This window comes from Bidens hawaiensis, unplaced genomic scaffold (genome assembly GCF_021521415.1).
Source record: "Bidens hawaiensis isolate Kalapana, Puna unplaced genomic scaffold, B.hawaiensis_p1.1 tig00024229_1, whole genome shotgun sequence".
In the NCBI taxonomy this organism is placed as follows: Eukaryota; Viridiplantae; Streptophyta; class Magnoliopsida; order Asterales; family Asteraceae; genus Bidens; species Bidens hawaiensis.
Genome location: NW_027493807.1, coordinates 210,223 through 354,401, shown reverse-complemented (window position 1 = coordinate 354,401; position 144,179 = coordinate 210,223). Strand labels below are relative to the sequence as shown.

General features: G+C 36.3%; 5 protein-coding genes and 2 pseudogenes across 6 annotated transcripts; 5 read left to right on the top strand and 2 right to left on the bottom strand.

Annotated features, from left to right (window-relative positions):
- Positions 1-7,742: 7,742 nt before the first annotated feature.
- On the top strand, positions 7,743-10,646 carry LOC143568793 ((-)-germacrene D synthase-like; the record flags this gene model as incomplete). The annotated part of the gene is made up of 6 exons (XM_077054856.1): positions 7,743-8,016; positions 8,402-8,783; positions 8,882-9,100; positions 9,736-9,874; positions 9,961-10,209; positions 10,298-10,646. Coding segments are annotated over 6 exons (1,377 nt in total), but the record flags the coding sequence as incomplete, so codon positions are not given.
- Positions 10,647-11,188: 542 nt separating this feature from the next.
- Positions 11,189-13,276, bottom strand: LOC143568799 (protein PARTING DANCERS homolog). Its single transcript, XM_077054860.1, has 7 exons — positions 13,155-13,276; positions 12,624-12,712; positions 12,458-12,553; positions 12,265-12,359; positions 11,909-11,949; positions 11,462-11,545; positions 11,189-11,378 (listed from the first exon to the last, which is right to left on the bottom strand). Exons 1-7 carry the CDS (start codon positions 13,260-13,262, stop codon positions 11,229-11,231), a joined length of 663 nt encoding a protein of 220 aa, XP_076910975.1. The 5' UTR covers positions 13,263-13,276; the 3' UTR covers positions 11,189-11,228.
- An 11,209-nt stretch (positions 13,277-24,485) lies between these two features.
- On the top strand, positions 24,486-29,072 carry LOC143568801 (uncharacterized; annotated as a pseudogene). The gene is made up of 10 exons (XR_013141629.1): positions 24,486-24,682; positions 24,764-24,938; positions 26,108-26,266; positions 26,349-26,442; positions 27,289-27,359; positions 27,457-27,508; positions 27,636-27,684; positions 27,774-27,905; positions 27,986-28,104; positions 28,897-29,072. The product of XR_013141629.1 is annotated as an uncharacterized LOC143568801 (transcript).
- A 3,980-nt stretch (positions 29,073-33,052) lies between these two features.
- LOC143568797 (uncharacterized) lies at positions 33,053-38,410 on the top strand. Its single transcript, XM_077054859.1, has 3 exons — positions 33,053-33,122; positions 36,498-36,622; positions 37,548-38,410. The coding sequence occupies exons 1-3, from the start codon at positions 33,074-33,076 to the stop codon at positions 38,205-38,207; spliced, it is 834 nt and encodes a 277-aa protein (XP_076910974.1). The 5' UTR covers positions 33,053-33,073; the 3' UTR covers positions 38,208-38,410.
- Positions 38,411-41,866: 3,456 nt separating this feature from the next.
- LOC143568796 (11-beta-hydroxysteroid dehydrogenase B-like) lies at positions 41,867-102,811 on the top strand (annotated as a pseudogene).
- Positions 51,057-61,381, top strand: LOC143568802 (uncharacterized). The gene is made up of 3 exons (XM_077054862.1): positions 51,057-51,203; positions 60,389-60,900; positions 61,201-61,381. The coding sequence occupies exons 2-3, from the start codon at positions 60,404-60,406 to the stop codon at positions 61,379-61,381; spliced, it is 678 nt and encodes a 225-aa protein (XP_076910977.1). The 5' UTR covers positions 51,057-51,203; positions 60,389-60,403.
- An 11,314-nt stretch (positions 102,812-114,125) lies between the features above and the next one.
- On the bottom strand, positions 114,126-114,698 carry LOC143568792 (uncharacterized). Its single transcript, XM_077054855.1, has one exon. The coding sequence runs from the start codon at positions 114,696-114,698 to the stop codon at positions 114,126-114,128; it is 573 nt and encodes a 190-aa protein (XP_076910970.1).
- Between the last annotated feature and the right edge of the window lie 29,481 nt (positions 114,699-144,179).

The following is a 144,179-nucleotide window of genomic DNA, read 5'->3' as shown; positions in this document are numbered from 1 at the left end:
CCGAGAATATTTCTTTCTATTGAAAAATTCATTCTCGGTGCCATATATGTATAATTGAAAGACTTTTGGTTATAAACCAATTTCAGAAATAAAGCTTTTCATACGATAGTAGTTATAACCATTCAGTCTAAATGCAAAAGGAGCGTTACCTTTATTGATATATTTATCAACTTACCACTAATTAAAGGAAAGTAGAACATTAAATTGTAACAATGGATGTTCTTCAAGAGCTATATTTTCTGAGCTACACCATGAAAAAGATTTTGATAAGTTTCAGAGGGCTTCTCAACTTTGTCATAATGACAACATAAAAAATAACATGTTAACCCATCCAATTTTGTGAATATTTTGTTTCATTTGAGCATAATTTTTCATGACATGTTTCCCATACAACGTTCTAATCACCATTGAAGGAAAAATTAATGTTAACATAAATATTTCAAAATTGATAAAAGTTAGAAGGATTAATAGGCATGGGGGTGGTGTGTCGAAAGTGTTCACAGTCTTTTCTTACATTTTAATAGTTGAGGAAAAAATAGTCAGTTTGCCAAATCCCGAACCTTTTGATTATTTTAAAAAATGCCCTTAAAAATAAATTTTAAACCCAAATCATGTTTAAAATTCTAACTTTCATACTTTTGACATTTCAAAGTCAACACTTTGAACCCATAACAAATTTGACGATAAATCTATTTTGCATTCTCAAACTTTTAAAAATACTCAAAATTTTTATTTTTGATCCATAACAAATTTTGACCTAAATGTGGTTAATTTGTACCAAATAATCTATTTACCAACTTTTGACCTATAATATTAAATGTAAGTTCCATAAAATACTTGAAACAATTTTTATTTGAGAAACATGATTTGTTAATGATTTTTGAAATTCACCCAAGTATTTTGAAATATGTAGTAAAATAATATGTTAATATTTATTTTTATAATATATATATATATTATATAAAAATAGTGTAAAAGGAAAGTGAATAATTATTGATTTATTACATATATTAGGGTAAATTAGTTTTTGAGGGAAAAAATTGTAAGAATTAACCAAAACATGACAAATGTCTACATTTATTTTACTTTATTAGAATAGGTGTATATATATGTATACACACACACATATGTTTCTTTGCTTTAACGGATTAGTTATCTTAAAAACGTATCGGGTCATACGGAGGTGACGAGGTTAGTTGGCTTGGTTTATTCTGTTGGATTATCTTAGATTAACTAGAAATGGCCCAGTTCACATCGCATGACCCTAGGTCGCAACCCACTTTGGGTGAACCATTTCAATTCGCATAGCATAGATGCCGGAAATGGCTGCGGGAGCCGGGTTTCAAAATCGGGTCTCCTACCTCACACCTCCGTGTCTTAGCCACCCAGACGAGATGCGAGTATGTTAAATGTTCGCTTCCAAATATTTTATACACATGTGAGCTGATCACTACAAGCCTCCTTTTCACCACTGCTTTTATCATCTATTAGTTTATTATTACGGTTAACTTTATATTCTTATTTTCCTCAATATTCATCATTATTGTTTCAAGTTTTAAACCTTATATTCTATGTTTTATAAGGAGCCAGCTTTTGTTAGATCTACAAATCATGAACGCGAACTTAACTACGAGTTAAACGAATCCGACTCTCAAGATTCACATTTTTATGTCAAGTTTGTGTTTTTATTAACCCTTAGGCCCCGATCTAAGGTTCTAGCAATTTTTATGGAGAACCGACATCAAAAGAACCACCTTTATACTACAAACATACATCTAAGCGAAATCCGGTTTAGAGTTTTAGTTTTGACACGAGCTAGATCTTGATTCTCCTTGTCGTTTGGAGGCAAGAATCACTAAAACAACTTGGATCTCGTTCTCCGGGTTTTAAGGTAGGGAGAGTGTGTGTGTTGGTAAAAATGGAAAGGTATGAAATTATGAGATCTAGGGGTTTAGGAAAGGTTTAAGGGGTACTTACACCCTTAGCTCATGGACCTTAGACCCATTAATTCACTAAAAGTCCATGTTTTATTTTTAAATCCATATCCATTTAAGCCTACCATCTCTCATTTTAATTTATTATTTATTCTATGGAAAATAATAACAAAGTTTATTTAAATGTTACTTTATTTATTATTTCTAAAAGTCGCATGTTACAAGAAAATTTATATGGAAAAGTTAAATTTGAGGTTTTATTGTAGATACTGTATAATTTTTTAATATTTTTATAAAGTGGTTGTGAGTAAAAGAGATAGAAAATATGATGATAAAGGTATAAAAAATAGGAAAATTGGATTTTAATAATCCAAACTTTCTATAATTGGCTGATAATAATCCCAACTTAATTTATTCCCACCAGTGGTCCCAAACTAAAAAAAATTGGCTCTCAATAGTCCCCCCATTAAAAAAAATCTAACGGCGTTAGGTTTTTTCCGAATTTCAAACGAATTTTTTAGGGCTTTTGATCGGAAGAATGATACGAGTCGATTGATGTAAAACTTAGCTCGAAACGATACTTCAATCATCTTAATTTTTGTTAATTTTAAATTTAAACACCCGATTTGAAGCACCAATCAAGCCATTTGAAGCATCATTTCGAGCTAAGTTTTACGTTAATCGACTCGTATTCTCCTTCCAATCAAAAGCCCTAATAAATCAGTTTGAAATTCGGAAAAAACTTAACACCGTTAGATTTTTTTTAACGGGGGACCATTGAGGGTCAACTTTTTAAAATTTGGGACCACTGGAGAGAATAAACAAAGTTGGGATTATTATTGGCCAATAACAAAAAGGTTGGGATTATTAAAATCCAATTTTCCTAAAAAAATATTATTTAATTAAACAGCAAAGAGAAAATACAATATTTTTTATTGTAATTATATGATACATATGAATATAAGGTAGGGAACGGGCTGGGAATGCTCTTATATCTTTTGTAATTGATTAATTTCATATACAAAGCATAAACTTTCTATTTGGCTCAATCATTTTTCATGTTTGATGTTTATTAATGTACTTTAGGGTTACTTTTTGAGTTGGGGTTTTATTTATATGGAATTACAAGGCAAATTATTCAACCCGGTTGAACCTTCCGATACATCCCGGATCAACCGGTCGTACCATTTTTAAACAAAACCCGGACCGGTTTTTTAAAGACATATGAGGGAAATTTGTAAATTATATAGTATGGTTATAAGTGGTTGTGAGTAGAGCAGCGAGAAAATATTATACGAGAAAGTTAAATTTGGGGTTTCACTGGTCACACCATCATATAATATTTTAATATTTCTGAAAGTGGTTGTGAGTGAAGGAGAGAGAATAATAATGACAAAAGTACAACAGTGTATTATTTAATTGAAATAAAGAGAGAAACTGTAATAATTTTTAGTGTAATTATATATATATATATATATATATATTATATATATATATATATATGGGAGTGATAATTTGAGAACCTTGTTGAGTTTTAAGAACTTGATTCTTGACCACACATTTAATTAAATAAATTAAATTATGTAGTTGAGATAAAATGTGATTAAAAAATTAAAGTATGAGAGAGAATAAAGATGTACAGTGATTTCACTAATTTAAACGTCTGTTATACCTATGTAATAAGTTGACTCGGTGCGTAAAAAATTCTGTAATTTTTTTACGTACATGTAACCTACATATATTACGTATATATAAAAAAAATTCAAAAAAAATTGTTACATTGAGTTTTTTCGAGTTCTTAAAACTTAAAGTAGTTCTTAAAAGAAATCTCCCATATATATATATACACACACATACATATGGTAGAGAATTGAACGTGAAATGCTCTTGTAATGTCAAGTCCAATAAAGCAAGTACGGCTATGTTATGTGATTATTGAAGGTGGACTAATTAATATAGGGATTTTTATTTATATCCCTTTCCTGACTTCCTTTATTATATATTTTCCAATGATAAATCTTAAATTACATTTTCCCCTTCTAGTCTTCAATTATTATTTTACCCTTTTACAATTATATTTAAATGCCCCTATATTTATTTGAGCTCAACTGAATTTTACGTAATTTGACATTTTGACTTTGATACTTTTTTTATAATGCTTTTTTTATTGTAATTATTAAAATCAATTTAAATAAACTTATTTCGTAACCTACATATAGAAAGCAATTGAAAATTTATACATTATATAACCATATCAGTGTATTTTCTAAATAACTACTTTGTAATTATTTGATATAATTTAGGGAGAGAGTATATGTAAAAATCCCTTTATACAATATTATGTGATATAATTTGTTAATTTCTCATGTTAAAAGGTATATTTTGTTATATTTGCTAGCGATTAAAAAAATCGACTCCAATTGAATTTATTAGTTTCCATATGTTTGTTTTAAAACCAACTCGGTTTGGGTTTAAACTGGGGATATATGTAGAGATGTTCAAAACGGTTTGGGACTAGGAACCGGAACCGGTTCCTAACCGGTTCCTATATTCAAAACCCCATTTTAAACTGGTTCCAGGCTTGAACCGTTAGGGAACCGAACCGGTTCTCCTACCCTCGGACCCCTAACCTATCTAACGGGTTCTTACCGGTTCCTGTACTGTAACCGGTTCCAACCGGTTACAGCGTAAAAATTTTTTTTTTTTTTTCGTTTGCGATTTGGATTCTAAACTACGATTCGTATTTGTATAACATGAAAAATAAAAAAAACAATTAACATAAAATTCATTTTATTTACTTTAAGAAGTTAAAAAAAAAAAAGGTTACATGTTTTAAAATCTTCAAAAACAAACTAACAAAACATTAAACTTATAAATATAAAGTTGTGACATATTATTTATAGAAAAGCCTTCTTGTTCGTCGTAATTATTGAGCGGCGACTTCTTCCTCGGAATTACTTGTAGAAATGCCTTCTTGTTCGTCGTGCACTCGAACATCAAGTGGTGTTTCATCTTCGAGAGTGGTTACGTGTTGAATACGATCGATTGAGTCCAAGTGATCCTTTAAGCAAATGCACATCTCCACCGACTCCGAATTTAGTCTTGTTCTTCTCACGATATTACCCTGCCACTAAGAGAAAAAGCGGATTCCGAAGCTACCGTAGAAGCTTGGACGGTTAGTAAATCACGGGCCATGATGGCAAGAATCGGAAACTCGGTTTCCTTTACCTTCCACCAAGCCAAAACATCAAAAGTGTCATATTCCTCTTCGGATAAACCGGTAGAGTAATCATTTGCACTATACCTTCCTAGTTCGCTTGAAGGGGTGTTACCCCTTTGTTTTTTAGCCGTTACGTTGCGAACGGTGTTCATAAGGCTAATCATGGGATCTCGTACTCTAGTAGCACTTGAACTTGATGAAGACCCCCCCGGCATAGGCATGTGTATGTTTGACCCATATTTATTTAAATAAAAGTCATACATAAATTTAAAATTCAAGTTAAAATAATTTTTTGCCTCTGTTGAAAAGTTTGGGTCAACTTCATGCATATCTAAGGCTGAAAAAATTTCGTCTATCACACATTCAACCCCCGTAACATTTAACATTGGGTTTAAAGCGGCGGCGCAAGTAAAAACCGGTGGCAATTCAAGAAAGTATTTTTTTAATTTAAACTTCATTGGTAATATGATGTTTGAAAACATTGGACTTTTATTTTCAAATTCTTTAAGATTGTTAACCATTAAAAATAACTCCGAAAGAACCAAGGGACTTGTCGGATAATACGTTCCCGATAGTTTCGTAGTTGATGTTTTAAAAACTTCAAGAAAAGTCGATAAGTCATTGATAATTTCCCATTTCTCATTTGAAAAGGGGATTGCCAAATCATTCTCGGCAAGACTAGAATGAAACATTTGTAAAGTTTCTCTTTGTTCCAAAGCACTTGAAACATTATGCAAGTGGAATTCCATCGATGAGGTACATCCCAATTAGCTCCCAAAGCTTTTCTTCCCGTATCTTTACAAAATTTTCTATATTCCATTTGTCTTTTTTTACTTTTCTTAAAAACTTCATGTATCATTAGTCTAAAATCGTTTATAACCGATGTAACCTCATCCGAAGCAAGTCCGTCTTGCACGATTAAATTAATGATATGTGCAACACACCTTGAGTGAAAAAATACACCATTGCAAATCGGCGTATATTTTAATTTTAATTTATCAACCGCCGATGTATTATTCGACGCGTTATCAAATGCCATTGAAAATATTTTATTTTCTAGTTTATAAGTTTTTATAACATAATCTAAAATTTCAAACAAATTATCTCCCGTATGTGGATACCCAAAGAGTTCGAAAGCAATGGTGCGTTTCATCATTTCCCACGATGACGGGTCTACCCAATGAGCGGTGACACAAAGATAAGATTCGGGTAGACCATGTGGAGCCGACCAAACATCACTAGTTAAGTTTATTCCCGTATTTATATTTTCAAAATATGCAATTAGTACCTCTTTGGCCTTCTTCCACAATTTTAAACAATAACGTTTAAGAGTATGACGACTTACGTGAGTGTATTGTGGTTGAAGCGTATCTCGAATCATGGCGGTTAAGCGAGGGTTGTCGAAGTGGCTAAACGGCAAAGCTTCTTGAATCACAAACTTCGCCATACGATCTTGAACTCGATCAATTTGGTATGTAAATATTCCGCCTTCACTATCCATTTGCGTTTGTTGCGAATCGACGTTCTTTTTCAACGCCTTGCAATACGGTTTTTCGATGTGTTTCTTCAAATTTGAATTCGAAAGTGGGTTTAAATAAACCCCACAAAACTTGCACCGAGCCTTCAATGAATGGTCACTCAATTCAACCAAATCCCAATTGCACCAAATCTCTTGATTACGATTATGAGGTACAATACGAACGAAACTTGGTTCGGCGTTGGAACCTTGACCAACCGATGATTGTGAGGCAGCCATAACAACAAATATGAATATAGAAGAAGAGAAAACAAGATATTAGAGAACTCAAAACGTTTGTAATAGCGTTTTTTTGTATTTTTTTGCGTTCGGGTTTGCGTTTTGAGTGTTGTGATGAACCCATGACACCAAATACCTATTTATACTAGTAGTGGGGTGCTTGGGGGGAGCCAAAAAAACGGCTATTTTTTACCCCAACGGCCAAAAAAACGATTTCCAACGGATATAATCGATCCAACGGCTAGAACCGGTTCCTAACCGGTTCCGGATGGTTCGGTTCCAGAACCGGTTCCGGTTCGGTTCCGGTTCCTACCCGCCCCCACTCAGAAATGCAAGAACCGGTCACGGATCATCGGGTTGAATCAGATAGGGTCCGGTTCCTACAAAAAACGGGTAGGAACCGGTTCGGGTCCACCGGTTCGGTTCCAGGAACCGGTTTCGTTGATCAACCCTAGATATATGTGATTATTACTATTAAAAAGGAGCTGTATGTAAATTAGTTCATTAAGGGTAAAATGGTTATTTAGTTAGTTAATTTTAATGAAATGAAGAGATATGTAATATATGTGGTCTAGAAAGGGGAAATTTGTATTTAAGGTTTAGTATTGGAGAAATATGTAATAAGGGAAGTTAAGAAGATGATATATGTAAATGCCCCAATATATATACGAAATTGTTATATAAAGATATGTCCATATTCATGATCGTTCTAGTGCATCTGGACCTTGATGCAAAATATAATCGCCAAAATTAGTGATAAAATTTGCCGGTCACGAAATGTTTGCTACTACAACCAAAATGAAACTAAATGACTCCTCATGTGTTAATGTAGAAAGAAGATCAGGCTGGGGTTGAAGAAACAATCAATGGTTTAAAAGAAGAAGTGAAGAAAGAACTACTTGTAGCTTTGAATGATCCATCACAACATACAACTTTGTTGAAATTGGTTGATACTATTCAACGCCTTGGCATAGCTTACTTATTTGAAAAGGATATTGAGGAAGCGTTACAGCATATATATGATGTCTATGGTGATAACTGGAAGGGTAATAACATCTCTCTTTGGTTCAGGATCCTTCGACAACAAGGCTTCTATGTTTCAAGCGGTTTGTGCACGTTTAAATCTATTTACTAACCCTAATTGTATACATTAATTGATGATATATACCACAGAAAACATGAAACAAACTAACATGAATATCGATCTGCGGGTTTCGTGTAAATAATGGATTCTCTCTATTTTACCAGAGAGTAAACTCTTCTATATATATAATCAGTTACATACAATAATATGGAAATACAATAATCACGTATCTATAATTTAATTACAAAATAATTGATTCCTCAATCAATGGGATTGCATATCTCAGTCATTTCGGTTTAATTTAAATGAGTTAATTTGGGTTAGTTTCTGGTCGAGCCTATGAACACGCTTAGCTAAAACGGTTTATCCCTCCTAAATTAATTTATACATCACACGATTCAATGCAGATGGTTTTAACAAGTACAAGGTGGACAACAATGGAAAGTTTGCAGAATCCATAATAAATAGTGTTCAAGGAACACATGAGCTGTATGAGGCAGCGTATTTTAGGGTGCGAGGCGAAGTGGTACTTGATGACGCTCTCGTTTTCACAAAAACTCATCTTGGTAACATTGTGAACGATCCTCAATGCGATGGTATTCTTTCGAAACAAATAAAGGAAGCACTCGAGAGGCCTATAAGGAAGCGGTTACCACGATTAGATGCATTACGCTACATACCTTTCTATAAACACAACGTTTCTCACAATAAGTCTTTACTAAAACTTTCAAAGTTGGTATATAACCACCTTCAATCCCTACATAAGAAGGAACTTAGCCAGCTTTCCAAGTATGGGCTCATAACATTTGGCCTCGATCTCCCATTTTCTTTGCTCAGTCCATCTTTTATTCATGATAGTTAAACACAATTGGTATGGATGCTTGCAGGTGGTGGAAAGCTTTTGATGTTCCAAATAACTTTCACTTTACGAGAGATCGATTGGTTGAAAACTATTTTTGGATACTAGGTGTCTACTTTGAGCCTCAATATTCTCGTGCTAGAGTTTTCTTAACCAAAGTGATTGCAGTCTCCACAATTTTAGATGACACTTATGATGCTTATGGTACTTTTGAAGAACTTTGTATCTTCACCGAAGCAGTGCAAAGGTATATTGATATACATATGTCTATATGATATGCGGGTGTTAACCATGGATGTGGATTGAACCATTTAATTGTTTAAACCTAAGGCGATCTGTATATTTAACCACTCGCGTCGTGTCAAACCCACTTAAAATTGTGTAGTGCTTCGGTCAACCCGTTCAATGTTCATATGTGAATATAAGTAGCATACGCCAACTTAGTAACAAATTTAACAATCAAATTCAGCTCAAATGAAATATTATTCTTGTTGATGTCCTTGACTTTTATTTTATTTTTATTTCTTTTACTCTCTGTTACCAATTAATGAAACTGATTTTCTATATTTAAATTAAGAGATGATAAAGATTAAAGGCCAAAATCTAAGCTTAGTTTTGACATGTTTATCCTCTTGAAAGGTTTTTTTTAACTCTACTCCTAAATTACGCATTTGCTTTTTACAACGACAAAACTCGAACCCACCACACCCTATTTGAAATACAAAACATTATCCAACTCCTAGATATTGTTTGGCCAATAGGCCCTTTTGTAGTTTTGACACATACCAATCGATTGAAAATAAAAAAAAGAATGAATATCGAACTTCAAATTTTGAAGCCTTTTTAATAAGCCTCTTAGATGAAATCCAACCTTTTTTATAGGTGGTCAATTACTTGCATGGATAAACTTCCAGATTACATGAAACTATTATACAAAAGCCTCTTAGATGTTTATGAAGACATGGAGGAAATCATGGAAAAAGAAGGAAAAGCGCATCATGTTAACTATGCCAAAGTGGCGGTTAGATTGAATTACCGAGTTTAATTTCCCATTATATAATATTGATATGCATAAAACGTTACAAATATTTCATTTGTCACATATAGATGAAAGAGATGATTAGAAACTTCATGACAGAGGCAAAATGGAGACATGAGGGGTATATACCAACAGTAGAGGAGCATAAATCAGTTTCCTTCATGAGTTGTGGCTACAAAATGCTTACAATTGCGGGTTTTGTTGGCATGGGCGATATGGTCACTGACGAGTCATTCGAATGGGTTCTTACTAATCCTTCACTTATTAAAGCTTCAAGCGAAATTTGTAGGCTTATGGATGATATTGTTGGTCATAAGGTAACATAACATATTTTCTTGGTACTAAACACAAGATTGATTTGACTTGTTTGGATATATTTGTAACCTCTATAATATGAAATTGTAGGAGGAGCAAAAGAGAGAGCATGTTGCATCTATTGTTGAAGCCTACATGAAACAACATGATGTCAATGAGGAGCATGCTTGTGATGTGTTTAATCGAAAAATAGAAGAAGCATAGAAAGACGTGAACAAAGAGTCACTTAAATGTAAAGGGGTCGTTCCTCTTCCTCTTATAATGTGTGTGATTAACCTAATACGTGTAATGGACACGCTATACAAATACGACGATACTTTCACACGTGTCGGAGAAGAACTGAAGGGATACATCAAGTCCTTGTTTGTTGATGCTATGAGTGTTTAAGTATTGTATTCTCTCGCATGCCGGGTTTTTATATTTCATTAAGTTGTTGGTTCACCTTTGTAAAGACGAATCATATAATAAAATGGCATGTTCGTTTGTAATATTTTTAGATGTCTTAATATATACACTTTAATGATTTTATGCTATTGTTTTTTTCTTTTTCTTTTTATCTTTAAAATGTGCATGGAAAACAAATATTAACTTCAATATTATTTACAATGTGGCTTTTTTTTTCTCAGCAAGTTCGTTACCAATCGGCTTTCAATGTAATAGTAAAATAGATATATTACTATCATAGTAAGGCATACCCGATCTCACAAGAAACACACAAACCCGACAGACGAATAACATGATACCCGCCGAGTATGAGACCATATATGGAACCAAAACCCGGCTCATGAACAGAAATATCCACCAACATGATTCCACAAACCCAAAACAGAAATATCAAGCAAACAATGACAAAGAATGGTTGCCACACCCTTACACTAGACTCAAATATCACACTCTTAATATCTGCAAACAGCATACAAGTTGAATCAAACTAACTTTAATAACAAAAACTATATATGAATTGTTTATCTTGACTTGAGTATCTATGTTGCAAATCTATCTTCATAGGCATGTATGTCACTCAAGTGATTTTGGGTCCAAGGTAGAATTTGGGATCTCTGAAGAATCTTGTAATCATGTCGGCTTTTTCTGATGAAATATCGGTATGTTCCAGCAGGTTCTCTTTTGATGCTTTAGCTATTGCTTCAATTGATCCCACAGTTTGAACTAGCTGTTAAGTGTTCACAGGTTATAAAACATGTTTCGAAACATAAACGCATGGTTTTAAAACTTAAAAGTTAGTAATGTTAATACCGCATTGGCATCATGGGTTTCAACATGAGGGATAGAAGAGACCACTCTCAAAAACGCATCCATGCTTTGCGCTAACCTCTCCCTCTAAAAAGAAAAAAAATTAAATGGGTTGGGCTGAGTCAAACGGGCCGCGTTGGACCGAAACGGGTATTTTGTATGGCTCAGGCTGGGTTGACTCTTTGTCGCATTTTTTGATAGCTTCAAATAAATTGTTACAAAAATGGAGGAGAAAGGTATGATTGTCATATTGTAAACATGAGAATCTAAGTGTAGAAGTAACGACTATATTTGATATTATAAAGTTTAGTTGGGCAAATATCAAATTAACAAGAAAAGAATGTGAAAATTAAAAGTACAATTTAGTCAACTTCCAACCCATTTTACCCGTTAAGGATAATATGTAACCCGAATCGCCCCATTCATAGTAAATGGGTCAAATTTGTGTACCTCAGCTCGCAATTTGGATACAACATCTTCCCTCTTGAAAGCTGTAATACACAGAAAAAATCTTGTGAATTATTATAAAAGACCATTTTGTCCTTTTATTAATGCAAGTTTCTTAAAGAGGTGGCAAAATGGGCTGGTCAAACAGGTCAGACAACCAGTCAAAATAGGCACTTTTGTACCAGTTGGATCAAACAATTTTTTTTTTCCAAAATTTTAATGCATAATTAGATTGTCAAATATGGTTACAATTATTTCAATAATAATCTACTTTCTTTTTAAGCTAAATTTTCAATTTGAACGTTTAATAAATCAGAACCCGATTCGACCTAATCAAAATTAAACGAGTCAACAATTACCTCCACGTGCATGTGCTATTCTTACGATCTTCTCAAATCCCATTTCTAAATCCAGTGCTGAAACAAAAGTCGACTTACTGATATCCACACCATATCTAAATCAAACAACACTTGCATGTTAATATGCTATTAATAATCATTTAAACATCATATGAAAGATAGAAGAGTATGTGACTCTATTTTATATGATTACCTAAAATAAGAGCGTGCAAAAGAGTCATTTTGCTCCTTTGTTGGAAGAATAACCACCACATATAGATGTCCAAATTGACTTTTAAGTTTTTCAGCTCTGAGTTAACAAATTATAAGATTTAAGATAACTGATGTGAAGCTATTTGAATGTTAAAATGTTTAGCTACCTGGTGAAAACAGGCCTCGGATTGTTGCAGTCATAGTTGATCATGAAAATGAAAGCTACTGATACACCCCCACAGTTAAAAATGAAATCCTGAAATATGTAAAAGTTGCATGCTTAAGAGGTACAGAACTAGAGGTGGCATAACCAGTCAAACGGGCAGGTAATTTTATATGCAAGTCAAAACGGTCAGGTTCAGGTTTGGTTGACCTGCTGACATTTTTTGCAGTTGTAAATAAATAACATTGTAAATAATGTTACAAAACTGTATTATTGAAACAATAAGAGAAGATCTTTAACTAAAAAGATGTAGTAATTGTAATAATTTTCAATACAAATTAGGCAACTTTTGAAACATTTAATTCGTTCAACTTGTTCCACCAATTTGGGTTAATCATTTTTCTATGGTTGACCTGCATATTAGTTATTAATAAGATACAACCCAAATTAACCGGTTTCTATATAAACAGGTTAGAATATGCCACCTCTTAACAGAATTGATAGGAAAAAGGTGACTAGAAAGAATCAGCATTACAGGTGCAATTGGCACAATGTTTAACCGAAAGGAATTTGCATTCAGGAAGCTGGAAATAAAGTTTACGAAGGATGAATGTTGTTCGTCTCTCCATTTGGTACTCATCATGCAAACCCCACGAACACCTAAAATTTATGCAAAAATGTAACGTTGATGCCACTAGTAACTAATAAATCGAAGTTTCATAGGAGCCCTGCAATTTCCTTATCATTCTCATTTGGCACATATTTTATTATGGGGTGGTGAAAGTTAATATTCATTTCAAGGTTTGAAACATCAATGTTGTTATTATTTTAATTAATACGGAAATCAGATTGTGGTAAAGGCCAATTGTGTTATGATGTTTGTTGATAGGGTTTGATAGATAATGATTGTGGTTAATTGTGATTAGATAATAAAATAAGGCAAGAACCGAAAGATAGTATTAATGAAAATGTAAAGAAAGATTACAGGAGATTCCCGGGCCTAGCCCTCTCGCTGCATAAGCAGGAGCCATGGTACTACCATCTTAAACCTAAACATACTCTCCTCTCCCTATTAGCTATTAATCCATATTTATAGAAATATAATTTGCACTTGACCCCTCTCAAAATAGACAAATGATATTTAAACTAGAACTTGAGCCCGATTCCTATCATTACTCCTCCCTTCAAAACAGTCTTGTCCTCAAGACTGGGAGCAAAAAACTGACTTGATAACCAAGTGAAGGCTTCCGCAAGAGCATTTTCAGGTGGTCGACCCTGCCCATGCAGCACCCACAAATGATAGGATCCAACCATGACAAACGTGCCAAAAGACAGAACCCGTTCAGCATGAGTGGTCTAAAGCTGAGAATTTTCCTTGACGAATAGCCCAACAAAATACCTATTGAAATATCCTTGTTGAAGCGAAGGAATGAAGCCAACATATATGAATGCAGACGGATTGTGAAGAGTGACATTCAAACAAAAGAGCAAAGGCACTGTACCGCCTTTCCAACCAAGGCGTCTATCGCCAATTTTAAAAGTAGACACCACCGTGGCCATCGAAAGCTGTTTTTCCAGCAGTGAAGGTTGCTTCAATAGAAATATAGGGATTAAGAAATCCTTGGTACCACCGTGTTGACCCGTAGATTGGGTGGTCACCCCCTCAAATGAAATTGAATTCAATTGCAACCCCGAATCAATAGAGGAAAACACAATTGAAGTAACTGGGATCAGAGCGGCATCCCTAGAACTGGTCTTCCCCTCCGATAGTGATTTACCAGCCATATTGAAGCCCAATCTGGCTAGCGGGCCTAAATCTGGAGAGTCCCTGGCCACAATAATTTCCTGCTCCTCACCAGGGCCCAAAGCCCACTGAAGATAATCCAATACGACCCAATTATCACCCATCAGCCTCAATTTGGCTTGGTCGGTTGATTGTTTGTCAGATCTGGGTATAATATCACCAGCACGAAATGAATTGGCTTCAGAATATGAGATTATTGCCTCCAATTGAGCGAGTAGAGATGGCGAATTAGGAAGAGGACCAGAGGAACGATCCACCGCTAGGTCAATTTTCAGATCTGAAGACGGATTTGGAGAATTGATGGAGACGAACCATCATCGATTACTCTTCTCCTGTTGCTTCATCCAATTGAGAAACACCTTTCGAAACTCCACTGACTCAGCCCGATCCTCCTCCAATAACTTCAAAGCGGATTTGATTTCAGTGGCATCAGTTTGTAATTGCTTGATCTGAAGCTCATGGGAATCCAATCGATACATCTGAGTTAGGGTTTACATGATTTGAACAGAATTAAACGGCAGGTCTAGGACAGGTCGGACCAATGATAGGGTTTGATAGATTATGACTGTGGTTAATTGTGATTAGTTAATAGAATAAGGCAAACGAAGAACCGAAAGATAGTATTAATGAAAATGTAAAGAAAGATTACAAGAGATTCCCGGGCCTAGCCCTCTCGTTGCATAAGTAAGAGCCATAGTACTACCATCTTAAACCTAAACATACTCTCCTCTCCCTATTAGCTATTAATCCATATTAATAGAAATATAATTTGCACTTGACCCCTCTCAAAATAGATAAATGATATTTAAACTAGAACTTGAGCCCGATTCCTATCATTTGTCCTCAAGCTAATTAATGTAACTCTGTGTTCAATACCATTTGCTTGTAAATTTCGAAAGGTGTGTTTTAATAACTGAAATCAGGTCACTTCAATTCAATGGGAACATTACAACAATATGCCCGATTTGAGAGGGGCTACTCTCCAATTACAGTGATAATAATAATAATAATAACTTAAGACAATGACCAAGAAAAATTAGGTGTGCAAACGAGCCGAGCTGCTCGCGAGCTACTCGAGATTGGCTGGTTAAAAAGCTCGATCTACCCAAGCTCGAGCCTAAAAGTAAGCTTGTTTAATAAACGAGCCCGAGCTTCACTTATCGAGCTCGAGCCGGATCACTAGCCTAAACGAGCCTGTCATTTATATAATTTTTTAAAACATATATTTATTAATTATTAATATATATATATATAATATATATAAACGAAAACCCTAAAATCCTATGTGTCGCGATGTGGTCGCTCCCCCCTTTTATGAAAGTCACCAGATTGCTTGATTTTTAAATGGAGGCCTCTCATTGATTTAACCCAAATTCATGGGTATGGGTCTTACCAAAACCAGATAGCTCTTAAACGGGTTATAACATCTCATTAAATTAAAAATTAATCTTACCAGTTATTTGATATGAAAATCCTACAAAATAGGAATATACTAAAATTTAATATCCAATTTAAAAAGAAAAAGATATTATTTATAATTAATAAACAATTTTATAGTAAAAAACATAAGCGGGTCATGGGTCACCAAATCCAGATAGCTTTTAAACGGGTTATAACATATCATTTATTTATAAAACACTTTCATCATCAAACCCTAAGTATATTATTAACTTTCTTACATAAAGAAAATTAAAATCCAAAAAATAAATATTAAAAAAATAAAAATGTAAAACAACCATTCTCTCAAGCCATCAGATTACTTTATTTGTAAATGAAGGCTTCTCACGCATTTGACCTGAATTCACGGGTAAAGGTCTCACCAAGCCCAGATAGCTCTTAAAACGGGTTATAACATCTCATTATATTAAAAAATAATCTCATCAAATATTTGATATGAAAATCCTATAAAACAGGAATATACTAAAAATTAATATCCTATTTTATTTTAAAAAAAGATATTATTTATAATTAAGAAACAATTTTATAATAAAGAAAATAAACGGGTAATGGGTATCACCAAACCCAGATAGCTTTTAAACCGGATTATAACATATCATTTATTTGTGAAACCATTTCATCATCAAACCTCAAGTATATTAATTATTAACTTTCTTACAATAAATAAAATTAAAATCCAAATATACATATATAAATATTAAAAACGAATAATGTAAAACAACCCCCGTAATACGGGGATAAAATCTAGTATATCTATATAATGTTATGAAAAAATAAATAAAAATAACTACATAATATATATTGCTTTATACATAAAATTAAAATTATAACAGAAAAAAAAATAACAATAATAATTAATTGTATAAAAATTAATTGACAAATAGTAAACAAGCCAAGCTCGAGGCTCGGCTCGGCTCGTTTGCACCCCTTATGACCCTAGGCCTATATAATCTAAAAGTGCTGGAAACTTCCCCGTTATTTTAGCCCTTGGCTTTGACTCCCCAGATCCCACCCTTGACTTTCCATTGGATACTTATCAGTGAGAGACTGTGAGTGTTGCTTTTCAAATTTAGCAGATGGCTTCTCTAGACCACCATCATAATCCTTCTAGTGTTATGTCAAAGATAATTTAGTTTCTAAGGTTAGATAATGATTTAGAATTCTTCAGTACCAAGGCATTCATAATCAAAGTTACTGCAAGCCACCATGCTGCATTCACAGGTACACAAACATGGGGATGTATTCCAGCAACTACATATAGCAAGTCTTTACCAACTATGATACACAACACTCCTCACCATATTTATAAAAATGCCATTCCCAGATTTTTCCTCCCTCAATAAATGGCTATCTTCACCTTTAAAGTTGTATAATATTCCTAAGAAAATATTCTCTGTGTATCAAAATGCTGTACACTATGTCAAAAGTATCATCAAAGTAACAGCCTCAAAGCCATATGCCTGCCTGCAGTGGTGGTGGCATGGAGGAAAGAAATACTTGAGTACTTATATAAATAGGCTTCTAGATGACAAACTTGGGACCCATAAAGTACTATCTTGGGATAGAGATTATGATGTCTCGAGTTGTTATTCATGTATATCATAAGGTGGGTGTATGCCATGAATATGGTTTGCACAAATTGGACTCTGTGAATCCAAGTCCCTCATGGCTCCAGTCGATCCTACTATCAATCTTAACATCATAGGGTCAGGCTTCTATATATGCCTAGAATCTATGCAGTTAACGGAAAAAAATCAGATATCGGTCAAGGATCGATAGTTGAGATATATGTTATCACGGTGAGATATGGTAATTTTAATATCATACTAACAATTCAATATACTCTCCTACCATTAATAAATTAACCTTTTGCAGCTTACTTAGCACTAACAATTGTAAGCAAGTAAGAACTGATTAAGACTTAAAACACTAACATTAAGCACTAAAAAGTGACAATTAAGACTGATATTATGCCCAATATTTTGCACCAATATTTTACCGATACATGGGTGATAGGGTTTGGCAAGTCATCAGTACAACTAGATTCATTCATTCTACATACAATTTCATCATCAAACTCTCCCTCTCAGATGAACATGTAATTAGTCTACAATAATATCACTAAACAAACAGCTCTCAAGCATACATTATCTATCAGTTGAATGAAATGACCTAACAGAGAAGAAGAAGATTAATTAATTACCTGAGTTATTGCGTACAGAATAATAATAATCCTTCTGAGCCGCCGGAGGAATCATTCGGAAGCTTCAATAATCGCACAGCAATGGAGAATTATCATAAACAAACCCTAACCTAACCTTCGTTCGTTCATGGACCAGCTGATCAACTTTTGAATTTATATGCGGTGCGGTTAACAAATGTTGCCTGCGGCGGGTAACATGGAATACTGTAAACTAACCATAAAGAGTCTGATCATGTTTGCTCGTTTAACTTAAACCCATCAAATGACAGGCGCACAAACGAATAGATTTTCTTGTTCGTATTCTTAGCATTCTAAACGGACGGTTCAAGAACAAAAATAAACATAACCAAACAAACACAAATTAAAAGTTGTTTTCGTGTTTAATTAAATGAACGAACACAAAGGAACTTCGCTCGCTGAAACTTCGATTAAGTCATGCTACACCTTTTAATTAGTGACCGGCTCACTAAAAAGCCAATGTACATATTAAGGCCTTTTCATGTACTATGAATCCTGTTGGACCTAGAAATTTGAGAACTTTTGCTATTATGGTACAATATTAGAATTCCAATACTTGAGTATTTGTTCTTACAAAGAAAGACACCTTTATATAATAAGGGGTTAGCAACAACTAAAGGAAAAAAGGCAAAAGGCTAATTATGAGCCTGACAGTTAGGGATCATACAAGGAAATAATAAAATAATTAAAAGGAGAGAATCAATCTTGGTCCATAAATCTCTGTCCATTACTCCCCCTCAAGTTGGCGCATGAAGGTCCGTAATGCCCAATTTGTTGAGTAAGTTGTGGAGACTTTGCATCCCTAACGGTTTGGTGAAGACATCAGCTATTTGTTCCTTTGTGTCAATTGCCATGGGTTGTATATCCTTAGACTTGACCCTTGTAACATTCGTCTATTTTGCATCTCAAGCCTCATATTATTTATTCTCATACATCTCTTAAAAATTAGTATGGTTTTATTCAAATCGATATTTTCAAAATCTATTTTTTTTTATTTCGACCTCGGAAGTTTCAATTGATTTAAAAAGTATTATTTACTTCAGTTGTTCTACAAGTTTTGTTTGTTTCATTTGATATCCTTAAACTTTAAAAACATTTTATTTCTGTTTTGAAAGTTCACATGTCTTAATTCATTATTAAAATTTTTATCTTAAACGCTTTTATTATATACCCATGAAAAAAAATTGAACCCTTATAAACAAATGAACTAAGAGGATCATGTGATGATCTAAGTAATTACGGATGCATACGTAGTTAACGAAATCCTCGCATGAGAATCATGGAAAGTATGGTTGTGTAACATAACTCATAACCTAGAGTGAGTTAAGAATACGCTATGAATGAAAAGATGACAAGAACATGGTGGATAAAATGCCGGTATATCCTATATACAAGTGCTCTTATCGGATTTCATTTGTAAAGTTTTTCGAGTCACTTGAAGATATGTGCTATGTGATTTTGATATAAAAACTATTTATTTTTATTAAATAACTTTTGTTTTAGTTTTTCTTTAATTTCGGGATGAAATTCTCAAAATTAGGGAATGCTATAACATTCGTCTATTTTCGAACCCGAAAACCCGACCCGTTTAAAAGTCAGGTTATTTTATATTATTTCCAACTAAAATACTTTAATATATTATATAGCTATTGAAAGATCAATTTGTTTCGTTATTGTAACTATAGGGTGCTTTCTGTAATTTACGAAAGTTAAACTCTATTTACGTAATTATATTATATTATAAGAAAAAGGAAAAAAAATTAAAAAAATAAGAAAAAGAAGAAAGTGGACGGATGTCCCTTTAATTATTATTATTATTATTATTATTATTATTATTATTATAAACTTACTCTCCAAGATTTCTTCAAAACTTTCTCATCAAGTTAGGGTTTTAATCCTAACTCAACTACAAATACACCCTTTTCTTGTTCATTAATCTCTACCTCTCTCTCTTAAAATATTCTTTCAAATAAGCTTTAATTTGTGTTCTTCATAGTTTCTTATTTTCTTTTTGTTATAATAGTCACACCTTAACAAGTTTTTAAATTTTTGAAGTTTTGTTGTGTTTAATTTATTTTCACTCAAGAACCATAAAGATTTTGATGATACATGATCAAGCATATTGTATTCATCAAATCACAAGTGGTTCATAATTTTTCTTCACCAAAATCTATTCCAAAACATCAACAACATTCTTATCTTCAAAGATTTGACAGCAAGGCTAAAGCCTATCATTAACTTTATTGAGTTACGGTTCTAATGACTATTTATTTGTATTTTTATTCTTCTATATGGCTTCGCAGTCGTTATTTCAAAATTAGTGCGCAGATCTGTACCCTCTGTGAAGATCGGCTATTTTAGCCTGTCTCGGATCCGAATCAGAGCAAACTTTTTAAAGAAAATTTGTTCCTTACATGCTAATTTAGTAGACTGGAGAATTTTATAATTTATGAGAATGTATTGACATTTTTAAACATTTATGCAATTGATGACAGAAATCTGTCCAAAACTGATTTCGTTTATTCTTTTTCAACTCTAGTTATGTTATTTTAGTAATTAGTACATATATTTTTCTTTGACTTTTATTTATCAAACACATGCTAAAAAAGCTCTATTTACTTTTATCTTAGTAGACCGGAGAATTTTATAATTTAGGGATTTTGTTAGACGTAATGACCTGGTAGCATGCTTAGGGCCCCATACGTGCTTATGTGATTGCCCTAATTGTTTATATTTGATTGCTCGTAGCTTGTTTAATTAATTAATTATTATTATATAATTGATGTACGCACACAAACACAACTCCGAAGCTATGTCTCACTCTCAAAATTCATTTTCAAAATTTTAGATGTTATTTTATGTATGGGAAATTCCTTAAGAATTCCCACGATTTTATTTTTCCCTCTCCTTGAGGATGATTCGTGTGGAGGATATGTAGTAACTGAAAGGGGGACACACTTGTTCTCCAAGCCCTTGACACCAAGGCTTGCGAGCCTAAGGAAATGTAATGCATATAAATCTCAATTAGCCGCGAGATTCGGTTGCTTTCTTGGAGGGTTCGACGAGGGTCGTGAAACCTATTAGGCCAAAGCATATCACACCAAACGTTATACAAATCTACTAACCTCATTGAATCACATTCCTCATTTTTAACCGAATTCACGGTGATTCATGGCTAAACTCGGTTTTCTCATTATTATTACTATTATTTTTATTGAATGAATGAGTGAAGTAAAAGGGTGATTCCTAATATTCACTTCAACACCCTCATCTCAAAATTTTTGATTTAAGTATGGATATTTTCAAAAACCCAAATTTGATTTTTATGATTTCATTATTTTGTTGTAATAGCCACAGTGACTCATGAATATTTCAACGATCCATTTTATATTTTATATATTTTTGAAAATCAATGGAATAGGACTATACTGGTGATTCGGGTATATCCGCCTCCAAATTTAATCTCTTTCAAATTTATTTAAATATTTACATATTATATTAATGTATCAAGTATCCGCTTAAAGTTATATTTAACATTTAAATTTTCGTACTTCACCAATAATTATCCTTTAAATTTATGTTGCAATTTTCAATTATAATCTTATTTTTGAAATATTTTCATTTCAATCATAGATTTTAATTTCGATATAAAAATATGTTTGTTTAATATTTTGTTTAACATTTTTGGCAAAATTGATCATCAACCTCAATATCAATTTGCTAAATGGTTAAAATTTCATGGTTTATTTATTCATTACAATTAAGTGCGCATGCAACCCCATAAAAGTCAATGTTCACGCATCATCTCTCAAATTTTATATCATATTCACAATTTCAATGAATGTTTCAATTCCAATAATGTTACAAGCTACCCCCTCGTGTTTCATAAATTATTTTATATTACTTAATTTTCATTGTGGTCATGTTTTTAGTCTCATGTGATGTTTAATTATTTTACAATTTCAATTACAAAGAATTTGAATTTTACAAGTTACTACATTACACCCACATGTTTTCACGAATGTTTCTCATATCTTCATTATTTTTCCGTGTTCTCATAAATTTCAAAATGTCTTCCTCCCCCCGCATCCATCGTCGTACTAACCGTCATTCTGCAGGAACTTCCCATCGTCGTGTGTCTGCTTAGCAAGGAGATTGCTACTGTTACTCCTTACTTCATGACCCAAATCCAAATCATCAACGACAGCAACTCGTCATCCTCAACCACTAATCCCGTTATTAGGAACTACAAATAAATAACCAAACCATTTCAACAATCATAACACCAAGAAATAAAAGAACTTTACTGTAACCAACACTACCCCACCTCAAGCTCCTCATGTTCCTCAAGCTTCTTCTAAGAAATCGTATTCGGGTCCCTACCCATTTTGCGACACTTGCAAACGCCATCATCCCGTTGGTATCCATGCCGTCAATGCTCCAATTATGGTCGTTATGGTCTTATCTTCAACACATGCTGAGAACTCTTACAAACCCAACATCATTCACCTATAACTCAGACCGTTGCTTCAACCTTTGCTCAACCCCATGCCATGCCACACACTCAACCTGTTAACCGACCATTCCCGACATATCAAGCTTGCCACAGTTGTGGTGATCCGAGTCATCTTTGCAATACATGTTCTAGACTTGTACACATGAATCAACCTCAAGTCTATCCAAATCAAGTGAACCCAAGTCAAACTTATCAAATCCAAACCTACCAAACTAAAGGACCGCCTGCCCAACTTATTCAAGCCCATTTTAACCCAACACAATTGATGCAGGCCATTCAAGCCCAACCTAATCCTCTTAATCAAGTTCAAGCAGATCAAGTCACTCAAGGTGCTCAAAGACAAATGTTGTATGCTAATGAATTTCAAGTAATCATTACCTAAAAATTTGAAGTCTTTACCGCTATCCTTGTCAATCTCTCCATTTATCTATTTTTTTTTATTATTTTTTCTCATTTATGTATTTTCAATAATTCTTTGTATCCAAAATTTTCAGGATTTATGTTTTATCTATTTTCAACTACTTCGATCAATTTACATGATCAATCCAGTCATGGTATTTTCCTCATTATTTTTTTTGTATGGTTGTTGTTGCATTTATTTTACACAATCTAGTAAGTTATCTATGACTGGTTACCAGACTTAACTGTTTACCCAAAACCAGGTGATAAAAGTCTCATATATTCAATATTTTCATGATTTTCTCAAATTTTGCATCTCAAGCCTCATATTATTTATTCTCATACATCTCATCAAAATTAGTGTGGTTTTATTCAAATCGATATTTTCAAAATCTAATTTTTTTTTATTTTGACCTCGGAAGTTTCAGTTGATTTAAAAGTATTATTTACTTCAACTGTTCTACAAGTTTTATTTGTAATAGTGGAGGAGCCCGATTGAAAAATACTGAATTCATTTAAGGATTTGAAAAAGAAAGGATAAAAAAATTTTCTTTCTTCATTATTGAGTCTTTTTTTTTAAGAAAAGAAAAAAAATGGAAAGAGAAGTTGGGTCTTTTTTCCTTTAAAACTTTCCAGTGCGCATTACAATATTACTAATTTACCCTATCTCAATTCTCTTTTCCATTTGACTATGAGGACATAATTATAAAGTTACAATTTTTTTCCCTATCTTTTCCTTCCGATCTAACTCAAGAATGTAATTAACACTTTCTTTTCTTTTATTTTAATTCGAGAATGCCTTTTAAGTATATATTTTTTTTTCCTTTTCCCCTATCCAATCTTATTATTTCTTTCCTTATATTTTAAACCCGAGAATGCGGTGTAAGGGCGGTGACATTTGCATAACTTCCAGTTGTCGGTTTTTAAGTAGGTATTATTATAATAAGAAAAGTGCATACATAAAGCATAAGTTACAAACCAGTTAAGCGCTATCGAGTTTGTTGATATTTAATATATATCAATCAATCAATCAATCATACCCAGTAAAATCCCACCGACAGCAGAGCTATAGGTAGGGTCTGGGGAGGGTGGGATGTAGGCACACCGTACCTCTATCCAAAGGAATAAAGAGGTGGCTTCCAGAGAGACCCTCGGCTCTAAGAACATGTGTATGAAGCAAAAAAAAGGAAATCAAAGTTTAACAGTTATATAAAAACTACTACTAATTATAATAATATTAATAAAAAGGTCACAGTTTAACCGCAATATAAAAGCTAATACTAATAATAATAAAATAATATGAAACAAATGTGACCTAAAATATATATCAAAAAAATAATGTGAATTATTTTGGCTTACTAAACCCAAAAGCATCAACCAAAATCCAATTCCAAAACTGGCAGAGGCGGCTTCTCATTAGAAAAGAAAACAGACGATGCCACCGGCGGAACACGAAGAAGGTAGAAACATGAAGTTTTCAGTCATTAGCTGGTGCAAAAGCGGCCGAGCAAGAACCGGCTTGCTGCAATTGAATATAATAAGCATACAAACTCCGGCACTTTTAATCACAACTCGCAAAGGCCTGCCGCCTTTCATTTCCCCTGACCACCTGTCGTTCCTTCCATCTCCGGATTCTCGTCTTCTTCAGTTTAGCCCTATGCACTTGTAATCCACAAATCTTTTTTAATTTGATTTTGTGATTGAAATAAGGATAATATGGTATATGATGAAACTTTTAATTGTTAGCATGGAGGGTCCTAATTCAAAGACAATATCAAATATTGGAGGCCTGCATCGGCTTCTCGGTTTACCGAGCTACGGATTTGTGGCTGTGCCTCGAGATTCTATTCTTTCTCTTCCGGAATGGTCTAGTAGTAACAAGAATGGAGCCTCGTTTGAAACCCCGTGTGGCCGTTTCTTGGTAATTCTCATTACACTGTTTGTTGAATTCGCTTTCTTTTACACTGCATTCTTGGGGAAGAAGGGAAAAGAAATTATATACTTAAAAGGCATTCTCGAATTAAAATAAAAGAAAAGAAAAGAAAGTGTTAATTACATTATTGAGTTAGTTAGATCGGAAGGAAAAGATAGGAAAAAAAATCGTAACTTTACAATTATGTCCTCGTAGCCAAATGGAAAAGAGAATTCATATAGAGTAAATTAGTAATATTGTAATGGGTTATAAACTTTTCTTCACAATCAGGCCATATTTGGCTGGAAAGTTTTGAAGGAAAAAGGACCCAACTTTTCTTTCCATTCTCTTTCTTTTCTTTAAAAAAAAAAAACTCAAGAATGAAAAAAGAAAAAATTTTTTTATCTTTTTTTTTCCAAACCCTTAAATAAAAAACTTAAGAATGCAGTGTAATGCTAATTCCAATAACATGTTACCAACTTTGGTCAATTTTTATTTTTAGGTAACCGACTATTTTTAGTCTAGAAAAAAACCATTCAAGTTTAAAAATTTTGCCTCATGTGTTTAAAATTTTGATCATGTTGACCTTTTTCATGGCGTGATGTCTGGAAACTAGCTTGGAAGGTCTTGTTAAAAGTTTGGAACTTTGATGGGCTTTGTTATTTTGGCTTCATACGTTCTTTGTTGTTACGCCTGTAAATGAAAAGGAACATGAACAAGGCATGCTCGTGTTCATTTGCTTAACTTTAACCAAATTAAACGATCGAACACATCAATAAATGAACATGGTATTCTTGTGTATGTTTGTTCGTTAATTGTATAAACAAACGTTTCACGAATGTAAACGGACACACACGGTCAAAAACTAACGAACATAACTGATATAGATGCACACATATAAACAAATAGTTGCACAAACACTAATTAAAAGCAAATGTGAACCTCAATTCGTTGGATCTAAAAAATTAATTAAAGTAGATTGGATTCTATTGGATGATATTTTAATTTTAATTTTATTAACTACACTTACTTGTAATGCCCTGAAAGATTTAAGTGAGTATACAAACGAACAGAAATAAACAAATGTTCTTTTAACTAAATGAACAAAGAGTTTTTTCATTTTCGTTCTTTTAACGAACATATACAAAGTTTCCGCTTAATATGTTGTACTGTTGCAGGTCAAGCCTTTGGATTACATGAAGATGATATCTTCAATGAAACCGGACTTGTTTGTCAGTTTAGCTGATGAAGTACCCGCTTTTGTTACAACAAAGAGGAATAAAGCTTCAGTTGACCGAACTATTAGATGGCTTGATGATTGCATTTCACTAAAACCGGTAAATTGATTATGATTTTCCAATATTTGGATATTATAATTTATAAATCTCTTTATTGTTTGCAATGTCTTTTGTAATGTAGAAAGATGGAGCTCTTTTTGGATCCATTGTTGGAGGATGCAGTGTTGAAGAACGACAACGTTGTGCTCAAGAGGTTGCAAAAAGGGATGTTTCGGGTATGTTGTCTTCTTTATTTCTTTCAAAATTAAATATGTTGTGTCTCAAGGTTACACCAATTTTGACCGAATTGATCTTTTAGCTAAAAGTAAATTGTTATAAATAATTTACATTATTAATTTTTATTTTTAATTCACTTAATATATCTAGCTAAGCTAGTTTGGCATAATTTTTTAATTAAGTTACTTGTTTAATTAACTATTATATAAAGATGAGTTAATTTGGTATTCGAAACATTTTGTGTTGGGATTTTGAAACATACGTTGAAAAAAAAGCCTTGTGAAGTACTGGATATATCATACATGACAATTATCTGTAAATAATATTATGGATATTCGGTAACGCGTGCTACTTGGTTATAGGCGAAATTAAAGTTTGCATAACCAAATACCGAATAAGAATTGGTTATTCGGTTTATTAGTTACTTGGTCATTCAGTTTTGGTTTAAGTCTGGTTTGGCTTTTGGTTTAAAATCGAATAATTAACACCCTTACGGTTGAATAAAAAAACTTGTCTAATACTGGATATATCATATATAACATTTCTTAAATAAATATTATGGATATCCCATATTGAGTCTAAAGGCCTAAATGTGATTGGTAAATAAAAAGTATCCAAATAGTGAAATGAAGGTATCTACAAACTCTGTTACTTATATTTTTACAAATATTAATAATTTGTAATTAGTTAAAAGGAATTTGCTATAAAAGCCCTTAAGCTATGCATGCCAGCCATTTTATGGCTATTATTTTCTAAAAAGTGAGTTTTCATCGACCAACTTATATTTATGTTTAACTGTAAATTTACATAAATAGTTGAGGTTATGGGATGATGTGGCATTCCAGGTTATTACATTGGTGGTTTTGGACTTGGAGATAGCATTGATGAGCGGTCTACGTTTCTGCATGCTGTCACGGTACTATAATATTTTGTTATAACTGAAAGCTGATAATATACACGTTTGGTTTACTTATATTATATGTGCATCTTTAGTATAAAATGATATGTTTCAGGACTCGTTACCGAAAGAAAAACCTCGCCAAGTTTGTGGCATAGGACTTCCAGGTATAACTTCTACCATGCGCGAAGTTAATATTTTTATAAATTTTAATTTGAAAATGTATTGGTTTTCATTCGATTTATAATTTAAGTGAATTATTTATGTTTATTGAATAATCTTTCATGAATGAAGAGGAAGTATTACAGGGGATTGCTGCGGGAATTGATCTCTTTGACTCCGCGTAAGTAGGTTTTGTTGACTAGTTTGACCCTTTTGTCTTCTTGCTGTTTTTTCTTTTTCTTTCTTTGTCAACTGAAATATGTTTGACAGGTATATTTACCATCTTACCCTTGAGGGCTTTGCACTTATCTTCCCACTTAATGGGAACTGTAAACAAAACCCTTGGTTATCTGACATGGCTAGTGATTACACGAAGATAAATCTTAAAGCAACTGTCTATAGGTAATGATGGCTGCACACACATATGTATGTATGTATGTAGATATGTCTCTGTGTATGATGATTGCTATATACTTATGCAGGAAAGATGCATCTCGAATTGTTGACGGGTGCACGTGCTACACATGCAGAACCATACAAAAGCTTACATTAATCATCTCCTCAATGTCCATGAAATGCTTGCTCAGATTCTGCTTGAAATGTAAAAAGTTAAATTAATTAACCCTTAAAATATATTACTCGCACCACCTATTTTAAGAGGCAAAACAAGTTCGGTAACCGGGCGTTAGTCTGTCTATAAACGAGCCAAGCCAAGCAAGGCTAGGCTAAGGCTCGAGCTCGAAGTTAAACGAACTGTCCTGGCTCAACTCGTTTATTTTAATGATCTGAAAAGTCGAGCTTGAGCTTAACTCGTAAAAAGCTTGAGCCAGCTCGTGGCTCGCCAAGCCTGCTCATTAATTTAGTTTTTGTTTTTTATAGTTTTTTTAATTATTTTTACACATATTGATGTAATAAAAATAATTGTTTTTTAACATATGCATAATGCAAAATTTATAAACCAGAAATTATAAAATGCTATATTTTTTTTTATTATTATTCTTTTCCAGTCTTTTTAAAGATTGAGCCGGTTAACAAGCGAGTCAAAAGCTGAACCGACCCTTGCTCCGGCTTAGCTCATTTAAAAATCGAGCCAGCTTAGATTGGCTTGTTTATAAGTGAGCTCTTGAACGTTTTTCAAACAAGCCATGGGCTTTTTGAACAACTCTACTTGTCATAAGCTCGTCAAACGCGTAACCTTTGTTAACAGGTCAAAAAGGGCTGTACCCGGCTGCTTGTAAATTTAGTCTATGTTTGCAAAATTCTGTAAATAACTAGCGCGTTGAATGAAAGTTAAGCAACTTTTGACTCGTTTGAACTGTTTGACCCGTTTCAGTATAATTGGGTTGAACTTGCCACCTGTGCCAGTATGTCTAAACTTGTTTTGTTATTGCAGACATAACACGCACCACTATTTGTCATTCTTTCGGTTAATAAGAGAAGCAATTACGGAAGGGAAATTTGAGGAATTTAGGCAGAAGTTTATTAAGAACAGGCGCAAGCATCTTTTGGCAGCTTCGCCAAGTGATATTGAGTTAGAAAGTTTAGTGAGGTAGGTTTATTTATGATCTACCAATTTTGAGAATCCTTGAACTTGATATTATATGTGGTTCAGCCTAAGAGATGAACCTAAACCCAAATACACTGCAGTTGCACTCGAATTGTTGTTAGCATGCTGCTTATTAGCGGTTGGTCTTTATAGTCAAAACAAGAATGACTTGTAAAGGATTAATGGTTTATTTGAGTTTGAGTGGTTGTGTTCGAATCGTTTTTATGATAGTTTTTGAGCTTAGGCTTGAATGAATATTATCATCAAACATTGTTGATGTTCCTTTAGTTATTTGATAACTTGAGATTGACCAAGATTAATTAGGTTGCTTATTAGCTAGAGCTTGTATAAGCCTATTTGGTAACTTTACCGTTCACACGAATACAACAATGCTTTGTTGTGCTTCTAGATGGAAAGATGTGCATGCTAAAAATTTCCCATGCATTATTTAAATCCTTCATTTTACACAAACTTGAAGGACAATTAATCAATAATCAACATCTCAGCCATTGATATCCGACAACTCTACAAGAATGTGAATTAACTGTACTATCCACTGTTTCATTACTGTTCTATATATTGAAGTTTTGAATGCGACCGATCATTAGAATTATTTGCGGGAACACCCTCACAAGTATCGACAACATTCATACAAATTAAGGTGCAACATAAACGTTACCACCCCCTTAATTGATTGTTTTTTGAAGTTACATCACCAATGATTCAAACATTCTATTAAGTTCAAAATCTATAAAAGTTACACCTTTTAGTTGAAAATCTTATGAAAGTTACACCCTTAATTCAAACAAATTGAGACATGAAACTTATAATTAGTTAAGGCATCGTAGATGAAAATTACACCCTTGATTGATAATTCCTTGGCGACTATGTAACTATTAACTAACATCGGAAGAAAGGCATTTAGGTTTACTTGGTTTCTCTACATTAGTGATAATGATATAGGCTAACATTTGTCAAGCCTGGTTGCTTATGTGTGGATACTGTTAAGAGGAATCATCATTTCTTTCAAAGCCTATGGTTTCATTTGTTTCAATTCATAGTGCTTCATGATGGCAACTTATTATGTCTTAACTGGCGATATATGTAACAATCACCCGACATGTGATATTAACATATATAGTAATAAAATAATAAAATATCTTCGTTATGGGAGTAATTCTTTGAATATATTTTCTCCACATGTTAATTTTTAATAGAGAAATTGAGTTTTAGTAAGTTAATAAAAATAAGTTAAATTTAGAGAAAAATTCCAAAATGTCCCTTTTACATAAAGAGATTTCGTTCATGTCTCCACAAATCAAGAGTTCTAGAAATGTCTCATCCAAACACGCTGTCACTTTCCTACTTGCTCGACGTGTTTGCCCTCCAATGACATAATGCTAGTTGGCTCCAAACACGCCATCCCAAACGTGTTTGGCGAACAAACACGTCATCCAGATGAGTTTGTAAACATGTCATCCAGACGAGTTTGTTGAACAAACAGGTCACCCAAAGAGTTTGTAAAAATGTTGTCCCGAGGAGTTTTTGAACAAAGCAGGTCGTCTTATACGAGTTTGGTGAACAAACATATCGTCCCGATGAGTTTTGTTGAACAAATAACTCTCCCCTAGAGTTAATAATAACATGCTGCTAGATTGTCGCTATCTAGTCAAAAACAATAATAATCAATGTGTCCTAATCACCTTAACTAGTCATGGTAAGTAGGGTATCAAGCCAGGAGGAGTATGTGGTTAGTGCAACGTTTAACTAATTCCTAGCATTATAAAGTAAATAGTTATGAGTGCTGATCACATTAGCAAATAGTTGGATTTAATATCAAATAAGTAATTAAGCAAAGTTCAATCAATTAACAAAGACAAACCATACCCGGGGTTCAAGCATGTAGTAAAACAGTAATCACATACAGATTAATTATCAATGATCAAATCAGGTTAACTAGTTAAACCTTAGACATCCATAATCGCTAACACACGACACTGGTTATCAAACAGTCCCTGACAGTGTGACTTAATTAAGGGCAATTGTATGCTTCATCATATTCAAACTAATCAAACAACCCTATAAGCAATTATCATGGCAACTAGCAAACTAACCGTTCTAATTGAAAGAAACCTAAACCGACTGAATATACAATAAAGCCAGACATCAGTACTCATAGATTAACCATAAACAATTACAAATCATTCGCTCTTAACACATGAGAAGAACTGTAAAATACAATACTCTACATCCTGGGTAAGATTCGAGGAGACTAGCCGCTCATGGTGATGATTCGGTCTTCACTTAGTGTTTGACTAGGTTATTGACCCGTGTACGACACGGATGGAAATATAGAAGTTGTCAAGTACACACATATAATTTCAAACGACAAGATATTTTTTAATATGTTTTTTGAGATGTCACTATGATATAAAACTGCAATTGATATTTATACAGAAAGTACTGCAAAACATGAGCTCACAAAAACTGAAGTTACATAGTAGAATGTTTACAAACAAAATTTAAAACTTTATAAGATAAACTTCATAAACCATCAAATACTTCCTTATAGACAATGTTGATGCATCCATGTCTTGCTTGACCTAAAACAGATAGTTGGCATCAATTTAGCAGTACATTAGGATGCCATAGCCTTAAAATGAAGAGCGACGCTCTTAAAGAAGAAACGATGAACAATTTAAACATAGTAAATTTAATAAGTTTTTTTAATTTTAACAATAATTAGAATAATTAATATCATAATTACATTAATAAGTTACAAAAATATAAAAGTCAATATCATTGATTAAAATTTTATTGTGAATATGTGGAAATTAGATTTATGTTAGGTTGATGACATGGAAGCCTATGTGGACAACCTAGGTGAAGGACATATTGACGAAATTGTGTTGCTTTAATATATTAGTTAGATAAGCCATAATCCTTAATATTGATGGGAAGGTGAATCAATAATTATGCTCTTGTTCGTAACCTCCTTTTTGACCTCCTTGCCGTCTGCAAAAAAACTCCTCTTTCAAAACCCTAAAGATTGGGATTAAAAAACATTTTTTGGATCTTGAAATTGGGCCTAAAAAGGCTTCGGCGCCCTAGGCAACGGCTTCACCTCTTCAGATTACACATCAGCCGCCCCCAGAAACTTAGGTGGCGATTAGGCGGTACCTTAGGCGGCGGGTCAGCGCCCACTTTTCCAATTTCTTTCGCTGCTCAGAGAACAGTTTGTGTAGTTGGGCGCCCTTCGGCGCCCCGGGCGGTGGACAAGCGGCGCCCCAGGGGCCGACCTCTGGTTTGCCTTTTAAATTTCCATCTTTTGTAGTTCTTCCTTCAGGGTCTTTCCAGCTGATCCAACCATCGTTTCTTAGCACTTTAAGTGTGATAAGACCTGAAACACAACCACCACTTATGAAGTACCAATGTTCACGAAATAAACAACTAAAACTAAACGATTAACGAACTAATACATGTACAAACTGACTGACCATCATAACACTTGACGTCTACTTATTGGTCCTACAAATATGTCGTCCCGTCTTAAAAACAGCAACACGCTTGAAGAGTACATTTATAGAATTCTTGATTTATAGAAGACATAAACGAAATCTCGCTATAAAAAGAACATTTTAAGATTTTTCGAGAGCTTTAACCCGGTAAGTCATAAACGCCACCCACCCGAAGACACCCGGCCCACGTGACTGAGACGTCGCAATAACCCATAATTTCACCCAAATAAATAAACGGTTTATCGTTTGGCATATTCGCTTTCTCTTTCACAATTCCATCTTGATTGATTACCACTAAATTCCTTCCTTTTTAGCTCACACTCTCATCAACCTAACGGTGAATCGTGATGGATCTGTGTGCCGTACAGATCAAACCTGCAACTTACATTTCATCCAAGACTAATCAGTTTTCCGATAAACCTAATTCTTCTTCCTCCTCATGGAGGAGATCCAGAAACAGGGCTTCGTCTGATATTATTAGGTATCCATCGCTTGTGGTCAGAGCTATGGCCAAGAAGAATTCGCACAATAATCCTGATTCCTCCTCTTCTACAGGTAATTTAGGGTTTGCTTGAGTTCTGATTAAATTATGAAATTGATGTGATATTATTATTATTAGTTGTTTTTGCGTGAATGTAGCTGTTTTGTTATTGATTTTGGTTTCTGATTGTTGTTAATACCTAATTTGAAATATTTTGAGTTAGGTTTTCTAGCTTTTGCTGATTTTGACTAATTTGACTAAGAAAATTGCTTTGAAGTCTCCAATTATTATTATTTTAAAGCTAAAGATAATCTACTAATTATTTTTTGATTAATAGGGACAAAGTTTTTTTTTTTTTTTTTTTTTAATTTATATGAATCCTATGTTTTCTTTTAATGACAATGTGAAACAAGACAAAAGATGAAAGATTAAAAAAAAATAAATGATTAGTGTTTATCTATTGCATTAACCTATTCCTATTCATTGTATTTGTGTTGATGTTGAAGAGGAGTAATAAGTATCGGTATTCGATCTGTTCCTTTTCATAAAAGTATTTTAGATTAATGGATCAAACATGAAATAGCTTCTAAAACCTATTTAAGGGGTGGAGTAGTTTTTTTATATTTGTTGGTAACTTAGTGTATCATGTCAAGTTAGAATAGTGGGCCCAAATTTATAAATGGAGATTAGGTGTTATGCATAATAAGCATGATATGCACTTGATTACATGATGTGTACTAATAATGTTATTAGTATATGGTTATGCACTGTATTATTGTGTCTATTACCGATTCTTCTCAGAAATCTTTAATTATTTGTACTTTCTTCAGGTTTTTAACTTCTCGTTATATATCAGTATATCTACATATTTCTATGTATATGCGTCTGTCTCCCAGGGCCGGCCCGTATGTAGTAGAAGCCTAAGCTAGGGCTTTGGGCCTCCAAGTTTTTGAGGCCCTAATTTCTAAAAAATATATATATAATGTTACTATAAAAAATCATTTGAATTGACAATATAGTTGGATTAAGCTAGTGTAGTGGTAAAATGCCATATTTAATTTGGGAGGACTTGATATTGAATGCCATCTCCACTTATACTTTTTTCATTTTCTTTTCTTTTTATCTTACCCATCGAATCCCATCACTGATTTTTTTTTCTTTTCTTTTTATCTTACCCATCAAAATCATCTCCACTGAATCACTGATTTTCTTTTCTTTTTATCTTACCCTAAGAGATGGAGTAGTGCCTATAATCCAAAATTAAAGAGAAACCCAATGTTTTCTGAATTCCGATTGCAGTATTTTGAAGGATTGATTTAATAATATATAGCACTTCATGTTATTTTTGATAAGATTATTATAATAACTTAAGCATACACAATAGTTTTCAATTGCAGCAAAAAAATGTTTCGACTCTAGAAGACTAAAATACAATGTCTATATCTCTCAAAACTAGGATGATATATGAACATTAAAATTGTAAATGTGTATGTTGAAAATGTCCGATGTGTACGATGTTGTACGTGCACATATGTTTTTGAATGTCGTCAAATCAAGTTACCTTAATGTCGTGTTTCAATACATTTATATTTTGGTTGGTTTCTTTTAAGAAACAAATCTAAAGAGAAATGAAAATCAATTCGTTTTTATATGTAACTTATTTATTCTATAAAAAGTGAAGCAGAATGAATTATAAAAAAGTGAAAATTACAAAATCTTTTTTTTTCCTAAAAGGCCTCAAATTTTTTGTTCGCTTTGGGCCACCAAAATGGTTGGGCCGCCACTGCTGTCTACATATATGTAGATCCACATTTACAACATTTAACACATACGTATAGTCATACGTTCATAAACATATGCGTGTAATATATGTATACACAGTGGCGGATCTTGAACCTCTAGTATGAATGGGCCAAAATTCACGAGTGCTAAAAATAATTTTTCCCCCACTCCTATGTTTTGGGTCGGCAATCCAGTGCGGGTCGGGTCAAACAATAAAAACTATATTCAGTCATTCAACTCAAATACCAATTCAATAATTTAAATTTAAATTTAAATTCAGTCATTCAAATTACCGTTCTTACACAAAAGAAATCAATATTTTAAACAAACAAAAACAAGATGCAAGAAGGATGAGTACCTGAAAAAGAATCACAACTCAGCCCAGCGACCTTTAAGTTCTTTGAACTCATCAACTATGGATGTTGAATCAAAACTTTCAGCAAGTTTTTTTTCGATGTAAATCACCAAGTTATTCGCGAGATAATCATCGGGCATCTTATTGCGAAGACGATTCTTGAATATTTTCATTGCTGAAAATCACCTCTGTTATTGCAGTAGAAACCGAAAGTGTCAAGATTAGCCGAACCACTCTATCAAGCAAATAATATTTGTCACATAATTGAGTTTCCGCAAGACTTTTGTATAGATCAACAATAGATGATGCACCACTTTGTTTGGGATTATTTGGCACATGAAAATTAAAAGAATTCAATTGAACTCGTAATTGAATTCTTTCTTGCTCCGTGAAACCTTCGGGATAGTACTTCTCAACAAAAAGACAAATCTGATCAACATCAATCACTTTTAGGTCTTTTTTAGAAACTAAAGTAGAACTAAGATTTAACAATTCCATCGTTTTATCATTGAATCTAGCATTCAACTCATGTAACTATTTGTCCACCGTGGCTTTAAAAAGATCTACTCGGTAGTAATGTTCAAAAGTAACCTGATTATCCTTTTTACGAGGCCGATACCGAGTAGGAGCATTCATATATGGGCTTTATTTTTTGTAACTGGGTTTTATTTTTTAACCTTTCATGATTGGCCCTGACTCAAATAATATGAATGGGCCGGACTCAAATAACATGGATGGACACGACTCAAATAACATGGCTGGCCGGACTTAATAAATATATTTTTTTTTGGGATTTTTTTGATAAAAATACCCTACTAAACGAAAAAGATGGTTGGGCCGCGGTCCGGTTTGGCCCAAATAAAAGACCGCCCCTGTGTATACAGTTTGACTAGGCAGTAGGCATAGTTAAAGGAAGTTTGTAATGGTTAGTGAAACAATAATTAATGGCATGTAAGACTCCGTGGATCAATATGAAGTGTCATCCATAGTTTTGTAGTGGCTACTAATTGACTTAAGAATTGTTGCTCTCTTGAAAATTTACCAAATAGTTTTGTTTTTTTTTTATTATTTTATTTATTTATTTTGGGACAGAAAAAAGAACGAATTTTGTTATTCCCACTATTATCCTTTCAAGTTTTGTATGATTTGTGACAGCATATTTGAATTAAAAGCCTTTATCGTTGTATATATCGCGGTCTTGTTAATCTTCATGCATCTCAATTTTTCAAAGCTTGTACTTCTCATATTACCATCTTCTCAAATAGAAGGGTTCATGGCACATGAATGGAAAATGACCATTATACCCTTACAGGAAATGGTGATCAAGAAGGAGAAGGCCTCAAAGGAAACAATTCTAGTGATACGGGCTCCCGAAAGTCTGAACATAAAGCCGCTGATTGGAGAGAATTTAGGGCAATGCTGTATCTTAATCAACAGGTAATATTTCTTAAATTGCACATTATGCTTTCTTTATGTAAGTGTCAAAACGGGTCAAACGGTGGTTGGCTGGGGTGGGGTGGGGTGGGGTGGGTAAAATGTTAATTTTTTTGTTAGTGACTACAATAATTATATGATTTAGAAGAAGTGGGCCTGTAAACAAACCGAATTGAGCGTTCACTGAACTATTCGTGAACCGTTTGGCGATAGGTTCGTTTATTTAATAAACGAACGAACATGAACGCATGAGCCGTTCATTCATTCATGTTCGTGAACGTTTGGTCATTTAAATTCGTTTATGTTCATTTGTTTACACTCATTTATGTTCGTTCGTTTACGTTTATTTAAGTTATTTCGTCTACATTTGTTAATATATTTATTTAGGCTTGTAAGCGAACCAAACAAACACGAATAGAGCTTGTTCATGTACTTTAACCGAACAAACGATCGAAAATGAACAATTAAATGAATAGTGTTTTCTTCTTGCTGGATTGGGTAATGGGTCAACCCTGTTGACCCGAAACTTAAAGTTATATGATTTAAAAAAAGTATGCATGTAAACGAGTCCAACGTTTAGTGAGCCATTCGTGAACCGGTTGGCTGGAAGTTTGTTTTATCTTCATTTAATTTAATAAATGAACGAACATGAACGCATGACTCGTTCGTTCATTCATTCATGTTCATGAACATGTGTTCGTTTTAAATCAGTCTATGTTCATATTCTTAAGTCTTAATGAATGAACATGAAGAAGAAAACCTCGTTAGACGTGTACGATTATTTATTTGATTAAAGTCAACCCTTTTGTTTGGATCCGTATTATACGAAAAAGAACCCAAATCAACCCGTCCATAAGTAAACGGGCCAAAATCGCCACCTACTTTTTACTGACAGGAATACAACTAACTTCTCGGGTCAACTATGCAGTCAATGCTTAACAAACAAGACGAAGCGGTCAACGCAGAGTCAAAACGTCTCGGGTCAAAATGGGCTCACCCACTTACCGCCCCTGAAACGGGCTGTGTCCTTGTTGCAACTGAAAAGCTCGATGGTGTTCAAACATTTGAAAGATCAGTCGTCTTTTTACTGGGCTCGGGTACCCGACACCCACAAGAAGGCCCGTTTGGAGTAATAATAAACCGACCGCTTCACAAAAGGATCAAACACATGAAACCCGTTAACCTCCATCTAGCGACCACGTTTTCTGAGTGCTCGTTACACTTTGGAGGGCCCCTCGAGGCGAGCATATTCTTGTTAAAAACCAATGGCAAAAACAACATTGTTGTTGATTTTGAAGAAGTCATTCCCAGTTTATGTTTCGGGTCGCGAAACGGGTTAGATGAAGCTTCAGGTTTAGTGAAAACTGGGGTTTTCAAACCGCAGGATTTTAGGTTTTTTGTCGGGTATGCCGGGTGGCAGCTTGATCAGCTTCGAGAAGAGATTGAAGCTGGGCTATGGCATGTGGCAGCCTGTAGCTCAAATTTGGTGTTTGGTGGGGCCCACAGTGAGAGTTTGTGGGAGGAAATTTTGGAACTTATGGGTGGGAGTTACTCGGAGCTGAGCCGCAAGCCAAAGCAAGATTTATAATCATTGTTTCAAAGTGATTTGAGTTGATATAATATTAAAGTACTTGAGGTTTTATGAGTATCTATAAGTGGTCTCATGGTGTACAGAATGAACAAAGTAGAGTATTGCTATTTTAACATATAAATGAACCATAAGCTACTGTTTCAAATGTCAAACATCGTAATTTGACTTTTAGTTGAATCGGGCCATACCAATCTACTTTTGATCTTGTTTGCGTGCGGTTTTTGAACTGCTCCATGAATGTCTTTCGTGTTCTTTTGTAAAATGTTTTTTCGTACGTAAGACTATGATAGCAGTAAGCAACTGACGTTGCAAGTGGAGGTGGCGATATAAACTAATGGGTTGAGTGGGTAAGAAAGGTTGAAACGCATGATGTCTATTTTTGATTCATAATACAACCTCCAAAATATTTTTGTTCAAAGATATATGTTATCATTGTAATAATATTGTTTAGTTTATTACCTGCACATTGGCTCTCTCAAGTTCAAAAAAGGAATACAAAGCACATCATCTATAAAATAGACAAAAGTGTGTGGTTCAACCCAGCATGGATTGGCCTATTGTGGCAGATATGTCATCCCGTTAACCGCCATTCTTGTCAGCTCTGATACTAAATCATAGTGTCTTGGTGTGCATTATCGAACTTACTAGAATTATGTACTGGATGCATGTTGGTCATTGGTCTTTCTAACGCATGATTGATGTGTAAATGTGTCATCCATAAATTTGTACAAGTTGTGTCGCTTTTAAGGTCCTAGTCGACACTCCTGCGGCATGGGCACCTTGCTGGATCTTTGAGTGATAATAGTTGAATCGGTTCTCAGCTATTTCGTTCTCTTCTTGATGATCTCACATTCAACCATCACCGACTCCTAAGAATTTTACAAATGTTTATTAAAAAGACTTAAAGATTTGAATTTCAACCTAAAGACAAGCAAATATGTCCTCTTATATATAGTACGGTTTCATAAGGAGATAAAAGCCGGCCAGCACGTAAAAGGAGGATGCAGTCTATTTATCAACATACAAAAGGTTACCCTAAAAGCGATCTTAAAAATGACTAGGATCAAATGGGCATCTTGAAAACTTAAAAGTTAAAATTAAGTCCTAATACCTAATAAAAGGGCTTCCAAAAGTGAACAATGCTAGATAGTAGATACAACATTCACAAACACAATAACAAAGATGATATGGACCGGACGTCTATGGTTGCAGGACCAACCATCCTAGCAAATAGTAGAAGGTCTAGTGACAAGTCCCGGCTTGCTTTTGTTTCTATAATTTGAAGTCTTTGCAAACCGTTAGCATTCGTATATACATCTCTAAGATAAACCTCTCTAAATTCCTTCATATTTAACATCAATTTGAAGATGAGAGATCAAGAGAAAAAAAAAAAGAGTTGTGCTTCAACATAATCATCTTATTCATTCTTGTGTTGTGGAATATCACTAGCATTGTTGTAGTGATTAGTTTGTAAGAGGCTCATCATTATTGTTTGGTGATTTGTGAAAGAGGTGAGCACTACTTGTAGAGATTTTTAGTGAGGTGCGGAAGGTGATCCCTACATTGGATTAGTGAAACGTTTATACAAGGTGATGATTACCTTTGAATTGGTGAAACACTTGGTGTATATGTGATCTCTTTTGTTCACTAGAAACGTTATCGGAACAACTCCTAATTGGAGAACTGAGGAGAACACATAGAGCGAATTAGTTAAAATCCACTTCTTTTAACATCTCCAATGAAAGTAGGTGTAATCCAAGTACCCTTTACATACATGAGTCACCACAACCATCCGTAAGAGACAACCAAAACAAACATGTCAAAACCCACTAAATAGGTCCGGTCGCCAAGAGGTGAGGTCGTGCCCGCCCTTAGGCACGGTCGTGCCTTCCTTCTGTGCCTCCGCACAAGCATGGGCATGCCGATCCAATCTTCCTAAGTCAATAGCCTACCAATGTAGGCAACGCCAAGCCAAAGCTGAGTGCGACCATGATTCACTTAAGCACAATCATACTCCTTCAAAACTCATAAAAATATTTTCTGAGGTGTTACACAAACTTGGTACTTTATTTTGATCACCCAGTTTTGATAAAGTTTATATAAAATTGTTAAAAAAAGAAAAAGAAAAGAAAAGAAAAAGAAAAGGTAAAGAAACTGTTTATTTAGTTTTGAGATCAGATAAAAAGTTAACTAACACGAATATTCAAAAATTATCAAATTATATGCCAAAATGAAATATTAAAATAAAAAAGGAATAATTAACTCAATTGAATGAATTGAATTCTGCTAGTTGAACCTTTTTTTTTCTTGTAACACTTCTCATTTCTAAACACCCATAACTTAGTGGTCTATAAATGTGGTTTATAAATGGCAGTGGTGTCTATAAGTGACAGTGGTGAAACTGTAAGTTACTAAAGAGGGCGTGCTACGTGTAGGGTTGTCATATCGTGCCCGTATACGATACGACACGAATATAAAATGTGTATACCTGTACATGACACAAAAACTTATTATGTACCTATATCTCAAACACAAACAGGAACCTGTTAATACCTGGTATACACGATTACACGATAAGAGTGGATGAGTGACGAACGAGTGATGATCTTGGTAGTATTTGCAGTACAAGATTGTGGCGGCGTGGGGAGTGGAGACTGGAGGAAGCACCGGCGGCTGCGGGGCTGATGGTCTGAGTTCAAAGGCGGAGCTGATGGCCGGAGAGGGAACTGAAATACCGTGAGAATGTGACGGCTAGGAGAAAGTGAGAATGCTTTAGGAATTTAGGGTTTAGAATAACTTATATATATATATATTATAAAAATCTAATCAGAACCTTAACATGTACTTAACAGGTAGATTTGTGTCTATCTGTTTAGTACACGAAACCAGTTAATACCTTACCTGGTACCTGTTAAAGTCGTGTAGGTACGTATCGTGTATTCGTGTATCGGGTATAAATTGCCGGCCTTAGCTGCGTGCATCACTTTTTAGTAAACTAGAAATCACTTTTTATAAGCTACTAGGCTTTTACCCGGTGTGTTGCGCCGGGTAGGTCGGTAAAATTTGGATGGTGGTAAAATCCAAGCATTGCCGGTCACAAGAGTTGAGTCAGTAAGTCGATGTGAATTCGGTCGGTTTCGATGTCATGCGTTATTATACCGGAATGAGAAAATCAAATATAAGACAAAATATTATAAAAATTGAGGTGGGCCAATGGGTGGTGTCGGTCAATAAAACTCGAGCGTTGGTAAAACTTGACCTATCGATCCCGAAACTAAAGTTTAAAACAAAAAGAAAGACAAGAATAATAACGTTCAATCGGTTTCTCGTTACGATGACTGAACTACGAAAACAAAGTTTGCACACTAGTTCGGTGTTACCAAGTGACCCAATAAGGCAATTGTGACACCAAACTTGTTAATGGTTATATAGTAGTAATAATAATACCTTGGCCTCTTGCACGCATACTTACCTTGAAGACACGTGTCGGATACATCCACGATGACAAACTCGATTGCTATCTACTACACCCCCACAACCAGTAATCTAGTACCACATAACTAATTAACTTGCTCTTTTCAGTTGCCTTTTAAATTTATCTTCAATATCCAACACTCAACTCTCCTCTCCGTGTGTAATCTGTTGTAGTGTGCATTATGGTGGTGAATCATATGATAAATTATGTGCTTGATCGGGTTGTACCGCATGCAAGTCTGGTGATGCTAGCCTTCACTTGGTCGGTGTAAGACTTGGTAAATCAACCTCAATACCTTTCATTGAGGATTGAGAATAATATATATATGCAAACTGGTACAAGAAATACTCCGTGATAATAGGAGTTGACTAACTATTTTATGGAAAGGATCAATTACACTTAAAATACAATCATTCTATTATTGTTGTCTAACACCCCCTTCAATCGGAAAGGGGGCGGTCCAAGACGCAACATATTACGAAAAGCTTCAAATGATGCCCGGGGAAGGCTTTTAGTGAAGATGTCAGCCATCTGAAGATTGGTAGGAACAAACCGTGTGTATAACTTTCCCGAAGTGACAAGTTCCAGTATAAAGTGATAGTCAAGGTCAATGTGTTTTGCACGTTTATGCGAAACCGGATTTTGAGTCATGAACAGAGCACTTTTATTGTCACAGAGAAGAGTGGGCCGATCCGGTGGTAAAGAATTTAACTCCTACAGTAAATGCGCGACCCAAACAATTTCTGCAGCTGTGTTTGCCATAGCCCGATATTCAAATTCACAGCTAGATCGAGAGACAGTAGGTTGTTTCTTGGCACTCCATGACACGGGATTCCCTCCCAAGAAAATAGAATAACCGTAAGTGGAACGTCGTGTCTCTATACATCTCGCCCAATCAGCATCAGAATATCCAATCAATGAGGTTTTATGAGGACGGGTAAATGAAAGGCCAAAGGAGACGGTGCCTTAACATAACGAAGAATTCGTTTGACCGACTCAAAATGATCAACCGTGGGAGAATGCAAGAACTGACAAACCTGATTAATGGCATATGAGATGTCTGGCCGAGTAATCGTCAAATACTGCAAAGCACCAACCAAAGAACGATATAAAGTAGGGTCCGCATATGGTTCACCTGTTGTCACAAAGCTTTCATGTGGCGCCAAAGGAGTGCTCATCGGTTAGAGTCAAAAAGGTTTGCACGCTTTAGAATATAAGAAGCATACTTTGACTGAGTCAAAAAAAGTCCTGCATCCGTGTAGGCTACCTCGAGACCAAGAAAATAATTTAGATTTCCAAGATCCTTGATTGCAAACTCAGTATTGAGTCGTGAAATAAACGAGCGAATAATCATTTCATTATTTCCCGTAAGGATGAGATTGTCCACGTACACCAACAAGTACATTGTGCAAGAAGCCTTATGAAATACAAACAAAGACGTGTCAGCGAGGCTACAAACAAACCCATAAGAAATAAGAAATGAGCTTAGTCGTTGAAACCAAGCACGAGGAGCCTATTTTAACCCATATAAAGCCTTTGAAAGCTTGCACACGTGATTCAGAAACTTCGGATTGGCAAAGCCAGGCGGTTGTTCCATAAACACAGTTTCGTTTAGATTGCCATGCAAAAATGCGTTTTTGACATCGAGTTGATGTAATTTCCACTGATTTAAAACTGCTAGTGAGAGCACGATACGAACAGTGGATGCTTTTACAACTGGACTAAATGTATGAAAATAATCTTGTCCCGGTATTTGAGTAAACCCTTGAGCCACGAGACGAGCTTTGTAGCGTTCAATATATCCATCCGAATGATATTTGATACGGTAAACCCATTTAGACCCGACAACATTTGATACGATCGGCCTCGGAACCAAAGTCCATGTTTGATTATGGTGTAGAGCATCTAATTCATCATGCACGGCGGCTAACCATTTCGGATCTTTAGCCGCAGATTTGAACCCCCGTGGTTCAGTTACGGAAGACAAGGCCACATGTAGGGAGCGATGGGCAAGAGATGCGAAATTGGCTAGGTGTTTGGGTTTAAAAATACCTGCCTTAGATCTAGTGGTCATTGGGTGAATTGAGGTGGTTGGTGTAGGAGAAGGTGAGGATTGGTTGTCGGCTTCCGTCGGATGGGTTTGAGAACTCGTGGGTTGGGATGGGTTGGCAGGAGGTAGAGGTTGATCAGTTTGATGGATTAGAGGAGTAGGAGTTTGTGGGGTGAACGTGGGTATGGGCTGGGTAGTAATAATAGTTGAAGGATTTGGTAGGTGATTTGGTGGAGTGGGATTTGGTTCAGTGGGTTGAATGTCATTATTTGTGGGATCATCATTGCAAAGGTTGCATGGGGTGATTATAGTGGTAGGGATAGGTGAGGGTACAGGTTGAATGGATGAGGGATTTGTAGTGTGTTAGGTAATATAGGTGGAGTCAAGCCTTTGAAATCTTCCAAAAAAGTGGTAAGTTCAAGATCCGAAAAATTATTGCCATTGGTAGTACCAATAAACGGGAAGGTCTTTTCATTGAATCTAGCATGCCTAGTGACATAGATACGAGATGTAGCAGGATCGAGACAACGATAGCCTTTGTGTTGCGAGCTATACCCAATAAATACACAAGGAATACTTCTTGGTTCAAGTTTGTGCTTAGAGTAATCTCTAAGATAAGGAAAGACTTGACAGCCAAAAGTACGAAAGTTAGCATATTGTGGGCCTTGAGAAAATAATACTTGCAATGGAGATTTATTTTCCAAGATTGAAGTAGGCAACCGATTTATAATATACGTAGCGGATGAGAATGCATCTACCCAATAAGAAACGAGAATATGAGCACTAAATAGCATGGCAAGCCCGGTCTCAACAATGTGTCGATGTTTACGTTCCACGCGACCATTTTGTTGGGGTGTATACGGACACGAATAACGATGAAAAGTTCCATTGTCTTCAAAAATTTTTCTAACGGTATGGTTCACAAATTCCGTACCTCCATCACTTTGAAATACTTTTATTTTTCGTTCACACTGCGTTTGAACTAGATTGATAAATGCGGGTAGAACCGTATAAAAACCCGTTTTGGTTTTAAGAGGATAAAACCATGTGAACCGGGAATAGTCATCAATAAAAACAACATAATAGCGATAACCACCGTTAGAAATAATAGGCGAGGGCCCCCATAAGTCACAATGCACAAGATCCAAAGGATTTAAAGACCGTTTAAAATTAACATCAAAAGATAAATGATGTCCTTTTGCAATTTGACAAGAGTTGCAAATGTTTGGTTTGGGCAAAACCGAAGTAACACATAACGCCCCCAATTTATTCAAATTAGAAATAATATCAAAAGCAACATGTCCCAAACGAGCATGCCATAATTCAAACGACGCTTTACTTGAGATAGTAGCAACCAATGCTTGAGGGTCTTCCTTTAGCACATAGAGACCATTCTCACAACTTCCTTTAGCAAGTACCCCTTTTGTTTTCCGATCCTGAATTTGAAAGAATGGTTGAGACAAAAGTACGTCAACCGGATAATCGGATGTTAACTTGCTCACTGATAATAATTTCTTTGTAAGATTAGGAATAACAAGCACATCTTTCAATTTAATATTATCGGAAATAATAGAAGTACCCGTGTGTGTAATAGGAAGTGATTTACCATTACCAAAAATAACACGAGTATTACCTTGATAAGGGGTGGATTGATTTAAACCATCCAAATAAGGAGCTATATGAGCCGTTGCACCCGAGTCAACATTCCAATCCTGGGTATTGGTATTAACATGGCATTGAGCATGAAACGCCCTTGACAAAGATTCATCAAAAGCACTAGTGGTGTTATTCTGTCTTGCAAACTTTGACAAATCAGGACAAGAAGTGGCTGAATGACCATACACTTTGCAAAATTGACACTTTGGGGTATATTTTTCATGTGACCGAGCACCACGGGCACCGCGATAATTCAAAGAGGATTGCTGAGCATGAAAAGCGGCCTGTGGTGTGTGATTACCATGGAGAGATTGCATGAATAACTCATGACTTTCCGCTTGAGTCACGAGGTCGCGGAAAGATGGTGGAGGCTTGATTGTACGAATGGAAATAGAAAAATTTTCAAATGATACACCAAGCCCACAAAGAAACCAATGCAATTTATCCATTTCCAATACCGGTTGTCCGATAGCAGCCAAATGGTCACAATAGCCTTAAACTTGCGGCTATAATATGAAACAGTGGAGTTACCTTTGGAGAGTTGTCATAGACTGTCACGCAGTGAATACATCCGCTCGATTGAGGAATTACTATAAGCGGATTCAAGGGCTAGCCATTTGTTTCTAGCACTAGAGATGCCAAGGATCTCAGCAACAGCCTCTTCCGTGAGGGAAGAGTTAAGAAGAATTACTGCTCGTTGGTCATCCTCCTGCCATGAGATGAACAGGGGATTAGGAACTGGTTTGTCTCCTTCTGTGATAGTCTCGGCCGGCAGTGGAGAACTGCCATCTATGTGGCCAAGCAAATTTTGAAGAGAGAAAATGGGAATCATGTGATTACTCCATAGAAGATAATTGGTAGAGGTTAATTTAATAGTGATTTGATGAAGGATGGAGCTTGACAATTTGTCAGCCATGGCGGCAGAGATGAAGAGAAAGAAAGAAAGAAGGAAGGTAGTGGAATTAGGGTTTACTTGATTAAGGAATCAATTTGGCTGATGCAATATACGACTTGGTAAATCAACCTCAATACTTTTCATTGAGGATTGAGAATAATATATATATGCAAACTGGTACAAGAAATACTCCATGATAATAGGAGTTGACTAACTATTTTATGGAAAGGATCAATTACATTTAAAATACAATCATTCTATTATTGTTGTCTAACGGTCGGCACTTACTTTCATCAAAACATGCGAGAGGATTTACTATCACTTCTTCGCCGAATATTATATGGATGGCAAAGTCGTCGTTATTACCGGCGCCTCTTCTGGAATCGGAGAGGTATGCGTGTTAATGTGTTATTGTTAAGTATTCAATTGATTAACTTTGTATAGAGGGTTTTTGATTAGCCTAGTTGTTTACTTGTTTAGAGGATTTGTGATTTTGAAATAGGCATTGTGAGTGTAGTAAATGATTCTTGTCCTATTAAAAGTTGTTAAAAAGTTCTGGGCTGAGGTGAAAATGATTGTGAGTCTCAAGGGAAAAGACTTTTTTTTTTGGGTTAAACAATTAAATTTTTAAATGTGCTTACTTGTAGGGCTGTAAACGAACCGAACAAACACGAACAAGGCCTTGTTCATGTTCGTTCGTTAAGTAAATAATGTGTTCACGAACGGTTCACAAACACTTACCGGACGAGATTTTATGTTCGTGTTCGTTCATTAAGGAAATTAATGTGTTCACGAACTGTTCACGAACACAAACGAACACAAATAAAATCGGCAGAGCCTAGAGATTGAGACCGATGTATTCATCAATGTGAATAATGAAAGCATGTAAACAAATCGAATGAACACGAACAAGGGCATGTTCGTGTTCGTTCATTTAACTTTAAAAGAACACGGACACTTAATCAAACAAATATTTATGTTCATGTCCATTTATTTAAAAATGGACATTTGTGTTTGTTTGTTTAAAATTTAAACTAAAATAACTGAACAAAGATAAACGAACATGTATGAATAAACGTAAATGAACACAAATATAAACGAATTGACTTAAATGAAAACACTTAAATGAACACAAATTAGCAAATATAAAACTTTTAAGCAGATGACCTATCCAGATAATATTTAATTATTTTATGTTAATATTAATACATAAATGAACATAAATAAACATACATAAACGAACGTTCATGAACATAAATGAATGAACAGAACATGCGTTCATGTTCGTTCGTTTAATTAAACGTACACAAATTTTTTGTTCATGTTCGTTCGTTTATTAAATAAACGAACATAAACGAACTTCCCGCCGAACGGTTCACGATAGTTCACCAAAGGTTCGGTTCGTTTACAGGCCTACTTACTTGGTTATAATTAAGTATATATAAAACTTTTTTTTATAATAATAGGCTTAAACATGTTACAAGTGAGACTAGAAACCATAACTTTTTGGTTGAGAGTCATACCCTTTACCACTAGACCAATCTAGTTGTTATGTAATTGAGTTTAAACATTAAATATACATGTATTTCTTTTCATAAAAATACAAATAAATTTTTTAAATAAAAATTAGGCCTAAACGAGATATTGGGCCAGGTTCGTTGACCACCCTACCCTCCTTTAAGAGCTGGTCTTGTTAGGATATATACCTATATATAATATCCTAAGGCTATGTGTAGTGAGGGTTGAAGGGGGTGCCATCCACTTGCCATATCACCCTTTAGTCCCCCCACCCAAAAAAAAAAAAACACAAGTGTTAAAAGGAGGGCACTAATGAGGAATTCATCAAGGGTTTAACGGGGTGTGAGAAGTGGGGTTCATCCCCCCAATCAACCGATCACAACACTTTTTAATTTTATATTTCTTTCTTCAACTTAATTGCTAGTCAAAACCACTACATCAAAGGAGGCTGCGGTTAAAACCTACCGCATATATGACACGTGACAGTGGCGTGACACCAGTCGACCTTTTCATTAAAACCCCAAACATGTTGCTAAAGAATCATTTTGATAAATCCATTCTAAGACAAAAGAAAAACTATAAAGACAAAAATAATTCTAATTTATTTGTTCATTAAAAGATTTTATCGTCTAGACTTCATAGAGTTTTGAAATTTTAATTACTTTCAATTTATATAATCAATACAAGGTACATAAAGATAAATAATTTTCCTACCAAAACAAGATAGGAATTGGAGTCATTTGTTGGATAAAAGTGAAAAATTCTGACATAAAAATGAATTAATTAAATTGAAGTTCTTTCCCCCCCCCCCCAACCGCCACTGCTTTATTGGTTCATCAATAATGACAGCCTTCTTGAGGAGGGGTGACATGGGTGACCACTCGGGGCAGTTTTGACGAGGGCCCTAAAATTTTGGAAAAAAAAAACTTACACACACACACTAGAGTTCATCCCCGTATTAAAGGGTTGTTTTACATTATTCGTTTATGATATATATGTATTTTAATTTTATTTATTGTAGGGAAGTTAATAATATACTTAGGGATTAATAATAAAAGTGTTTCACAAATAAATGATATGAACAATTGATGATAAACAATTATAGTAAAAATAATATACTTAGGGATTGATGATAAAAGTGATTCACAAAAATATATTAATTTTTTAGTATATCCTTATTTTATAGAATTTTGATGTGGCCTCATTTATACATATCATGATATAAATATTACCTACACTTTTAAGTCGTTTTGAGCCAAGTTTTTATTGAATAGTATTATTTTTTTTGGTTCGTATGTGAGTTTAATGGTTTGAAGAGACAACGAGCTAAAATAGAGTAATTTACTAAGCTTGTAACTGACAAGTAAATTTTTCAAGCCATAGCTATATTTTATTATTGTCAAGCTCAAATATTAATTACTACAAATATAAACGATACATGATCTAAATTGGAAAATAAGTTTAGACTCTAAATTTAATCGTGGATACTAACATTAATGATTTCATGATTCTACAACTTCTATATATTAATATCGAGCTTGGGTACGAAAAAAGAGAAAAATTATTAAAAGGCTTACCAAAACTCCCCAAGCCCAATAATAAAATTTAGCAAGTCCATGTCTACGAGCCTTTTAAAAACAAACACAAAGGCAATGAGCAACGGGGGGAATCACAATTTTTAGTTGGTGGACGGCGGAACAGAGGGCACTAGGGTGCCACCCCTGCTGGGTTCTTGAAAGTGTTCGAAAAAAGCAAGGAAAAAGAAGGAGAAGGAGCCGCAAGTCAGTAATATTTCAGAGAGCGTTGGGGCTCAACACCCTACTCGTTCATCGACACTGTATTTCTGGTTTGAATTTATTTTTTCATTATGAATTCAGTGTTTGAACCTAATTGTTATGTTTTATTCTTCAGTATGGTTGTTGCCTAAACCGCCTAGCTACCTAGGTTTTTTGATGACTACTTTGTGATTTGAGGATTTTTCTTGGTTTTTGGTTTTTATTGTTGGATTAATATTAAAGTAAAGAATCTTCCTAAAATTGATTTGATGTGCTTGCATATATAGTTTTTATTTATTATTAATCTTTGTTCCGCATGTGTCTTGATTGAATGTCTTTCAGTTATAGATGCATGTTTAGGTCGCTTACTGTGTGTTTGTGATTATTTTATGGTTTTACTAGACGTAGTAATCTATAGGAACATTGGTTGGTGATTTATTAAAATTTTATATTCTACCTATCTAGAGACTGAGAGGTAATAGATAGTCGGGTTGTTCTTGGGATTAGGTGTTTAGGTTAGAACGCTCTGACAGGAGGTTTCCCTGGTTTCATTGTAATTCCGTGTCTTATCAATTGTTCTTAGGTTACCCCTTGTACTTTAGGGTGTATTGAGATAGTGAGACCGACGGGTGATCTATCTTTTAGGGTACTTTAGTATTGTTGGAGAGACTGACAGGTAATCCGACCAACCGTAAGTTTACACGCCCCTTAAGGTTTCCTTTTAGGTCACACCAGGAGAATGATCAGGATCCATAGGTTGTCTAAGGGTGTCGTATTTTAAGATCCCGGTTCCATCATAGTTTCCATAGCCGAGAGAGATCCAAGATTCACAAGTAGGATTCTAAACCTAGGTAGTGCTTCTTCTATCTTTGAGTTTGTCTAGATAATTGAGTTAAACTCTATTAGTGTCAGTAGTGTCATTTTAGTTTAAGTATTTTTAGTTTATAGTTAAGAAATAAAAAACACAAAAATCAATTAAATATATTTATTTAAGTTTTAGTCAGAGTCTAATTTAGGCGTCGCTAGTGTCCTTTGTGTTCGATATCCGGACTTCATTAGGCTTTGCTACAATTGATAGGTACACTTGCCTGTCTAGTGGTCTAGCATTTAGAGAGTCTAGATTTATAAATTTAAAACTAAAGTGTCTAGGTTAGGTTAGGTTTTTTTATAGACCGCTTTTAGCACATCAAGTTTTTGGCGCCGTTGCCGGGGACACTTAGGCGATAACGTAACTAGCTTTGATTGAACTTAATTGATTAATTGGTCTCATTTGTATTTTTGTGTCTTAGTTGGTGTTAAGATAGTTTGTGTCATAGATTTAGTGTGTCTAGTCGTCTTTAGGAGAATTTTAGTTTTTTTTATCGAGTCTAGTTAATATGTTTAATAGATCGAGTCAGTTTAGGAGTATTTCATATAGAAGATGTTGGAAAGAGACGAAGAAGAGGAACGTGAAAGAGTTCGGAAACTAGAGGCATTGGAAGCTAGACTTGATAAGTTGATCGAAATATTTAGGCTCCGTAAATTAGAAGAACTAGAAGTTAGGTTAAAGGAGTTAAGTGCTAGATATCAAATTGAGAGTCTTTCTTACAAAGAGCAGCAAGTCGTTTATGAAGATGATGAGGTTGTATGTGGGGATATCACTTTGGAACCAGAAACGAAAATGGGCGAGTCAGTCCTGTAACACCCCGACCAAAGGCGGATTATACATCGGGGCGCCACATATTGTTTCATTACTCGTGACACTATTTGGGTGTCAATATTTAATAAATATATTCATTCGCGCACGCGCAACGTAAACACAAGATAACATAAATCAACATAAATCAAAATATTATAAGACAAAATATTCGAACAATAATAACTTGTCTTGATACATTTTAATCTAGGTCCAAAAGTAAAAACGTCCTACGTGTCCACAAGCTCCAAATGTAGCTACAGCAAACCTGAACATGTGTTAAAATAAACGTCAAACACTTGCGTGTTGGTGAGAAATCAAGTTTAATACCATACATAGATAACAATAAATCTGCGCGCAACATGTGTATGTCTGGTTTTCAACAAGGGTGTAATCAGATCGGGACCAAGTCTAAGATTCATAGCTCATAGTCAATCCGTGCTCCCAATTGAGCATAAAAACAAGAAAACTGTGCAAGTGTAAACAAAAGAGAAAATCATAAACGATAGTTCTCCCGTGTTCATCTAATGGTACCATGAAAACTGCGGAATAGACCGACAAGACGGTTAATGATCCACACATACAAATAAACAGCCAAGTCTACGTCCTCAACACATGGGATACTGCGCGACTAAAGTTCATAAACAAGTTTAAGACTCGAGTTTGTACGAACACATGAACATCCCAAAACATTAAAAATAAAAAGGGATTAGATACGAGATTACTCACTTGATAAACGGTGCGGTGAAAGATAAAGCAAGAACCAACTTTAAACAAGCACAAGTTAACCTATAATTAAAGATTATTGTTTTAACGATTGGTTTTAAGTCTTGATTATAAGTTAGCATAATTAATAAGTAACTTAAACAAATTATTATATATATATTATATATTACCGGGAAATCTGGGCAGAACAGGAGAGATGACGAAGGCAGAGAGAGGAGACGGCAGAGGACAACGGCAGAGAGCAAAGGAAGAGAAAGATAATAAGTATTTGTGTGTGTAGTGTTAAGAAAATAGCATTATTATTTATAGGGAAACCCTAGGGAACACAATCCCTAGAAAAGGGGAAAAGATCTAAACAAATCAAGCAAAAGATATCAAAAAGCATAAGAATCCAAAAGCAAAAGATATGGAAAGATATGGCAGCTGTAGGGGACAAGGAAAAGCTGACAGGTAACAGTAAACAGGCATGGGAGGGTCAGATAAAGGTACTGGTCAAGCATGGGAAAAGCAGATTTCAAAAGATAATGTCAGTCACTTTTTCTGTCAACCAATGGGGTTGGTGCGCATGCTGCGCCGAAAGTAACTTTTCAGACATAAGATAGGTCAGGTCAACAGCACAGAAGATAAGACATCACAAAAGTAAACGGCTGGATTAATCAGAAGAAGACTCAAAGGGTTTAGCGCGAGAAGGCTCGAGCGCGCGAAGGCAGACACAGAAGGTCAAGAGTGCGTGAGCGCGAAGGCAGACAGAACCAACCTTAGCGCACCGCGGGAAGAACTACAATTCTAAGCGCGCTGCGGGGACAGTTCGCCTCGCGTATCGCAGTAACAGATGGTCTTCACGCAGGCTTCCTTGTAAGGAGTCTGGCGCGTGGAGCTGCGCAGACATCCTTAGGCGGGAAGAAACAAAGGACAAACAAAAAGAAGGGGTTCAAGGCTTAAGGGCGGGACGGCGACAAGAGAGAGAAAGAGGCGGGACGGCAACAAGAGAGAAAAGAAGGCGGAGAGAAGAAGAGGGACGGGACGGAAAATATTATTAGTAATATATATATTTTAAATGTCAAGTTTTAAAAGAAAATAATTAAATTTTAAATCATAAAAAGAATCGGATCAGAAAACGGGTACCTGGGTCGGGTCGGATGGGGCAGAAGTCACAGTCTCCCCTACTTTAAGAAATTTCGTCCCGAAATTTATCTCGAAGTAGGTTGCGCAGAGAACAGGTGCGGGTACTTGATCTTCATTTGATCTTCTCTTTCCCATGTAAACTCGGCTCCGCGCTTGGACTCCCAGCGGACTTTCACGATAGGGATACGACTGCGCTTGGTTAGCTTAACCTCGCGATCCATAATCTCAACAGGCTTCTCAATGAAATGCATGGATTCGTCAACTTGAACTTCATCAAGTGGAATGTGAAGGTTCTCGTCGGCTAAACACTTCTTGAGATTGGATACATGGAACGTTGGATGCACATTGCTGAGCGCGGGCGGCAGGTCAAGTCTGTAGGCAACTTTTCCCACACGCGCGAGAATCTTGAATGGACCAACATAACGAGGAGCAAGCTTACCTTTCTTCCCAAAGCGGACAACACCTTTCCAGGGCAACACTTTGAGGAGAACAAGATCACCAACTTGAAATTCGAGAGGCTTTCGCCTGCGATCTGCGTAACTCTTCTGTCGGCTTCTGGCAGCCAGCAGATGATCACGGATCTTGGCGATTTTATCGGTTGTCTCTTGAACTAGTTCGGGTCCTGTGATTTGAACTTCACCCACTTCGTTCCAACAAATCGGTGAACGGCACTTTCGACCGTAAAGTGCTTCAAATGGGGCCATACCGATGCTGGAATGATAGCTGTTATTATAAGAGAACTCGATCAGAGGTAGGTGTGAATCCCAATTACCTCCAAAATCAAGAACACAAGATCGAAGCATATCCTCAAGGGTTTGAATGGTTCGCTCAGACTGTCCGTCAGTCTGAGGATGATATGCAGTACTCATGTCCAAACGAGTTCCTAACGCAGATTGGAGAGATTTCCAAAAGCGAGATATAAAACGGCCATCGCGATCGGATATGATGCTCAAAGGAGTACCATGACGGCAGACAATTTCCTTGACATATAGATGCACAAGTTGTTCGACACGGTAGGTTTCACGAATGGGTAGAAAGTGAGCAGACTTAGTCAATCGATCCACTATTACCCAAATGCTATCATGTTTGCTTGCTGTCAAAGGTAACTTGGTAATAAAGTCCATCGCTATACCTTCCCATTTCCACGTAGGAATTTCTGGTTGTTCGAGCAAACCGGATGGGCGTTGATGTTCAGCTTTTACCTTAGAACAAGTTAGGCATTTAGCTACGAACACAGCAATATCCTTTTTCATACCGGGCCACCAATAAGTAATGCGCAAATCCTTGTACATTTTATCAGCGCCGGGATGAATAGAATACCGAGATTTATGCGCTTCACTCAGGATATCAGCGCGAAGATTCTCATCAAAGGGAATCCAGATGCGATTGAGATAGCAGAGAATTCCACTCAGATTAGGGACAAAATGAGCTTCCGCGCCACACGCTAACTCGGCGCGAAGGTTACCATTACTGATGGATGCGCGCTGCGCGTCACGAATGCGCGATTCAAGGTTGCTTTGGATCGGCGCGAAGTGAAGCTGCGTGCGCGGCAAGATACAGTTAAGCTGGCTGGGTTTTCGGCTGAGCGCATCGGCTACTACATTAGCCTTACCAGGATGGTACCGGATCTCACAATCGTAATCGCTGATGAGTTCGTTCCATCGGCGTTGCCTCATGTTGAGTTCCTTTTGATCAAAGATATGCTGAAGGCTTTTATGGTCAGTGTAGAGGATACACTTAGTACCATAAAGGTAGTGTCTCCAGATCTTCAAGGCAAATACCACTGCGCCTAGTTCGAGGTCGTGAGTTGTATAATTCTTTTCATGAATCTTGAGTTGCCTTGATGCGTAAGCGATAACCTTGCCTCGTTGCATAAGAACACAACCGAGACCTTGGTTGGATGCATCGCAATACACGACAAAATCTTCATTACCCTCAGGTTGCGCAAGGACAGGAGCTTCACACAACAAACGCTTGAGCGTCAGAAAGGCTTCTTCTTGCTTCGAGCCCCAAATATACGGTTTACCTTTGTGCGTCAGAGCTGTTAAAGGCAATGCGATCTTTGAGAAGTTCGAAATAAATCGCCGGTAGTAACCAGCTAAGCCCAAAAAGGAACGGATTTCGGTAGGAGTGGATGGCGTAATCCAGTTCTTGATTGCTTCAATCTTGGATGGGTCGACATGAATACCCATCTTGTTTACAACATGGCCAAGGAACTGTACTTCATCAGACCAAAATTCACACTTGGAGAGCTTGGCAAAGAGCTGCTCGGCTCTAAGCTTTTGCAACACCAACCGAAGATGTTGCTCATGCTCGGCCTTGGTTTTGGAATAAATCAGAACGTCATCGATAAACACAATCACGAATTTATCCAAGAAAGGCCTACACACCCGATTCATTAGATCCATGAAAACGGCGGGTGCGTTGGTTAAACCGAAGGACATGACCAAGAATTCAAAATGGCCATAGCGAGTACGAAAAGCAGTCTTGGGAATATCTTCATCGCGGATGCGCAACTGGTGATAGCCAGAGCGGAGATCGATCTTGGAGAAACAAGAGGCACCTTGGAGTTGATCAAAGAGGTCGTCAATACGTGGTAAGGGATACCGGTTCTTAATGGTGAGTTTGTTCAACTCGCGGTAATCGATACACATGCGAAACGTACCATCTTTCTTTTTAACGAACAACACCGGAGCACCCCAGGGCGAAGAGCTAGGGCGAATGAATCCTTTAGCGGTCAACTCTTGAAGTTGACTTGCCAATTCTTGCATTTCAGCGGGTGCAAGACGATAAGGAGATTTGGATACGGGGGAAGCACCAGGGACAAGATCAACACGAAACTCGACTTCACGAGCGGGAGGGATACCAGGAAGATCATCGGGAAAAACTTCAGGGAAGTCACGCACAACAGGGATTTCGCGAAGTTTCTTCTTTCCTTCATCGGGTTTAACCACATGGGCTAAAAATGCAATACACTTCTTCCGCATGAGTCTTTGGGCTTCGGCGCAAGACATAAGCTTAAGACCACTGGAGGGTTTCTCGCCGTAGATGTGAAGATCACCGTTTTCTCGAGGAATGCGAATCAGCTTCTTGGCGCAAATAACTTCGGCCCGATTATTCGAGAGCCAGTCCATACCAATGATAACATCGAAACTTCCAAGAGGCATGGGGATGAGGTCGATTAGAAAATCGTTTTCGTTAAGGTTAAGCGTGCAATCCTTAATCACGGAGTTAATTAAAACAGTTTCACCATTAGCCAATTCAACTGAAAAATTTTCTTTTAAGTTATCGCGCGGTCGCGCAAGCTTCTGCTCAAACGCGCGGGAAATAAAACTTCTATCGGCGCCAGTATCAAAAAGTACGGAAGCATAATGTCCGTTAAGCAAAAATGTACCATTAACTACGTCATTATTCGCTTGCGCTTGGTGCGCGGTTATATTAAAAGCTCGTCCGCGCGTCACTTGGTTCGAGATTTGGTTAACCGGATTTGCTTGCGTAATTTGTACTTGTAGCCTTGGGCACGCGTTCCGGAAATGACTGGGATCACCGCAGTTAAAGCACGACCTGGGTCGTGGATTAAGGTAAGTTGGTTGAGGGTTTTGCGGGTAGGTTGGTGGTGTTTGTGCGATTGGGTTGGCAGGAAGAACTCTACAGTTTTCCGCCATGTGACCAGCGCGGCCACATCGGTGACAAAGTCGACATGGGGCTTGAGGTGGGTGGTGAAATCTACAGGTTGGGCAGAAGGGGTGGTTTCCTGTGTAAGGTTTCTTAGTTGGCGGGGCAGGGAGTGCGGGATTGGTTAAGGCATAGTTGTGGACTACAGGAGGTGTTGGGTAGGCTGACAGTGGGGTAGGCGCGTAAACTGGCTGTAGGTAGGGTTGCTGGACAATGGGTGGGCTGGTAAGCGCATAGGCTTTGCGCCTGCGCTTGAGGTTGTTACGGTTTGAGGGTTCTGGCTTGGTTTCTATTAGTTCTGGGATAGTCTTGGTGGGTTTGGTCTTTTCGGCTCCCCGCAGGAACAAGGTTCCTGCCCTGACATGGTTGTCGCTGAGCACAGCGGCCAACTCGACGGCGTCAGAGAGGGTTAGTGGGTTCCTGGCCCATACAGAATCTTGGATTTCCATGGGGAGACCCCCAAGGAACTTCTCGATGGCTCGGCGGGAAGGGGTAACAAGGTGAGGGACAAGCAGGCTTAGTTCATGGAAGCGCGTCGCGTACTCGCGTGCTTCGCCACTGTATTGCTTCAAGTTCCAAAATTCTTCCTCCAGGCGCTTTACTTCGTTGGGAGGGCAGAATTCTCGCGTCAAGAGATCCTTAAATTCCTCCCAAAGCATGCTAGAAGCAGCCTCTGCGCCACGCGCATGAGCTACTCCGTTCCACCATGTAAGCGCCCTTGATTCCAGGACACTAGAGGCATATAAGGTTCGTCGGTCTGGAGGGCATTGGGTATGGAGGAAAGTGTTTTCAATCTTCTCGAGCCACTGGAGCATCATGGTGGCTCCTTCAAGTCCTGAGAATTTCGGAGGTTTACCCGCATTAAAGGATTTAATATTGTATCCGGAGGAGTTGGGATTATTTTGGTTTAAGGCTTGGGCTATCGCGGCGGCCATTTCCTGGGAACGTTGCTGTCTACGCCTGCGCGAGGCTTCTCTCCTCTGATAACGAGCTGATAGCGGAGGCATTCTATAAAAGTTTTAGTTTTGTTAATATCTTAGCGCAAAGTATAATCTTATAAAGCTTGGTTTCGCGGGGTTAGATACCATCAACAGTTAAAGTAAAACATGAATTTTGAATGCAAACCTAATACAGATAACAAATTCGAATCGAGAATCGACAATTCATGTATCACCATGACTTTCCGAATTCTCAATTTAAAATGACTAGTAAACGAGTATTGGAGATTGACGATTCATGTATCACCATGACTTTTCAATCCTCTATAAAATATACAAGAAAATGAGTATTGGAGGTTGACAATTCATGTATCACCATGACTTTTCAAGTCTCCAACCTCAGAACATAATCGTAAATGGAATTTGAAAATCAACTATTCATGTATCACCATGACTTTTCGGATTTTCAATCCCAACAAACGAATATGTAAGTAAAATCAATAAAAATCGAAATTCAGCAAAAATCGAAATATCGCGAAATAAAACATAAAACCATACGCTGCGTCTGCGCAAGCATATTTATAAATAACGAGCAATTAGCAATAAGCGCGCAAACATAAGATTTCTCTCATGCGCGAGAAGGGACTCTTAGGTATTCTAGGCCGTTACGTCTAACCACCTATCCTAAAGTCAACGAGCTCTGATACCAATCTGTAACACCCCGACCAAAGGCGGATTATACATCGGGGCGCCACATATTGTTTCATTACTCGTGACACTATTTGGGTGTCAATATTTAATAAATATATTCATTCGCGCACGCGCAACGTAAACACAAGATAACATAAATCAACATAAATCAAAATATTATAAGACAAAATATTCGAACAATAATAACTTGTCTTGATACATTTTAATCTAGGTCCAAAAGTAAAAACGTCCTACGTGTCCACAAGCTCCAAATGTAGCTACAGCAAACCTGAACATGTGTTAAAATAAACGTCAAACACTTGCGTGTTGGTGAGAAATCAAGTTTAATACCATACATAGATAACAATAAATCTGCGCGCAACATGTGTATGTCTGGTTTTCAACAAGGGTGTAATCAGATCGGGACCAAGTCTAAGATTCATAGCTCATAGTCAATCCGTGCTCCCAATTGAGCATAAAAACAAGAAAACTGTGCAAGTGTAAACAAAAGAGAAAATCATAAACGATAGTTCTCCCGTGTTCATCTAATGGTACCATGAAAACTGCGGAATAGACCGACAAGACGGTTAATGATCCACACATACAAATAAACAGCCAAGTCTACGTCCTCAACACATGGGATACTGCGCGACTAAAGTTCATAAACAAGTTTAAGACTCGAGTTTGTACGAACACATGAACATCCCAAAACATTAAAAAAAAAGGGATTAGATACGAGATTACTCACTTGATAAACGGTGCGGTGAAAGATAAAGCAAGAACCAACTTTAAACAAGCACAAGTTAACCTATAATTAAAGATTATTGTTTTAACGATTGGTTTTAAGTCTTGATTATAAGTTAGCATAATTAATAAGTAACTTAAACAAATTATTATATATATATTATATATTACCGGGAAATCTGGGCAGAACAGGAGAGAGGACGAAGGCAGAGAGAGGAGACGGCAGAGGACAACGGCAGAGAGCAAAGGAAGAGAAAGATAATAAGTATTTGTGTGTGTAGTGTTAAGAAAATAGCATTATTATTTATAGGGAAACCCTAGGGAACACAATCCCTAGAAAAGGGGAAAAGATCTAAACAAATCAAGCAAAAGATATCAAAAAGCATAAGAATCCAAAAGCAAAAGATATGGAAAGATATGGCAGCTGCAGGGGACAAGGAAAAGCTGACAGGTAACAGTAAACAGGCATGGGAGGGTCAGATAAAGGTACTGGTCAAGCATGGGAAAAGCAGATTTCAAAAGATAATGTCAGTCACTTTTTCTGTCAACCAATGGGGTTGGTGCGCATGCTGCGCCGAAAGTAACTTTTCAGACATAAGATAGGTCAGGTCAACAGCACAGAAGATAAGACATCACAAAAGTAAACGGCTGGATTAATCAGAAGAAGACTCAAAGGGTTTAGCGCGAGAAGGCTCGAGCGCGCGAAGGCAGACACAGAAGGTCAAGAGTGCGTGAGCGCGAAGGCAGACAGAACCAACCTTAGCGCACCGCGGGAAGAACTACAATTCTAAGCGCGCTGCGGGGACAGTTCGCCTCGCGTATCGCAGTAACAGATGGTCTTCACGCAGGCTTCCTTGTAAGGAGTCTGGCGCATGGAGCTGCGCAGACATCCTTAGGCGGGAAGAAACAAAGGACAAACAAAAAGAAGGGGTTGAAGGCTTAAGGGCGGGACGGCGACAAGAGAGAGAAAGAGGCGGGACGGCAACAAGAGAGAAAAGAAGGCGGAGAGAAGAAGAGGGACGGGACGGAAAATATTATTAGTAATATATATATTTTAAATGTCAAGTTTTAAAAGAAAATAATTAAATTTTAAATCATAAAAAGAATCGGATCAGAAAACGGGTACCTGGGTCGGGTCGGATGGGGCAGATGTCACAAGTCCCACCTCCGGTTCAGGAAGAAGTTAAATCTACTAATCAGTACCCAATTGATGACTTCTGGAGTGATGATGATGAGGGAGTGATAGAGGAGATGGAGTTGAAACCGGTGGATTACACGAATCTAAGTGAAGATGTTGTTGAGGAGCCACTTAACCAGATGGAAGATGATGAAGAGGAGGAGCATGCACCATCTTGGGAGGATGAGTTTGGTGATGAATTGGTGGGTTTACCAATTTATGAAGAAGATGGAGAATTTGACCCTGTTGGCGATCTTATCTACTTAGAAACACTAATCATGGGGAAGCCAGCAATGGAGATCAAGCGTGCACCAAACGGAAAAGAAGAGGAAGTGGCAAACGAAGAGGATCAGAATACGATGGTAGTTGAGTCGCCACATCATATGAAGTTTAGCAGGTCTGTGAAGGAACTAGATAGTGGATCGCCACCGAACTTTAAAAAGCCGAAGAAGAGGGCGCGAAAATGCTTGGATCAGCATGTTTTGAGGGTTCAAAGATGGTACATTAAGAGTTATAGGACAAAACTTAAATGCAAGATAGACCATTTTCCTCATTATATGCCACGTATTAGGTTTGGTCCAGATAAGTTTAAGTATTGGTGGTCCGATCCGTTTGATTGTTTTAAAATGCTTTTTATTTCCACTATGTGTTATTTGATTAAATATATTGGACGGACCTAAACGGGTTAGACCGGGGTTGGATAAAAGAAAAGCCTCCTGATTGAGATTTTAGGAGAGAGTCTGGCTGAAGACTCTTCTGTAACTTAGCGCTTCCTGGGAGGCAACCCAGTGGAATGTTTTTGTTTTTGTTTTTATTTTTATTTTGTGGTTTCTTGCTTTTGTGTGCTGCTTGCTTTTTGGTTTTCTTTCAGGTTGCTGTTCCAAGGATGTTATTGGCTGATTGATGATACATGGTTGGATTCAAGTGTGGGGATGCCATTGCCGCTTGTTTATGGATTGCTAATTTCGTTTGTGAGAGATGACTTTATTGATACTTGCTTTTGTTCAATCTCAAGATGGAGGGCATGGGACACGACTCGCGAGCCAATATAGTCATATTTACCAGGGGAGTCTGTTCCACTTTACTTATATTTGAATGCTTGTTTTATTTTTTGCCTTTTTTCTGTCTCATTGAGGACAATGTGACATTTAAGTGTGAGGATGGGAAACTGACGTTTTTATTAAAAAAAAACCAAAAAAAAGTAAAAAAACAAAGAAGAAGAACCGAGAAAAAAAGAAAGCGAAAAATAGACAAAAAAATTGAAAACAAAAATGTCCCTTGAATTAAATATTTTGCAACGAAATGGAAAATGATAGAAAAATTGGGGATTGGTTTTTAAAACTACTAATATATATGAGATAAAAAAAAATAGAAAGCGCACTTGATTTGGGATGTGTCGGTTGGCCCAACTAGCCTTGAAATGTTTCTCCTGATTATTATAAATGTACCTATAACTAAATCATTAAGTCTTGTGGGTTCTCATCTAAAGAAAACAGAAAAACTGAAACGTCTAATGTATTGAAAAGCACCAGTGTAGGTTAAAACCTTGTAAATCTTAAAATTTAATTACATCTACATAAGTATTGAGCATATAAATATATAAAGCTGAAAAAGATCCAATAATTTAATGTGTCTCCCTCTGGGATAGTGACTTGGAGATAACATCTATGGATGAGGATCGATAACATCTTTTGAGTTGGTAGCTTTATTGATAGGTCTCTGGGTGAGGATTAAAAGAATGGTCATGAGTAATGACCAACAGCTTACATGCTTCTCACTGGGTTAGCAACCACGGTGAGAACATGCATGGGTGAGGTCTAAGTTATGTTGAAATATTACATTGCTCAAAATAATTTAAGTATTTATTTATGAAGTTAAATTTTAATAATTACAAGTTTTTAGGGTGCACTGGTAGAATAAATCTTTATGGTTTTCTCTTTGCTTTAACATGCCTAAAACAAATTAAGTGGCTTTGTGATTTTAGGTGTGAGACCCTTAGACTGAGTGTTAACTTAAACTTAATCGTTAAATATGATGGGGGCTTGATATGTTGGTGGCTGGATTGTGGACAACATTATCGGCAATCGCGGTTTTTACGTTTATCTATTATTAATTAAAGTAACCTAAATGTTTTTAAAAGCAGTTTTCGATTATGATTCCATTGCAAATAGCTTTTTCAGGGACGAAAAAAATTTAAGTGTGGGGATATTTGATTTGGCCTCATTTATACATATCATGATATAAATATTACATACACTTTTAAGTCGTTTTGAGCCCAGTTTTTATTGAATAGTATTATTTTTTTGGTTCGTATGTGAGTTTAATGGTTTGAAGAGACAACGAGCTAAAATAGAGTAATTTACTAAGCTTGTAACTGACAAGTAAATTTTCAAGCTATAGCTATATTTTATTATTGTCAAGCTCAAATATTAATTACTACAAATATAAACGATACATGATCTAAATTGGAAAATAAGTTTAGACTCTAAATTTAATCGTGGATACTAAAATTAATGATTTCATGATTCTACAACTTCTACATATTAATATCGAGCTTGGGTACGAAAAAGAGAAAAAATATTAAATGGCCTACCAAAACTCCCCAAGCCCAATAATAAAATTTAGCAAGTCCATGTCAACAAGCCTTTAAAAAAAAAACACAAAAGCATGAGCAACGGGGGGAATCACAATTTTTAGTTGGTGGACGGCGGAACAGTGGGCACTAGGGGTGCCACCCCTACTGGGTTCTTGAAGTGTTCGAAAAAAGCAAGGAAAAAGAAGGAGAAGGAGCCGCAAGTCAGTAATATTTCAGAGAGCGTTGGGGCTCAACACCTACTCGTTCATGACACTGTATTTCCGGTTTGAATTTATTATTTTCATTATGAATTCAGTGTTTGAACCTAGTTGTTATGTTTTATTCTTAAGTATGGTTGTTTCCTAAACCGCCTAGCTACCTAGGTTTTTTGATGACTACTTTGTGATTTGAGGATTTTTCTTGGTTTTTGGTTTTTATTGTTGGATTAATATTAAAGTAAAGAATTTTCCTAAAATTGATTTGATGTGCTTGCATATATAGTTTTTATTTATTATTAATCTTTGTTCCGCATGTGTCTTGATTGAATGTCTTTCAGTTATAGATGCATGTTTAGGTCGCTTACTGTGTGTTTGTGATTATTTTATGGTTTTACTAGACGTAGTAATCTATAGGAACATTGGTTGGTGATTTATTAAAATTTTATATTCTACCTATCTAGAGACTGAGAGGTAATAGATAGTCGGGTTGTTCTTGGGATTAGGTGTTTAGGTTAGAACGCTCTGACAGGAGGTTTCCTTGGTTTCATTGTAATTCCGTGTCTTATCGATTGTTCGTAGGTTACCCCTTGCATTTTAGGGTGTATTGAGATAGTGAGACCGACGTGTGATCTGTCTTTTAGGGTACTTTAGTATTGTTGGAGAGGCTGACAGGTAGTCTGACCAACCGGTAAGTTTACACGCCCCTTAAGGTTTCCTTTTTGGTCACACTCGGAGAATGATCAGGGATCCATAGGTTGTCTAAGGGTTTCGTATTTTAAGATCCCGGTTCCATCATAGTTTCCATAGCCGAGAGAGATTCAAGATTCATAAGTAGGATTCTAAACCTAGGTAGTGCTTCTCCTATTTTTGAGTTTGTCTAGATAATTGAGTTAAAGTCTATTAGTGTCAGTGTCCTTTTAGTTTAAGTATTTTTAGTTTATAGTTAATAAATAAAAAACACAAAAATCAATTAAATATATTTATTTAAGTTTTTAGTCAGAGTCTAGTTTAGGCGTCGCTAGTATCCTTTGTGTTCGATATCCGGACTTCATTAGGCTTTGCTACAGTCGATAGGTACACTTGCCTGTCTAGTGGTCTAGCATTTAGAGAGTTTAGATTTATAAATTTAAAACTAGAGTGTCTAGGTTAGGTTAGGTTTTTTTATAGACCACTTTTAGCACATCAAATTTTTCATACCATATATTTGGTGAGATTAATTTTTAATTTAATGAGATGTTATAACACGTTTTAGGGCTATCTGGGTTTGGTGAGACCTATACCCGTGAATTCGGGTCAAATGCATGAGAAACTTTCATTTACAAATAAAGTAATCTGATGGCTTGAGAAAAGTTAGGAAGCAACCAGGGAGATTTCGTTAAGATATGTGTGTGTATATATATATACACTAGTTTGTATCTCGTGTTTTCTTTTTAGTTGGTAGCTTTATTGATAGGTCTCTGGGTGAGGATTAAAAGAATGGTCATGAGTAATGACCAACAGCTTACGTGCTTCTCACTGGGTTAGCAACCACGGTGAGAACATGCATGGGTGAGGTCTAAGTTATGTTGAAATATTACATTGCTCAAAATAATTTAAGTATTTATTTATGAAGTTAAATTTTAATAATTACAAGTTTTTAGGGTGCACTGGTAGAATAAATCTTTATGGTTTTCTCTTTGCTTTAACATGCCTAAAACAAATTAAGTGGCTTTGTGATTTTAGGTGTGAGACCCTTAGACTGAGTGTTAACTTAAACTTAATCGTTAAATATGATGGGGGCTTGATATGTTGGTGGCTGGCTTGTGGACAACAATATCGGCAATCGCGGTTTTTACGTTTATCTATTATTAATTAGAGTAACCTAAATGTTTTTAAAAGCAGTTTTCGATTATGATTCCATTGCAAATAGCTTTTTCAGGGACGAAAAAATTTAAGTGTGGGGATATTTGATTTGGCCTCATTTATACATATCATGATATAAATATTACCTACACTTTTAAGTCGTTTTGAGCCAAGTTTTTATTGAATAGTATTATTTTTTTGGTTCGTATGTGAGTTTAATGGTTTGAAGAGACAACGAGCTAAAATAGAGTAATTTACTAAGCTTGTAACTGACAAGTAAATTTTCAAGCCATAGCTATATTTTATTATTGTCAAGCTCAAATATTAATTACTACAAATATAAACGATACATGATCTAAATTGGAAAATAAGTTTAGACTCTAAATTTAATCGTGGATACTAACATTAATGATTTCATGATTCTACAACTTCTACATATTAATATCGAGCTTGGGTACGAAAAAGAGAAAAAATATTAAATGGCCTACCAAAACTCCCCAAGCCCAATAATAAAATTTAGCAAGTCCATGTCAACAAGCCTTTTAAAAAAAAACACAAAGGCATGAGCAACGGGGGGAATCACAATTTTTAGTTGGTGGACGGCGGAACAGAGGGCACTAGGGGTGCCACCCCTACTGGGTTCTTGAAGTGTTCGAAAAAAGCAGGGAAAAAGAAGGAGAAGGAGCCGCAAGTCAGTTTATTTCAGAGAGCGTTGGGGCTCAACACCTACTCGTTCATGACACTGTATTTCCGGTTTGAATTTATTATTTTCATTATGAATTCAGTGTTTGAACCTAATTGTTATGTTTTATTCTTAAGTATGGTTGTTTCCTAAACCGCCTAGCTACCTAGGTTTTTTGATGACTACTTTGTGATTTGAGGATTTTTCTTGGTTTTTGGTTTTTATTGTTGGATTAATATTAAAGTAAAGAATTTTCCTAAAATTGATTTGATGTGCTTGCATATATAGTTTTTATTTATTATTAATCTTTGTTCCGCATGTGTCTTGATTGAATGTCTTTCAGTTATAGATGCATGTTTAGGTCGCTTACTGTGTGTTTGTGATTATTTTATGGTTTTACTAGACGTAGTAATCTATAGGAACATTGGTTGGTGATTTATTAAAATTTTATATTCTACCTATCTAGAGACTGAGAGGTAATAGATAGTCGGGTTGTTCTTGGGATTAGGTGTTTAGGTTAGAACGCTCTGACAGGAGGTTTCCTTGGTTTCATTGTAATTCCGTGTCTTATCGATTGTTCGTAGGTTACCCCTTGCATTTTAGGGTGTATTGAGATAGTGAGACCGACGTGTGATCTGTCTTTTAGGGTACTTTAGTATTGTTGGAGAGGCTGACAGGTAGTCTGACCAACCGGTAAGTTTACACGCCCCTTAAGGTTTCCTTTTTGGTCACACTCGGAGAATGATCAGGGATCCATAGGTTGTCTAAGGGTTTCGTATTTTAAGATCCCGGTTCCATCATAGTTTCCATAGCCGAGAGAGATTCAAGATTCATAAGTAGGATTCTAAACCTAGGTAGTGCTTCTCCTATTTTTGAGTTTGTCTAGATAATTGAGTTAAAGTCTATTAGTGTCAGTGTCCTTTTAGTTTAAGTATTTTTAGTTTATAGTTAATAAATAAAAAACACAAAAATCAATTAAATATATTTATTTAAGTTTTTAGTCAGAGTCTAGTTTAGGCGTCGCTAGTATCCTTTGTGTTCGATATCCGGACTTCATTAGGCTTTGCTACAGTCGATAGGTACACTTGCCTGTCTAGTGGTCTAGCATTTAGAGAGTTTAGATTTATAAATTTAAAACTAGAGTGTCTAGGTTAGGTTAGGTTTTTTTATAGACCACTTTTAGCACATCAAATTTTTCATACCATATATTTGGTGAGATTAATTTTTAATTTAATGAGATGTTATAACACGTTTTAGGGCTATCTGGGTTTGGTGAGACCTATACCCGTGAATTCGGGTCAAATGCATGAGAAACTTTCATTTACAAATAAAGTAATCTGATGGCTTGAGAAAAGTTAGGAAGCAACCAGGGAGATTTCGTTAAGATATGTGTGTGTATATATATATACACTAGTTTGTATCTCGTGTTTTCTTTTTAGTTGGTAGCTTTATTGATAGGTCTCTGGGTGAGGATTAAAAGAATGGTCATGAGTAATGACCAACAGCTTACGTGCTTCTCACTGGGTTAGCAACCACGGTGAGAACATGCATGGGTGAGGTCTAAGTTATGTTGAAATATTACATTGCTCAAAATAATTTAAGTATTTATTTATGAAGTTAAATTTTAATAATTACAAGTTTTTAGGGTGCACTGGTAGAATAAATATTTATGGTTTTCTCTTTGCTTTAACATGCCTAAAACAAATTAAGTGGCTTCGTGATTTTAGGTGTGAGACCCTTAGACTGAGTGTTAACTTAAACTTAATCGTTAAATATGATGGGGGCTTGATATGTTGGTGGCTGGCTTGTGGACAACAATATCGGCAATCGCGGTTTTTACGTTTATCTATTATTAATTAGAGTAACCTAAATGTTTTTAACAGCAGTTTTCGATTATGATTCCATTGCAAATAGCTTTTTCAGGGACGAAAAAATTTAAGTGTGGGGATATTTGATTTGGCCTCATTTATACATATCATGATATAAATATTACCTACACTTTTAAGTCGTTTTGAGCCAAGTTTTTATTGAATAGTATTATTTTTTTTGGTTCGTATGTGAGTTTAATGGTTTGAATAGACAACGAGCTAAAATAGAGTAATTTACTAAGCTTGTAACTGACAAGTAAATTTTCAAGCCATAGCTATATTTTATTATTGTCAAGCTCAAATATTAATTACTACAAATATAAACGATACATGATCTAAATTGGAAAATAAGTTTAGACTCTAAATTTAATCGTGGATACTAACATTAATGATTTCATGATTCTACAACTTCTACATATTAATATCGAGCTTGGGTACGAAAAAGAGAAAAAATATTAAATGGCCTACCAAAACTCCCCAAGCCCAATAATAAAATTTAGCAAGTCCATGTCAACAAGCCTTTTAAAAAAAACACAAAGGCATGAGCAACGGGGGGAATCAAAATTTTTGGTTGGTGGACGGCGGAACAGAGGGCACTAGGGGTGCCACCCCTACTGGGTTCTTGAAGTGTTCGAAAAAAGCAGGGAAAAAGAAGGAGAAGGAGCCGCAAGTCAGTTTATTTCAGAGAGCGTTGGGGCTCAACACCTACTCGTTCATGACACTGTATTTCCGGTTTGAATTTATTATTTTCATTATGAATTCAGTGTTTGAACCTAATTGTTATGTTTTATTCTTAAGTATGGTTGTTTCCTAAACCGCCTAGCTACCTAGGTTTTTTGATGACTACTTTGTGATTTGAGGATTTTTCTTGGTTTTTGGTTTTTATTGTTGGATTAATATTAAAGTAAAGAATTTTCCTAAAATTGATTTGATGTGCTTGCATATATAGTTTTTATTTATTATTAATCTTTGTTCCGCATGTGTCTTGATTGAATGTCTTTCAGTTATAGATGCATGTTTAGGTCGCTTACTGTGTGTTTGTGATTATTTTATGGTTTTACTAGACGTAGTAATCTATAGGAACATTGGTTGGTGATTTATTAAAATTTTATATTCTACCTATCTAGAGACTGAGAGGTAATAGATAGTCGGGTTGTTCTTGGAATTAGGTGTTTAGGTTAGAACGCTCTGACAGGAGGTTTCCTTGGTTTCATTGTAATTCCGTGTCTTATCGATTGTTCGTAGGTTACCCCTTGCATTTTAGGGTGTATTGAGATAGTGAGACCGACGTGTGATCTGTCTTTTAGGGTACTTTAGTATTGTTGGAGAGGCTGACAGGTAGTCTGACCAGCCGGTAAGTTTACACGCCCCTTAAGGTTTCCTTTTTGGTCACACTCGGAGAATGATCAGGGATCCATAGGTTGTCTAAGGGTTTCGTATTTTAAGATCCCGGTTCCATCATAGTTTCCATAGCCGAGAGAGATCCAAGATTCATAAGTAGGATTCAAAACCTAGGTAGTGCTTCTCCTATTTTTGAGTTTGTCTAGATAATTGAGTTAAAGTCTATTAGTGTCAGTGTCCTTTTAGTTTAAGTATTTTTAGTTTATAGTTAATAAATAAAAAACACAAAAATCAATTAAATATATTTATTTAAGTTTTTAGTCAGATTCTAGTTTAGGCGTCGCTAGTATCCTTTGTGTTCGATATCCGGACTTCATTAGGCTTTGCTACAGTCGATAGGTACACTTGCCTGTCTAGTGGTCTAGCATTTAGAGAGTCTAGATTTATAAATTTAAAACTAGAGTGTCTAGGTTAGGTTAGGTTTTTTTTATAGACCACTTTTAGCACATCAAATTTTTCATACCATATATCTGGTGAGATTAAATTTTAATTTAATGAGATGTTATAACACGTTTTAGGGCTATCTGGGTTTGGTGAGACCTATACCCGTGAATTCGGGTCAAATGCATGAGAAACTTTCATTTACAAATAAAGTAATCTGATGGCTTGAGAAAAGTTAGGAAGCAACCAGGGAGATTTCGTTAAGATATGTGTGTGTGTATATATATATACACTAGTTTGTATCTCGCGTTTTACGGGGGGTTGTTTTACGTTATTCGTTTCTAATATATATGTATATATATTATTTTAATTTTCTTTATTGTAAAAAGTTAATAATATGCTTAGGGTTTGATGATGAAAGGGTTTCACAAATAAATGAAATGTTATAACCCATTTAAAAGCTATCTGGGTTTGGTGATCATGTCCCGCTTATTTTTTTTTTTTGCTATATAGTTGTTTCTTAATAATAATTTTTTTTAAATTCGGATATTAATTTTTAGTATATCCCTATTTTATAGGATTTTCATATTAAATATTTGGTAAAATTAATTTTTAATTTTATGAGATGTTATAACCCTCGTATTATGAGGGTTGCTTTACATGATTCGTTTATAATGTTTATATATTTTATAATTCTAATTTTTATATATCGTAAGGAAGTTAATAATATACTTAGGATTTGATGATAAAAGGGTTTCATAAATAAATGAGATGCTATAACCCTTTTTAAAAGTTATCTGGGTTTGGTGAGACTCAAGACCCGAATTCCAATTTTATTTATTGTAATAAGTTAATAATACACTTAGGGTTTGTTGATAAAAGGGCTTCAGAAATAAATATATGTTATAACCCGGTTTAAAGTTATCTGGGTTTGGTGGGACCCAAGACCCGTTTATTTTTTTTACTATAAAATTGTTTCTTAATTATAAATAATATTTTTTTTTTAAAAAATCAGATATTAGTTTTTAGTATATCCCTATTCTATAGGATTTTCACATCAAATATGGACTTTCACTTCAAATATTTGGTAAGATTAATTTTTAATTTTATGAGATGTTATAACCCGTTTAAGAGTTTTCTGGGTTTGGTGAGACCCATATTCGTGAATTCGGGTCAAATACATGAGAAGCCTCCATTGCAAATAAAACAATTTGATGGCTTTAGAGAATTTAGGGAGCAAGTTTTTAAAGGTTTCGTTTATATATATTACTAGATTTTATCCCTCGTATTACGGGGGTTGTTTTACATTATTCTTTTTCAATATTTATATATGTTTATTATATTTGGATTTTAATTTATTTGTTGTAAGAAATTTAATAATTAATATACTTGAGGTTTGATTATGAAATGGTTTCACAAATAAATGATATGTTATAATCCGGTTTAAAAGCTATCTGGGTTTGGTGATACCCATTACCCATTTATTTTCTTTATTATAAAATTGTTTCTAAATTATAAATAATATCTTTTTTTTAATAAAATAGGATATTAATTTTTAGTATATCCCTATTTTATAGGATTTTCATATCAAATATTTGATGAGATTAATTTTTAATATAATGATATGTTATAACCCATTTAAGAGCTATATGGGTTTGGTGAGACCTTTACCTGTGAATTCTAGTCAAATGCGTGAGAAACCTTCATTTACAAATAAAGCAATCTAATGGCTTGAGAGAATGGTTGTTTTACATTTTTCATTTTTTAATATTTACTTTATGGATTTTATGGGTTTGGTGAGACCCATACTCGTGAATTCGGGTCAAATGTATGAGAAACCTACATTTACAAATAAAACAATCTGGTGGTTTTAGAGTATTTAGGGAGCAATCAGAGAGTTTTTAAAGGTTTCGTTTATATATATATACATATACACACACACACTAGCTTTATGCCCGCGTGTTACGCGGGTTACTTTGAAGTGTTTTTTTTATTGATTTAGCCCAGTTTGACTCGTTACCTTATACTATGCTTGTTAGTATACATTATGAATTCATAAAATTCTATTAAATCCATAAATCATTGTTGTGATGATGTTATTTTGTTGTTGTACATCATGAATTTATAAAATTGTTCTAAATTCAGAAATCATAAAATTGTAAGTGATAACAATAAATTTTATTGTCGTTTTCTTAGCCTGTTTGCCATTTTTGTTTAGAATCAGTATCTTCAAATCCTTTTTGCTCGTGACTCTTGATAGTGCGGCATACAGCTGTTTGTGGGAGAAGACATCGCTCTTTAAATACAAACCCACCCTACCTATTGACTGTCCTTGACTGTTGTTTATTGTCATAGCGAAGCAAACTGATAAGGGATATTGTCGTCTTGTAAACGTGAATGCTATGTTCTTATCAGAAGGTGTCAGGGCGATTCTTGGAATAAAGATCCTCTCACCAGTATTAGTCCCTAAAAGAATTTTCACTTCGATTACAGGCGTACCCAAAGAAACAACATGAAACCTAGTGTTGTTGCGTAAGCCCTTTTTTGATCGATATTTCTTAGAAGCATCACAGGTACGCTGACTTTTAGTATAAGCTTGTGGTTTGGCAACCCAGATATTTTAAGACCGTTAAGTATTTCAGTAGAGTATGAAGTTGAATCGGCATTTCCATCTATATAGTTGGACTTAGCTACAGGTGCTGAGCTTAAGTACTTGACCGGGTCACCTGGAATGAATTCAAGCAGGCGATCATTAATCTCATGAATAACCTCATTTGTTGATGCAAGCAACCCCCTCTGTTGAAAGTATGTAGGGTCTTGGCTGCTGTTTAGAATGCCCGGATAGACAAACTGAATTAGCTTTATGATAGGGTCGTCACATTGTCAATAAGTAAATCATTTGATATCTCTATTTTTGTTGTACCCTCATTAGGTCCACCGACTTTTCCTTCTCCTATGCCTATTAGCCATTTAGAGAATTTTTTGGTCTCTTTTATGTCAGCCGATGGATGACTAATTGTTAACCTTAGGTTTCTTGTTAATCTAAGAACACGACAATGATACCAAATATAGGACGAGCACAGAGAGGCGTTTACTATTTGCTGCTTGCTTCCTTTTCGTATTACCGGCAGAATTTGTCTGAAATCGCCTCCAAAGACAACAACCTTTCCTCTTAATAGCGATTTTGACTTTAAGACGTCTTTGCAAGATTTGTTCGGAGCCTGAAATACGTGTTTATGGGTCATTGGGGCTTCATCCCAAATTATTAGCTTTGTTTTTTCTAATAATTTGACCTCATCCAAACCTCGTTCCATTACGCAAGATGAGTCCTCGTTTAGGTTAATCGGAATATGAAATCTAGAATGTGCTGTTCTACCTCCGGATAACAATAATGATGCGATTCCGCTTGATGCAACGTTTAAAACAATATTACCTTAGGATCGTATGGCTGAAGACAATGTTTTCCATAAATATGTTCTCCCTGTCCGACCGTGCCATAAACAAAAAAGACACCACCTTTGTTCTGCGGTACGAATTTCGTTATTACGTCAAAAATAGTTTTTGCTCTAAGGTTATCGATTTAAATAGCTTTTCAAATTCTGTTCTCTCAGTTTGTTGATCGCATGATTGCTCGTCTAGAATAAGGCAATTATTGATAACATATAAGGACTCTTTATCAGGGAAATGCATTGTCTCATACCTTGTTAAACTTGAGTTGTTTTGTTGTAGGATTATCTGGATTTCGGGTAATGTAAGTTCTTGATTTGGTCTACTGTCAGCTGTAAATCTGTAAAAGGTTGTTGGTTGTTTTTAGAGTGTAACGCCTAAAAATAATTAAAACCTAACATATATTGATCAAACAATAATGATTATCGAGTATAAATTTTTAAGATTTGTGAAATATATTAAAAAAATAGAATAAATAATATTATGCACAATGTTTGTATTAATATTATTAGAGTCTAGAATTTTTATTAATACTTATTTAAAATAATGTATTGTTTTAGTTTCAAAATTTAAATTTAATTAATATGTCTCTAAATTAAATACTTATGATTATGTGTGACATAATCATAATTTAATTTTTCTAATGGTTTTTAATCAAACAATATTAACGAAAATTAAAATTTTTCAAGGTAACCCAGCCATGAGCTCTGCCCCTTGGACCCCGCTAGGGGTTGCCGCCCCTAGAACCTCAAAACGGGGGGCGCTGCCCATATACCCTTTTCATTAGGGGTTTCATATCTAACAACATAGTAAACTAAAGCAAGTGTGCATACGCACATTCCAAACTTGCTTAATGTTTATCGATTAGTCAATGGTATTTTAATTGAATAAGATATACTACAACTTTTGACATAGATTTTATTAATTTTTTTAAATGCTAATTTTTTTTTCATAGTCTTTTATTTAATTTTTTTAAGTGATTATATTATTCGTCTTTATTTTGTTACAATTTGTATTAAACTATTTGAAAATATTTATTTAAATTTCATTTCGCTTGGAAGTTTATTAAATTAATTTTTGAAATCTTATTTTATGGATATTTTTAAGGAATTCTCTATTAACTTGGTTAAGTTATATTTCAAAAACGATCTCTCGAATTGTTGAGGATATAATGACGGAACTAATCAAATTCTTTTTAAACATTGGTATCTACATTTTGCGATGTATATTGCTATGGAAAATTACGAAGTATTTTCAACTATCAATTTAACGTTATCGCTATATAATTAGTTACATTACATAGTTTGGTTATTATTTGTATGTGGGAGGGTCTTAATGTTTTGAATATTAGAATAAAGCATCATCTAATGCAAATATAAAGATATTGACAGATAGCTTGTGGATCTTAATCAAAGTACTAATGCAAATATAAAGATATTGACAGATAGCGACATAATTATTAAAATTTTGATGATGTCAAGTATCAACAGTATGTCGCAATGTATTTAACCGTGCTCAAAAAGTTGACATGTGTTTCCAACAGCTGTGAATCGTCGTTTGCAAAGTGCCCAATAAGCGTTTAATGCTCCAGTGTAACGCCTCAGCACGCCAGCTGGCAGGTTTTCTTCAGCTTGTAGGCGGACTTTTACAAGATCAGTAGGGTTTGCTACTGCAATTGTAACTTGCACAAATACAATGATGAAAGGAACATCTCTCCCTATTCGACGATACTTTCTAATCAGCCGTAGTCAACTATCAACGAAATTAATGATTCTCAAATCCTTCACTTTGTAGAACTGTACATAGCAAACTTACTTTCAAAATTCTATATATGCCCTCTCAATTAGCCATCAACAAAGAAAGCTTACAGTCAGAAGTTTATCAGTGAAGATGCTATAAAGATATTATAAAATTCTTATCACTTAGAGACTTATATAAACAGTTTATTAGTGCTATGATCCTTGCAACAAGAATTGATATTATTTCTTTGGTATTGTTTGTTTTCAGTAAATAAATTATATGACTAAATGATTTGAAGAAAAATAGAAAGCAGAAGATGTGAGGAGCTCTCTGCCTCTTGATAGAAGAAACAAAGTTCCACGTAGAAAGAATGGGCCCATAACCATCACAATGCAAAGCTTTTCGATTTGGGCCAAACACCTTAAAAATGATTAAGTAAATAAAAATTAGAAAATCAGAATACAACACTCAAAATTAAACATTTACATGTTACCAGTGTCAAGATTGGCAATGATGATGTTTTCACCATATCTTGCTTCCGTCCACAAAGAAGACGAACCGATGAAATTGTTCTTTTCAAGGTTTAAGAAATGCAAAGACCGGGTTGTGTGTAGTTTTGACCCTACATTCTGGATCACAGTCACCACGTCCGTATGCTCTACGCGATACAAATGATACAATTATTCTCAAATCTTTCACTTTGTAGAACAGTACATAGCAAACTTACTTTCAAAATTCCATATATGCCCTCTTAGATAGCCATCAACAAAGAAAGCTTATGGTCAAAAGTTTAAAAGTGAAGATGTTATAAAGATATAAGAAAATTCGTATCACTGAGATTTATAAAAACAGTTTATTAGTGCCGTGAAAGATCATAATTCTTTGTTTTCTATCAAGAGGTAGAGAGCTCCTCGCGTCTTGCCGTCTTCTGCTTTCTATTTTTCTTTAGTCGTTTTACAGTATATTTGTATTTTGAGTGCATGAATGATTTCTAAAGTGATGTCTTGATCTTTTTCAAATTTTCAAATATAACAATTGTCAATTAACAATTTTGAAAGTGTAATGATTCTCAAATCCTTCACTTTGTAGAACTGTACATAGCAAAGTTACTTTCAAATTCCATATGTGCTCTTTCAATTAGCCATCAACAACAAATATCATAAACACGATGGCTAAAAACATTACCTTTATATCAGTGGCTAAAAACATTACCTTTATATCAGTGTAGTGTCCTAGTGTCCTGAAGTAAGAGTGATTATGAACCTCCATGACACAAAGACAAAATCACACACCTAAAAAAAGACAGTGACAAAACCTGTTAAAGCATGAACAACAACTAAGCTTAAGAAGCATTTTTACAAACAGTCGGTGTGCAATATGAATAAGTAATGGAACTACCTGACCAAGCTTGAATAACCTGCAACCAATTCATGTATATTAAAATATTAAACATAAGAAGAATACCTAGCAGAGCATTTTTTGTTAATGAATTCCAATTAGCAAACATCAAACCAACTAAATCACAATATCACCAAGTAACAGATATAACACTTAATCAGCCTTCAAATCATCTTAAGATGTAACTTAATTGTATTGAACCTTAGCAGTTCACCGATATTGTTATTTAATAACCTTATTTCACCCCAAAGAAGACTGAGTATTGAACAGAGATGATGATGTTCTTACCTGATAGAATCGAGGGTAGAGGAGCTGTTAGAGCTTGCGATTGAGAAGGCCTGATGAATTCGGGATTGTGATGATGAATGAACAATTACTGAGACCAGTTGGGTATTATGACCCGTAAGGTTATTGTTCGATGTTCAGAAACCCGTAGATTTTAGAGGTGTTATGACCCGTTTATCATAAGTGGGTCTGAACCGGGTGGTTAAATCAACGAGAGAGCTCCATTTAAAAATCAAGCAATTTGGCAGCTTCCATAAAAGGGGGAAGCGACCACATCGCGACACATAGGATTTTAGGGTTTTCGTTTATATATATTATAGATACACATATATATGTATATATGTATAATATTTTTAAAAAACAATAACCTTAAACCTATCCATCTATTTTTTTTCTTAATATTTTTGTTTATTGTTACAAGAATTTTGTTTTGTTTAATTTTATCAAAATTATCAATTATCTATAAAAAAGAATATATATAAAGACCCATTTTTTAGTGCTTGTTCTAGGCACCCGAGTTCTCATAGATGGCCATGGAGCCGATATATATATATATATATATATATATATATATATATGTATCACTAATTGAAAATTTTTGAGTTTCCTATATAATTTGCTGTCCTATCAATCATATTTTAATTTTTTTTGGTTCGTGATCTGTCAATATCCATGTTATATGCAAGTAACCTGATTTGATCTTGCCAGCAAATCGCATATGAATATGCTAAGAAGAGAGCAAATCTTGTATTAGTTGCACGGAGGGATCAACGATTGCACGGGATTAGTGATAATGCTATATTACTAGGTGCACCGGATGTGTTAATAATGGCGGCGGATGTTGTCAGAGAAGATGATTGTAAGAGATTCATCAATGAGACTATCAATGTTTTTGGCCGAGGTAATTTAATCCTCCATTATTCCCATACATTTGACATGCAAAAACTTAATTCAGTTTACATCAATGAAATCATGGAACCTAGTATATAATTATTCTGATTTGAGATTGAAATTGGTTTATGATGTTTGGGTAATCATATTCCAAACCACTTTTATGTAGCGGATCGCGAATAAATTCAATGTAACTGATTACCACACTCAACTACATTATATAATTAATAATAACAAAGCAAGTTCAAGTATCCTTTTGTTCAAAGTATATTCGACTATTATATGTTGAGCTTGAAATATCTTTCAGGGTGTGTTGATTATGTGATATGAAGAATCCCAGTGAATCATATAATCAATAATAACAAAGAAAGCTTTGAACAATAGTGTTTAGATTAGGGATGACCTTCTCGGTTCCATACCAAATTATGTGGTAAAAATTACCCATTACAGAGTCCATTACTCGAAATATAGTCTGGCTCAAACAACTTCAAATATCAACTACTCAACCACATTTGTTTCATTCTATTTAGTATTTAGGGGAAAGTTAACGTACAAATGAAATTAACGTGCTAATTATGAGAATCAGGTAGAGTAATTATAAATACAAGTAGAGTAATTATGTAATTACATCATAGATGTAATTACTCTATGATGTAATTACATAATTACTCTATTTGATTCTCACAATTAGCAAGTTAATTTTATATGTATTTGATCCAAACCCTAGTATTTAATGATTTTAGTTTCTAACTACTTCGACACATCATTTTCAATAATTTTTAAGATTATATATTATATTGATACATCAAGTTTTGATGATTGTAAACAGGTTTGGGTAATCGGATATCACCTAATAGATGGGTATCACCTAATACCATATAGTTCGCATGGCCGTTATGTTGGGTTTCAGTGGTGATCAGTTAAAAATTTTGTTTATTAAATCCGGTTTAATAAACGTGGCAAATAATAATTAATCACATTAATCAATAATTATACGCAGCGGAATATATATAATAAATCAGCACCGAAAACTAAACCAGACAGGATCCGGTTACAGACAATACGAGTACGAGTCAAAACATTAAATATAAACTAACAATATATTTAAGTTTACCTCGGTTAATAATTAACCGGTTGAGACACCGAAGGCTAACGAACCGAGCTAGGTGACACAAAGAGATCCAACGACCAACGGTGCAGTGCACGACGGCAACCCGGCAGCGGTGGTGGTGTGCGGACAGCAGCCTGCAGACAGCGGCGGCGGCGGCGAACAGCGGCGGCAGTAGGCGGCGAGCGTCGGCGGTGGTCGGGCAGCGCCGGCGATGGGGTGGAGGAAGAAAGGAGATGGACTTGTTGATCAGGTTAAGGTTAAGGTTATGTCATAACATCATGTGTTTATATAACCTATAATTAGGTTTAACTAATTTAGTTAGTTATAAACCCAATGGGCCAACAAGTCCACTTCTTACTTCAAAGTCCGCTCTATGTAATTTCATCTCGTTAAAGTATCTAACCCGGTTAACTAACTTAAGCGGGTCAATGGCTCGTTACCTCACGGTGTAATTCTCACGGGTCATAAGCCGGTTGGCCGTATTGATTAACCCGAACCGGTCCATAATTCCAACAGTCTCCCACTTTGACGGTTTCTGGTTAAGTTACTCAATACTGACAGCCAGCGGTGCTCTAGCTACACATAGCTGCCCCCAACAGGTTATAACATTTTAAATTCATTAACCAAAATAATCTTGGAATACACTATTGCAAGATAACGAATTTATGGTAATCGTTGTCATCTATCCTTTCTGTATAAGACATCAATTGAACAATGAGACATGGATCAGGTTCAATCTCATATGGCGTTCAATCATTATAGTTCTCGATCTAGAGTCAAAGTGGTCCAATCAAACACACAGTTAGTTTGGGTGAGGCCTCACACTTTACCAGTTTGAATCAACGAGGGCGCCAAGATGTCTAACTGTTACATATCATGTAAGAGTACAGAATCCCATCTTGAATACATATAACTCCCACTGAACTTTAGATTATTCCCAACCAATGCCTTTATAGCTGGCAGTTACGCTACAACGGTTGACACTGATCAAAGAATAACCTTTAGTAAACGAAAGTTCTAATATGTATCTCAGGTCTAAGGATACTAAATGAGTATACCAGTATCAAAACATCTTATGACTAAGATCCATGAAGATGATTTGATGCGAGTTACATCCAACGTCATTCATAATGAGGTCTGTGAGTTCGGAAGTCAACTCCTTGAGTCCAAAGTCAGAATAGTCTTAATTCAGAGTCGTTCCCATGAGTCTGACCGACTACGGATAATTTAGAATACAATATTCACGGATTAAACGTATTAAAACGAACACAGTTATATCATTCAACATTTGCATTTAACCATTAAATCAAAAGAGAACTTAAAGTATAACTGTTTGAAATGTTCACACATCTAAATACTAAATCAAAACAAACTACTAGCTAATTTAAGACCGATAGCATCTCTGTGATGATCATGCTTGTCCTAAGTCATCGGTTTAGTGAACGGGTCAGCTAGGTTTTGATCTGTGTCTACTTTTCTTATTATGATGTCTACTCGTTCCATTATTTCCCGAATGAGATGGAACTTCCTTAGAATGTGCTTGGCTCTGTGATGAGACCTGGGCTCTTTGGCTTGAGCAATAGCTCCTGTGTTATCACAGATTACGTCGATCGGTTTCCGAAAATTTGGAACCATATCGAGGTGGCCTATGAATTTCTTCGTCCAAGCAGATTGTGAGCGAGAATCATCTCGGTCAGTCTGGAAGCTAGCATCAGTGTAACACCTTACAGTGAGTTCTTCATCAACTCCTCCAAACACTAAGAACATGTCTTTCGTCCTTTTCAGGTACCTCAGAATGTTCTTCACAGTACTCCAGTGGGCAATGCCAAGGTTCTGCTGAAAACGACTTGTCATGTTCAGCGCATACGAGACGTCAAGTCTTGTACATAACATACCATACATGATAGAACCAATCGCTGAAGGACATGGAATTGTTTGCATGTGCTTATTTTCAATGTCCGTTGCCGGAGATTGCGATTTGTTCAACACGGTCCTTTAGCCATGGGGAGAGCTCCTTTCTTGGAGTTGTCCATAGAGAAGCGTGCCATTACTTTGTCTATGTATGTACTTTGACTCAGCCCCAGAAACCGCTTAGACCTATCTCGGTAGATCTTAATTCCTAGAATATAAGTAGCTTCACCAAGATCTTTCATTGAGAAACAAGAGCCCAACCAGTTCTTAACTTCCTTAAGCATAGGGATGTTGTTTCCAATGATCAGTATATCATCCAAATATAGGATGAGGAATGATATAGTGCTCCCACTAGCCTTTCTGTAAACACAAGGCTCATCTTCATTTTTGATAAAACCAAACTCTTTGATATTCTCATCAAAATGAAGATTCCAGCTGCGAGATGCCTGTTTAAGTCCATAAATGGATTTATTCAGTTTGCACACCCTATTAGGATATTTAGGATCGACAAAACCTTCAGGCTGAACCATATAGACATCTTCAGAAATATGTCCATTAAGAAAAGCAGTTTTGACATCGATTTGCTATATCTCGTAGTCATAGTATGCATCTACGGCAAGTAATATCCTTATTGACTTAGTCATAGCAACGGGCGAGAAGGTTTCATCATAGTCAATACCCTGAGTTTGAGTAAAACCTTTCGCGACTAGCCGTGCTTTATAAGTCTGCACATTTCCATGCATGTCGGTATCTTCTTGAAAATCCACTTGCTCCCTACTGCCCGACACTCGGGGGGTAGCTCAACCAAGTTCCAGACTTGATTGTCATGCATAGATTGCATCTCGGCGTTCATGGCATCTTGCCATTTCTCAGATTCCGGATCTAAGATAGCAGATTTGTAATTAGTAGGTTCGTCGCTTGACTCGGCTACTAAGAGGACCTCGGGACCATCTAGATGTCATAGGTATTTAGAGTTTGGTACGCGAGTCCTATTACTTCTGCGAACGCTTGTGTTCATGTCCGATGTATCAGCAACAACAACTTGTTGATCAGACGTTCCAACTTCCTCAGCGGTAGTTTGTAGTTCTTGAATTTCTTCAAGATCGACAATATTATCTCCAGTTCCTCGATCGAGAATTTCCTTCTTGAGAAAGTGGCCCTTCCTTTTGATAGAAATCACATTTGTATCAGGATGGAAGAAATAATATCCGCTTTGGTTATAGTATCCGACGAAAACAACTTTTACGCTGCGAGGATCGAGCTTATCGTCAGAATCACTAGTGACATAAGCATCACATCCCCATAATCTAAGGAAAGACAAATTGGGTTTTCGCCCATGCCATATCTCATATGGGGTTTTGCTTACCTTTTTAGTTGGAGCCAGATTAACAATGCGGGCGGAGGTCAAAAGGGCAAAGCTTCAAAAGGAGTGAGGCAAGTTAGTTCTACACATCATTGATCGGACCATGTTTATCAAGGTTCGATTTCTCCTCTCTCTCACGCCATTGTGTTGGGGTGTGCTGGGTGGAGTGAGCTGTGAAACAATTCCACGCTCTTTTAGATGATGTATGAATTCTGAGCTGAGATACTCTCCACCTCGATCTGATCGAAGCATTTTAATAGTTTTCCCAAGTTGGTTTTCCACTTCGTTTTGAAACTCTTTGAACTTTTCAAAGGTTTCATGCTTGTGTTTCATGAGATATACATAGGCATACCGATTGTAATCGTCAATAAAAGAAACGAAGTATCTTTCATGATTCCTAGACATGGTTCTGAAGGGACCGCATACATCAATATGTATGATTCCCAGCAGATCCTTTGCTCGTTCATTCTTATGAGTGAAGGAACCTTTGGCGAGTTTGCCAACTAAGCAGGATTCGCAGTCACCAAAAGAGTCCGGTCCTGTGGATTCAAGAATCCCTTCGGATTGGAGTCTCTTAACTCGTGCCTTGCTTATGTGGCCAAGTCGGCAATGCCATAGAAATGTATCATTGATGCCAGATCTGATACGTTTAGAAAGATTATATACATTATTGTTTATTTGAACATCAACCTCATAAATACCATTTCGAGGTTTAGCTTCAAAATAAAAGATATCATTCAAGTAGGCATAAATAGCATTACTATTAAAAACGTACTTAAATCCTTGTTCAAATAATAAAGAAACTGAAATAATGTTTCTGGTCAAACCAGGTGCAAACAAACAGTTATCCAAAGTAACTACAAGGCCAGACAGACAAGCAAAACGATATGTGCCAGTTGCAAGAACTGGGACTCTTTTTCCATCTCCAACGATGAGTTCCATGCTGCCTGGTTTCAACTTCTTCCAATTTTCAGGCTCCTGCAAGACATTAACGATGTGGTAGCCACATTAGGTATCAAATACCCATGTGTTGCTAGAGACAGTGAAAAGTTCAATAACATAAATAGAAATACCTTTAGAGGAGATTTCACCATTGGCCCTCTGCCTTTTCAGCTCAACAAGGTAATAGGGACAGTTTCATTTCCAGTGTCCCATTTTGTTGCACTGGCGCTCCTCAGGAGGCGGCGGCGGTACCTTTACAACATCTTTGTTAGTGTTGGTGGCAGACCTGGCAGCAACAGTAACCTTCTTCTTGCCTTTACCGTTATGACCCCGGTTCTTGGGTTTAGGCTTGACGACACCAGCAGATCGAACCATAAGAACTTGATTGGTTTTAGCGGGAATATTCATCTCAGCCGTCTTGAGCATTCCATGAAGCTCCGGCACTGTCTTCACCCAGCCATTCATATTGAAATTTATTACAAACTGGTCGTAAAAGCTGGGAAGAGAGTTCAGGATGAAATCCGCTGTCATTTCATCTGACAGGGGATAATCAAATTTCCTTAGTTGTTCGATATACCTTTCATCTTGATGACATGCGCAGTAACAGGTGATTCCTGTTCCATTATGCAACTAATGAGCTGCTTCATGGTGTCATAGCGTTCTTGACGGGCTTGTTTCTGGAACATGCCCTTGAGTTTCTCAAGCATCTCATAGGCACCAAAATCTTCCAAGCCTTTAGCAAGCTCGTAAGACATGGTGGCTAGCATGATACAGGCGACTTCAGCAGAGTCGTCCATATGTTTGTCAAGAACCCTTCTGGCATCAGCAATATTGTTTTCAGGCTCGGTTGGAACAGGTCCATCGAGAACACAGTGCTTCTTTGCCATCTTGAGAACAAGTCCCAAGTTGCGGTGCCACTCAAGAAAGTTGGTACCATTCAACTTTTCTTTCTCAAGGATAGCCTTGAGGGTGAATGAGGAGTTATTATTAGTAGACATCTATTCAATTAAGCAAAAGTAAATTTTATTAGTATTTTCGATGTTTTAATCCTATTATTAATGACCCAATGACATTATTTAAATAGGAACTTGAGACTCTGGCTTCTAGTTACTAATGGCAGCTGTAGCACACAACATTAGTAAGTGCTTAGGCAGACAAACAACGATTGCCAATTGTGGATAGAGCACAACTCTCGTTTATGAGGCCTATTAAGACAACAATTGCCTAAGTAGATACCTTTAGCCTCATCTATGCCCACCTTAGTCTCCAGACAGCTGTAGCACGTAACAAGAGAGTAAAGTAATAGTCGCCCTAGTATAGTCACTTGTGAAAGAGCCGGATGTGTCAACGAAACCCTTTCACCTTGAAGGGATATGCTAGAAATCAAGTGCGGTGCTGTAGCTCCAAACACTTGAAGTTTCGTAGTATGCCTCAAGTGTGACTTATAGTAGGATGGTATAGACTATTGATTTAAATTGGGATTAATTTTAATTATTACCGAATAGAGTAAAAGTCCAGTTTTACTTTATTGATTGAGACAACTTGATGAACTCTTTCATCTCTCAGGACACTTAGTTTTATATAACCTATTAAAACTAAGTTTGTCGCGATAATACCAACCAATTTTAAGTTAATAGTATTACCTATTAAGTTATTAGTTATGGAAAATTAAATTTAGTTTAATTTTGCAAAACTTGATTGGTTAATTTATTTTAATATATTTGGTATTAGGTTGGTGGTATTATAATCCTATTATAATCAAGCAAGCAACCAAAATAGCAAACAGAATATGTAAATCTTAAATGACCATGATTAGTGATTGATCTTGCTAGAGCCTATTAGCAAGATCAATCGGGTCAAGGGGTCACAACACAAAACAACCATAAGGATGGACTCTTTGTGCATCCCGTCATATTTGGTAACTCCCACTGACTTCAAGAACTCCATGAGCTCGTCTGTAACACCCCGACCGATGGCGGATTATACATCGGGGCGCCACGTATTGTTTCATTACTCGCGACACTATTTGGGTGTCAATATTTAATAAATACATTTCCTTGCGCACGCGCAGAACATGACATAAAGTAACATAAATCATATCATAACTTAAAATATTCAAATAACATAAACTTGTCTTGTTACATTTTAAACTAGGTCCAAAAGAAAAGAAAACATCCTATGTGTCCTCAAGCTTCCAGAAACAGCTACAGCAAACCTGAACATGTGTTAAAATAAAACGTCAACACTTGCGTGTCGGTGAGAAATCAAGTGTAATACATATAAATAGATAACAATATCTGTGCACATCATGTGTATAACTGGTGTTCAACAAGGGTGTAATCAGATTGTGATCAAGCCTTAGATCATAGCTCATAGTTCAATCCGTGCTCCCAATTGAGCACAAAAACAAGAAAACTATGCAAGTGTAAACAAAAGAGAAATCATAAACGATAGTTCTCCCGTGTTCATCTAATGGATCCATGAAAACTGCGGAATAGGCCGACAAGACGGTTAATGATCCACACATACAAATAAACAGCCAAGTCTACGTCCATAACACATGGGGTTTTGCGCGACAAAAGTTTATAAACAAGTTTAAGACTCAAGTTTGTACGAACACATGATCATCCCAAAACATTAAAAATAAAAAGGGATTAGGTACGAGATTACTCACGTGAAAAAGGTGTGCTGAAAGATAATGCAAGAACCAACTTTTAAACAAACACAAGTTAACCTATAAATAAGAGGTTATTGGTTTAACGATTGGTTTTTATGTCATGAATATATGTTAGCATAGTAATGTGTATCTTTAACAAATTATTATATATTATATATTACCGGAAATCTGGGCAGGACAAGGGAAAAGACGAAGGCAGAGAGAGGAGGCGGCTGAGGAACAACGGCGGAGGGCAAGGAGAAGAGAGCAGAGGAGAGTTTAAGTGTTTGTGTGTGTAGTGTTAAATAACAAGAAAATAGTATTATATATAGGGAAACCCTAGGGAACACAATCCCTTAAAAAGAGGAAAAGATCTTAATAAATCAAACAAAAGATATCAAAAAGTACAAGAAGGCAAAAGCAAAAGATATTAAAAGATATGGCAGCCGGGGAACAGGAAAAAGGGCTGACAGGTTACAGAATAAAGCATGGGAGGAGTCAGATAAAACACTGTTCAAGACATGCAAAAGAAGATTTCAAAAGATAATGTCAGTCACTTTTTCTGTCAACCAATAGGATTGGTGCGCATGCTGCGCCGAAAGTGGCTTTTCGGACAGATGTCGGAACTGACCTAAAGAGCTCAAAAGATAAGATAAGATCTCAAAAGAATACAGGCTGACCTAAACAGAAGAAAAGACTTAGCGCGAGAAGGCTCGAGCGCACGCGCGAGGGCGAAGGCAGACAGAGGACAATCCTTAGCGCGCCGTGGGAAGAACTATTATCCTTAGCGCGCCGCGGGAAGAATTACCATTCTTAGCGCGTCGCGGGAAGAACTACCATTCTTAGCGCGCTGCGAGAAGAACAACAATTCTTAGCGCGTCGCGGGAAGAACTACCATTCTTAGCGCGCTGCGAGAAGAACTACAATTCTTAGCGCGTCGCGGGAAGAACTACCATTCTTAGCGCGCTGCGAGAAGAACTACAATTCTTAGCGCGCTGCGAGAACAGTTCGCCTCGCGTATCGCAGGAACAACTGGTCTTCACGCAGGCTTCCTTGTAAGGAGTCTGGCGCGTGGAGCTGCGCAGACATCCTTAGGCGGGAAGAACCAAAGGACAAGCAAAGAGTTAAGAGAGAAAAAGGGGTTCAAGGCTTAAGGGTTAAGCAGAGGGACGGGACGGCGACAAGAAAGAGAAAGAGGCGGGACGGCGACGAGAGAGAGAAAGAGGCGGGACGGCGACGAGAGAGAGAAAGAGGCGGGACGGAAATTATTATTATTAGTAAGAATATAAAAATATATATATATAATTTATTAAATGTTAAATTTACAAAGATTAATAAACAAATTTTAAATCATAAAAAGAATCGGATTCGAAACGGGTACCTGGGTCGGGTCGGATCGGGCAGTTGTCACATCGTCCTCGTCCTCGGTTTTCTTCGGGTCTTCTTCATTACAAAATTACACTAATACAAGTAATAAAAAACTAAACCCTGTCTATTACAATTTTGAACCATCAAGGTGGCCAAAAACCATAAAATAAAAACCGAAAACTAAATACAACTTTTGAACCATCCATATGGCCAAAATAAAATCATTCAACCAAACAAATAAGGTCGGGCCAGATTTACATATTTAACGAAAAATAAGTCGGGCAATATTTTGGTCAAATAAAATAAATAAAATTTTGACCAAACTAAAATTGCCTTAATATTTTATCTAGATCAAAAATGTCAACAACTTTGAAGTTTATGATGTAGAACTGGTGAAAATACCGAATTCGACTCGTATGTTGTAACCAAGGCTCTGATACCACTATTGGGTTTCAGTGGTGATCAGTTAAAATTTTGTTTATTAAATCCGGTTCAATAAACGTGGCAAATAATAATTAATCACATTAATCAATAATTATACGCAGCGGAATATATATAATTATATCAGCACAAAAAACTAAACCCAACAGGATCCAGTTACAGACAATACGAGTACGAGTCAAAACATTAAAAATAAACTAACAATATATTTAAGTTTACCTCGGTTAATAATTAACCGGTTGAGACACCGAAGGCTAACGAACCGAGCTAGGTGACACAACGAGATCCAACGACCAACGGTGCGGTGCACGACGGCAACCCGGCAGCGGTGGTGGTGTGCGGACAGCAGCTCGCAGACAGCGGTGGCGGCAGTAGGCAGCGAGCGGCGGTGGTCGGGCAGCGCCGGCGATGGGGTGGAGGAAGAAAGGAGTGGACTTGTTGATCATGTTATGGTTAAGGTTATGTCATAACATCATGTGTTTATATAACCTATAATTAGGTTTAACTAATTTAGTTAGTTATAAACCCAATAGGCCAACAAGTCCACTTCTTGCTCCAAAGTCCGCTCCATGTAATTTCATCTCGTTAAAGTATCTAACCCGGTTAACTTACTTAAGCGGGTCAATGGCTCGTTACCTCACGGTGTAACTCTCACGGGTCATAACCCGGTTGGCCGTATTGATTAACCCGAACCGGTCCATAATTCCAACACGTTAAATCTTTTTAAAATTAATTCCATGTTCGGATACAAGTCCTATTACCCTGTTGTAAGTGTTTTGAGTTTTAGGTTTCCAACTGGTTCGGGTTCTTTTGTCAATGCTAGTTAGAATTGGTTGTGCTTTTCAAAGTTGCAAATGTTAGATTTCATATTTGTTTGAAAGAGTATGATCACTTAAATAACCAAAAAGGACACATTTGTAAAGAAAGTAGAGGGTTTGCGAAATGAACATCTTTAAAGGAAAATAAGTAACTTTTTTTGTTATCCTTGGACGATAGGATTTTTTGTATTTATGGAAACTATACTTAAAACAAATGCATATAACCATTATGATAAATTCACTAGGATTATTCATCTCACATAAATTACTTCTAATACGACATCAAACATACCCTAAAAGACATTTCAAGCTCATCGCATTATAGTCTAATCAACTTTGATAATAGGATATCTGAACACCCCTAAAGTTCAACCTGTAAGACTATGTGTAGTGGCTACAAATTTGGGCGACAAGGGGCGAGAACACCGCCCCCGAGCAACAGGGGGGGACTAGTTTTTGTCGCTGGTTTGTTTGTTTGAAAATATTATTATATTATTATGTGTATGATATATACACACACACACATATATATGTAGGTTAGGTTGAAATAAAAACCTATTTAAGTTATGAAAACTCTAGAAACTCATTCTCTTTTTTAATGATCCAAGACTTTATAGAAATGAAAGAGATAGAATGTGGCTCTAAAATTTTTAAATTTTAAAATCACTTTTTTATTTTATTTTTATTTTTTTGCAGTGGATCATCTAGTAAACACGACAAGTTTAGGGCATACCTTCTATTTTGACGAAGCAAATGATGCATCGATTTTCCCTATGTTGATGGTATAGTTCACACTCAAAAGAGCTTTAGTGAGATTTTTAAAAATGGAACAAGTTCTTAGTTGATGAGTTTTATACAACGCTTTTGTTAAATTTCAGGATATTAATTTTTGGGGAAACGTGCATCCTACTTATGCGGCTCTTCCTTATCTAAGACAGGCTCGTGGTCGGATTGTAGTTAATGCTGCAGTTGAGAACTGGCTACCACTCCCTAAGATGAGCTTATATTCAGTGAGTGCCTTTGATTCCACATAGCACGATAGGTGTCATATTGGAAGGTTTGGTAAGGTCAAAACGGTTACAGGTTTTACAAGTCAAAATATGTAGTTTTTAAATTGACCCATAGGCCACAAGGCTTTTTTTTGTTTGAAAAATTTTAGATTCTAATAAAGTAGGTCTTAGGGTGTTTTAAGTATGATTACAAAAATTATTTTCATATTCTAGGTCATTCCTTTGTACGATTCAACTCCTTAAACAATATAAAGGAATGGCCTTTTTGATGTTTTTTCTTTTTTCAAATATAACACTAAATCTGAATTTGTGATGTTTTATGCATTATGAAGAAACGTGGATCTACTCACTGGTAGCAGATCTACTTTCCTCGGGTGTGATTATACTATTTCACCGATGGTTCTTCTGGATCAGTGTTCTTCCACCTACAAAATGAACAGCGCCGTTACTTACCCCTCAGAAAGGGACAGAGGGGTCCTCTTTGGGGTAACCCTCCGGCGTGAGAATCAGTATATTGTGGAGAAGATGATAATGTGTGTAAGAGAATCTCAAGAGTATTGCTTAATTGCTCAATACCCTCTGGTTGTGAGACTGTGTGATTGTATGTAACTGACTGTGAGTGAATGTAATTCAATATGATTGAATGTGATATCACTGCCTGTAACTGTCAATGATTGAGTATGAATGTGTTCATCAAAGTGGAGTTGATGCTGTATTTATAGTGCTAGGGTTTCCACTGATTAGGCTCAACCTCGTTGGCCTCCTCCAATCGCACTGCGCCACGTGTCCTCTGGGACACCTGGCGCTTTCTCGTTGGTTGTAATCACGTGGTAGCACATGTGTCATGCTGAGTTGTCGACCTTTCATTTGGCAGCTGTCAACATCAGCATATTCTTATTCCTTAAAAAGATGCCTTCTGGAAGGTTGTCTGACGTGCACAATCAAGGTTGCCCTAATCCTGATTTGGATAAGGACGAGGTCGATTATGTGCATGTGTGATATGCGCCCATCCTGAGGATGCGCGGGGTCTTCTCTTTATTCTCACGCGCAGATATTTCATGCGCAGATGTGATATGCACGAGCATGTGATATGCGCCGCGCGCTGGTGCGCCGCGCGCATATGTGATGCGCGAGCATATGTGTGCCTGGGCAGATGTGATATGCACGAGCATGTGATAAGCGCCGCGCGCATATGTAATGCGCGAGCATATGTGTGCCTGGGCATATGATGCCTGAGCATGTTTTGTATGCGCCATGCGCATAGGTTTTGGCTTTGTGCCTTCATAATGTGTTTATCTTGTGGGTTGACCCGCCTCGCTCGGAGTTGAGGCGGGTACATACCTCTTCAAGCCCCCCCAGTCTAATGTGTGTCTTATCTCGCGCGAGCGCGGTAAGATAGATATTAGACTTACTGATTTGGTCTTTTAAAGGTGTTTTGTCGTTTTCTTGGTTGTTTTCATCGTTGCGCGAAGTTCTATCCATTTGGTTGAAAATGAAGGATCCAAACACGTGGTCGGTTGGTGGTGACGTGCGCCGTAAACGTGTCAGACGTTTCGTGTGCTCGAGGTGCTACAGTTGCCTTTCATGTCCTCTCGCACAGCTGTCTGGAACACGTGTCGCGCTCGCATTGGTTTGCACCTGCGAGTGGGGGCGCGTCTCTGTTCCGTGGCAGGTCGGTTACATTTTTATGTCCCCTCAACAGTGTTAGGGACATGTGCCGCGCTCTCGTTGGCTTGCACCTGCGAGTGGGGGCGCGTGAAATCCGATCAGTTACCACTTTTCTCTCTCCTGGGCCTATAAAAGCAGGCCCTTAGGAAAAATTTTTTATCTTCATATTCATTGTTGCTAATTTTCGAATTCTGTCTTTCATATTCTGAATTGAGTGTTTTCAACGTTTCGAAACTTCGATTATCTGCTGCTGCAGTTGTATGTCTGATAGTTCAGACTCATCTAGCCCCTCAATCACCTCTATTGCCTCTCGAAGACGCCGTGTGAAATCTGTGGTAATGTCGACATTGAAGCAAAAGGGGAAGGGGAAGAGGGTTGTTGAGACCACATCGGAGGAAGTAGGGAGGACCAAGGCCACCAAAAGGTGGAATGAAATCCCCTGCAAATTGAGGCAGGTCGATTTCGACAGCCTCATCGCCTCTCAGGGTTTTCCCACCCTGTTTGGCTGCATGTTGCCTGTGGCCGGGCAGACGGCGGCGGACCCGCCTCCCGGCTATATTTCGCTGTACACCCATTTTTTCACCCACTGCAACCTTCGTCTTCCGATGACGAGGTTTGTAGGCGCGGTGTTACGGTTTTTTGGGATTCATATATCCCAAGTCCATCCGTTTGGACTTGTGCGCATGACTCATTTCGAGTTCATGTGCAAATCACAGCGCCAGGAGCCCACCCCTCGGCGCTTTCAATTCTTTTACAAGCCCAAGATCCAAGATTCTTGGATCTCCTTTATTCCTCGCAGTCAGAAGGTTAAGTGCTCCACTGTTTCATTCAAAAGCCTTCATGACTGGTCTGAGAGGTTCTTCTACATTAGGGCTGGTGTGATACCCATCCGTATGACCATGCGCTCCATTTCTTCTGCGCCTGCGGATGTGGGTGTCCTCAAGAACCCAACTGGCGCCTGGGTTAAGAAACTGACCGATGAGCCATCCCCCGCGAAGAAAATTTGCGAGGAGGCGCTGGTGGGGGTCGGTATGAGTAAGCTATGGGCCGACAGCGCGCTTGAGCCCGTTATCCAAGTCGACGGGTTGTGTAAGTTTATTTCATTGCTTTATTTCTTTTTCTGCGCGAACATAATTCTTTTTCTGATATCAGTTGACTTGTTTTTGCGCAGTCACCAAGGACTATATCCACGCCGCTTATGATGATCAAGTGGAGGGTGGCTCCGTCGCGCTTGGCGCTGGGGAGGTTGGTTTCCCAGACCGCTTCGATGACATGTTCATCCCAGTGGATCTGGAATTTGACTTTGATGGCGACGCGCCTGGTAAGCCTTCACACTTATGTTTATTCCTTGAGAATACCAAATTTTGCTAACACTTGTGTTACATGTATTGTAGATGCGCTGGAGAACTACGAGCTGGAGCTCGCGGAGGAGGAGGAGGAGGAGGAAGAGGAGGCGCCCCTACTAAAGCGCAAAGCTAAGGGGAAATCAGGCGCAGGGGGCAGTAAGAGACAAAAGAAAGATGACACCCCTGTCGTTCATCCCCATGCTCAAACGAAGGGACCTAAGGAAACCCAGGTGTTTACCACCATGGGTTCTTTAGCTTCCCTGCCTGTGAAAGTGGGCAGACCTCCTGTCCACTTGAGGTATGGTGGCGTCACCTCCTCCGTTCGCGCGGCTGAAGAGAGAAGCAGTGCCGCGCCTGCGACAGGTATACTTTGCTTATCTTCATCTGATTGAATTATTATTAAACCTTTGCTCCTTTGACTGTTTGCAGGACCGGCGACGGTTGCAGATCAGCCGCAGGCGCCACAAGGTGCTGAGGCTGCGCCGGGGTCTGCTTCGAAGTCCCCCGTTCTACCCTCTGAGAAGGGTAGAATGAACTTTATGGCTATGTTCGCCGCGCGAACAGAATTGCGCCAAGGTATGTTTTGCACATTTGTCTCCTGAATTTTTTGTTTTGGATCCAGTCGTAAACCAATTTTCCTTGTTGATTTGTTCATAGGAGTTGTAGCTGGCGTACAAGTTGCTGGCGACACTCCTGGCGCCGTTGCCCGGCGCCGCTGGTTCTGGTCCTGCTCCTGCTAGTGCTGAGTCTCCCCTTATTGGGATTACAAAGGAGCAGGAAGCCGTATTGCGCGCCGAACTGGCGGCGTCGAGACCTCCCTCGCCTCCTCCTACGCGCAGCCCTCTCCGCGAGGCTGGTTTGGAGCCCTCCAGGTCGCAGGAGAAGAGGCCTATTGAGGAAGATGAGGAGGATGAGGGGGCTCCAGCTGAAGACTCCTTGGGAGACCGCGCCAGCCCTGCGATGCCACAAGACTTCGCAGCGCATACTTCTGGTGGGGCTGGCGCTGACTTTTCTGCTTCATCCCCGCAGGTATGTTTTAATTTGTTGCTCCGCTGCGCGTACCTCCATATAAGTATGTTTTATGACTTAGAACATTTCTTGTGTTTTGTAGGAAGGTGACCACGTTTATCGCCCGAGATGGAATATTAATGAAGAAAGTTCCTTCCAATCCATGGGCGTATGCGAGGACTTCTGGGCTCATGCCGTGCCTCCTACTGAAAGGAGGTATCAGGAGGAGCGCACTCGCGCTGACTTGCTCAACGATCACATTTTCGCTAGGTCAGCTTTCTTTGCTGCCTCCCAAGAGCTTCATCGCGATTATATTAAAGTACGCGATGCTCTTGTGGCAGCCCAGCAAGAGGCTAAGGTGGCTGCCTGGAACCTTTCTGATGCTCGCGCACGAGCTGAGAAACTCCAGGCGGAGCTCAGCGAAAATAGAGCAAGTGCCAACACCGCCTATATTAAGCGCGGGCATGAGCTCCAGGCTGCGCGGGAGAAGCAGCAGGTGGCGGAGGCCGAAGTTGCCAAGTACGCGCGGAGAGTGCGTGTCTTGGAACAGCAGGCCGAGGCGCGTGACCAAGCTATCGTCCAGAGTATCACTGAGAAATCATCACTGGAGAGCGAGGTTGCGCGCCTGAAGAGGGAGTTAGCGGCCGCGCAGGCCGATAGAGATGAGGCCTTGGCGACGGCAGCGTCCAGCCAGGAAGCACTTGGTGCTGCGCAGGTGGAGAAAGAAAAAATTTTGGCGGCAGCAGCGTCTGATAAGGAGGAGCTAAAAAAGACCAAGGAAACTGTTGAGTTATTAAACTCACAGGTTCCTGCCCTCGAGACGTCTGTTGCTGGCCTCGCGCAGGATCGCCAATGGCTGGTGTCACAGGGCATGACTCGTTGCGCTTTGGCGATGAAATATTCCGCCGAGTTTCAGGCCCTTGTGATGGACTGCAATGCTGCCGCGCGCCTGGTGGGTCGCGCTGAAGGGTTTACGGATGGGTATGAATATGGCATGTTGAAGAAGAACCCATCCGAGTACCCTTACAAGAGCGACGCGGCCTGCGCGGACATGGCCGCGGTGGGGGAGAAGTACATGAATACTCCCATCCCCATCCTTATGCAGGTACCTTGACCCTAATGAGTTTTACTTGATTAATTTTCCAAGTGTTTTGTACTCAATACTTTTCTATTGATTTTGCAGATAGCTGCGCTTGCTGACCAGCCCGACCTCGGCGCGCTAAAGAAGTTGCTCGATGAATGCGAGAGGGCTGGTGGCGATGATGGTGGCGCGGGGGATGTTGCCCCTACCAGCGGTTCTGGCGCGGCGAAAGAATCTGCTCCTGACACCGTCGTGATAGAAGACTCCAATGAGGAGGATGAACTTGACTATGGTCAGTTTGGAGATGAAGAGGAGCAGGCTGCGCCAGATGCCGAGGGCGATGATGAGGATGATGAAGAGGCTAATGTCAACGTGGAGACTTGAGAAGCCCTTCATGTTTTTATTTTTATTTGTAATTTGTAACTCATCATACTTGTAAATTTCAACGCAATGGAATGAAATTTGTTTTCCCTTTTTCACATCTTGCGCATTTCCATTCATCTCTTCATGTTTGCTTGTATAGATATAAGATATGCTTGCACGTTAAAATAAGAACAAGGTTGTAAGGAAATTATTCACTTAACCATAGTCCTATTTTGTAAGTGGTTTCGCAGTATCTTGTTTATGCTGACATGCGCGATAACTTTTCTCAATTCCTTTTTTGCGCGTCGAGGTCGCGCGGTCTTAATATGGAAGTATGAGTTTTAGCCATTACATGTCAGCATGTGTTACTCAGATATCCACTATGATTCCGCGCGCGACCTCGACCTGAGACCTTAACAACTATGATATGGCATGTACTTTGCCTTAGTTGTGTTTAAGGATTTTTATGATCAGGCTGCGCGAGATGTAAGATGGATGTTTGTGAGTGTTTTGAGCTAAGGCTCTTTGTTTTGGGCTAAGGCCCTGACGTTTTTAGAGTTAAGACTCATTAACGTGTTTGAGCTAAGGCTCGTAGGTTTGGGCTAAGGCCCTGACGTTTTAGAGTTAAGACTCGTTAACGCGTTTGAGCTAAGGCTCGCGCATGTATGTTTTACTTCGTTTTATTTCGTTTTGAAGTCAATATAGTGTTGTCATATTGCTCCAAATTAATAAAGGAAGTGTGAAACATGTATGCAAAGGTAATAGAACAAATATTGAAAGATAGCGCGAATCATCATTCATGATGGCTTAAAAGCCTTGATTACATATTTGAACTTTTACATGAAGCATTTTCTAAGTTGTGCCGCGTTCCACGCGCGCGGTATCTTTTTTCCATTCAAATCTTTTAAAGTGTACGCGCCTTTCCCCAAATCTTCTGAAATTTGATAAGGTCCCTCCCAATTGGGGGACATTTTTCCTGGGGGTATTGCGCGACTAGCTTCATTGTTTCGAAGGACAAAATCATTTTTCTTGAAGTGGCACTCTTTAACGCGCTGATTATAATATTTTTCCAGCTTTTTCTTGTATCTGGCTTCATTGATGATAGCCGCTTCTCTGCGCCCTTCAAGCAAGTTAAGGTCCAATCTTCTTTCGCGCTCGTTATCAGTTTTGCTCATCATGAGTACCCTATGGGATGGGCATCCAATTTCTGCTGGGATCATAGCCTCTGTCCCATAGGTTAGGCTGAACGGGGATTCGCCATTGCTAGTTTTGCTTAATGTCCTGTGCGCCCACAGGACATTAGGTAACTCTTCGACCCAAGAATGGGATTCTCCTTCCAACCTTTTCTTCAGCCCATTTAGCAAACTTTGATTCGCGCGCTCCACTTGGCCATTCCCCTGAGGGTGGTAGACCGAAGTGAAGATTTGGTTGATGTGCAATTCTTTGAGCCAGCTTGATATCCTCCTGTCAGTGAATTGTTTGCCATTGTCGCTCACAATTTCCATAGGAAGGCCAAAACGGCAAATGATGTGGCTCCAGATAAATTGCTTCATCGCCTCAGCTGTGATTTTTGCTAGTGGCTTGGCCTCAACCCATTTTGTGAAATAGTCTATCGCCACTACCAAAAATTTCACTCGCCCTTGCGCTTGCGGCAGGGGCCCCACAATATCAATGGCCCATTTGTGGAAAGGCCATGCAGAGGTCACCGGAATCAAGTTGTTCTTTGGCCGCATGGTGTTTGGCGCGTAGCTCTGACATGCCTTGCATTTTTGTATTTCTTTTAGCGCATCCAAGTACATGCCCGGCCAATAGTAGCCCGAGCTCATTGCCTTGGCAACCACCATGCGCGGGCCAGCGTGTATGCCGCAGATTCCTTCGTGAATCTCCCTAATCACATAGCTTGCTTCTTCAGCATCCAGGCATTTCATGAGCGGTCCAAGATAAGAGCGTCGATATAATGTACCATCAAGTATTTCATAGTTCTGCGCCTTGTGTCTTATCTTTCTCGCCTGTGCGCGATCGTCCGGTAACGTCCCCTCCTTCAGGAATTCCATTATTGGAGTAATCCAGGATGAAGGGGATGTATGAATTACAAGGACCGATTGCGTTTGCACTGACGGGTTGCTCATCACTTCCACCCTGACATCTTTGGCAAAGTGATCAAAATTAGTTGATGCCATCTTACTCAACGCGTCAGCGGACTTGTTTTCGCTGCGCGAGATGTGTATGATTTTGAAGAAGTCAAACTGTTCAACGATCTTTTTTGCCTGCTCTAGATATAGAGGCATGGTGTTCTCCTTGGCATCATAAAGGCCATTGACCTGCGCAGCTACCAAGTAAGAATCAACATGTGCCTCTAGCCTTTTAACTCCAAACTTGCGCGCAATGCGCAGACCAGCCAGCGGGGCTTCATACTCAGCCTCATTGTTGGTACTTTTGAAGTCCAACCTAATAGCATAAGTATATTCATGATTATCAGGGTCCATCAGTTTGAGGCCTGCGCCGGACCCTTCGCTGTTGGAGGCTCCATCAGTGAATAGCCTCCAAACATCTTCTTCATCATTTGCTCGCGGAGGGTCTACCTCGCGCTGAGCTTCTTCAATCTTTCCCTCTGGGATTTCCGTGATGAAATCCGCCAAAATTTGACCCTTTATTGCTGGACGGGGCTTATAAGTGATCGTGTGTTCACCCAATTCCAGCGCCCACTTTGTCAGCCTTCCGGAGAGCGCGGGGCGTCGCAAGACTTGCTGGATGTTGTAACCTGTCAGAACTTCAATCGGATGACCATTGAAGTATCTGTGAAGCTTGCGCGACGCGTGTGTTAGTGACAAAACTAACTTTTCCATGATGGAATAGCGCGTCTCAGGGTCTGTCAGCACCCGACTCACATAGTATATTGGCGTTTGGATCCCCTTGCGATCCACCAATAATACTGCGCCGATGGCGCGGTCTCCAGCTGACAAGTACAATGTAAGGGTTTCGCCAGGAAGTGGAGCTGTGAGCGCGGGGAGCTTTATGAGACATTCTTTTATCTCACTGAAAGCTTGCTCAGCCTCAGGCGTCCACTTGAATTGGCTCTTCTTCAAGCAGTTCCTCAAAGTGTTAACGAATGGAGTAGATTTGCTGGCGTGGTTCGCTAGGAACCTGTTGATTGACACCAATCTACCATTCAGCTTCTGAACCTCTTTCATGGTGGATGGTGAAGGCATGTCAAGGATGGCTTCCACCTTTTCAGGGTTCACCTTGAAACCATCCTTAGTAACCATTACACCAAGAAATTTCCCCTCTTCCGCGCCGAAAGTACATTTGCTCGGGTTGAGCTTCATGTTAACTTCCGTTAGGCGCTGAAGAGTTTCCTCGATGTCTTTGAGCATTTGTCTCTCCTCCCTGCTCTTGATCACCAAATCATCAACGTAGACTTCTAGATTTCTTCCGATTTGTTCACTGAAAACCGAATCCATAAGCCTCTGATAGGTTGTGCCCGCATTCTTTAAACCAAAGGGCATTTTTGTGTAACAAAAAACACCCTTGTCGGTTCTGAAGGCAGTCTTGTCTTCGTCCTGTGGTGCCATTTGAATCTGGTGATAGCCTTTGTAGGCATCCAGGAAACATTTGAGCTTGAATGGCGCCACGGAGTCCACCTTTGCGTCGATGTTTGGGAGGGGGTAACAGTCTTTCGGACATGCTTTGTTGAGGTCCTTGAAGTCAATACACATCCTCCATGACCCGTTGCTTTTCTTTACCATCACAGGATTGGCTACCCACGTCTGGTATCGGATCGGGCGGATGATGTTTGCGCGCAACAGGTCCTCCACTTGCTCATTCATGGCCTTCACCTTTTCATCCCCCATGATTCTCTTTTTCTGAGCAATTGGCTCCACCGACTTGAACGTGTTAAGAGAATGTTGCGCCAAGTCTCGCGGGACCCCCGTCATATCGGAGTGTTGCCACGCGAAAACCGACGTGTATTTTGTGAGCAACTTTTTCATTCTCAATCTCGTTTCGTCTGAAATGGTAGCGCCAATTGTGACCGTTTGCTCTGGGAATTTTGGGTTTAAAATCCACTTCTCTGGCGCATTGTCCGCCATTGGAAGTTTCATTCTCCCTTCCCGCGGCGTGCTTGTCACTGCGCACAAATGATCGCGGTAAACAAATGTTACGCCTGTTGGTGTAGGGAACCCCAATGCGCCGTGCGCTGGCGACGGTACAGCATTAAATTGGGCAATCGTTCCCCTACCCAGGATCATATTGTGGCATGACGTGGTGGGCAAGACCAAGAAGTTAACCACTTCGGCTCGCTTGTGCTCATCATCCCCCATAGTTAGTTCAAACTGAATCTGGCCTAGGGGATGGATGATTTCATTTGAGACACCACAGATTGGTGCGTTCACAATTTCGAGCCGCGCTTGGTCTGCCGGGTCTAACTTTCTGAAACATTGCTCATACATAATGTCAGATTCGCTTCCAGTGTCCACCAGGACCTTTGACACTTCGTAATGAGCAATGTGTGTGGTGATGACGAGAGGACTGCTTATTGAAGGGCCTCCCCTGATTCTTGGGAAGATGACTTGCTGCTCGCGCCAATCTCCGTGGATTTGCGCGCTTCTCTTTTTTGACGTCTGCCCTCGTCGTCCCCCCTCAGCCACACAGATTCTTTTGTATTTCTTGCTGGCAGAGGCTCCTTCCGGTTGCTCATCTTCTATTCTTTGGTTTTTCACCAAGTGAGCCAGCCTGCCTGATTTTACATCCTTCTCGATCGCATCCTTTAAATGATGGCATGCGTCGGTGTTGTGGCCCGGGGACCTGTGAAATTCACAATATTTGCCACTGTTTTGCGGTCCCTTGTAGTGTAGTTGCTTGGGGGGCTTGAATTGAACATTCCCACGGATGGCGCCAATGAAGAAACGTGGATCTACTCACTGGTAGCAGATCTACTTTCCTCGGGTGTGATTATACTATTTCACCGATGGTTCTTCTGGATCAGTGTTCTTCCACCTACAAAATGAACAGCGCCGTTACTTACCCCTCAGAAAGGGACAGAGGGGTCCTCTTTGGGGTAACCCTCCGGCGTGAGAATCAGTATATTGTGGAGAAGATGATAATGTGTGTAAGAGAATCTCAAGAGTATTGCTTAATTGCTCACTACCCTCTGGTTGTGAGACTGTGTGATTGTATGTAACTGACTGTGAGTGAATGTAATTCAATATGATTGAATGTGATATCACTGCCTGTAACTGTCAATGATTGAGTATGAATGTGTTCATCAAAGTGGAGTTGATGCTGTATTTATAGTGCTAGGGTTTCCACTGATTAGGCTCAACCTCGTTGGCCTCCTCCAATCGCACTGCGCCACGTGTCCTCTGGGACACCTGGCGCTTTCTCGTTGGTTGTAATCACGTGGTAGCACATGTGTCATGCTGAGTTGTCGACCTTTCATTTGGCAGCTGTCAACATCAGCATATTCTTATTCCTTAAAAAGATGCCTTCTGGAAGGTTGTCTGACGTGCACAATCAAGGTTGCCCTAATCCTGATTTGGATAAGGACGAGGTCGATTATGTGCATGTGTGATATGCGCCCATCCTGAGGATGCGCGGGGTCTTCTCTTTATTCTCACGCGCAGATATTTCATGCGCAGATGTGATATGCACGAGCATGTGATATGCGCCGCGCGCTGGTGCGCCGCGCGCATATGTGATGCGCGAGCATATGTGTGCCTGGGCAGATGTGATATGCACGAGCATGTGATAAGCGCCGCGCGCATATGTAATGCGCGAGCATATGTGTGCCTGGGCATATGATGCCTGAGCATGTTTTGTATGCGCCATGCGCATAGGTTTTGGCTTTGTGCCTTCATAATGTGTTTATCTTGTGGGTTGACCCGCCTCGCTCGGTGTTGAGGCGGGTACATACCTCTTCACATTAAAAATACGATTTTTGACCAACCTAACCTCACCTTTCAAGGCATATATTTATTTACGTATTTGACTCGTTAAAAATAAATCATAACCTAAATCTAGAGAAAATTATGCAAATAGTCATGTTTAGCAAACATTTATCTGAAATAGACAAGGAATTTTAGTATTCATCAAAGTAGTCGACCTTCACTTTTGGTCGCGTGTCAAGGCTTAGCTCGTGCTTTTGGAGGCTTAGCACTTGCGTAGGGTGCCGGCTAGGCTTAGCCAATGGTACTTTGGCGAATGTTAAATCTTCCTGCAAGAAAGATAGTGAATGCAAAAACTACTTCCCAATGGAGGAGCGCTAATGCAGCAACATCAAATCAACTTTTTATTTATTTGTTTATTTATCTTTTTTGCTTCTTCCTTTAAAGCAGACATTGACTGTTGGCTTTTTCATCCTAATGTTGGTTTGACTAGGCAGCTAAAGCCGCTCTAGTTAACTTCTATGAAACACTGAGGTTAGAATTGGAAGGTGGTGTCGGTACTATTACTACACACGGTTGGATTGGTGTAGAGTTGACCCGTGGGAAATTCATGCTAGAAGAAGGCGCGGAGATGCAATGGAAGGAAGAAAGAGAGGTAAGTTTTGTCAATATAGCCCTATTGTAATTACCAAAATGTTGATAATCTAGTGTTTCATGAATCTTGGAAGCAAGTACGTTCCTTTTACTTTTTAGTAATTTACTCATAGACGAGTTTAATCGCTCATGTAAATTCAAAAATAGCTAAAGGGAAAACATGTTTGGTGCCCTTTTTATTCATAAGACCATTTTTATCCCCAACCTAAGGTTGGGTTGCCAACTAAAAGACAAAAAAAAATAATAAAAATTGAAAAACATTTTAAATCCACAACCCGGTAGTGCCATCAACCCAGGTCACAAGTCTCACAACCCAATTCCTTGACACATGTCACATTACTATTGGCTTGATATTTATCTCTTTTTTCCTTTTAAACATTTAATATTTTGATTATTGTATAATAACTCATGCTATTTTACTTTTTTTTTTAAAAAAAAATCTAAAAACATAGTCTTATTTAGTTTTTCTTATAAAGATTTTAATATAAAATTTATTAAAAACCGAACACTTTTTAAAATATGTATTTTTTTAATATGAGTTTGTAAAATTTATTTTTGCTAACTTTTTAAAAACCGAGTACTTTTAAGTATGTTTGAGAACATAACTATTTTTTAATAATTTTTTTATACTTGAAATAATATTGTTAAAATTTTTTTTTACTATTTATAATAAATTTTAAAGAATAAATTAAAACTTAAATGAGATATATGTAATAAAAAAATTGGTTTGGATTAGGTTGTGAATGAAGATGAAAAGTTGAGTTATTTTAGGTTGTTTAGGTGGAAGACAAAAAAATTAGTTTTTTTTATTAAAAGTTGTGACGGGTTGTAGTCTAAAACCTTTCACTTCATTTTATGAGTAAAAAAAGGGAAAATTCCCAAAATAAGCATTTATGAAAACAAATTTCTAGTTTTAGGTATCATTTGTAAAATTCCATAAATAGGTATTATAAACTAGTCGTGACGAGTAGTTTGTAGAACTAATTAAAAGTTGCCACGTGTCCTTAAACTAACCGTAACGAGCATGTTTACTAATCATTTACTCTATTTCATGTCTCGTAATCAACGCCCACGAGTTACTTATAAATCCTTTAGTCGCAACGACTAGTTTACCTGGTTTACATTCCCTACACGAATAGTTTGTTAGTGGTTAACTCGTCGCGACTGGTTTAACCTTATAATCTACTCGTTGAGGCTAGTTTAATCTTATAATCTACTCGTCGCGACTAAAGGAATTATGAATTACTCGTGGGCATTGATTACGAGGCATGAAACTTATTTAGTCGTGATGAGTAATTGATTAATAAACATGTTCGTTACGGTTAGTTAAGTATACGTGGCAAGCTCGAATTGGTTTCTACAAACTACTCGTCACGACTAGTTTATAATACCTATTTTTTAAATATTTTGCAAATAATATCTAGAACTAGAATTTTGTTTTCATAAATGCTTATTTTGGGAATTTTCCAAAAAAAAATATAGAATCACATAATTTGTGAAACCATATTTAATACAGTAATTATACTATTTTGTTATGTTGTACGACCAACTAATTCTAGCACATTTCGAAATGGTCCATTTACCACCTCTTGAAACAGGTTGCCTTCTATTTCAATTGAGTCGGATAAAAAAAATAAATACAGAAAAAAATATAGGTCGAAACTCCCCGAAAATGTAGGTTTTCTTAATCATATAACACATAAATTATCCACAAATAGTGACCAAAAGATGCTTATTTTATCCCTGCACTGAATATTACCTTTTTTTGACTCGTTACCTAACCTTTAATATATACATCTTGTTTGTTTCTTGTGATCCAAGACCGAAGCTTCGGGTGGTTCAGTCGAGGAGTTTGCAAAGTTGATTGTGTCGGCAGCTGTGCGAGGCGATGCACACGTGAAGTTCCCGAGTTAGGTGGTACAATGTGTTTCTTCTTTACAGGGTGTTTGTGCCGGATATATTGACATGGACCTTCAGTTTGTTATTAACATTCCAAGGTAAGAGGACAACTTCTTTCGTTGGTACTGGAAAACCTGTTTCTGAATCACAATCCACACCAACCCGACCAATCATCGGGGGGCCAAAAGAATGTCCGGTACACCTCGTCTCCTCGAATTCAACTTGTTGAATGAGAAGGGGGAAGTACTTTCCATGTAAATGCATGTTTTCAATTCGTGTATTATGTTAAAAATTTTAAGATGGTTTGAATTATTTAAGATCGAGTTGTGTGTATTGTTTGGGCCATTTTTTCAGCGTATTAAAAGTTCAATCGTAGCGAGACGAACTTCTCATTTTACTATATTTTAAGGTAATGTGATAGCGAGCTGGGCCTGACCTACCTGGCCGAAACCTGAAACCATATTTTACAAATTATTACACCCTATGGCTGGAGCATCAAAACGCGGCTGGTCTGAGTCTTGCTTGGTTGATGACTTGATGTTATTGTAAGTGAGATAAAAAATGGATATTTTCTTTTCCTCTTCTACTATTGATATTAATTATTTCTAATTTCTATTATTTTAATATATGAACTTTAAAAAAGAAGATAATAAAAGATGCCATACAATTTAATAGTTTAAAAAGACAAATTAACTATCCTAATAATATCTTTTATCTATGATATGAAGAGCAGTTAGAGTTAGATATGCGAAGTAGAAATGATTCTACATGATCATTAATCAGTTTGTGCTTTGACTATCCAGCTAGCCAACATATATGCACACACCATAAAGTCATTATTCATTATCTTTATGCACATGTTTAGATTACATCGAAACAGAAGGTAAGCGGGTAACATATATGCAAAGTCATTTTATCTAGTCTTGAGTATTCTAAGTCGAAAGTAATATTTACGCAGCCCCTCGAGCTTCTAACTATTATTGTTTATTATATTTGTTTATATATAAATATATATATATATATTTTTTATTTTTAAAATATTTTTTTTTGAAACCAGAGCTTTTATATAACTGTATATTTATTTATTTATATTTGAATACTTTTATTTTTACTTTTTATAGCCGTAATAGTATCTATACTTTAAAAAAATAGAATATTTATTTATTAAGTCTCATTTTAATTCTATAATTCTATTAACTATAAATGATTTAGAAAAATTAACTTTTCTGTTTTTGTTTCTAGGTTATAAAAAGAGCATATATTGATTTTATATTGTTTTTTTTACTTTTCAATTGACTGAGGGTTGTTGAAATTCTATTTATTAATTTTAATTCTTGGTTTGTATATTTTTTTTCGAAAAACTAAATTTTTGTACTCTATATTTCATATCTTAATCACCTTACCAGCCTATCAAAATGAGAATGACTTCTAGGTTTGTATTTAATAATGGTAGATAATTTAACTTAAAATCGTACTTCAAAATAAAACTAAATACAATGTTTTTAAAATTAACATACTATTGCAACTATATAAAGGTTAAAAAAAATAAAAGTATTTAAAAACATATAAATAAATAAATATACACTTGCATAAAAGCGTCTGTTTTGAAAAAATATATTTTTTAAAAAACAAAAAGTATGTAGATATTTATATACAAACAAATATAAGAAACTATAATAATAAAAATAAAAAAAAAGTATAAAACTTATATTTAGTAGAAAACCCAAAAATTCTTATGATTAAATGTTTGGGAAAAATACAAAAAAGCCCCTCAAAGTTGTATTAACTAACAGTTGGTGGATAACGCTAATGAGTTGGACTAAAACTGATAGTTAATTGAAACTATTGTACAATAAAAGTCTAATATAAACTATTGGACCAAAATTGATCATTTTAAGAAATCATAGGGACTAAAACTGAAGTTCTTTCTTATTATTTATTTACACAATATTATTACATGTGCGGTCATTGTATTATTAGATTTTCTGAAACTCAAAACGTAAACTACCCAAAACCAAATTAGGAGCCAAAAAAATAAACAACTTTATGCTAAAACTGGTACAGTTGAAGAAGGCATTATAAAGATAATGGAAAACATAATTTGTATTCAATGGATACGTTGTGTACATATAGGGAGAAGTGCATAATTAAAGGAGCTAATAAAGGGATATACATGGAATTTACAACTTTGACTAAGCATTGATTCTAGAATATTTCAATTATATGAATAGATAATTAGCGGGATTTTATATTGATGCATTTGTGTTAATATGCCCCCGCAAGATTGAGGTTCCGTCAGAGACTCCAATCTTGGATTCTAATCTTAAAAGTGGAGCTCGAGAGAGTGGTTTAGTAAGAGGATCTGCCAGTTGATCCGTTGAATTGATGTGATGAACTCGTAAAGTTCCGACCGCGACCTTCTCACGAACAAAATGATAATCTAAGGCAACATGTTTCATACGCGAGTGATAAACAGGATTGGCACACAAGCATGTTGCTCCGGTGTTGTCACAATACAGTTTAGGTGACATGGGCACGGGAGACCAAGTTCTTTGAGTAGATTTTCAATCCATGCGAGCTCGGCGGCAGCATTTGCAAGTGCTTTATATTCGACCTTCGGTGGAATACCAAGAGACTGAATTTGGCGTGCAGATTTCCAAGAAATGATGTTGCTACCGAGATAGATGATGTAAGCCGTGGTGGAGCAACCGGCTGTGGAGACGTCTCCCCAATCAGAGTCAGAAAAGGCAGTGAGCTCCATGGGAGACTTTATGTTCAAAAACAAGCCATGATAAACGAAACCCCAGAGATAACGAAGCAAGTGTTTGAGAGCTTGCCAATGCGTTTGAGTTGGTTGATGCATGAACTGTGAGAGCTTGTTGACAGCAAAAGAGAGACCTGAACGGGTGAAAGCAAGATATTGAAGAGAACCTACAAGCTTACGATACGGTGTTGGGTCCACTTTTGGAGTACCATCTTCAAGTGTTAAAACTTGAGAAGAACATAGGGGTGTGTTGACTGATTTGGCCCCATCCATGTAATGCATGGTTAATAAATCATGGATATGTCTGTGTTGAGACAGAAACAAACCATGTGTAGTAGGTATGAGTTTAACTCCCAAAAAGTGACTTGGATACCCTAAATCTTTCACTGAGAACTTAGATGCAAGGCTCTTAACAAAGTCATTTATGAACCCATTGTTATTGCTTGTCAAGATAATATCGTCAGCATAAACCAAAAAATAGCACATGGTACTATTTCGATTGTAGATAAAGAATGAGGCATCTGCATGGGATTTGGTGAACCCGATATCAAACAAAAAAGCAGCGAGAGCCATATACCATGCACGTGGCACCTGTTTTAAGCCGTACAAAGACCGGCGTAGTTTGCAAACATGGTTCGGAAGCTGTGGATGAGTATAACCGGGAGGTTGAATCATGTATACCTCCTCTCGCAAGTGCCCATGCAAAAACGCATTGTTTACGTCTAGTTGGCGTAAGAACCATCCCTGAGATAAGGCAATAGCAAGTACCGTTCGTATGGTAATGGGTTTGGTAACCGAAATAAAGGTCTCGAAATACTCCTTACCGTATTCTTGTAAGAAGCCTTTAGCAACAAGGCGTGCCTTATATTTGTCAACACTACCATCAGGTCGGCGTTTAATTCGAAAAACCCACTTACATCCAATCAGTTTCCTAGAAGAGGGGGCAACGAGTTCCTATGTTTCATTTCGGAGTAAGGCGTTATACTCATCATCCATAGCCTTACGCCATAGAGGGTATTTAGATGCTTGAAGGTAGGTATTTGGTTCGATGGATGGAGGAATAGGATGAACAGTGGTGGTGTTGACAAAGTGAGAATTGGAATATTTGGTGTTGGGTTTTCTGGTTCTAGGAGGTAATGAATAGGGTGCGGATGGTGACTGTGTGTACGAAGGGGAAGAAGCCGTTTGTGAGGTGGGTGGGTTGGAGGTGATATCCAGAGCTGATGAGGAGGTGGCAGAAGCAGAGTTAAGCGAGTTATCACACGAGGTAGAAGCGGAATCACCAAAGGTGGGAAACGATGGAGTGGAGGAGAAAGTTGTAGTGATTGGGTTATGAGAGGAGGAGGTGATGGATGGAGTGGTGTTGATAGGGTTTTGAGGTGGCACATGCAAAGGTGGTGAATGTGTGGACTTGGGTGGATTTGGAGTTGACACTCTTAAAGATGGTGGAGCATGAGGAATAGAAAAAAATTCATGAGTGGTTGGTACAGGATATGGTTTGGAAGAATTCCCTTTGGATAGGAAGATATCCTCAACAAATACTACGTGTCTTGAATGATAAAGGCGGTTAGTTCGTGAATCGAGACATTTATAAGCCGAATTTGAGGTAGAGTAGCCAAAGAAAATGCATGGTTGGGAATGGGGTTGCAGTTTGGATGTAGCATAAGGTTTGAGCCACGGGTAGCATAAGCATCCAAAGGTTTTTAATTTTGTGTAATTTGGTGACGCGCTATAAAGCATGTGATATGGCGATTTGGATTGAAGAATTGGTGTAGGAAAGGCGGTTAATGAGATAGACCGCCGTTTGAAACGCATGAGACAAAATGAAAGTGGTAAACCAGCATAGCGTAACAAGGCAAGACCGGTTTTCACAATGTGGTGATGACGGCGCTCAACGATTCCGTTCTGTTCAGGGGTATGCGGAGGAGTGGTGTAATGTGAGATCCCCATGGATTGGAGAAACGGTAAAAGACTGACATATTCACCACCATTGTCGGTGAAGATGGATATAATATGTGTTTGAAAAAACTTTTCCACTAGTAGTTTGAACTGTGGAAAAATGACGGACACACCCCCGGATTTGCTTTTAATAGGATAAAGCCAAACATATTTAGAATAATAATCCACAAACACAACATAATATTTGAACCCGTCAATAGATTGCTGAACGGGTCCCCATACATCCGAATAGATAAGTTGTAAAGGTTTAGTAGCAACAAATGAGTTTGGTAACATTCGTTACTTTTCTAACCCGAAAACCTGACCCATTTGGAATTTTCTTTTTCGTTTATATGCATATTATTTTATATCTCAAGTTCGTTTCATGTATTTTACGTGTTATTCGTTCGTTTTTTGTTCATTTTGTTCAAATAACAAAACTGCGGAATTTAAAGTTTCTATTTAAACGATTCGCAAACTAATCGGGTTAATGCGGAAATATCTAAATTATATAATTTATTTCAACTTTTGTCATTTACTAATGTTCAAGGACTAGTTTGTAAACTACACTTTAATCCCTATTTTAAACTAACATGAAACAAGGAGGGCATAATATGTAAATTAGTCAAAATATATTATAAACCAGCCGTCCCTAACCTGTTCCCTCGTTTTTCTGGCGATTAAATCCCGACGTGACAGCAGCAACTCCGGCGAGCCCCAAACCTTCCATAAATCTCGTTGTTTGACCAATTTGTTATTATAACGGCTTTAGACTTCAATATAATACGTTAATCGTTAAACGTAATACGTTATAACAGCCATTAACTCAACGAATTAGACCCGTAATTATCGTAACTCGCCGGAAAAACGACCAAAGACAATCAATACCATTAACGACAGTATAAATACAATCCTCACATTCATCTAAACTCGTTCAAAACTCAAAATCAGTATAACACACCCTCTTTATAGCTTAAATTTCCCGTCCAAGAGTCGTTTTCCGGCCAACGTCGTTCTCTAGCAATCCGTCACTAATTCAGGTATTAATTATATGGTTTTTGATCGCTTTTAGCTGGCAATCAAAACCCCTAACTTGAATTGAACTAACACAAACGGATTAAGAGAACTGAATCTAGGGTTTCTATAGTGAAGATTTTTTTTTTTTTTTTAGTGAAGATGATGAACATAACTTCTTTAGTTTTATTTTTCTTTTCTGTTTCATATTCAAATTGTTAGAATAGTCCGGTGGTTAAGTCACTATCTTGTTAAATCATAGACCCGGGTCAATGTATGTTTTTGATAGTATTGTTTTTATCACTTTACTTATTATTTAAAAATCAAATTAATTATTTAAAAATTATAATAAATCAATTAAAATCATTTTAAATCAAATAAAATTTTTATAAAATATAAATTGTTATTTTCAACTAAAACCCAACATTCACGTTCGTTAAATCATTACAACTAATTTATTTATTTATTTTTCGTTACTTTATTAAATATAAAACTTGTTAAATCGGTAAAAGTGAGTTTATAATTTCTGTTGCATTAAATTTAATTCTTTAACTTTAAAAATTCATGAAACTTTTGATTCATTAGATTTCTTTCGTTAGACCGTAATCCGTTAGCTTTTAATTCGTAAACTCTAAATGCGTTAAACTTTAATAAAATTACTTCGTTAACTTTACAACACGTTAAATTGTTGATTTTCAAAGATAAAGTTTCTGATAAAAATTCGTGCCTCAAGTTTCCCAGGTTAATATTAGCTTTTTTAATTTATAATATTAAAATACAATAGCTCGTTATAAATTCCATTAAAGTTAAATATAATAATGCCATAGAATGCTAATAAAATATATTAACTAATGCAAAATCTCGTTAACCAAACATATACAACTCTTTTAATCCCATTAGTTAGATTTGTTTTTGTTTTAATTATAGTTTGAGAAGTTCAATCGTTTCGGGTTCTTTAACGCACTTTCGGTTTCGGTTGCTTTGGTTTCTTTATTGTGCTTTCGGCTTTTCTTGCAAGTTTATCTTCGATTTCGATGTGAGTTCTTCATAACCCCATTTTTAACGCTTTATAATGTTTTGGGGTGTAGCACGCCACAAGTTTTTCTTTCGTTAGTTATGCGCTTGTTTACAAACCGATTTACTTATATCGTACATGTTAATATTATTCGTGCATACTGTCTATGATTATACGTGAACTTGCTTGCAACGTGTTTATTGTTTTATTGGTGGAAGTTACGCAAACGCAAACGCATACACATAGTGGGAGGGTCCGACGGGACGTACCTGCGCCGTCTAACGTTACGACTTCGGTTGTTTACGTAAGGTGGTTCTCATTTCCCCGACTTCTAAGGCTTCGGCTAATGAACGGGAGGATGACACTATTTGATTTCATTTACATTATGTTTGAATATATATTGTATGACGACCGTTGAATCGCGCGTTTATATATATATATATATGTATACGCAAAAACTTATGAAAACTCACCAACATGTGTTGTTGACAAAATTTATTATTTTCAATGTGTTACAGGTTGAATCGATGGTGTGCTAAGGACGAAGATCATTAGCATGCCTTAGGATATTTGAAATAAAGAACTTTTTTACTCTTTCTATGAAGTGTTATACATTGTTTTTCTTTTATTTATGAACAATGTGTGTACTTTTGATGATATGGAATGAATTAAATATACTTATTGTCGGTTTAATAGCGTTACGAGCTTATAAATGATCTGTACATTACACTCGGGTGTATTCCGCTTAAAGCCGGGGTGTTACAACCGCCATATTCAGAAACGGAGGAGAGTGTGGCTGGACAAGAAGTGAGATGATGCGATGCACCATTGTCCATCATCCACATTTGAGATCCTGGGGAGAGGTGATGGCATTGTCAACAGGGTTGGATGAGTGGTTGTTGAAGGTAATCTGATTATCTTTTAGAAACCTGGCGAGCTTCTGGCAGTCACGAGTGTCGTGACTCGAGATGTTACAAAAGTTGTAAACCTGATTTGTATGATTACTAGATGGACCCGGTTGAAACCTGTTATACCGGGATGGTCGCTGGGATGAGGCGGGTAACTGCGTTCGGGCATTCCGGTTTTGGGGATCGGAATGGCGGAACTGGTGCCAAACTTGTTGTCTTTGGGTTGCATTTGTAGTAGCAATAACAGGGTTAACGGAATCGACCGATTTCAACGATCGTTCAAAGTCCACAAGTTTGTCAAAAAGTCCCAGATATGAGACCGGGTTTTCCCGTACCTTAAGCCCAACAGCAATAGAGGTGTATTCGTCACCAAGTTGGGTGAGAACATGAAGCATAAGGTCCTCCTCGGTGACGGGACTTTAAACGAGAGCCAATTCGTTGGAAATGGAGCATATCTCATTGAGGAACTCCGTAACAGATCTGGTGCCCTTAGGGTTCGTTGCAAGTTTAGATTTTAGGGAGATTATTCAGGAGCGTGATTTGCTTGCAAAGAAGGACGCTAACCGGTCCCAAACATCTTTGGCAGTGGAGGCCGATGCAACGAGGGGTTGGATATCATTGGAGCAAGATCCAAGAAGGGCACTAAAGATGACCTGGTCCTGATGAAACCAGGTTGTATAATCTGGGTTGGTTTTGACGGTTTCATTTTCACCAATGGTTTGTGGTTGAGCCGGACTAGCACCGGTGATGAAGTTGTCGAGGTCAAGGCCGATGAGAGTTTATTGCACATAACGTCTCCAAACAGAAAAGTTTTGGGAGGTGAGGGTGATGTTGAAGTGAGTAGAGGCTGTAATGGTGATAATGGTGTTTAAGGAAGCCATTGATTTGATGAAGGATGGAAGAAAAAAAAATGGGATCGGCTAGGGTTACTCGTGGGAGTGTTTTAGGCTCTGATTACCATATAAAGATAATGAAAAACATAATTTCTGTTCAATTGATACATTGTGTACATATAGGGAGAAGTGCATAATTAAAGGAGCCAATAAAGGGATATACATGGAATTGTTACAACAACTTTAACTAAGATTGATTCTAGAATATTTCAATTATTTGAATAGATAACTAGCGGGATTTTATATTGATGCATTTGTGTTAATAGGCATTAGTGATAAAATAAAGGAAATCCTAAAAGCCTGTTCCTTTGAGGCTCCCCTCCCCAGACAAGAGTTCAATCCTAACAGCAACCGGAACTGCTTATATATAGCCGCTTTCGTGCTTATAAATTCGTCACCACCATTTTTCCTTAACATGTGTGTAAATTTGGCTCAGTTGTGGATAGACGAGTCAATTTGGGTTATATTTTGTCTGTAAATTGTAACTTCTTTTAGTGAGGATATAAGGGCACGACATCATACTAGAATCTAATATAGAAGGTGTTTGGACGCCCCATTTTAGCTAGAACCCGTTTGAACCGAACCTTAATTGGTGGGGTTAATTATAATTAAGGGTTTAACATCACTAGTTAGTTTATTATTAGGATTTATCACTAAATATAATTAAGGGTTTGTCTAGGTTTCTGGTTTGTTTCATATAAAAAGAGTTCCCCCCTCCATTGTAAATACAATTATCAGATATATTACTTTTAAAATCTTTTACAGATGGGAACCCTTTGGACCTGTTATTCAACCCATCCGTCTTGCCAGGCTTAATCACACTAATAATATATTAGGCAAAAGCTAATCAGTTTTCAGTGAATCTCTTATCTTTTAATTTAATAAAATGAAAAGTTTTAAATTAATTAATTATGTTACATGAGAGATTGATATCCCCGAATTTTATCGATTTTCTCATACAACAAATGCACTCAATGGCGTCTTGTGTCCCAATTATCCATTATTTTAACAAGCTAGCCTTTCCATTCTAGAAGCTTTAAACAGACTTGAGGATCAAAATGTCACAACCATTATCCATTTGTCGGCCATCATTTGACCTTCAAATCAAAACAACTTTCTACCTTCATTCTAGAAGTGATCATAACGCTCTAGGTGGAGCAGTGAAGAAGTAATGCCGGTTTGATCAGAGATGGGATCGCCCTAAGCGAAACAACATTTACCAAGTCTCATCCCGCAAAACATTTTAAATGGATTAATGATGGTAGATCACCATCAAAATCAAACAAAACAATAAGTATTAGATAATTAAACTGACTAGAAAACTACTATTAACTTTAACCTCTAATACCAACTAATATTATTCCTTTTATTTATTAAGACTTCATTGACTTTGTTAATTGTTTCACGGGTAAGATTTTGAGGACGACATTCATTCTAAAACTTTCCTTTCGTCCACAACTTATGGATTCAAACACAATACAATGATGATATCTGAATGAAGAGATTAGGATTCAAACTTATCATCTCTTGTGTTAAGTTTCACTTAAAGTGGTAAGCATTGAACATAGGTTTGAAAAGAATGCTATTAGCTAGAAAACAACAATTATAATTTTACTAGCGTATCAATATGAACTAAAGAAATAGTTTAAGCACATGTATATGTTTATGTTACACATACGTGACTATGTATCTGGTTAAGTGCCTTTATCTTTCTCGTCAATATGCTTGTTTATACGGTTCCTAGTTCTTGTGTTCTTTATGTTACGCTAGTAACATTATATATATGTCAATAAATGAGTTTATTTATTGGTTGTTACCATTGTTTTAAGAACCGGTACGTACCGGCCGGTTAAACCGGTTATACCGGATTTTCGTAAGGCCACAGGTATTTAGAGCACGGTATTTTTGGGCGGTTTGTTAAAGCATCGTATCACAGGTTTTTTTAAATACCTGTTTAAATCGGCAAACTGGTTTTAAATCCAAAAGATTTTTGATATTTTTTGCGGCCTTTATTTTTAAAAATGACTTTTAGCATAGCGGATATAGTTGAAACGAGTAAACACGATAAACGACGATAGTTAATCAACCAATTTTGTATCAAGCACATCCATGTTGGTTTATATACATCTTTTGTAATCGACTAATTTCGTACACAAAGTATAAACTTTCTATCTGACTCGACCATTGTTCATGTGTGATATTTTGTTCAAGTGTGATGTTAATTAATGTACTTTTGGGTTACTTTTTTCAGTTAAAAGTGTATTTATATGGAATTACAAGATAAATTATTTAACCCAGTTGAACCTCTCGATATATTTCGGTTATACCATTTTTAAATTAAATCCGGTACGAGTAAAATGCAGTTTTTAAAACATTGGTTGTTACTTATACAAGATTCTTTATTTTAATTATATATAATCAATATATAAAGAAAATAAAAAATAAAAATTGGACACATGGTCGGTAATCCCTTTACATATAAAGTTGATTTCGAGCTTTTTAGGAATCTTAACTCAACTAAATAAATAAAATAAAATAAAATAATAAAAAAAGAAGATAATAAGGAAAAACAACTTTAGTGGCTACAAGTAGGGCTGACAATTCGTGTCTTAACAGGTTTATTAGGTATGCAGCGGCGCGCTAAACACGAGTATCAAACATGAATATGACTCATTTAACGACTTTATATGTCATGACTATAAGACAATTTTAAATTTCATATACCAATAAAGGAATACAATGGAGTTTAACCTACTAATTTCAATTATTTAAGAAAATTAAAAAATTATATACCGCACTTTTTTGCTTAACAAGTCTTATCATATATTTAATAGGTACCCAATTGCCGGCCCTAGCTACAAGCACACGCTATGTTTCAAACTTTGAATACAAGAACACGTGAAAAGTACAGATCACACACCCAATATGTGTATCGAACTATTGATCCCCAGAAAACCCCAAAAAATAATAATCAATAATAATTTCATAATAAAACTTTTATCTTCTATAAGTTGATCAGAACGTTGCTGCTGCTGTCAGGTTCTCAAATCCGCCATTGCTATTGCAATTATTATTATTATTATTTCTATTCAGATTCAACTTAACCGGCTGGATCTCCAAACTCTTGACTTCAATCCCTCGTCTCTTCCACAGATTCACGTTCGATTCCTGACGACATTTCACCACCGGCAACGGCGGATCTAGATCTAAATCCAGATCATCACTGCTGACGTAACACTTCTTCTTATTAATCGGAACTCTGCTTCTACCGTTACAGCTCTTACTTCTTGTTGCAACAGACTTGTTAACAGGGCACGTGTCAATCGCCGGAGAAACTAGGTTTTTGCCGGAGAAGAGTTTTTGGAGCTTCGTGTAACGGTTGGAGTGAATGCCGGGTTTTGCGATTTTAGTATCGAGCCCGCGGACCGGCTTCTTTTTAATTTGGCCGATGCAGGTGAGTTTTGGTGATGAGGGATCTGTAGTGGGGGGGTTATTATTGTTGAGTTTGGGTGGTTGAACGGTGTCGTTTAGGGAGAATCTGCATAGCATTGGGATGAAGAAGGTGGTTTTATGTGATTTGTTAGCCATTATTATTGTTGTTGCAGAGAGATAGAGGGAGACAGGAGAGTGTGTGACTTTGGGAATGAAAGGGGGTGGCTTGTGTTTGTCGAGTAGCATGTTGGTTACAAAAGCTGATAATAATTTGGAAAAGAATAAATATTCAGAAACCTCCTTGTAAGATATTACTAGTAGCAAACCCGTATGATGCTTTGACGATGACATTATGTTTAAACAGATTTTTAATAGTTACAACCTTAAACATATGATACGATATGGTTTTTTTCAATAAATAAATAAATATTGTTTTTTGTATGTTACAATTATTATGCGAATAATAAACACCTAGTTTTATACATGTAGACTATGTAGTTTAATGCTATAATGACAAATCTACTATTCTTAATCGTAAATTTCTTTTTGATAAAATTACACGATTGGTTTGACAAATTAGATGTCATTGTACTCAAAAATCATGCCCTTTTACCAAATGTAATGATAAAATAAAAAGTATAACAAGCAAACTAATATCAATAAATAATTAAAATAGGGATGAGTAAATTCGGTACCAAAGTTTTAAGTTTCGGGATCAGTATGGTACCGGTATGGTATCGATATTTTTCGAATTTTACCTTCAATATCGGTACCGAACTGAATATTTCGGTACCGGTACCAAGAATTTTTGATTTTCGGGATCGGTATTTTCAGTACAGGTACGGTACCAATCTCATCCCTGATTAAAAAGGCATGTTCTTTATTAACAAATAATCAAAATGTACACTCTTTTCTACACCAATTGAGTGAGGTTTTAGTTATTGTGACAACATCAATCAATAAATATAAAAATCAATTGAACTCCCAAAAACTTTTTAAATGAGAGAGCATAAAATACATTATAGCACAATATGGGTAAATAACATATACCTTCTTAAGAACATAGCCCACAATAAAACTGGAAAAAATGGTTTCATAGTCTTCATTGCGTGTGTAAATGAAACATTAACTAGTCACGGATCCAAAAAAATTTTCTAGGGGTTCACTGTTCGGGGGATCCCGTGAACCTCTTGCTTACACCGTAGATCCAGATCCTCCCGTGACATCATCTTTCCCAAGACTCATGTTTGCGAAAAGATTGCCCATTGTGTGCATCATAACCAGTACAGAGATAAAAAAAATTATCCATATTATCTATAACATGCGCTTACCTATGAACCACTAATATTTGGTTGTTTATGATTCAACATCCACATCAAATACACAATGACACTCCGAACAACACACTACTATGTTAGTCACGGTTATTTAGGAAGTCTTTTGAAACCTTCATAAACAACCAAAGATTCAATGTCCATTCAGAGCTAGAATTGATAATTTTTTTAAATGACCCGAATTCATTTTAGATATAACTTTATAACACAAACCAAAACCATTTTTTTTAAAGATGTTTTGAACTCATTATGCTTATAACATGTTTTAACCATAATCAAAATTGACAGCGTATTTTTTTTAAATTACCCAAACTCATTTATTTATTACCCACTTTAACCTGAACATAATTTTAAACTTTGTTTATAATGACCTAAACCCATTTGGCTTACATCCCGTTTTAACTTGTCAAAATCCTCGATCGTCGACCGAAATAACTTTTTTTTAAATGATCTAAAGTCAGTTTGCTAGGCATTTTAACCTAAATCAAAATTGATAATAATTATTATTTTTTAAATGTCACGAAATCATTTTCCTTATAATATGCACATCGATATTCAGTAAATCTTTACATCAAGACGTCAACAAAATTAAACACATCGTGATTGTATATTTGAAATTTTATTAAAACTTATTATATTCAAAGATATAAAAGAAAAATAAAAAAAAAATCTACCTATTCTAATAAAGTAAAATAATTGTGGACACTTGTTATCTTTTGATTAATTCTCATAATTTTTTTCCCTCCAAAACTAATATCTTAATTAACCCTAATATATGTAATTGATTAATAATTATTCATTTTTCCTTTATACTCTATTTATATTATATCTATACATTTTTATTAAAATAAATATTAACATATTCTTTTACTATATATTCCAAAATACCTGGTGAAATCCAAAAATTAATAGCAAACCATGTTTGCCAAATATATAAAAAAAATAATTTCAAATGTTATCATTAACAAATTGTACCATGTATATTGTAGGAGATTGTAAAGAAAAACAAAACTTGAATATGATTTCATTTTACAAAGTTATTAAATTATAAATATATGCTTAAAAGTCGATCCATTTTTTTTAAAATCAATCAATTTATCTATTATTATTATTATTATTATTATTTTTATTATTGTTATTGTTGTTGTTGTAAATTGTCATATAAATTTATAAATTATAAATCTATGCTTTAAACCTATCCATTTTTTTTGGATAATTTAGTAAACTATATATATGTTAAAATGTAAGGATAATATATACAAATCACTTTCAGACATAACATAGTTTATCATATTTAATTTCTTAGTATTTTTATCAATGATTGTTCCGGGTTTTTTGTGAAACTTAAATTTGATTTTTATGGTCAAAAGCTGATAAATATATTGTTTGATACAAGTTAACTACATTTAGGATCAAAATTTGTGACCTGTCAAAAATGAGAAATCTGAGTACTTTTAATAGTTTAAGAATGCAAATAGATTTATCATCAAATTTGTTACGGGTTCAAAGTGTTGAGTTGAAAATGTTAAATGGATGAACGTTAGAATTTTAAACATGATTCGGGTTTCAAATTATTTTCAAGTGCATATTTGGAAATAATCAAAAGGTTTGGAATCTGGCAAATTGACTATTTTTCCGTTGACTATTAAAATTTAAGAAAATATTGCGAACACTTTTGACATGCCACTCCTAGACCTATCAATGCTTCTAACTTTTATCAAATTTGAAATATTTGTGTAAACATTAACTTTTCCTTCAATAGTGATCAGAACGTTGTATGGAAGCATGTTATGCAAAACTATGCTCAAATGAAGCAAAATATTCATAAAATTGAATGAGTTAACATGTTATTATTTATGTTGTCATTATGATAAAGTCGAGAAGCTCCCTGAAACTTATCAAAAAAATTTTCATGGTGTAACTCAGGAAAACATAGTTCATGAAGAACATCCATCGTTACAATTTAATGTTATCATTTCCTTCGATGGGTGGTAAACTGATAAATATATCAATAAAGGTAACACCTATTTTGTATTTAGGCTGAGTGATTAGAACTGCTATTGTATAAAAAGTCTTATTCCTGAAATTGGTTAATAACCAAAATTCTTTCAATTATATATATATGACAGTAAGAATGAAATTTTCAATAGAAAGAGCGTTCTCGGGTACATTTCTGCATATGCATTTTCTTATTAAGTTCATTTAAAAAAATCATTTTGCTATATAATTAAAATTAATTTATATACACATAGTATAGATACAAGCATAGATATTATACATTTTTTCATATACGTTATCTAATTATTTGTTTTACTTGTAATTTTATATTTTGGATAATCTCGTACGAGCTCTAAAACTAGTATATGAATATATGGGTAAACTTAAGAGGATGGAATGGTAATTATTAATTAAATTTACAAAAGTTGAGTATAGTTGAAGGGTTAAATTTGTAACTATAGTTTAGGTTAATAATTGCATATTTTGAGTTATACAGTTATGCTTAATTGACTTATTCATTATAATAAAGACCTCAAAATAAAATAAAATTTACATTAAAACACCAACAAAAATAAGCACATTGCAATGGTAAGTTCTTTTTTTTATTTAAACATGGTACATTAAAATTTATAAAAGAAAAAAAAATGAATTTGTCAAATAAATGGGTAATGATTAGGGGTTTATGTGTAACTACTTCACAAATTTACCATGTTTTGTTGACCTTGAAGGACTATATTTTCTAAACTAAATATTCTTTGATAGAGATGCACAAACTGGTTTAAAACTCAAAACCGGTTTGGGTTGAAACCGGTTCAGTTTGGTCAAAAAGTCAAAACCTTTTTATTATCGGTTTCGGTTCGGGTTGAAACCGGTTTCTTACCATGTTACGATCGGTTTCGGTTTGGGTTTTGACCGGGTTTTGCCCGGTTTTAGCCGGTTTCGGTTCAGTTAACCAGTTTGGAACCGGTTTTGGTGGAGAAAGTAACAAACCGGTTCCGAACCTACGGTTTCAATCGGTTTCAAACCGGTTTCTACATAATCGGTTTCAAACCGGTTCGGTTTCGGTTTGATTTTCCGTTTGGTTCGGTTAACCGGTTTATTTGCCCACCTCTCTTCTTAACCGTACAAGATGCCCAAGATACTATATTACCCTAAAATTTCAAAATTGTATGCATTAGTAACTGTTATTTATGCAATAGTGATTGTATCTCTTAAATTTAAGAAACCATTCACTCATTTATTATAAATAGTATAGATAGAAATTAACTAAAGATGAAGTACACCATATGATGAGGATAGAATCACTAAGGTTAACAACCAAGAATATAACATCATGGCAAAAAAAACATAAACATTACACATGCATGTATTTGTTAAGTAATCCACTATGTAATTTTCAATTCAACCTACTAACTACATTCTATGGTGTATAATTAAACTCAAACAATCTAAATAAAACATTTGCAACAATATATTCTAATGCAAATACATACGTTAAACTTGTATATTATTTAAAAAAGGAACAATAATAACATAAGTCTGTAACATTCGTTACTTTTCAAACCCGAAAACCCGACCCATTTTAAATTTTCGGCTTTGTTTATAAAGATATATATTTGTGTATCTCAAGTTTTGTTTAATGTATTTTATGTTCGTCAATATTTAATGAATTCGTTAACTTGACTCGTTTTATCGTTCACGCACATTCTTTTCATTATACATCATTAACATTATATTCACAAGAAAATAAATTGTGGTTCGTCCGTTTCCTTACTCATTTTAATCGATTATTGATACTCTGGGATTTAACGTTTTAAGGTTTAAAGTTTCTATTTTAACGAGCCGCAATAATACGTTAACTATCCAAATTATAATGTCTTTTTACGTTTACTAACGCATCTCAAGGTTCGGGATTAAATTCGTAAATTATATTTTATTTTAATCTTAAAGCAATATCAAAGTTCAAGGTTCATTTGGTAATTTATGTTTTAAATTGGTTTTAATATAATTTGAAACTTCAGGGGCCAAAAGTGTAAAATCAATTTAAATTATATTATTATTATATTAAATAAACCCTACCCGGCCCCCACCCCCCTCGTTTTTCCGGCGAGCCTGCGGCCACCGGAATCCGGCGCCGGAGGTGTCCGTTACCCCCTTAAACGCGTTTTTCTACCAAATTAAATAACATTAAATCATTAAGACGTTGATATTATATCCTAGCAAACTATTTGATTGCGATATAACAACCTGTAGCCACGAATTAAACCCGTGATACTCGCCGGATTTTTCGCAAAATCAAATCAATGTAATTAACGTGTATACGCTCCTCTAACGAGTATAAATAGGGACCAAAGCTTCATTACCACTTTCTCACACCTCTCAATCTCTCTCTTTTTCTTTATTTTGGCCGTAATTCGTACTTGAAGCTTCGGCTCCGACGAGGTCCCATTCTCCATCAAAACAACACAACTCTGGGTAATTCATATATGTATATTAACGGTGCTTGACCACTGATCAAAACCTCTAACTTGCTTTAATTATACATGAAACCAATTCTCCAATTGAAAACTTGGGGTTTCAATTGGAGAAGATGAATCTAAGTTATATATATATTTAACTGTTTCCAGGTCTTAATCGAATAACAAAAATGGTCCAGTGGTTGTGCTACTGCCTTGTTAAACCTAAGACCCGGGTTCAAAACCTGGGTCAACCGTTTTTGGGTTTTATTAACTGTTTTATTATTATTAAATCAATAACCTTTAACTGTCAATATATATATATATATATATATATATATATATATATAATGTTAAACCTATAACGAATGTCCATCCTAGAACAGTTGGTTAATACTTGAAACTCGAAACTTGGAGACTCGGGTTCAAAACCCACCCGGGTCAGTCACTTAATTTTTTTTATATATCAGCTTTATTAATTTAAATATCTTTTACCAATTAATTTTTAATCATTTAAAAATCATAATAAAACAATAAAATTTACTTTAAACTAAATAAAATTAGTTAAATTAATTATAAAATATATCTCACCATTTCACACTTAAAAACCGAGTTTCTCGTTTTCGTAAACCATAACTAAAAATCGTTTACTAATCGTAACGTAAACTTTAACTTTTCTAAAAAAAATAAAAATCGTTTCGGTAAAACAATAATTATATTTGCGACTTATAAACAAAAATTCAAGTACTTTGAACGTTCGAACTTCATATCCTCGCTGTTAAAATATTTATATCATATTAATAACCGTTTTCCCGTTAAAACATAAATAATAATATTATAATAAAAAACATAAAAATAATATAAAGTAATTCCTTACAAGTTATACAATAAAATCACCCCATACGATTATCGATTGAGTCTCGTTTTTTTTACCTATTATAGTTAGTGCAGATCGCTCGTTTAAGCTTTTGTGACGCATTCAATTGTTTGCCATCTTCAACGCTTTTGAGTTTTCCTTTTTTACTTCAATTATTAAGGTGAGTTTTTCACCACCCCCTTTTAATGTTTTAATGTTTTGGGGTAGCATATGTATTCTTATAAAAATTCAAGCATTGTTTCTTCTATTACAAAACTACAATTCATATATGAACTTAGTGTGCTACTTGTATTACTTGCACGATTGGGAAGCCTCATTAAGTATGATCATACACCCCCCTTTGCATTCTGGTCCATTTGCATCGAGTGGAAAAGGGCCTCATTATCCAAGTACGTTGGTCGTTACCAATTGGAAAGGGCCTTACTTGGGCAATTACCCAAGTACGTTGGTTGTTACCAACTGGAAAGGGCTTACTTGCTCGTTTATCACATGTCTATGAATTGTATGGTTTTAATGTACGTATTTAAACTGTGGAAACTCACCAGCTATATTTATAGCTGACCTTTATTTTATACATATGTTACAGGTACCGTGATTAGGGGATGAAGCATGGGAAGACACTTAAATTACTTAGGGTATTTAAATAAAAGAACTATTGTTATGGTTATGTTTTGGTTTGAACTTGTATTGTTACTTTTGAACTTGTGTTACTTGGCTTATTAATGAATTAATATTATTATGGTCACCAAATAGTGTCACGTGTGTTTGAACAATCTGTACGTCACACTCGGGAGTTTTCGCTTAAGCCGGGGTGTTACAGATTGGTATCAGAGCCGTGGCTATAATATAGGACATTAGACGTAGTGTTCAAGGTAGCTATAGCGTAATTGTTTAAATTGTTCAGGTTGCATGATTAGATAATTATGTGGGCCTTTATTTGATTGTTTGAACGCACTTACTATTATTGTCGTATTGCTTAATTCGTTTACGCCTCATGTACACAAATGCACACACAAGTCCAAGGCTTATGCCTAAAAGTAAAGATTTTCAAAACTTTCAAATCAATTTTTACTATGGTGTTCCGATAATTCTCTGCATAAAGATGATTTGTCGTGGCGGGTACGTAGTAACTGGAAGGGGGCGTGCTTGTTTCTCGAACTCTTGATACCAAGGTTCATTAAACCTAAGGATAAGCAATGCACATATATCCAATCAGACGCTGGACCCGGTTGCTTACCTGGAGAGTTCAGGAAGGGCATGAAACTTATTAAGCCAAAATGTACCACCCAAATGCCATACGAGTCACCACTTTATGTTTTCAACCGTGATCATGTCCTCTATGTGACAAGGACATGGTTGCACTCTTAGGATGCCATACAAGTCATGGTGATTCATGCGACGTATGACTCCGACCCTCAATGTTTTACAATGTGTTTTAACTAAAAGTCAGACAATTCGTGGTGATACACGAATAACCAGCTTTTGGTTCGATTTAATTATGCATTTTGGTTTGTTTTAACTGAAAGTCTGTCAAGTCGTGGTGATACACGAATACCCAACTTTCGGTTCAATTTAATTGCGCATTTTTTTTGAAATACACAAGTTATGATGATTCTTACAATGTGTGATTTCGATGACTTCATTGTTCATATTACGGTTTTAAAAAGACATTGGGTTATGAGAATAGTCAAGTTTTAATTCGTTTTTTTCGTGATGATATAGAAAGTTCTAAAAGTTGTGCTATTGCATGAATTGTAGAATTTCAATTCATTTTTTTTATTTATATATATTCATTTAATGTTGGGATTTAAAATTGAAAATTCGGAAAGCCATGGTGATACAAGAATCGTCAAATTTCAATTCTCTTCCTTTATTTATATACTACTTTGGGTTTAAAAATTGAAAATTCGAAAAGTTATGGTGGTACATGAATAGCCGATTTTCAATTCATTTTCTTTATTTTCAAATACTCATTATCTCTTATGGTCTAAAATTGAGAATTCGAAAAGTTATGGTGATATATGAATCATTGAATTTCTATTCGTTTCCATTATTTATATATTCAATTACTATTTTGGGTTTAAAAATTGAAAACTCGAAAAGTCATGGTGATACATGAATAGTCGAACTTCAATACTCATTTACTCGTGTGTTTTAAAATTGAGAATTCGGAAAGTCATGGTGATGCATGAATTGTCGATTTTCAATTCGTTTTCTTTATATAATTCGTTCATTATAATGGTTTTTAATTGAAAATTCGAACAAGTTATGGTGGCACATAAACACTCGATTTTCAATTCGATTTCATTACTTAAGCTTGCATTGAATTCGTATTTTACTTCAAAAGTTGATATATATTTTTCATATGTTATTTAAAAGTTTGCGAGATTATTATGCGAAAACTCACGCTTACTCATGAGCACTTCAATTTCCATTTCGGATTTTGTTTCATATGACACTGTACTTATTTTCATAATTTTTATCTTTCATGCGATATTTTGTGTGGTTATTAAACAAATTTCATGCTTACGACTCTTGTCATATGAACCCTTCACACTTCATGCCCTATCCTTTTCCTCGGCGTTACTATCGAAACTCAACTCACAAGACGACAACCCAAATTATCAAGCAATTGACCATCGCAAACCACGACCATGACGAACCAAGATTCATTACCAATCGCAACAGCACATTCAAGCCCCAAGACTATACCTAAGTAAATTCAAACCCAACTCTTGGATACTCAAATTCAAACCCAACCATTATATTTACATGAAAACCCACCCTTTGAACGACACGTATGATCTCCCTACTCTGCTTCTGCAATGTCGAAATATTCCAAAGTGTGACGGTATCAGCCACCTTACCACCCCTACTGAGAATTTATACATACTCAACACCACTCATTCATTTCCCACGATTCGTTTCCTAACCATTTATTCCAACCCTATACCTTACCATAAGACTCCTACTTCAAGCCTGTTGCCATTGTAACGACTCGAGCACACTCGCAAGACGCCGAAAAACCTAAATCGTTTCCGCTATGCGACAACTTACTCCACGTTCCTGGTACCCTTAAAAGTTTATTCGTTTTTGGCATCAATGCTTAAATTTTTTTATTTTATTTTTTTATAAATAAATTTTCCATGTAATACCTCACCCCACATTCCTTGTCTACTTAAAATTTATTGTTTTCTGACAATACCAAGTTCTTTCAAACTCATCCACTATGCCTAAATTTTAAATAAATAAATAATTTTCATGCATAATTTTCCACGTTTATTTCTCATACTTGAAATTCCAAATCTCCATTATTTTAAATTAGTCAATTAATAACTATATATATTCACAAGATATTTTGTTATACGAACTATATTCAAGTTAAATTCCTCCAAAAGAAAATTTCATTTTTACAAAATGGGATGTTACCAATATTATTATTATTATTATTATTATTATTATTATTATTATTATTATTATTAGTATGATTATATTATTATTCGATAAAAATTTTAAAATAAAGTATTTTGCTTTAAAACAAATCATAAGCCCGTGAGGCTATTGTATTATCACTATAAAAGTTTCGTCTTCAACGAGTTATTTTACTTGACGATCCCTAATAATACCTTCATAAAGCGCCGCCCAACAGAAAATCTTTTACACTAAAAGTTTATAAAGTTTCACAACTCTAGCACTTACTACATATTTCTTGCAAATTATAATTTTTCCTTGGGTTATAAAAACATCACGTTTTTACAACTAATTTTCACAAACTTGAATGAATCTCAACAATCTTTTCTCTTCCCCTCTTTGTCAACGTCATTGAGTTTCGATTAAGGAATCATGACACCGCCTCTATAACAACTTTCATATCATAACCCATTTTCGAGAAGACAATCATCACAAACTATGACATTTGTCAACTTTGGGTTATTTTTTACTTGTATTCTTAATGTAAACTCGACACGTTTTGTATCCCGAACCTTTCGATATTATCAAAATGATGAATTTTATGTTACATATTTGTTTTATAGTTGTCGGATCTAAAAAAAAAACCCTTTTCGGTTTTTAAGATGCCTCGAAAATGCTCAAAACGAACTCCAGGGACAAAAACTACCAAAATAGAGACTTGAAGGACCCATTTGTAGTTTGTGCTTTCTTGGGTCTATAACCAACCCATTTTCATGAAACACCCTTTGTGAAAGACCCATTGAACTTACCCTATATATATACACACCCATCTTCTTCATTTGTGCTTGCTCATTTCCTCATTTCTCTCTCAAAAATTCTTGAATTCTAAGGTTGTTCTTCATAGTTTGACTCTCAAGGTCAAACTAAGCTAATCTTTTATTTTAACTAACTTCTCGATATTTAAAGCTTGATGTTACAACATATATATAATATACACTCCTTGTTTACCTTCGGTCTTTCATTTCTCGGTCTCGGCCGGTTGAAATGTCGGGCTAGCAAGGCAAGGTTACATGGAGGACTTTGTAGTCCTTGTTTATATATTTAACAAATCTAACCATATAACTTGTTATACTTTCTTAACTTCTGCATATTTTAGTTTATTGTTCATATTTATCAAGTTCCATGGTATTGGGTATGTGGTGACTAGCCTCGGTTTCATCCCGAGTTGAGAACCGAACCAAAAATCGAACTTTCGTTTAAAAGCTTTATTGTTAACTTTTTGAATGTAAAACTTGAGTATTATTATTTATAATTATTTTACAAGTTCAATGATAATTGGGTATGTGGTAACCATCCTCGGTCTTATTTCGAGTCAAGGACCGAAACAAAAACCGAACTAAACTGAGTTCACTCGCTTAAGACACACAAGTGTGTTTTTAGCCACCAAAACTCATATATTACTTCAAGATTATATTTTAAACCAATTTTAGTTAATTTCTAAACATACTTGGCATGTCGGTAACCAACTTGATCTTATAACAAGTTCGGACCAATAAAGTCGTATATTCGCTTAACGAACGTTAAGGTTCTTCACAATAGAACTGCTTGGTTAAGTCTATTTTTATTTTATTGAGTTATCTCATAACATTTATTATTTTGGGAAGTTAACTTTTGAGCTTGGTCAATTATCAAGTCTCGAACCGACAAACCCGAACACTCGTTTTGGTATTCTTATAACCAAGGGTTTTGCAATATTGCATTTTAACCCACATTATTACTTAACATAGGTTGAGTAAAAAAATAAAAACTAATGAATAGAATACCGAGACCCAGTTTTGAGTAAACTTATTTTACAAAACTCGTTTCTTTAATTTCTCAAATATTTACACTTTAAACCCTAAACTTTATGTATTTACTTTATTTGTCATGTATTTTATTTTAAACCCTTCCAAGACTACCTACTAACACAAGACCCGTTTAATATAGGTCTTGCTCGTCAAACTGATCTCTCCGATTATTCACAACACTTTCTTTCAAGTTACTTGTTAATATGAGTACTTTTTCATCCCCCGTTTTCCATCTTTCGTTTTGGGGGTGACATTGCATACTTATTTAAATTCAAATGATTTATACTTGAGTCTTAAAGCACAACACTTATTGTATATGTTTACTTAAATAAATGCTCGATTTGGTGTTATATGCTTTACATGATTACTTGAATGCTAAGGCGGGTAGCCTCTTGAATGCTAAGGCGGGTAGCTTCATCAAAGTATGATCATATGTTAATTCCGAGTATATATGGTATCCCCATATAGAAAGGTGTCGTCAATGTATTCTTATTGACGATTTCATTATTGTCGTCAATGTATTCTTATTGACGATTTTATTATCTAAATTGTTGCTATTATTTATTGTTTTCATATACTAGTTGTGGATTTCATACTATATACTTATTGTCCAAAACTATGAAAATTTCTCACCAACCTTTGTGTTGACAAACTCTATTTTATGCAATGTTGCAGGTTTGATGTTAGCTTGATTGGATTACTTGAAGAAACTTATCATCTTGGTTTTAGGATATTAGAAAATGAAAGAACAAGTTATTTGTTTATCTATCTATTTGGCATTTTGAATAAACAATTGTTGTGTGATTTATGATGATATGGATTTAATAAGTTGTTTAAATATTGTCTCTTTATAGTGTCGTTGTGCAATGAACAATCATGTCGCGCCTCGACGTTTCTGCCTTCATTGGTCGGGGTGTGACACAAACTGCCTTTTGTTTCCCTTTCTTTCTTCTTCGTGAATATATAATGTTATATATATATTATTCTGTTTGAACGTTACTGAAATAAGTTCTTGGGAGATTTGTTTATGAACTAAAAAAAATTGAGTTTGGTTATTCGTTATTTAGTGAACTATTTTTATTTATAGTTGCATTTTGAATAGGTTTACTTGGTTATTTCAATCTCGCAGTCTGTAACCGATTTCCCATAAGCATAATCATTTAGTGGAAATTGGGAACATGCACATGTTGAGTTTATTATATTTACACGAATCGTTTTGATTGTTTGATTAGTTCTATTTCCGCTCAATGCTTTATTTGAGTTTTTTTTGTTAGTCTTGATTTCAACATCTCATCAATTTGATCAATGTTTTATTTTGATCTTGAGGTTTCAATTATTTATTCTTGATTTCAATGTTTAATCAATTTGAGACGAATGTTTCACTTTGATTATTTATTTTGTGATTCTTAATCTCAATGTGGCCTCTATTCATATTGATATTGGAAACTTTGATTTGTTTAACGAGTCATTATTAACTTCAAGAATGTACTCTATTCGGTTATTAAGTTCCTTTATTAAACTTATTCTTGGACCCAATGCTTTACCGACTTACGTGTTTATATTTCATTAGCTCAATGCTACGTTTATTTACACCGTTATTCTCAACCTCATTACTTCATTGATTGAGATGTTCATGACTTCAATTGTTTTCATTCGTTATTATTTGGTGTTACTCAAGAGTTTCATTCATTTCATTATAAGTTTGATAGGATCGTTTATCTCATCTAAAACTTCAACGATTTCATTTATTTAGACCTAACATTTTTCGCTTATCCTTGATCTTAAGGATTGGTTTATACATGTCGTTAATTTTGATTTCTATAGTTCATCGGCCTTAATTCCAAGTTTTTATTTATTGTTCTCATCGTATATGTTTTAAAACCCACACAATGGGACGGATTATGTGGACCATCCGACGATAAGGGTAATTATGGGTCGACATGTAATTATCCAAGTCCTCGCATGGGAGACATAATAAGTCCAGTTGTGTGCAATAACTCGAAACCTGGAATGATTTTGAGAGACGGGACAAATGCAGTATGATAAGGGCATGGTGGATACACCACTGGTACATCCTATATATAAGTGTCCTTACCATATTCCCACTTGTGGCGTCTTTCGATTCATTCAAAGATCGACGTTATTGTTTTTATTTAATTATGTATTTGCAAAATTATTAAAACCTTTTAAACAACTACCTTATATTAGTTGTTTTCTTTTAAAATTTTATTTTAATTTTAATTTCGCGAAGAAATTTCTAAAAGTTGTGAATCCTATAACATTCGTTACTTTTCAAACCTGACAACCTGACCCATTTTAATTTTTCGGCTTTGTTTATAAAGATATATATTTATATATCTCAAATTTCGTTTAATGTATTTTATGTTCTTCGATATTTAACGAATTCGTTAACTTGACTAGCTTTATCGTTCACGCGCATTCTTGTTCATTATACATCCTTAACATTATATTCACAAGGATTTAAATTGTGGTTCGTCCGTTTCCTTACTCATTTCAATCGATTATTGATACTCCAGGATTTAACGTTTTAAGGTATAAAGTTTCTATTATAATGAGCCACAATAATACGTTAACTATCCAAATTATAATGTCTTTTTACGTTTACTAACGCATCTCAAGGTTCGGGATTAAATTCGTAAATTATATTTTATTTTAATCTTAAAGCAATATCAAAGTTCAAGGTTCATTTGGTAATTTATGTTTTAAATTGGTTTTAATATAATTTGAAACTTCAGGGGCCATAAGTGTAAAATCTATTTTAATTAAATTATTATTATATTAAATAAACCCTACCCAGCCCCCACCCCCCTCGTTTTTTCGGCGAGTCTGCGGCCACTGGAATCCGGCGCCGGAGGTGGCCGTTACCCCCTTAAACGCGTTTTTCTACCAAATTAAATAATATTAAATCATTAAGACGTCGTTATTATATCCTAGCAATCTATTTGATTGCGATATAACAACCTGTAGCCACGAATTAAACCCGTGATACTCGCCGGATTTTTCGCAAAATCAAATCAATGTAATTAACGCGTATACGCTCCTCTAACGAGTATAAATAGGGACCAAAGCTTCATTACCACTCGCACACACCTCTCAATCTCTCTCTTTTTCTTTAGTTTGGCTGTAATTTGCACTTGAAGCTTTGGCTCCGGCGAGGTTCCATTCTCAATCAAAACAACACAACTCCGGGTAATTTATAAATGTATATTAACGGCGCTTGACCACTGATCAAAACCCCTAACCTGCTTTAATCATACATGGAACCAATTCTTCAATTGAAAACTTAGGGTTTCAATTGGAGAAGACGAATCTAAGTTATATATATATTTAACTGTTTCCAGGTCTTAATCGAATAACAAAAATGGTCCAGTGGTTATGCTACTGCCTTGTTAAACCCAAGACCCGGGTTCGAAACCCGGGTCAACCGTTTTTGGGTTTTATTAACTGTTTATTATTATTAAATCAATAACCTTTAACAGTCAATATATATATATATATATATATATATATATATATATATATAGGGGTGGGTTCTAGTGAAAACTCTTCTTAAAGAGAAAACTTAAAAACTCCTAAAAACTTCTAAAAAATATGTTGTTATTGGTTCAAAAACACAAAAAAAAAAACTTGTCGGTAACCTCATCGGTATAGTGCGCATGTGTAATAGTGTGCATTGCATATATGTAAAAGCGTTTGTGTTGCATAGAATACAACACTATTGCACATATTTGATACACACTATTGTATATATGCAATATAAGACTAATACACACATCGAATACACATTAGTACGTATGTGTAATACAACATTAACGCACATGTGCACCACATCGACTTTTATTTTATTATTATTTTTTTTTCCATACAATACAACACTACTACACATATACAATACATAAATACTGAATATATGCAATAAAACACTATTAAACTCAAAAATACATAGTAATACACATGTGTAATACAACGGTATCGCACAGTAATACGTATGTGCATTACAGCGGTTTTTTTTTACTTTTATTTTTTATTTTTTTTATATTTTTCGAGTGAAATATAAGAAAATATAAGAATATTGGCTAAAACAGAATTTTGAAAATATTTTTTTATTTTTAATTAAAAATAATTCTTTATGAGTTTTTAAGAATTTTTAAGTTTTCTCTCTAAAGGTGAGTTTTCTCTTGATCCTCTCCCTATATATATATATATATATATATATATATGTATATATATATATATATATATATATATCTAATGTTAAACCTATAACGAATGTCCATCCCAGAACAGTTGGTTAATACTTGAAACTCGAAACTTGGAGACTTGGGTTCAAAATCCATCCGGGTCAAACACTTAATTTTTTTTTATATATCAGCTTTATTAATTTAAATATCTTTTACCAATTAATTTTTAATCATTTAAAAATCATAATTAAACAATAAAATTTACTTTAAACTAAATAAAAATTAGTTAAATTAATTATAAAATATATCTTACCATTTCACACTTAAAAACCGAGTTTCTCGCTTTCGTAAACCATAACTAAAAATTGATTACTAATCGTAACGTAAACTTTAACTTAAAAAAAAAATCGTTTCGGTAAACCAATTATTATATTTGCGACTTATAAACAAAAATTCAAGTATTACGTTCGAACTTCATATCCTCGCCGTTAAAATATTTATATCATATTAATAACCGTTTTCCCGTTAAAACATAAATAATAATATTATAATAAAAAACATATAAATAATGTAAAATAATTCCTTACAAGTTATACAATAAAACCACCCCGTACGATTATCGATTGAGTCTCATTTTTTTACCTATTATAGTTAGTGCGGATTGCTCGTTTCGGCTTTCGTGACGCATTCAATTGTTTGCCATCTTCAATGCTTTTGAGTTTTCCTTTTTACTTCAATTATTAAGATGAGTTTTTCACCACCCCCTTTTAATGTTTTAATGTTTTAGGGTAGCATATGTATCCTTATAAAAATTCAAGCATTGTTTCTTCTATTACAAAACTACAATTCGTATATGGACTTGTGTGCTACTTGTATTACTTGCACGATTGGGAAGCCTCGTTAAGTATGATCATACTCCCCCATTTGCACTCCGGTCCATTTGCATCAAGTGGAAAAGGGCCTCATTATCCAAGTACGTTGGTTGTTACCAATTGGAAAGGACCTTACTTGGGCAATTACCCAAGTACGTTGGTTGTTACCAACTGGAAAGGGCTTACTTGCTCGTTTATCACAGGTCAATGAATTGTATGTTTTTTATGTACGTATTTAAACTGTGGAAACTCACCAGCTATATTTATAGCTGACCTTTATTTTATACGTATGTTACAGGTACCGTGATTAGGGGATGAAGCATGGGAAGACACTTAGATTACTTAGGATATTTAAATAAACTAACTATTGTTATGGTTATGTTTTGGTTTGAACTTGTATTGTTACTTTTGAACTTGTGTTACTTGGCTTATTAATGAATTAATGTTATTATGGTCACCAAATAGTGTCACGTGTGTTTGAACAATCTGTACGTCACACTCGGGCATTTCCGCTTAAGCCGGGGTGTTATAGTCTGGATATTTCAATATCTGATAACTATATATATAAAATCTTGAAATAAACAATATAATTATCAATAATGAAAGCCAGATGTTGATATAAACAATTGCCTTAATCATCATTGTCGTCATCATCATCATCATCATCATCATCATCATCATCATCATACCATCTAAAAAGCCATCAAAATCAATCCTGGTATTCAAAGCTTCTAACAAACCCCTAGCCTTTTATTTATTACGTGTTTTAACTCCAAATGTACTCTTAGCTTAGCCAAAATATAGAAATCTTCAAGTACGCACATATATAATTTTACACGAGTTCTAACCTATTAACTAGGGTTTATATGTGTTGAATCTAATTTGAAATGAAATGAAACTCATATCTAAGTTAAAAGTTTGAATTTAACTTGAAATGAAATAAAACTCATATTTAAGTTACACCCATCTAATAAAATAATTCAAAAACAAACCAACGTGTAGGTTTGTTTTTAAAAAGGTAAAATGTCTACAATTTGAGGACCACATCTGCAGACCTCTATAGAATAAGAGGTGATCAACCAAAGGTTTGCTGTCTGTAATAAGAAGGCTGTTTGTTTTTTAACTTCTGTCGATGATGATCAGGTATAAATTGGGTATAAATTATGTGTGTATATATGTGTTCTTTCTTGTATTTTAATTGTTTTGATATCGCGAACACTATTACTTTTAGTTCTTTTATGATTGCAGGTGTTCAGAGCTTAAACGAGCTAATTCAGAGTCATCTAGATGAAGATTAAGCAAGTCTCAAGAAGACGAAAGCATAAGGAAGTTTATATGGATGGTTAAGAAGGATTTGGGAAGAATTTGGATGAGAAACCTAAAGCCAAAGCGAAAACTAAACAAGATGGGTGGACAATAAAGTGTCAAGGAGTAAAACGAGCATATCATGGGCTAGAAAATGAATTACGTGACCCATAATATATGAATTTTGGGTTTCTCCATGAGAGGAATAAAAAAAATATGGTTTTATTTGGTCGTGATATATGACATCATGAGGCTATCCCCATTGAGATACGCGATAAACATAATAAACGTGAAAAAACGGGTTTTGACGTATAACCATTATCACGACTTTCAACCACTGCTAGGTGACTTTAGGTGAATTCCAGGGCTACCAATTAGGGGTGTTCAAAGTCGGATAATCGAAATTCTAAAAAAACAAAAATTGATTCAAATAAAATTCTTTTTACACTAAAGGCATTCATATATTCAACAACATATCTAACACCAAATAAAAGTCAAACTCCAAATGTGCTCCAATATGTTCAAATTATGTTCATATATTCAGCAAATCACGAACAAATAAGAAATTAATGTCAAAATTTGTTAATACATTCACCAAATCAGGTCTGTGAAGCTTTAATCAAGATAACTCAAAACCATTGAAGCAAAGAATGCATGAAGCTTGTTGTTCGTGCATTCGTACTCACTAGCGGCGACCTCACAAATGAACGAAGAAGCCGGTTGTCGTATTGTCGAAGGCTCAATAAACAGATGAAGCTGTGTCGAAGAACAAACAAGAGATGAAAAGGAGTGACCACGGATAAATTGGATTCAGATTTTTGGATATTTTGGATTCGGATTTTCAGATATTTCGGATTCGGTTTCATAAACTTTTGAAAATCCCTACAACCAATCATCTCTTGATCAATCCTATTGGCTCTCCTCATCATAATTGTAGATCTAATGAAGACGATAAGCGGCTAATCCTCTCGAATCATTCCGGGATGTAGAGTATTGTAACCTTTCAGTATTTTCTCATGTATTGGAGCTGAATGAATGTGGTTATTGATTTATAATCTATGATCATTGATGTTTAGTATGCTTGAGCATTAAATCGGTTTAGGTTTATTTCAATCCAAACGATTAGTCTGTCAGTTGCTGTTATACATGTTTCACAGGGTTTGTTGTTTAGTTTAGGTTGATGAAGCATAAACATGACCATGATTGTGTCACATTGGCAAGAAATCTTTGGTTACCAGTGCCCTGTGTTTACATTTGTTAATGCCTAAGAATGAATTAGTCAGTTAACCAGATTTGTTAATCGATTACTAATTTGTTAAATAACATGAGATTACTATTTAGTTACATGCTTGAACCCTGGGTGTCATTTGTCTTTAATTGAATTTTTTACAACTTTCTAAATATTCGTTTATTTCAAACTTATAACTATTTCTAGTGTGATTCGCACTCTAAACTGCTACTTCATAATGTTAGAAATCAATTACACTTCTTACTGACCACTTATGTCTCGTGGTTCGACACCCTACTTTCTCTAACTAGCTTAAGGTGATTAGGAACACCGAGTTATTCTTATTTTGATTAGATCACGACAATCTAGATCAAAATGACATCATTGTTGGGGAGTTCGTGTGCTTAGTGCCTTTTTTTGTGATTTGGTATTTGTGTTTAGTTTAGTTTTTTTAGTATTTTCATTTTTAGCCTAGTTTCATTTTAACTTTTTACCTAATATTTTTGCAAAACAAATTCCTGAATTGCGATAAAAAAGCAGTCGCAAGAGTTACTACGACTGCAGTGATTGTCCAAAGATCCGCGATTGCTGAGGTGGTAGCAAATCCGTGATTGGTCGCAAAGGTAACGGAGTTCACAAAATGGTCGCAACAGATAAATTGCGACCTACGTTTTTCCCACTGCAGTTTTACAACCGAAAACGTCGTCACAAATGCTTAGTTTTCTAGTAGTGAATGATCACTGGTTTTGCATGTTAAAGGGGGCCTGTTTCAAAGAATATGATTTGGGTCTGGGAGGAGGTTGGTTCACCTGTCTATCAATTTATTTGTGTGCAATGAGTTGGTTTTCATGTATTGGCAGCGTGAGGACTTGAATGTTGCACACAAGTTGTTCGACGAAATATTGAGAGATTGCTATCTTGGAATTTCATAATTCCAGGGTATGCATCTAAGAGCAGAAAATATTTAATAAACGAGCCTGGTAACCGTCTACAAGTCCTGAAGTTAATTTCACAATTAAGGGCATATGGTGCTGAATGGATCCATAAGTGTGATTACAAATTCTAATTTAACAAAACTGACAATTATACTTGATGGGGTGAGTTAACGTACAATAATCGCTTAACGTACATTAGGTAAGCGAATTCAAGTATGTTAGGCATCAGATTTTCGGTATCCTAAGAAAACGATATATTTAGGATAACTCCAGGATATGGTATCCTCCGAAGATACAGGTATCCTTAATATATTATTGTACTAACAGTTCAACCGCCTTTCTTTGATGTTTACCAGGTCTTATAACGTTCCCATGATCTCTTGAAGACTCGGGCCACTCAGCAACTACTTCAAAAACGTGCTAAATGGAAGACAACGGATATTTTTTGATTTAGTCTTTCATTTCCTGATTTTTAGACATGTTAGTTAGTTTATTTTTGTATAAATAGAGCAGCTATCTCTGGATCAAAACACACAACAATCACATAACTCTCACACTCTAGCTATAGAAACACTTTGTAATACGATACAAAGAGAAAAGCTCCACCACTTGTAACCTTTTACGATTATTAATAAACTGGTGGTGATAGTTTTCACCACCCGGGGTGTTATTTTCTTGTTATCGTAAGGATAACGGGTTTTTTCCTAGCAACATATCTTTGTTTTATAGCATTTTTTGCATTCATTTCAACCAAGCACCACGCCTCGCTCACTAATTTGGTTACGAAATTACCTTTATTAATTTTTCACCAAAACAATTTGGCGCCCATCGTGGGGCATTCGGTGCTTCAATCCTTCAAAATCGTTTATTTCGTTCTCAATCACTTTCATCCCCTCATCATGGCTTCACAACCAAAAACCAGTTCCATTTTTTCTCTAGTGGTCACCACTGCTTCAAGTGTGAACCCTGGTCCTGCACCAGTCCCGAAGAAAAACACTCAGCCCAGAGGAGAACTTCCACCATACTCGGGAACCTCTACACGGGTAGACCTGGCTATTTCTAAGAGTGACATTTTTGCTTTGATGAAACAGGTCAAAACTCATATGGAGTAGCAAGAAAAGACCAACTCAAGGTTGTTCAAGGAGATTGAAGGGATCAAGAAGAAACCAGGGCAGGAGGCTACTCCAATCATGCTCAGGGTCCTTGATTTTGATTCTCCAGGATCATTTATCCTTCAGAATCCCGGATCCTTGGGGGCACAACCAACAAGGACTCCGTCTCAGTAGCAGTCAGGATACTAGGGAATTTACCCTCCGGTATCCTTAGAGTTACCCAGACCTACGAGGCCAGACAACATCAACATGCAGCATCGTTCAACCGTGCCAGCCGACATATTCTCATCAGGATCTCCCATGGTGTCGTCTGAAGTGCATGTCGGGGATGATATTCCTATGCAGACGTCACCTTATCCTGAAGTTACCCTCAATGGAGATACTAATCGTCAAGGCTCAGAATACCAGATGCCTAACCATGATCTCGGTAACAATTTACTTAATGCAAATTTATACACTAACCGTGGATCTGTGCAGGATAAGGGGATATCCCCCGAGATAGCTAGGGAATTGTAGAAAATGAAGGATATGATTTCCAATATCCCCGGGATAATACGTCCCATAGCTGAAGTTTTCGCAGGCAGCCACAGGTTATCCATATTCACCTGACCCATATATGACGTGGAGATCCCCAAGAAGTTCCAAACACCCAGCATGAAGCTGTACGAGTGCAATACGGATCCTGAGGAACACGTAGCTCAGTATAGAGAAAGGATGAAGATCAACCCCATCCCCATTGACATCAAAGAAGCCTGCCTGTGCAAGGGATTCGGTTTGACACTGATGGGACCGGCCCTCAAATGGTTCCTGAGTATTCCTTGAAATACTATTACTTCATTTGCTCATTTGATTAACTTATTCAATAATCAATTTTCTTCTAATAGGTCTTTTGAGAAAATGACAGGTGACTTATATAGAATAATTCATCATAATAAAGAATCCCTAAGGGATTACATAACTAGATTTAGCAGGGAAGCTTTGGATATCCCCAACCTTGATACGGCGACTGCTGTTGAAGCTCTCAAGATGGGATTGAAGAAGGATTCTCCTTTCTATGACGATCTTGTCATGACTCCATGCAGGAACCTTGACGAAGCCAGAAACATGGCATTAAGATACATTCGGCTAGAGGATGACAAGAAGGCTCATGGAAATCTGGTTATCCCGAAATATGAGTCTACCAACAGAAAGTCAGATTCTCCACAAAAGTTCTCCAGGCCTAGCCTTATTCCAAACAAAATAGTCCCAGGATAAACGCCGTGGAAGAAGACGAAGATGATGAGGAGTATCCTAAAATCTCCGAATATTGTTTTAACATTGATATTGGTGGTGTGATATGTGCCATGCAGGATTTAGTTGACAAGGCTAGATGGCCCAAGAAAAATGAAAAGTCCGGATCCAGCAAAGACAAGTCCAAATGGTGTGCATTCCATGAAGACTTTGGCCATCGCACTGACGATTGTATAGCACTTCGGAAGGAAATAGGATACCTTCTCAGCAAAGGATACCTGAAGGAACTGTTTGGAAGAAACAAGAACAAGAGTCAGGATCCTGTCAAGATACCTGAAAGGGCACCTTCTCCACCACCCGGAGCAAAGGTTGTATCCTTTATCTCGGGAGGATAGGACATTTGTTGAACCTCATACTCAGCGGCCAAGAAGTGTTCCAAAGAAACAAAGATAGACAATGGAGAAAGACATCTCCGTACTTCCACGTTGACGACTCAAAAAATCATCTCCTTGGATGATGAAGATCGATGTGATCTTGTGGATCCCAACCATGACGTTTTGGTAATTACTTTATTTATAGCTAACTGTTTTGTGCGCTGGATCCTCGTTGATGGAGGTAGCTCCATGAACATCATCCAATTGGATACATTGAAGAAAATGGATATCCCTGAAACTGAGATTATCCCGAAATTCTCAGTCCTCGTAGGGTTCAGTGGCAAGACCAAGGATACGTTGGGAGAAATCAAACTTCCAGTGTACATAGAGGGAATAAACTCCCTAAAAAAATTGTAAGACCCCGAATCCCGGGAATCCTACAGTTGGTAATCACATCCACAATTTCACAAAAATTTAAAACCAAACGATTCGTTTTTATTTAAAACAAGTTCAGAGTAAATAACAGCGGAAAAAGTGTAATTATTTAAAGAAAATCCCAAACACGGGTACAAGTGTCCAAAAATCAAATATAAATAAATATCTGTTTTATTTGAAATCCTCGACCAGAAATGCCTTCAACCTTCCAAGTAGCATCCAGCACGTCCAAGCGGTAGCATCCACTTCTTAACCTGAAAGTCAATCTAACATACACACAAAGTCAGCTTGAGCTGAGTGAGTTCAAGTTTTCATAAACGACATTCATTAAAAATTTAAATTCCATGAGTATGGAATGTAGGGGAAAATCATGAGTCAATAAAATCATAAATAGCTTTTCTTAACCAAATCATAAGTAAATAAAACATTAAACATCTTTTCACGCAGCACGGGCCTCCTCACCCCCGGGTCTTCCCCGAGTAATATATTTGACCCAGCCGCGGTTTAACAAAACCGTTAAAATCATGCAACATGAGCTTCCTCACCCCGGGTCATCCCCAAGTAATATATTTGACTCGGTCACAGTTTAATAAAACAAAATCACGCAACACGAGCCTCCTCACCCTGGGTCATCCCCAAGTAATATATTTGACTCAGCCGCGGTTTAACAAAACCGTTAAAATCATGCAACACGAGCCTCCTCACCCCGGGTCATCCCCAAGTAATATATTTGACTCGGTCACAGTTTAATAAAACAAAATCACGCAACACGAGCCTCCTCACCCCGGGTCATCCCCAAGTAATATATTTGACTCGGTCGCGGTTTAACATACCAAACACGTGATACGGGCCTCCTCACCCCGGGTCTTCCCCAAGTAATATATTTGACCCGACCACGGTTTATAGAACGGCGGGTCTCCTCACCCCGGGTCTTCCCCAAGTAATATATTTGACCCGCCGGGTCATAAACATGCAACACGGGCCTCCTCACCCCGGGTCCTCCCCGAGTAATATATTTGACCCGGTCATAGTTTACCATCACATACACATTCACATACACACATACAAACTTCTAATTCAAACATCCAACCAACAATATCACCACATACAATCCATAAATAATGGATAATCTAGGCATTCGATACTAGGCCTAATAGCAACCTCGAGGCTTAGAGCCCAAGTAAAATGTATAACCTTAAGGGATATATGACCTTAAACGAGTCTAAAATATCCTAAGGCATAAAATATAATTTACACATGTCTTCATAAAGGCACAACCACAAACAAGATCATACAATACCAAATCAATAGTTTAAACGAATTAAAATCGGTTAAAATCATAATAAGGTGTATATGCTAGCCCAAAACGTAAAAAGATTAAAAAGGGCATCATGAACTCACCTGAAACGAGCCAATCGAATAACACTAGGTATGAGAACTTCAAAGCCAATGCACAGTTTACAAGCCTGTCGGATTGCACACAAAGATTACTAACTAAACGTATCGACTCGCTTATCCTACGAGACGTTCTGACTTGATTTGATTGACCTAAAGTCTTGACGTTACCAAATTCAATTGCATCAGCCCCCGAGGCCATGTATTTACCAAAACCACCCTTAGTTAATCCCGGTGACAAAGGATTCCCAAAATACCCCCGGAAGTTGCTAGTTGAACGAATATGCTCGTTTATGAGTTGTTTATGCTCTTAACAACCAACTCAGCCCCGTGTGGACCAAATTTAATAAAATCACAGCCAACTAGTCCGCACGACACTACACGAGTTGGATGGGTCGGTAACTCGCAAGTACAACGCACTAACTATTCAATAAACGCAAATGCGCGTTGTACCGACCCGTTTGAGTAACCGACAACCAATTCAGCCCCAATACTTATAAAAATCATTTTCCAACAGCCCGTATAATAAACCGAAGCTATCCGAACTGAATTGGTCATCACTTACTTCATCCCTCGCATTAAACGCAGCAATCTACCATTCTAGCTAACCGAAAACTATCTTTCGAACAACAACTAGTTGACCAATCAAACGAATACCAAAAGACGTGATTTTAAAGTATGTTTTATGGGACATACCTAGGAAGATTGTGGTCGAAAAACTCACTTCAAACAGCCCGAAAAGAACACGATTGAACATCCACCGGTTAAGCCTAAAACGAACTTATCGACCAATAACAAGTAAAACGGGCAGATTTTAGCATGCGAAGACGCATTTAATTACATAGGATAACCTTTGAAATAAATTATTAAATTTTTACCAGAATTTAATAAATGTCTTAGGTTTATAAAAATATTTTTATTATATTTTTTTAGTGGACACAAAAATTATAAAAAGTTTTCCAACACAGCAAGGTACGTGCAGCTATTTCAGTGCGCAACAAAATGGTTTTATTTTTATAAAATTCATTACCAAACCAAATTAAACGATTCTAATTCTTTTGGATTCTTAACTCAAAATATTAAGTTTCAGAAGTAGAACCAATTTATTTGGACTTGTTGAAAAAGAGTTATGATGTCGGGAAGACAGACCAGAATCCGACATCCCGCATCAGCTTTGACACTCGATTTTATAAAATCATAAAAAGCATTCAAATCTCGTCCAAAAATTACATATTATACCTTTCTGGAAACTAGACTCAAAGTAGAACATCATGAAAACAAGAATAGATCAAAAACAATGATTTATCATCGCGTTACAGACCCTACAATATACATATACGAATCTGTCAGAAACTGTTACCATCAAAACTCAACCCTAACGACCAATAAGCGCGTTAATATGATCAATTAAGGTGTATAGGACTTGGGGGAACATAAAACTAACCTTCAATTGAAGTTTCACACCTTGATTATGGCTGGAAAAGGAAAAAAACAAGGCTTGGAATGGCTGTGGCAGCAGCGATCGGCAGGTAGGGGAGAAAAGGAATTAGGGTTTTGTTATAATTATAATAATATTTACACATTAGCCCATCTACTTTGCAAGATGCAACAACTTGGATGAAAGGTCATTAAATTAACTTACGGGAATGAAAAGGAGGTCCCCGAAGTAAGCTGGTTCGGACCCGGGAATAAACAAACTCTACAAGGCTTCCATCTCGAAACGAAAATTGACGGGTGTTACAAAAATTTTGTGTTATTGACTCATTATCTTGTTGTAATGTGATCTTAGGCAGGCCTTGGATCCACGACATGAAGGCAGTACCCTCAAATTATCATCAATGTGTGAAACTTCCAAGTCCTTGGGGAATTATCAAGATTGAAAGCGATCAGCAAGATGCCAAAGATTGTTATGCATCATCAATGAAATGGATTGAAAGGCCTACTCAAGCATAGCAATTACAGAAGCAACCAGGGGAGGTCCTGCAAGCTAGGGACCAAGATGTGAAGGAAGTATCCTTGGATCCTCAGGATACCGAGATCAAAGTTTTGTTAGGATCGGGTATGCCTGAGGATATCGAACAAGGATTGGTATCCTTCTTAAAGAAAAGAGCTTCTACCTTCGCCTGAAAACATGAGGAAATGACAGGTATCTCTAAATCTATAATTTCTCATAAACTTGGTATAGATAATTCTTTCAGGCCGGTGCATCAAAAGCGAAGAAAGTTTGCTTCTGAAAGAAACATAATCATACAAGAAGAAGTGTAGAAGCTACACAAAACCAAGATGATAAGAAAGGTCCACTATCCTAGATGGTTGGCCAATCTAGTTGTACTCCAGAAGAAGAATGGGAAATGGAGAGTGTGTGTGGACTTCATAGACCTAAACAAGGCCTGTCCAAAAGACCCCTTTCCACTCCCACACATTGATTCAATGGTGGACACAACTGTTGGTCACGAGATACTAACCTTCATGGACATATCCTCGGGATTTCAACAAATTCAAATGGAGCCTTCAGATCAAGAAGACACAACCTTCATGACTCCCACAGGTATATACTGTTATATTGCAATGCCTTTTGGACTAAAAAATGCAGGTGCAACGTACCAAAGGCTAGTCAACATGATGTTTAAGGACCAAATGGGGGACACGATGGAGGTCTATATAGACGACGTGGTGGTAAAATCAAGAAGAGCTGAGGATCATCTCAAAGCCTTGGCAACAGCATTTGATATCCTGGATGAATACAACATGAAGTTGAATCCTGCCAAGTGTCACTTTTGAGTCAAAGCAGGAAAATTCCTAGGGTATACGATCACCAAAAGAGGAATAGAAGCAAGCCCCGAGCAGATCAAAGCTATCTTAGATATCAGATCACCAAGAAATGTCAAAGTTGTCCAAAGGTTAACTGGAAGAATAGCAGCTCTCAGCAGGTTTATCTCAAGATCTTTAGAGAAGTGTAAAGACTTCTATGATATCCTGAGGAAGAATTAGAAGTTTGAATTGGGAGAGAAGCAAGAAAGGGCTTTGGCGTCCTTGAAGGAATACTTATCCTCAGCACCACTCCTGATGAAGCCAGTTGATGGTGAACCACTATCTTTGTACTTAGCCGTTTAGGGGAGTGCAATAAGTGCTGTGCTAGTCAAAGATCACAAAGGTTAACAACATCCAATATATTATGTAAGTAAAAGCCTACTAGATGCTGAATCCAGGTATTCTTATCTTGAAAAATTACTTTTAGCACTTATAATGGCTTCTACTAAATTAAGACATTACTTTGAAACTCATGTTATTCATGTAAAAATTAACTATCCTATTAAGGCTGTTTTGAGGAAACTAGAAATGTCAGGTAGGATGGCGAAGTGGGCTGTGAAATTAGTGCATACGAAATTTTGTATGAACCAAGAACAACCATCAAATCTCAGGCACTTGCCGACTTTGTGGTTGATTTTAGCCAGGATATCCTTGAAGAAGTAGAAAATAAGTTCAATAATTGGATGTCAAGGAGAATTGGACCTTGCATATAGATGGAGCCTCCAACATAAGAGGAACAGGTCTAGGTATCTTGCTAAAATCATCACAGGGGGACATTATACCTCTATCTATATCTTGTGAATTCCAGGCCACTAATAATGAGGCTGAGTATGAAGCCTTGATAGCAGGCTTACAATTAGCTAGGATATGAAGGTCATGTATCTTCAGGTCTATGTTGATTCTTTATTATTAGCTGACCATTTTAATGGCTCTTATGCAGTAAATGCAAAAAACTTAGCTAAGTATTTAGAAATAGTTAAGCAATTAGCTATGTGTTTCGAGACGTTTGATATAGTACAGGTACCAAGAGAAGAGAACGCTGAACAAATGCCTTAGCGAATTTAGCATCAGCTCTCAAGATACCAGATGACTTCAAGATACCCATCGTACATATCTTGACTCCAGGAACAAAGGAGAACCACGAAGTCATGGAGACTTCAAAACCTGATGACGATCCAGTATCCTGGACCCGTCCAATAATACGGTATCTTTAGGATAACGAGATCCCAGAAGGAGAAAATCCCAGAGCTTTTCGAATGAAGGTAACCCAATATATTTTCCTAAATAATGTTTTATATAGGAAGTCACTTGTAGGTCCATACTTGAGGTGCTTGGAACATCATGAAGTACAAGAAGTCCTCAAGGATATACATGAAGGTGATTGTGGAAACCACACTCGGAGCAGAGTCTTGGTATCCGAGATACTAAGAACAGGTTATTTCTAGACAACAATGAAGAAGGACGCAATGAGTTTCTCCAAGAAGTGTGACGCTTGTCAAGGACACAACAACATCTTGCATCAACCAGCTGAACCACTACATCCTATCATATCCCCGTGGCCATTTATGAAATGGGGAATGGATATTGTGGGAAAGCTGCCCAAGGCTCCTGGTGGAAAGGTCTTTTTGCTGGCCATGACCGATTATTTCTCCAAGTGGATCGAAGCAGAAGCATTTGTCCAAGTGAGAGAGAAAGAAGTGATCTCATTTATCAAGCGCAATATCCTGACAAGATTCGGTATCCCGGCGGAGATCATTTGTGATAACGATTCACAATTCATTGGTAGCCGAACAACCAACTTTTGTGAAAGTTGGG

Excerpts from the sequence above, each read along its gene's own strand:
- LOC143568797 (XM_077054859.1), top strand. The coding sequence starts at position 33,074 with ATGGCCAAGAAGAATTCGCACAATAATCCTGATTCCTCCTCTTCTACA. Across the intron at positions 33,123-36,497 it reads TGATTCCTCCTCTTCTACAG|GAAATGGTGATCAAGAAGGA; the intron begins GTAATTTAGGGT and ends ATACCCTTACAG. Across the intron at positions 36,623-37,547 it reads TGCTGTATCTTAATCAACAG|TCAATGCTTAACAAACAAGA; the intron begins GTAATATTTCTT and ends TCAACTATGCAG.
- LOC143568799 (XM_077054860.1), bottom strand. The coding sequence starts at position 13,262 with ATGATGAGTACCAAATGGAGAGACGAACAACATTCATCCTTCGTAAAC. Across the intron at positions 12,360-12,457 it reads TTTGCACGCTCTTATTTTAG|ATATGGTGTGGATATCAGTA; the intron begins GTAATCATATAA and ends TGTTTGATTTAG. Across the intron at positions 11,546-11,908 it reads TATCCAAATTGCGAGCTGAG|AGGGAGAGGTTAGCGCAAAG; the intron begins GTACACAAATTT and ends TTTTCTTTTTAG.
- LOC143568802 (XM_077054862.1), top strand. The coding sequence starts at position 60,404 with ATGGAGTTGAAACCGGTGGATTACACGAATCTAAGTGAAGATGTTGTT. Across the intron at positions 60,901-61,200 it reads CATTATATGCCACGTATTAG|GTTGCTGTTCCAAGGATGTT; the intron begins GTTTGGTCCAGA and ends GTTTTCTTTCAG.
- LOC143568792 (XM_077054855.1), bottom strand. The coding sequence starts at position 114,698 with ATGGCTAACAAATCACATAAAACCACCTTCTTCATCCCAATGCTATGC.